Consider the following 144,179-nt stretch of genomic DNA (forward strand, 5'->3'; position numbering starts at 1 on the left):
CCCCTGACCAATCAGTACTCCTCTTAGCTACCCCGTGCTGTCCTTTATTCTTTCTGTCCTTTTCACTCAGTCTCCCTCATAAACAGAAAAGAAACACGCACAAGTCATTGGCTGACATTAAAAAAATTTTGTGTCGATATCAAACCATAAAAATATGTAGCCTGCACATTCTTTGTGTGTTAGACTCGTTTGCCTCAGATGTCAGATGGCTGTTGGTTTTACTCTCTTCAAAAGGGAAGGGCTTAAAGATACATTTTTATAAGAGTCTGCATTCTGCTCCATTTTAATGTGAAGTGGAACTGGAAGCACCAAAGATCCTCTCCTCTCCTCTAACCTGAGCCTCAAGCCTGCTGTCAGCTGTTTTCTAAATATAGCATCCCATCCCATCCTGCCCAGGGCCTTGGCTGGTCTTATGTACAGTTATTAAGACAACATTAACTCCTTTCGCTCTCATCTCAATGTCGTGCATTTCAGAACTTAGTGTGAATCATAATCTCTGCTCATCATATCTCTTTTGGGTCATGGAGGTTTGTGGAAACTGGCTGATTTCCACCTCCGCTTCTCCTCTTCTCCCCCTTTCAGTTTTCAGGCTGAAGAGATGGAGGGGGTAGAGGTGGAGGGAGGGAGATGATGCCGGAAAAAGGATCCATTAATAATGCAGTGAGTGGCTGTAGCCCAGCCTCGACACAGCCCAGCCTCCACACAGCTTCAGCCACCTAACCTCCACATAGTTTCAGCCCCCCAGCCCAGGCTTCGACACAGCCCAGCCTCTCCACAGCTTAGCATACACATAGCCCAGTCTCTCCACAGCTCAGCCTCCACACAGCCCAGTCTCCCAGCCACCAGACAGCCCAGCCCAGTCTACTAGCCTACACACAGTCCAGCCTCCCTACAGCCCAGCCTCCCAGTCTCAACACAACCCATCCTAGCCTCCACACAGCCCAGCCTCTCCACAGCACAGCCTCCACACAGCCCAGTATCTCCACAGCCCAGCCTCCACACAGTCCAGTCTCCACACAGCCCAGTCTCCACACAGCTCAGCCTCCCAGCCTCTCAGCCTCCACACAACCCAACCCAGCCCAGCCTTCCAGCCTCCACAAAGCCCAATCTCCACACAGCCCAGTCTCCACAAAGCCCAGCCTCCACACAACCCAGCCGAGCCTCCCAACCTCCACAGAGCCCAGCCCAGCCCAGCCTCAGTCTTCTTTACTTGTCCTGGATACATGAAAGACATCAGTAGACAGCAGCATTGTTGTGTTGGGCAGTTGTACCACAATATTAGCCACTGCAGAGAGGGGGAGAGAGAGAGATGAAAAGAGAGAGAGAGAGCTGAAGAGAGAGCGATAGATGAGGAGAGAGAGATGAAGAGAAAGAGAGACAGAGAGAGAGAGCGATGAAGAGAGAGAGAGAGACATGAGGATACCCAACAGACTGTGCTACAGCAAATCATCACAGTTGATTGTCGCCCTCTCCTGGTCAAACAGAGAGTCAACAGCTTCCACCCTCATTGCTTGTAATTGTATTTATTATGGATCCAGCAACAGCTGCTCTTCCTGGGGTCCGGCAGAAGTAAGGCAGTAATACAATTTAAGAACATTACAATACCTTCATTACAGAATTCACAAGGCCCATACTCCACTACCACATATCTACAACACAAAATCCATGTGTATGTGTGTGTATAGTGCATATGTTATCATGTGTGTATGCATCAAATCAAATCAAACTTTATTTGTCACATGCACCGAATACAACAAGTGTAGACTTTACCGTGAAATGCTGACTTACAAGCCCTTAACCAACAGTGCAGTTCAAGAAGAAGAAAATATTTACCAGGTAGACTCAAATAAAAAGTCATAATAAAAAGTAACACAATAAGAATAACAATAACGAGACTACATACAGGGGGCACCAGCACCGAGTCAGTGTGCGGAGGTACAGGCTCGTTGAGGTCATCTGTACATGTCGGTGGGGGCGAACGGACTATGCATAGGTAACAAACAAACACCAAATAGCAGCAGTATACAAAGGGGGTCAATGTAAATTGTCCGGTGGCAATTTTATGAATTGTTCAGCAATCTTATGGCTTGGGGGTAGAAGCTGTTGAGGAGCCTTTTGGTTCTAGACTTGGCTCTCCGGTACCGCTTGAAGTAGCAAAGAAAACAGTCTATAACTTGGGTGACTGGAGTCTCTGACACCACCTATTATATAGGTCCTGGAAGGCAGGAAGCTTGGCCCCAGTGATGCACTGGGGAGTTAGCACTGCCCTCTGTTGCGCCTTACGGTCAGATGCCGAGCAGTTGCCATACCAGGCGGTGATGCAACCAGTCAGGATGCTGCCGATGGTGCAGCTGTAGAACCACTGGGCAGCTAGCGTCTGGGTTTCCCTTTGTAGTCCGTAATAGTTTTCAAGCCCTGCCACATCCGACGAGCGTCAGAGCCAGTGTAGAAGGATTCAATCTTAATCCTGTATTGACGCTTTGCTTGTTTAAAGGTTAGTCTGAGGGCATAGCGAGATTTCTTATAAGCGTCCGGATTAGTCTTGAAAGCAGCAGCTCTAGCCGTCAGCTCGATGCGGATGTTGCCCGTGATCCATGGCTTCTGTTTGGGATATGTACGTACAGTCACCATCGGGACGACGTCATCGATGCCCTTATTGATGAAGCCGGTGACTGAGGTGATGCATTCCTCAATGCCATTGGATGAATCCCGGAACATATTCCAGTCTGTGCTAGCAAAACAGTCCTCTAGTGTAGCATCCGTGTCATCTGACCACTTCCGTATTGAGCGAGTCACTAGTACTTCCTGCTTTAGTTTTTGCTTGTAAGCAGGAATCAGGAAAATAGAATTATGGTCAGATTTGCCAAATGGAGGGCAGGGGAGAGCTCGTCTTACCAGAGGTAGCATCTCTGTTCTGCTGGTGTATGGAAAATCCAGCTAGCTCTATATTGTCCATATCTTCGTTCAGCTACGTCTCAGTGAAACATAAGATGTTATAGTTTTCAATGTTCCATTGGTAGATTAATCTTAATCATAGGTCATCAATTTTATTTTCCAATTATTGCACTTTAGCAAGAAGAATGGAAGGCAGAGGGAGTTTACTCGCTCGCCTCCGGTTTCTCAGAAGGATGCCCCATCTGCGGCCCCTTTTCCGGCGTCTTTTCTTCACGCACAAGGCGTGGATCTGGGCCTGTTTCGGTGAAAGCAGGATGTCCTTCGTGTCGGACTCGTTAAAGGAAAAAGTTTCTTCCAGTCAGTTCCGTGGTCAGTAATCGCATTTCTCATGTCCGGAAGTTAAATTCGGTATTTCGAGACAGTAGCAGCAACATTATGTACACAATAAGTTAAAAAAAATAAGTTACACAAAACGCTAAGAAAATAACAAAATAGCACAATTGGTTGGGAGAATGTAAAACGTCAGCCATGTTCTGCGGCGCCATCTTAGTATGGCCGTGTCTGTGCATGTGTCTTTGCCTATGTTTGTGTTACTTCACAGTCCCCTCTGTTCCATAAGGTGTATTTTTACCTGCTTTTTAAATCTGATACTACTGCTTGCATCAGTTACCCAATGTGGAATAGAGTTCCATGTAGTCATGGCTCTATGTAGTACTGTGCGCCTCCCATAGTCTATTCTGGACTTGAGGACTGTGAAGAGACCTCTGGTGGCATGTCTTGTGGGGTATGCATGGGTGTCCGTGTGCTAGTATTTTAAACAGACAGCTCGGTACCTTCAGCTTGTCAACACCTCTTACCACAACAAGTAATGATGATGTCAATCTCTCTTCCACTTTGAGCCATGAGAGATTGACATTCATGTCATTAATGTTAGCTCTCCGAGGACTTTTAAGGGCCACCCGTGCTGCCCTGTTCTGAGCCAACTGCAATTTTCCGATCCCTCTTTGTTGCACCTGACCACACTACTTAACAGTAGTCCAGGTGCGACAAAACCAGGGCCTGAAGGACCTGCCTTATTGACAGTGTTGTTAAGAAGGTAGAACAGTGCTTTATTATGGACATGCTTCTCCCCATCTTAGCTACTGTTGTATCAATATGTTTTGACCATGACAGTTCACAATCCAGGGCAACTCCAAGCAGTTTAGTCAGCTCAACTTGCTCAATTTCCACATTATTCATTACGAGATGTAGTTGAGGTTTAGGGTTTAGTGAATGATTTGTATCAAATACAATGCTTTTAGTTTTGGAAATATTTAGGACTAACTTATTCCTTGCTACCCATTCCGGAACTAACTGCAGCACTTTATTACGTTTTTCAGTCATTTCAGTCACTGTAGTAGCTGACGTGTATAGTGTCATCCACATACATAGACAAACTGGCTTTACTGAAAGCCAGTGGCATGTCGTTAGTAAAGATTGAAAAAACCAAGGGGCCTAAACAGCTACCCTGAGGAAATCCTGCTTCTACCTGGATTATGTATGAGAGGCTTCCATTAAAGAACACCCTCAGTCTGCTGCTGGAAAAACTGGGGCTAGGGCTTTACACCCCCTGCTATAATATGGATAAAGAGTTAATTGTCTAACAGAACACAATGATCGATAATGTCAAAAGCTGCACTGAAGTCTAACAAGACAGCCCCCACAATCATTTTATCATCAATTTCTCTCAGCTAATCATCAGCCATTTGTGTAAGTGTTGTGCTTGTTGAGTGTCCTCTATATGAGTGCTGAAAGTCGGTTGTCAATTTGTTTACTATGAAATAGCATTGTATCTGGTCAAACACCATTTTTTCCCAGAAGTTTACTAAGAGTTAGTAACAGGCTAATTGGTCAGCTATTTGAGCCAGTAAAGGGGGCTTTACTATTCTTGGGTAGCGGAATGATTTGAGCTTCCCTCCAGGCCTGAGGGCACACACTTTGTAGTAGGCTTAAATTGAAGATGTGGCAATATCGTCCACTATTATCCTCAGTCATTTTCCATCCAGATTGTCAGACCCCGGTGGCTTGTCTTTAATGATAGACAACAACAACCAATGTCACCTCTTCCCCACTGACTTTACGGAATTCAGAAGTACAATTCTTGTCTTTCATAATTTGGTCAGATATACTTGCATGTGTAGTGTCAGCGTTTGTTGCTGGCATTTCATCCCTAAGTTTGTTTATCTTGCCAATGAAAAAGTCCTTAAATTAAAGTAGTTGGCAATATCAGTGGGTTTTGTGATAAATGAGCCATCTGATTCAATGAGTGATGGAGCTTTTTTTAAAATTCTTTATATAATTTCTCTTTGTTTCATAGTATAGTTTTTCTTTAATTTTCTTTAGCTTAGTCAAGTGATTTCTTCATTTGCTGTACGTTTGCCAATCAGTTGGGCTGCCAGACTTATTTGCCATACCTTTATCCTCATACCTCTCAACAATACATGTTTTAAATTCCTCATCAATCCAAGGGAATTTAACCATTGTTACAGTCATTTCCTTCATGGATGTGTGCTCATTAGTAACTGGACTAAGCAATTTCATAAATGTGTCAAGTGCAGCGTCTGGTGGCTCCTCATTACACACCACAGACCAGCAAATATTCTTTACATCATCAACACATGAATCACTACAAAACTTCTTGTATGACCTTTTATATATTAGGCCCAGAACTTTTATCTATATTAGGCCCAGCCTTTGGAACTTTGGTTTTCTTAGGTATAGCTATTATATTGTGATCACTACATCCGATGGATTTGGATACTGCTTTAAAGCAAAATTCTGCATCGTTAGTAAAGATGTGATCAATACATATTGATGATTTCATTCCTGTGCTGTTTGTAAATACCTTGGTAGGTTGACTGACAACCTGAGCCAGGCTGCAGGCACTGGTTACAGTTTGAAGTTTTTTCTTGAGTGGGTAGCTTGATGAGAGTCAGTCAATATTTAAATCACCCAGAAAAATACTTCTCTGTTGATATCATATACATTATCAAGCATTTCACACATATTATGCAGATACTGACTCTTAGTACTTGGTGGTCTATCGCAGCTTCCCACAAGAATGGACTTTAGGTGAGGCAGATGAACCTTTAGCCATGTTACTTTTTTACCTTTATTTAACTAGGCAAGTCAGTTAAGAACAAATTCTTATTTTCAATGACGGCCTGCCTGTTCAGGGGCAGAACGACAGATTTGTACCTTGTCAGCTGGGGGATTCGAACTTGCAACCCTTTAAGTTACTAGTCCAACGCTCTAACTTCTAGGCTACCCTGCCACACTTCAACAGTATTAAACATTAGATTGTCTCTAAGCTTTACAAGAATGTGGTTCTTAATATAGACCGCAACACCGCCCCCGTTGGCATTTCTGTCTTTTCGGTGAATGTTATAACCATGTATTGCTGCCACTGTATCATCAAAGGTATTTTCTAAGTGAGTTTCAGAGATAGTCAGAATATGAATGTAATCTGTTACATGCAAGTTATTGACTTCATACCTTGTTTCTCACGCTGCATATGTTAATATGGGCTATTTTTAGCACTTTTCTGGGTTGCTTGATTGTTTTCAATGCTTTACTGGGAAGCTTATCAGAAGTAGACTTGATAGTGCAGCGTGAGCTGCACAAAGTGGTCTTCCTACAAAGGCACACCGCCTCAGTGCTAACAGTGTAACTGGTTCATACGCTCATGATTAGTGCATCCAATAGCTGTAGGATTAACAGAGGTATACAGGGCAATTAGGGGAACATAAATTAGGTTATTTACATTGTGTCTGCCAACGCCCCTAGGATAATGTGCATTTGATGCAGCATTATGACAACCCATTGTGACAATGGTAGGGATTAACTGAGCTGGTCTTGGGTAATTTATAAGTCATTGTTTCAACGCAGACTTGAAATGTGTGGACAGAGTCCAGGAGCCAAGAAGGGCGATAGGGAGCACATTATCACAAAACATTATCCTAAACATAACCCATCAATTTAGTCAATTATCCTACCGTTGCTGTTTAATATGAGTGTTTTAGCATGGAATATCCTTATTTGTACATTACTTATAATGTTTGAATTACAAATCACTTAATTAAGGCCTAATATACGGCTAATAAGACATTATACAGATAAGCTACTTATAAGCTACTTATATACATACTTATAAACTACAAATTAGTGGCTAATATGTGTACCTTTAAATAATGCGTTACCGTGCACTCTCATACATGAAAAGGAGAGCCTGTTAATTGCAGGGCTCATGTCTGGCATGGGGTGGTCCAAGGCTCAGAGATTGGCCTCAGAAGGGTGGTGGATAAAAAAGGTTGGGAACCCCTTGCTTCCATGGGCCTTAATGAGGTAGAGTAAAGTCACATTTCGGATGTTAATCCAACCAGAACCCTTAACTTTAAACGTTTATCACTGAGTACAGTATACTTGGGAGAAGAAGACAACCCAGGAAACCAAAATTGGTTCTGTGAAGGTTCCCAGAACATTTGTTAGGTCACGGCAAATGCTCTCGTAACACAAAAAAAATCCAGTCGTAATAATAGTTGTATCTCCATCTCTACATGCAAAGACTCAATCAGGGACACTCTTACTGACACTTGTGGCTGCTTTGTGTGATGTATTGTTGTCTCTACCTTTTGCCCTTTGTGCTGTTGTCTGTGTCTAACAATTTTTGTTTTCCAACATCCTCAGGACATGGATAGACTTCCAATTTCGACTTCTTAAACGACCTGGCTGGTCTCTGTTCCTCCTGCTGTAAGGTGGGTTTCACAACATGCTTTTAGAGAAAATCCTTTATTCTCCAAATCCAACCTTTGGACCCATTACCAAATCATCCACACATGGCTATTAATAGGACAGGAGCTGAGCAGCCTCATCAGGGCAGTCTGCTAGGGAGTTAGGCTGGCTGGCGAGAGGAGTCCCTCACACTAACTAGCCAACCTGTTACTGTTATCAAAGACAAGGCAGCCGTAAAGATTTGTCTTTGTCCCCCAATCATCAAGACCAGCACAGTCATATTCATGACACTTTATCTACACTACAAAGTGAAACATGACCAAAAATATAAATGCAGCAATCATGAATTTCAAAGATTTTACTGAGTTATAGTTAATATAAGGAAATCAGTCAATTGAAATGAATTAATTTGGCCCTAATATATTGATTTCACATGACTGGGAATACAGATATGCATCTGTTGGTTTCAGGTATCTTTAAAAAAAAGTTAGGGTGTGGGTCAAAAAACCAGTCAGTGTGATCACCATTTGCCTCATGCAACACGACACATCTCCATCTAAAATATAATTGATCAGGCTGTTGATTGTGGCCTGTGGAATGTTGTCCCACTCCTCTTCAATGGCTGTGTGAAGATGCTGGATATTGGCAGGAACTGGAACACGCTGTCATACACGTTGACCCAGAGCATCCCAAACATGCTCAATGGGTTACATGTCTGGTAAGTGTGCAGGCCATGGAAGAACTGGGACATTTTCAGCTTCCAGGAATTGTGTACATATCCTTGCGCCCTGGGTCACTGCACACTCCCTCAAAACTTGAGACATTTTTTGGCATAGTGTTGTGTGGCCTTTTATTGTCCCCACTACAAGGTGCACATGTGTACTGATCATGCTGATTAATCAGTTTGATGGCTGAGAGGTAGTTTCATGTGTGTCTACTTACTTGACCAGGAGGTATGGTAATGGAGTGAACACCCAGGCTGAGCATCCTGGCAGATGGCCTACGCTTGTTTGTTGACCTGGATGGTGTGTGTGTGTGTGTGTTCACTACTCAAAAAGGAGGTATCTGACAGAACCAATGCTGCTCCATCTCTTCTCCCCCTCGGGCCTCTGGCTCACCTGACTCCCTCCTAATGTGGGCTCATCCCTGGGCGGTGAATAGTCATGACCTGGTCCTGGACAGACATCAGTGATAATCAAAGCCTTAATATGAAACAAAAGGAGCTGGTGAAAAGGGTCACAGGTGTGTTTGTACTGTAGGTGCCTGTATTAAACAAATGTTTGGACTCTCATTGAACTGTGAATGTATTGGTGGGGGCTGTTTCCATAGTTTCATCACAGCAGGTCAGACACCCTACTCCAACTCTCTAATCCCATGTCATAATGTCATGATGTCCCACTGGATGGCCAAACTTTGACATGACTGGCAAGGACTTGGGAATAAATATATTTATTGGGTCGACTTTAACAGTACAAAATGTACATCTTATAACTTTTAAAGATTTTCCTCCGGTACTTTTGTGTACTTTTAGCCTGTAGTTCTGAAAGTAGCGCCCGTGAGCCAAAAGTGGTCCCAGAAAATGGTGTACTACTGTATGTCACAAATGTGCAGATATGTGCACCACTTCATTGCTCTCTCTCTCTCTCTCTATCTTTGCTGTGTGTGCATCTTCCTAGCTGTCACTCAAACGGTGAGGGGCTGAAGCTCATTGGCTGACACTCAAATTGTCGGGGGGCTCGCCCACATGGGGGAATATGTAAGGAAAATGGCGCTGCGCAGCTTTAAGAAAAGTCGCTTTCAAAATAGGAATTTCATGGCTAATTGAGGTAAGACAGTAATTAATCTCATAGATTATGCAGGTACAGACTACACATCCAGCCCAAAGTGGGAGGTTGAAAAAATATTTACTAGTCGCCTAATTACCCGAGCATGTCTTTAAGTAGCAGACATAGTGTGTGTGTGTGTGTGTGTGTGTGTGTCCCACTCACTGTTCAGAGCCAGTGTAATTAAATCATGAAGAACACTCCTTGGGACAGGCTCATTAATCAAACCACAAGCTCCATCCCTCTGCTTTTATTCTTCAGGTCTGTTTCACTCATAATTTCTCCAGAAGGCTCTGCGAAAGCCACAAAACTCAATATTATCATTACGTCAAAGACAGACGGACAGTGGACAGAGCAAAGGGGGCAAAATATTGTTTGTTCTTGTTTTCCAAGCCTCTCAAGTAGCCTCACACTGGCTTTAACTGGCACAACCGGAAAAACGGCCAAAGGCAAAGCTTCCCTTAATTAACAAAATTCTATGAACTTTCACATCCCAACAGGATTCTTCTTTGGAGTGTGTGTGCACTTCTTTGATTGACTTTGAATCTTCCCTTGAGAAAGGAACAGGTCATTGATGAGATTGTGTATCCTGGCTTTGAAAGGCAATGTGGTTCTGTAGAGATGGAAGGTTTATGATTGTGAGCCTGTTCACTTTAATTAGCGTGTCACTGTGAATAAAACAAATCTATATTCATTAGGGCCAGAGTGGTGTGTGTGTGTGTGTGTGTGTGTGTTCATCAAGGCCAGAGTGGTAAAAACTCAGCACAGGATCTAATAGGACACATGGTTAGATCACCTACTTCACTGAAACTTGACCCATATGGAAAATAATAATGAAAATCAAATAATAATTTTGTAGGGCAGAAGAAGATTATTTGAACAAAAATCAAATAATTACTCTAATATGGTAAGATTTTGTATGTTTTGCCTTATACGCGGAGTGTTCAAAACATTACCAACAGCTTCTTAAAATTGAGTTGCACCCCCCCTTTTGCTCTCGGAACAGCCTCAATTTGTCAGGGCATGGACTCTGCAAGGTGTCGAAAGCATTCCACAGGGATGCTGGCCATATTGACTCCAATGCTTCGCACAGTTGTTTCAAGTTGGCTGGATGTCCTTTGGGTGGTGAACCATTCTTGGTAGACACGTGAAACTATTGAGAGTGAAAAATCCAGCAGCATTGCAGTTCTTGAACACTCAAATTGGTGCCCCTGGCACCTACTACCATACACCGTTCAAAGATACTTCAATCTTTTGTCTTGCCCATTCACCCTCTGGAAAGCACACATACACAATCCATGTCTCAATTGCCTCAAGGCTTAAAAATCTGCAGTGGGCTAAGTCAGGGCAACACAGATTGATTCTCGGTAGTCTTAAACAAATCTACTTTAAAACAAAAGTATACACACACATGGTTATGGGCTTAAAATAAATTGTACCATATATCTGTACCATGTCAGATATAGAGTTGAAATGTATTACATTTTGAGATTGCATCCCAGTATTACACTTTATATCAATCACAGAAGACTGAAATATAACAAAACTGTTGATATTGAAACACTGGATTTTTGTCCGTTTTTATTCATTATGAAAAATATGAATAACATTCCACCCATGAGGCTGAAGAAGGAGCTTTTAGTCATTGACTGCAGGAAAGGGCTACCCTGTTTCCTCCCCTTCATCTACACTGATTGAAGTGGATTTAACAAGTGACATCAATAAGGGATCATAGCTTTCACCTGGATTCACCTGGTCGGTCTATGTCATGGAAGAACAGGTGTTCCTAATGTTTTGTACACTCACTGTATGTCAGTGGTGAATTTGTATATGTCTTGACTTATATGCCTCATATGACATACACAATTGAATACATTATTGTGGTGAATTACCTACAAAGATATGGTATGACATATTTGAGACAAAATATATGAATTATACGAGTCATCTATGATATTATAAGAAAAGTGTATGTTCTGAGAATGTAACCTCTACAAAATCTCCTTATAGGTTCCACATTCTTTTAGGGTTAGGATTAAGTCAACATATACAAAACCATGACAATTACTATGTATTTACATTTTAATATATGTTTTTCTGTCTGTGGTAAAGGCTAAGCACACATCCTACTGGCAGTGGCGCCCCAGAAATGTTCCATATGGGTACCAGATTGGGCCACTGAAAATCTTGGGGTGGCACACTAAAACCAAAAGCTATAACTGAATTTCAGAAATTCTATTATGCTTTTGTAGTATATAGGCTAGTTGAAGACTATGTCAATATGAGAGTTAAGGTATCGCACACTGATATACTTTGGTTTCTTATTTTACAGTGAATGTTACTAATTATCTGATGTGCATAGACTAATACCGGTACGTTTTATGTTTTGAGTTCCACAACAATCCTGTTTTAATGTGTCATGTATATGTATATACATGTGCCGGGCGATTCATTGTTCTTCAAATAGGCTATTTGTCCTTTTGCTTAAAAAGACAAATATACACCTTTAATTTGATGGAGTACATTGAGGAGCAAAACATTTACTGGGAACAAGCCTACTCAAGTTTAGAAACACCACACAGAGGCCTCCAACTATTTTCAATACAGCTTTGTTGTAAACAAAAATATTACATTATATATGTCCAAAAATGGCAAGGGTCACAGTAATTTCCCAAATCTCATTAAAGAGATAGACCTCTCTATAACTGTTCAATGTGTCAACAAGAGAATCAACAAGGCTAACAGCCGTGCCCAAATTGAGTTGTGGGGACTGTAAAATGTCTGACATGTTTAATCTCACCAAAAATATTGGCGCATTTTACGAGGCCAACACACTTTAGATCTATTTGGGCTAATAGATCTCTTGCCTCTATAGCTCTGTCACCATTGCTCTCTTCAGATATTTCTTTCAGTAGACGTATAATGGCTGGCAGTCTGTCCCTCACTGTCTTGCAAGCATTGTACCTCCATGCCCACCATGTCTCTATCAGCCTTTGTAACTCTCTCTCGGGGCCCCCTGAAACATCTCCCTCTGTACCCCTAGCCACCTTTGGTGCACATATGACCCCGGCACAAAGACATACAGTTTCAGCGAAAGAGAAAAGAAACAAAAGGCTTCGGGGATGCATTTCACACTGTCAACTAATACTATATTTAAGCAATGTGCATTGCAGTGAACATAAAAAGCTAATGGGGCCTCTGATTTAATGTGTGCTTGCACACCTGTGTAGTACATACTGACCCATTGTATTGAAATACAAAGGACATCTGTTCCTTCTTGCTAATGTCTTTGGTCTCGTCGACCATAATTCTGAAAGCCTCACTGTGCAACTTCACTAGTTATGCGGACCAATTCAGCCAAGCAATCAATTATTTTGTTTTGTGTTCTATGGCCAAGGTATGCTGCATTTCTTTGACTTGTCATTTTCTTTTGACTGTGTGATCATGCTTGGCTAGCAGCTCCATAATAGAGAGGAAATGTCCTTTATTCTGACCTTCCGTTTCTTCATGTGCTCTCTGTGCAACGTTTTGCGTAGCTGTGAGGAGCAGGGTTTCTCCAACAGCTTTAATGTGCTCTCTTTTTTTCCCTCACTAATTTATTATATTCTGCATTTAAGGAGGCGGAGAGAGAGCATTTGCTTGCATTCGACTTTTCATATTCTGCCCATGCTAACTGTCACGTCTAATCAAGGTGGGTGGAATCAGGCGCAGAGAGCAGAATGCGATAATAAAGTTTATTCTCCGGTGAACAAACAAACACGGTCAACCCAAACACACACAGGGTGAAATTATCCAACACAGGATAACAGACTAACCGGAGAATAAGAAACACAATAACACAGACAGACGAAAATGAATGACAAAATAAACAATCCCGCACAAAACAAGTGTGGGACAACCTACATTATATACAGACACTAATTAACTAAACAACACACAGGTGAAACCAATCAGACAAAACCAACAGATACACGAAAAGGGATCGGTAGTGGCTAGTAGGACGACCGCCGAGCACCGCCTGAACGGGCAGGAGAGCCAACCTCGGCAGAAGTCGTGACACTAACATAGCATTAGTATGTGATTCTGATTTGGCATGGCCTACAAAATCCCCCATCTTTGTAAGTTTCCTTTTTAAAATGTAATTTATAATAACCCCTCTTCAGATATAAACACTGAATCGCCCGAGGAGGGGAGACTGAAGTGCCGGCAGGCATAGCAGTGGACAGAGTCTTTACTCTGAGAGTACTCCAGCTCTTTTATGAAGCTCCGTCTTCTATCCCCCTGAAGGGTCAGAGGGAAAAACTTCAGATGTGGCTGTTTGGGCCCCTCTGCTCTTGACTGGCATACAGTCGGGCAAAAAAGTTTTTAGTCAGCCACCAATTGTGCAAGTTCTCCCACTTAAAAAGATGAGAGAGGCCTGTAAATTTCATCATAGGTACACTTCAACTATGACAGACAAAATGAAAAAAAAAAAAAAAATCACATTGTAGGATTTTAAATTTGTTTATTTGCAAATTATGGTGGAAAATAAGTATTTGGTCACCTACAAACAAGCAAGATTTCTGGCTCTCACAGACCTGTAACTTCTTCTTTAAGAGGCTCCTCTGTCCTCCACTCGTTACCTGTATTAATGGCACCTGTTTGAACTTGTTATCAGTATAAAAGACACCTGTCCACAACCTCAAACAGTCACACTCCAAACTCCACTATGGCCAAGACCAAAGAGCTGTCAAAGGACACCAGAAACAAAATTGTAGACCTGCACCAGGCTGGGAAGACTGAATCTGCAATAGGTAAGCAGCTTGGTTTGAAGAAATCAACTGTGGGAGCAATTATTAGGAAATGGAAGACATACAAGACCACTGATAATCTCCCTCGATTTGGGACTCCACGCAAGATCTCACCCCGTGGGGTCAAAATGATCACAAGAACGGTGAGCAAAAATTCCAGAACCACATGGGGGGACCTAGTGAATGACCTGCAGAGAGCTGGGACCAAAGTAACAAAGCCTACCATCAGTAACACACTATGCCGCCAGGGACTCAAATCCTGCAGTGCCAGACGTGTCCCCCTGCTTAAGCCAGTACATGTCCAGGCCCGTCTGAAATTTGCTAGAGAGCATTTGGATGATCCAGAAGAAGATTGAGAGAATGTCAGATGAAACCAAAATATAACTTTTTGGTAAAAACTCAACTCGTCGTGTTTGGAGGACAAAGATTGCTGAGTTGCATCCAAAGAACACCATACCTACTGTGAAGCATGGGGATGGAAACATCATGCTTTGGGGCTGTTTTTCCTGCAAAGGGACCAGGACGACTGATCCATGTAAAGGAAAGAATGAATGGGGCCTTGTATCGTGAGATTTTGAGTGAAAACCTCCTTCCATCAGCAAGGGCATTGAAGATGAAACGTGGCTGGGTCTTTCAGCATGAAAATGATCCCAAACACACCACCCGGGCAACGAAGGAGTGGATTCATAAGAAGCATTTCAAGTTCCTGGAGTGGCCTAGCCAGTCTCCAGATCTCAACCCCATAGAAAATCTTTGGAGGGAGTTGAAAGTCCGCGTTGCCCAGCAACAGCCCCAAAACATCACTGCTCTAGGGGAGATCTGCATGGAGGAATGGGCCAAAATACCAGCAACAGTGTGTGAAAACCTTGTGAAGACTTACAGAAAAGGTTTGACCTCGGTCATTGCCAACAAAGGGTATATAACAAAGTATTGAGATACATTTTTGTTATTGACCAAATACTTATTTTCCACCATAATTTGCAAATAAATTCATTAAAAATCCTACAATGTGATTTTCTGGATTTTCTTTTTCATTTTGTCTGTCATAGTTGAAGTGTACCTATGATGAAAATTACAGGCCTCTCTTATCTTTTAAGTGTGAGAACTTGCACAATTGGTGGCTGACTAAATACTTTTTTGCCCCACTGTATATCTAGGATGAAACAATAGGCAAAATCAGTTATTCAGATTTAAAAATAATAATAACCATAATAATTAATAATAATCATCACATGAGTAGCTGGCCACTCTCCATAGTAATTACCAATTACATTTGTAATATTTGCCTATAGACAATTCTATTCAGACTATTCAAACTCAAATACCAATAAACATGAATCAGAAGGCTTTATGTGATTATTTAATGACTCATAACTAAATGTAGACACGCTATAACCATACATTTATTCAGATAAGTTAGTCTCTAGCCATCCATTTCATTATCAGGGGCACTGTCACACACTTCACCTGTTGGTCCAGGAACGGGTTGAATAGCTCGAGCTCGAGTTGCTGCCTGTTCCGCACTTTAGTGCCATGTTGCTGTCTGTTGTTCTTCACTGTGCTCTGTCATTGATGCTGCCTGGGCCTGTTCATCGCTGTCATGTTCTGCCTCTGTTCTGTCATGCTCTCTTGCTGCCTCTGCCTGTTCATTGGCTTCGACTGCATCCTCACTAACGCTAACCCTCTGCTGCTGCTCCCCTGTCGGCTGCGTCTCCCCTGTACTACTTTTGATCTTAAAGCAAGGAGAGATCCGTGGACTTTCTCTTCATTGCCTGCAAATTGACACAGCTACAGTGACTAATCGTTGCTAGTAAGCTAACGCTATACCAGCCCATAACGTCAGCTTGCTAACTTTAGATGCTCTGGCAGTCCTAAGTTCATCAGGTGGTTTAAAAATCGTTCTAGAAAGCTACGATAACTGCCTAAGCTGCAGAGTAACCTTAAGGAATAAATGAGCTAGCTAAGTTCCCCCAATGCCTAATTTATCTAAGTAACTTTGCTAGCTCGCTAACTAACGTAAGCCAGCTAGCTAGCTAGGTAATTTGACACCGTCAAAAAAAAAGAACAGTTTCCTGAATACATCATTTTTTTTTTGTATAAGTTGTTGTACCCGTTAGCAGTCTGGTGGTCTCAACTTAACTCTGCAGGCAGCTGCCAGCTGAGCTCAGCAGTAGCAGGCCGGGGGAGGGGTGACAGGGGTTGGAGTGGGACGCAATGACGGGCGGTCAAAAGCAGCTGGCTGGCTATGCATTTGTTATTTTCTTTCAGATGAACTTTTGTGAAAATATGCATTATTGATTTAAATGAATAGTACCTAATGTAAAATATCAGATAGAGGCATATTATGCATACTCAAAAGCATATTATGCATATGCGACTCGCGGGGCCAGTGGCCCCCCCCTCCTGACCACCCCTTGGCAGCGCCACTGCCTACTGGACAGCTGATATAGCTTTGCCTCGGGTCTCTCGTCCAGGGTTTTAAATAAAGCCCTGCTTAGCTTTGTTTTTCTCACTGACTACTACCAATGTGCTATCATGACAAATATTAAGTTCCTCGGCGTACACATCACGGACAAACTGAATTGGTCCACCCGCACAGACAGCGTGGTGAAGAAGGCGCAGCAGCGCCTCTTCAACCTCAGGAGGCTGAAGAGAATGTTGCCTGTCACCAAAAGCACTCAGACTTTTACAGATGCACAATCGAGAGCATCCTGTCGGGCTGTATCACCACCTGGTACGGCAACTGCTCCGCCCACAACCGTAAGGCACTCCAGAGGGTAGTGAGGTCTGCACAACGCATCACCGGGGGCAAACTACCTGCCCTCCAGGACACCTACACCACCCGATGTCACAGGAAGGCCATAAAGATCATCAAGGACAACAACCACCCGAGCCACAGCCTGTTCACCCCGCTATCATCCAGAAGGCGAGGTCAGTACAGGTGCATCAAAGCAGGGACCGACAGACTGAAAAACAGCTTCTGTCTCAAGGCCATCAGACTGTTAAACAGCCATCACTAACATTGAGTGGCTGCTGCCAACATACTGACTCAACTCTTACTCATCTCATATGTATATACTGTACTCTATACCATATACTGCATCTTGCCTATGCCGTTCTGTACCATCACTCATTCATATATCTATATGTACATATTCTTCATCCCTTTACACTTGTGTTTATAAGGTAGTTGTTGTGGAATTGTTAGCTTAGATTACTCGTTGGTCATTACTGCATTGTCGGAACTAGAAGCACAAGCATTTCGCCACACTCGCATTAACATCTGCTAACCATGTTTATGTGACAAATAAAATTTGATTTGATTTTGGGAAACCATTTTGAAATGTATTGTGTCCATCATCCATCATCTTTCATTTGAACAACTCTCCTCCAAATGGCCAATTTGGTTGAAAAGGATGGATGAGAAGATTTTGGTTCAGCCTTGCAGTGGTTGTTTTTGGTATATGATAAATCCATTGTGTTGACAGTATATGGTGAAGTCAACAATTACACAAGCTCTTACATATCAAATCAACTTTTTTTAAACCAAAATAAACCTCAAAATCATGTGAAAATATGTTAAACTCAGCTTAGAAATCGGGAATCAAATATTTTCTCTGTCCATAACTTCACCTTTGTGCATGGTCCATAATACGACACTAATTGAAGTATTTTAATCTACTTCAGGTCATGTAAATTCGAGATAGATGGGATAATATGAGATGCAAATTGGTGTCGGTTGAACACTAAGGCAATCGTTTGTTTCAATGTGTGTGTGCATGTGCGTATAGATGTAGAGAGTGTGTGTGTATAAAGGGAACTAATCCTAGGCTTAATACGAGTTGTGTCTTATTTTATGCCAGCACACTGTAATCCTAAAATGGAGCATTACTCCCTCTGTGTGAGTACACATATGTGTGCGTGCACAGAGCTTGCTTGGGTCCAGAGACCGAGCTTGCTGGTGTCCAGTGGTGAGTTTGCATCCTGAATACCATGCCTATCATTGTTAATTCTGGATACTCCATTTCTGTAAATGTTCTCCTGCAGAGGTGATAGTCATTTCAATATATTTGCACACCAAACAGCAGAGCACCATCATCTGGCACTGTGTTATCACGGTAATAAGACAATGTTTGGCCCTTGGGGCGGCAGGTAGCCTAATGGTTAGAGCCTTGGGCCAGTAACCAAATGGTTGCTAGATCAAATCCCTGAGCTGACAAGGTAAAAATCTGTTGTTCTGCCCCTGAAAAAGAGGGTTAACCCACTGTTCCTAGGCCTTCAAAGTAAATAAGAATGTATTCCTAACTGACTTGCCTAGTTAAATAAAGTTTAAATAAAACATTTAGCCTCAATACAAAATACTCTGACCTTGTTTTTGTCTGTGTGTTCAGCAGGTGTGTGTGTGTGTATGAATCTGTTTAGGATGCATTTCCTCTGTCTGGCTGTCACAAGCGAAAGTCTTGCCCTAAATTCCCTCCAAACACCCAAGATGCTCCAACTTCCTGTCTTTCCTGGGAATTCCCATGGCAACCCAGCCAGCCTGCATGAGTGGGCATAGCTGGACCAGGAACTGGAGCTCATTCATATACAGTGTATCTAGCTATTCCACTAATCTGTTTATTCGTTTATCTATCTGTTCGCAGATTCCCCTTTTCGTTCGAATATGGGCCATGGGGACACAAAAGGCTTTTAAAAATGTAGTTCACAATGTTCTTTCTGTGTTGATCACCCATGTCTGTCTCTATCCCATAATGTTATCCCTTAAATCAAATCTCTCTCTCTCTGTGCTTTGTGGGAGTTATAGGGGAAATGATTTCCCCTCATTTGACACCTTAACTTGAACTGTAAACAGTTTTGTACTTGCATTGCATAAAACACAATGGAGGCTGTACTATCCTTTCATTGTATGTCAGTCGATCATTTATACACAACGTCTATGAACAAACATAATGGAACTAGTAATATAAGTAATTTAAGTAATTTGTCTTTATTAATCTGTGGGTGTATAGAGAGCAATAGTAATGGCTTTTCTAACAGAGGCTAACTCTTCAATGGCTCATTGGTCAAAGCCTATGGTGAAATTAATGTTTTTTTTGTTGGGGGTGGGGGTGGGGGGGTTGGATAAACAAACAAAAATAAGTTATGTGGTAAACACAGGCTTAGGATATCTTTTATACATTTTTTTCATCAGCTAATGTCCCTTTTTTTTAAAAGCATTTATGTAATCAAAACAAGCACATAAATGCTTCATAATTCATAGAAGTCATGTAACTGGCTGATATTATATCATAGAATAAAACGTATAAGATGTCCTAAGCCTGTGTTAAACCTCATTCATTTCCCCATAGGCTTTGACCAACGAGCTATGGCTAACTCAGCTGGCGAGCTCTACACACGTGAAACAGGTGTTAGAGATGACCACTTGAGAGCTGTTAAGCAATGGATTCTTTTCCATATATATGAAGTAAAGTACTTGCTTTTCAGAACAACATAATCATAACAGCTCCTTCAGAAGTTTATTTGCAGAGTTAAAGCAAAAACAACTAGTCCATGTAGAAAGAAATCCCCTTTGATAGGACGGTCTCTGCCATCACATGTAAAAGGTAGCCTATTGAATGCAATGCAACTTATGATAACATACACTGAGTGTACAAAATATTAGGAACACCTTCCATGACAGACTGACCAGGTGAATGTGGGTGAAAGCTAAGATCCCTTGTTGATGTCACTTATTCAATCCACTTTAGTCAGTATAGATAAATGGGAGGAGACAGGTTAAAGAAGTATTTTTAAGCCTTGAGACAATTGGGACATGGAGTGTGTATGTGTGCCACTCAGAGGGTGAATAGGACAAAAGACTGAAGTGCCTTTGAAAGGGGTATAAGCCAGGCACACCGGCTTGAGTGTGTCTAGAACTGCAACGCTGTTGGGTTTTTCATACTCAACAGTTTCCTGTGTGTATCAACTATGGTCCACCACCCAAAGGACTTCCAGCCAACTTGACCCAACTGTGGGATGCATTGGCGTCTTTGTCACCTTGTTGAGTCCATGCCCCGAAGAATTGAGGCTGTTCAGAGGGCAAAAATGGGCGCAACTCAATATTTGGAGGGTGTTTCTAATGTTTTGTACACTTAGTGTATAATAACACATTGTTTTGTAAGAAACAAACTGTACATAGTTAAGGATATTGCAATTAAACCTCAACTGAGAACCAAATAGTTAAATTATCACATTTCATATTGTGTAATAGAAATAACTCACCTGTTACACTTAGAGAGTGTTGAATGTTCACCATATTGAACATGGAATAAATAATAAATCATCAAAGTTGTTCAGACAGTGGATGTATAGTACAGTGTAGATAACATTATTCAAGTATTCATTTGTATTGTCTCTCAACTCAAACATTGTACTTGTAGTAGTAGTGGTAGTAGAATATACTAGTAGTAATATAGTAGAATTAGTCCCACAATTTGTGGTAGTTGTAGCAAGAAAGAACAAATCATAATTGAGACAACTGTATCTTTCAGGACTTAATGCACTTAAGGTATATGCTGGACTAATCTCGGAATGCAACAACACAATAAACTCAATCAAATGAATGAAATGGAAACATCAAAAGAAACACACTACTTGTAGTCCCTTCAAGTGCTGTCTCTGTGTGTCTCTTTGACCCATTTTTCATGTTATCCAATCGGTAGTTACAGTCCAGTCGCTGCAACTCCCGTACGGAAGGTCGAGAGCCGTGCGTCCTCCGAAACACAACCCAGCCAAGCCACACTGCTTCATGACAGAACGCCTGCTTAACGCGGAAGCCAGCCACACCAATGTGTCTGAAGAAACACCATACACCTGGCAACCGTGTCAGCATGCTTTGCATCTTCTGGTCACGGCCAGCTGCGACAGAGCCTAGAGTCGAACCAGGTTCTCTAGTTGCACAGCTAGCACTGCGATGCAGTGCCTTCGACCTCTGCACCACTCAGGAGGCCTGTCTCTGTGTGTTTTAAGGGCAGTGTGTAGGGGGCCGTACGGTTGCTCCACTGGACTGACATTGATGTGGTCTCCCACAGGGCACAGATGTCAGTACAACATCTAGATTTGACTTACATTTTAGTTAAGTTGTCAACTAATGTGAATTCAATGTGAAATTAACCAAAAATGCCACCCTGTCATTCATTGGACCAATCAGTTTTCCATGTTGATTCAATGTCATCACATTTAATATTTTGGTTGAAATGACGTGGAAACAACGGTCATTGTCAGGCATAACAATAGGAGTGTCAAGACAGCACAAACAGATCTGGGACCGGGGCCTCGTTTCCCAGTTGCGATGTACTGTAACACAGCATTATGACGATCATATCAGATGTATCGTTATTTACGAACCAATGTTCGCCAAGGGCGTCGTTAGACCACGTGTCGATAGTGATAGGATCCAATGAAAAGCAGCGCTGCTCTCGGAATCAGCTTTCTCCATTTAAATCATATCTTAACATGAGAACTATTCCACAATACTGAAAACAGATCAGCTACTAGAGAGATATTACCACCCATGGCTGTAAATAAGCTATTGAGGCAGCTTATTATGCTTACCCAATAATAATGCACTGAATCACAGATTGGGCACATCATTGTACAAATGTTGTCACACATCATGAAACACATTGAGGCAAAATATAACTAAATTGATCCCACTGGGCACACACTGATTGAATCAATGTTGTTTCCGTAATTTAAAATAAATGATGTTGAACCATCTGTGCCCAGTGGGATTGAACATGAATTTCAATGTGATTGAAATAGGTTATAGGCTATGGATCTTTTAATGCAGTCATCTCGGTTTTCATTTGAAGCACCATTTTATCCTTCGCTTGATTGTAAAATGTGCTAATACTTTGGTAACTTTGTATCTGTAGTCAACTTCGTTCTGAAGTTATTGTCAGTCACAGTCAGACAGACAGCCTAAACATCTTGATCTTCTATGAATAAAGTGACGTGGAAGGGCAAAAAGCATCCAACGATGCACTTTGGCTCCTCTACAAGTGGTCTGGATCCCTCGTAGATGTGCAAAGTTTTCCTAATGAAGGCTCTGGGAAAAACCTTCGCTGCTAATGATACATCGCAAGAAGGTTCTTAGCGATGATCTTAACGCTACGACGGCTCTGGGAATTTACGCCCAGGCTAATTTTGCTGCTCTAGGTCAGTGATCCTGGGGAAGTTTGCACTGCCATTACAGCAGTCAACTACAGTAGGTGCCAGTGGCATACGTATCTAAGAATATTGTTGATTAACTGAAATCCTCAGGTGTCTGCCCAGTCTTGTCCAGGCTGTTCCTGCTTCTAGTATTCCTGTGGTTAGCGTAGCCATTACCGAAGTCAATAAGTTTCCAGTGGCCCGATATAAAGGTGTTTTAACAGTTTAAAGGTTTTAAAGGTGTTTAAGCAGTCAGGTGCTTGTGTCCATACAGTAACAGTATATCACTGGGGTCCAGGTTAGTATATCAGGGGCGTTTTAATTGAACTCCTCCGGTATCTGTCCAGGTATCCTGAAGTCAGTGGTCTGCTGCGCTGTCTGGTCCAGGGTGTTCCTGGATGTGCAGGTGAAGCTGGCTCTGGTCTCCACCGTACAGCTGGTTCTCTGGAGGAACTGCAGGAAGTTCTCGTGGGCCGAGCCCTCGTGGCCGCTGGACAGGGCCAGCCGGGTGGAGTAGCAGCGCCGCAGCTTACACAGCTCCTCCCTGATCTGGCGGTTCAGCAGCCCATAAAAGAATGGGTTGATGGTAAAGGAGGAGTACGCTAGCCAGGTGACGGCCTCCTCTAGGTCAGGTGGGACCTTGGGCGGGTTGTTGATAGTCAGGTGCAGGTGGAAGGCGAAGTAAGGCAACCAGCAGAGCAGGAACTGGCCCACAATGACCACAAGGGTGAAGGCGGCCTTGCCCCCACCAAAGGGCCTTTTTTGGTGGAGCCTCCTGGGGGCGTTGCGGGTGGTGATGATAGTGGTCTGGCTGCTGATGGAATCTGAGCGGTGTTTCAGATGGCTGGCCGTCCAGGACGGTAACGGTCCATGCTGTCTAGCCGCCACGCGGGCCACTTTATAGACGTTACAGTACACAGCAAAGATGACTGCAGCGGGCAGGCAGAAACAGGCCACTGTGAAGAGGACAGAGAAGGCCCGGCGGTGGCCGCTGTGGCTCCAGTGGAGAGAGCAGTGGGCAGCGCTGATGGAGCTCAGGCTGCCGTAGCTGGGCCAGCTGAACACAGTGGCCAGCCCCAGGAGGGCTGAGGCTACCCAGACCAGGACCATGACGGCTGTGGCCAGCTTCAGGGTCATCTTTACCTCGTAGCGCATGGGGTGGACAATGTAGTAGTAACGCTCCACGCTGATGGCCGTGATGGTGAAGATGGAGGCTGTAATTCATATCAAATCAAACGTTATAAATCGCTACACACAGTACAACAATCAAATAAAAGTGATAAAAAAAACAGAAGACAAAAAATGAGAGATTAATATTTGAACATAAAAAAAACAAATCTAAATCAAACAATTGATTGCTTATAGTCGTCAGAAATGGCACCCCATGCACTGTATAGTGCACTACTTTTGACCAAAGTCCTGGTGAGTAGTAGTGCACTATATACAGAATAGTGTGCGATTTAGGATGCAGCCCTAAATTGTGTCTGTCCCTTGTACTTTACCTGCGATGAGGAACACGTTGAGGAAGACGTACACCTGGCACTCCAGCACTGTGAACACCACGCTGGCGAAGTACGGCGAGCTGGACACAATTCCCAGGGGCATGAGCAGCACGGCACATAGCAGGTCCACCGCACACAGGTGGCACACAAAGGCAAACTTCCTGAATTGAATGATTTTAACTTTATTAATCCCCAGAGAAGAAACAATATACACCCTAAGTCCAGCTCAGGTAAATTATCAGCATTATCATCATACTGCAGGGCCATAACAAGTAACCATCATTGATTCTTGTTTTAACCCATGCCCTCAATCAAAGCATCGGCCCCATGGTACAGTTCTAGACAATCTTGGATCTATGCCAATTCAAGTTAGCCCTATGGTATTTTCAAATAAGGGGTCACCAACTAAGCATAGTTCGAGGCATAGGCCTAATGGTTCTGTTCCAGGCAATCTGGTATCTATTAAAATTCAAGCCAACCCCGTGGTATTTTCTAGTAAGGGGTTACCTGTTGAACATGGCATGTTTGTAATAGAAATCCCACAGCACCCTATCCACTGGACTGATTCATGTCAATGCCAGAAGTTTGATTTCTAAAATGTATTTGATTTTAACTCTGGCTTCTCAAACATTCTGGTTATAACTGAATCTTTGCTTCTCAAACATTCTGGTTATAACTGAATCTTGCCTAAAGAAGTCCATGTCGGACTCTGATGTGTATCTGACAGGTTATAACATTTTTAGGTCTGCTAGAGTTGGCAGAGGAGGGGGTGTCGCCGTATACATACAGAGCAATTCAAATGTGTCTGTATCCATCACTACCTCTGTCCCTAAGCATTTTTAATGTCTAGTCCTAAATGTGGGAACTCTGACATTAGTGGTAATTTATTGCTCTTCCTCGGCCTCCATATGTGCTCTTAACAAATTGTCTGACCTGCTGTCTAACTGTCCAACTGTTTAATCTGAATTACAGATAGTGATTGATCTTAATCTAGATTGGTTGATGCCAGTATGTGATGGGCTGAAATATATTTGTATTGAGCTAAATCTAACTGAGCTGATAACTAAAACAACTCGCAACGTCTTTAAATACCTAGAAAAATGGACTCAATTAGATTCTAACAATTCTAACAAATGCCCCTCATTAATTGACAGCAAATGGGATATTTGCCAATGAGTATACAATCTCGCTCACGCATTACTACAAAGATATATTTTAGGAATTTTAATGAGCTACATTTTTTTGTTTGAGATGGGGTTGAGTGACTGGGGGGTAGTGACAACTATCAATGACTTGGATCAGGCCCTTAATTTTTGTATTACCCTGTTTAACAATGTTGCAGATAAATGTGTGCCGTACATAAAACTAAGGGTAAAAAAACGATGTAATCTTTGGTTTACTCATGAATTGTCTGAGGAATTACAGGAAAGAAATGTAGCTTGGGCTAAGACTAGACGGACTGATTCTACATCTGATTGGCAGTCCTTCAGACATTTCAGAAATAAGTGTCTATCCCTGGTATAAAAAAAAAAGAAAGAAAGCTAAATCAACAAATTTCTTGAATTGTGTATCAGAGAGTGGTGGTAATCCAGGCAATTTCTGAAAAGTGGTCAAATCTTTTTTTTAAAACACCACCTCCTCGTCGCAGGTTTTGACAGCCTCTGGCCCCATTCTAAACAAAATTACAATTTGTGATGCTTTTCATAATAACCATTCTGCTTCAGCTGGCCACGCGTTTAAAATTATAATCTAATCCCATAGAGGGAGTCATTTAGTCACCTCAGATTTACATACTTTATCTTCATTTCAACCCTTTGATGTCTATGATGTACTAAGTGCTTTGCTAAAGATTGATGTTAAAGAAAAACATTGGGTCTGATTCACTTAATCCCTTCTTGCTGCCCCACATATTGCAGAACCACTGACCTATATACGTCCTCTCCCTACATAAAGGAGGAGATCCTTCTAACTACTGTCCAATTTCCCAAATATATTGCCTTTCCAAAGTTTTAGAATCCCTGAATAATTTTTAGCTAATAACTCTTTTAACTTCTCACTCTATTCTTAACGTGCACCAATACGGTTTTAGACCTGGACAAGGCACAGTTACAGCTGCTACACTTGTTTTAGATGATGTGGTAAATTGCTTGGATCAAAACATTTATTGTGCTGTCTTATTTATCGACCTTTCCCAGGCCTTCGATACCATTTCCCAGGCCTTCGATACCATTTCCCAGGCCTTCGATACCATTTCCCAGGCCTTCGATACCCTTTCCCAGGCCTTCGATACCCTTTCCCAGGCCTTCGATACCCTTTCCCAGGCCTTCGATACCATTTCCCAGGCCTTCTATATCTATTCTGACATTTCACATTCTTAAAATAAATTGGTGATCCTAACTGACCTAAGACAGGGAAGTTTTCCTAGGATTAAATGTCAGGAATTGTGAAAAACTGAGTTTAAATGTTTTTGGCTAAGGTGTATGTAAACTTCCAACTTCAACTGTAAATAATGTTGGTCTATCTGTTAAAACATGTCATATTCATCTGCATGCAGATGACACTGTTATGTATGCCATTGCCCCAACTGTCGAACAGGCTATTTTAAAGCTGCCATTTGTTTTATAACCCGTGACAGTTTTAATACTCACCACTGTATCCCTCATCAAAAGGTTGGCTGGTCCTTAAAGTCCTGTAGATCAATTTATTACTCCTTTTTTGTTTACAAAGCCCTTCTACACAAGCTTCCAACTTACCTAACTTCATTGCTAACATATAAAAAATGAGATACCAAACCCATTCACCGGGTTGGTTAACTCTTCAGATTCCTCGAGTATCCACGGAATTAGGTAAATCCTTTTTTAATTTCATGCCCCAGATTTTTGGGATCACTTACAAAATGCATTACATTTGGATTCCCTGGTGCCTCTAAGGCGTTTTAAACCCCTGATGTTAAAATTGTTCACTAAGGTGGGCAATTGTTTTGATTGATTTAGCAACTTGTTTATGATGGCTGTGATGTGCGTGATGTTCAAATGTAAGATACTTCTTGATGTATCTTGTTAAAAACAGTGGCAAGAAAAAGCATGTGAAGCCTTTGGAATTACCTGGATTTCTGCATAAATTTGACATAAAATTTGATTTGATCTTCATCTAAGTCACAACAATAGACAAACACAGTGTGCTTAAACTAATAACACACAAATTATTGTATTTTTGGTGTCTATATTGAATATATAATTTAAACATTCACAGTGTAGTTTGGAAAAAAGTATGTGAACCCCTAGGCTAATGACTTCTCCAAAAGCTAATTGGAGTCAGGAGTCAACTAACCTGCAGTTGAATCAATGACACGAGATTGGAGATTTTGGTTAGAGCTGCACTGCACCCATAATAAACATACACAAAATGTTTGTTTGCTATTCACAAGAAGCATTGCCTATATGTGAACCATGCCTTGAACAAAAGAGATCTCAGAAGACCTAAGATTAAGAATTGTTTCCTTGCATAAAGCTGGAAAGGGTTACAAAAGTATCTCTAAAAGTCAGTTAAATGTAAGACAAATTGTCTATAAATTGAGAAATTTGAGCACTGTTGCTACTCTCCATAAGATTGGCCATCCTACAAAGCGCATCTTACAGAGCGCAGCACAGAATGCTCAATGATAAAGAAGAATCCTAGTGTCAGCTGAAGACTTACAGAAATCTTTGGAAGATGCTAACTTCTCTGTTGATGAGTCTACAATATGTAAAACACTAAGCAAGAATTGTGTTCATGGGGGGAACTGGGGGGAACCCATGGAAGAAGCCACTGCTGTCCACTGCTGAAGTTTGGAAAAGAGCACCTGGATGTTCCACAGCGCTACTGGCAAAATATTCAATGGACAGATGAAACTAAAATTGTGTTGTTTGAATGGAACACAACACTATGTGTGGATTAAAAAAAGGCACAGCACAGCAACATCAGAACCTCATCCCAACTGTAAAGTATGGTGGAGGGAGCCTGGACAGCTTGCAATCATCGACGGAAAAATTAATTCCCAGGTTTATCAAGACATTTTGCAGAATAATGTAAGGCAATCTGTCCGCCAACTGAAGCTCAACATAAGTTAGGTGATGCAACAGGACAACAACCCAAAAAACCCAAGTAAATCAACAGAATGACTTCAACATTCGAAAATATGCCTTCTGGAGTGGCCCAGTCAGTCCTGACCTCAACCCGATTGAGATGCTGTGGCCTGACCTCAAGAGAGCGGTTCACACCAGATATCCCAAGAATATTGTGGAATAGAAACAGTTTTGTAAAAAGGATGGTCCAAAATTCCTCCTAACCGTTGTGCAGGTCTGTTCAGCAACTATAGAAAATGTTTGGTTGAAGTTATTGCTGCCAAAGGAGGGTCAACCTGTTATTAAATCCAAGGGTTCCCATACTTTTTCCAACCTGCACTGTGAATGTTTACCTGTTGTGTTCAATAAAGACATGAAAAATTACAATTGCCTGTGTGGTATTAGTTTAATTGTTGTGACTTAGATGAAGACCAGATAACATTTTATGACCAATTTATGTAGAAATCCAGGTCATTCTAAAGGGTTCACTTACTTTTTCTTCAAACTGTATATATACAGTACCAGTCAAAAGTTTGGACACACCTACTCATTCAAGGATTTTTCTTTATTTTTACTTCTACTTTTTGTCTAGTGAAGAACTATGACTTATGAGAACAATGAAATAACACATATGGAATCATGTAGTAACCAAAAATGTGTTTAACAAATAAAAATATATTTAATATGTGAGATTCTTCAAAGTAGTCACACTTTACCTTGATGACAGCTTTGCACAATCTTAGCATTCTCTCAACCAGCTTCACCTGGAATGCTGTTCCAACAATCTTTAAGGACTTCCCACAAATACTGAGCATTTGTTGGCTGCTTTTCCTTCACTCTGCGGTTCAACTCATCTCAAACCATCTAATTTTGGTTGACGTCAGGGGATTGTGGAGGCCAGGTCATCTGATGCAGCACTCCATCACTCTCCTTCTTGTTCAAAAAGTCCTTACACAGCCTGAGGGTGTTTTGGGTCAATGTCCTGTTGAAAAACAAATGATAGTCCCACTAAGCGCAAAACAGATGGGATGGAGTTTCGCTGCAGAATGCTGTGGTAGCCATGTTGGTTAAGTGTGCCTTGAATTCTAAATAAATCACTGACAGTGTCACCAGAAAATCACCCTCACACCATCACACCTCCTCCTCCATGCTTCACGGTGGGAACCACACATGCAGAGATCATCCGTTCACCTACTCTGCGTCTCACAAAGACACAGCGATTGGAACGGAAAATCTCAAATTTGGACCAAAGGACAGATTTCCACCGGTCATCAGACCAAAGGACAGATTTCCACCGGTCCAATGTCCATTAATCGTGTTTCTTGGCCCAAGCAAGTCTCTTCTTCTTATTGGTGTCCTTTAGTAGTGGTTTCTTTGCAGCAATTCGACTATGAAGGCCTGATTCATGTTGTCTTCTCTGAACAGTTGATGCTGAGATGCGTCTATTACTTGAAATCTGTCCTTTTATTTGGGCTGCAATTTCTGAGGATGGTAACTCTAATGAATTTATCCTCTGCAGCAGAGGTAACACTGGGTCTTTCCTTCCTGTGGCAGTACTCATGAGAGTCAGTTTCATCATAGTGCTTGATGGTCTTTACAACTGCACTCAAAGACACTCAAAGTTCTTGAAGTTCTACACATTGACTGACCTTCAAGTCTTAAAGTAATGGTGGACTGTTGTTGCTCTTTGCTTATTTGAGCTGTTCTTACCATAATATGGATTTGGTATTTTATCAAATAGGGCTATATTCCGTATACCAACCCTAACTTTTCACAACACAACTGATTGGCTCAAACACATTAATAACCTCTACAGGATCATTGTCCCCACGCGGGACGGTTTTAACCTCTCTAGGCTAGGGGGTGGTATTTTCACGTCTGGATGAAAAGTGTTCCCAAAGTAAAATGCCTGCTACTCAGGCCCTGAAGCTAGGATATGCATATTAGTAGATTTGGATAGAAAACACTCTGAAGTTTCTATAACTGTTTGAATGATGTCTGTGAGTATAACAGAAATTATTTGGCAGGTGAAACCCCGAGGACAAACCATCCAGAAATATTTTGTTTTGAGGTCACTCTCTTTTCAATTAGTTTTCTATGTGGATCTAGATTTCTAAGGCACTTGCTTGCAGTTCCGTTCGCTTCCACTGGATGTCAACAGTCTTTAGAAATTGGTTGATGTTTTTCCTTTGACAAATTAAGAAGTAGGGCTGTTCAGAACGAGGGTCGAGTGTAGTGTACTGTTGTGGTTGGGGCGCACGACCTGAAAGCTCGCTCCACTTTGTTTTTATCTGCTATTGAACGCAGATTATCCCATCTTAAATTTTATTGATTATTTACATTACAAAATACCTATAGTTGTATTAGGAAAGTTGTTTGAAATGTTTGGACAAAGATTACAGGTAACTTATTAGGTATTTTGTAGTCATGTTGCGCGAGTTGGAACCAGTGTTTTTCTGGATCAAACGCGCCACATAAATGGACATTTTGAAGATATAACGACATAATTAATCAAACAAAACTACCATTTGTGATGTTTATGGGACATATTGGAGTGCCAACAGAAGACGCTCTTCAAAGGTAATGCATGAATTATGTCGTTATTTCTGAGTTTTGTTTCGCGAAATATGATTGTCTGTGTTTGTTTGATGGGGTGCTGACCTTAGATAATCGAATTGAATTTGGCACCCAATTTGCAATTGAATTTGGCACCCTGCACTTTCACTGGATGTTGGCCAGGTGGGACGGTAGCGTCCCATCTAGCCTAGAGAGGTTTAACGTACGCTAATGTGATTAGGACATAGACATATCTAATATGGGCAGAAATCTTAGATTCTTGTTAATCTAACTGCACTGTCCAATTTACAGTAGCTATTACAATGAAATAATACCATGCTATTGTATAAGGAGACTGCACAGTTATGTACTTGAAAATGTATCAATAAACCAATTAGGCACATTTGGGCAGACGTGATACAACATTTTGAACTGTACGTGGTCTAAAACCTTGCACATACACTGGTTCCATCTGGTGTTCAAAATCTAAATTGTGCCTCAACTGTAATAATACATTGTAGCCTTTCTCTGGCGTTTTAAAGATGATGGGCAGATTAGATCTTTTACCAGATCTAATGATTTATATTCCCCTACATTAATTTCACATTTCCACAAACTTCAAAGTGTTTCCTTTCAAATGGTATCAAGAATATGCATATCTTTGCTTCAGGTCCTGAGCTACAGGGAGTTATATTTGGGTATGCCATTTTAGGCAAAAATTGAAAAAATGGTCCGATCCTTGAGAGGTTTTTAATAGCCTGTTTAAATGTCAAACATCAATTAGTGACAGACTCATTACTTCCAATCAAAGTACATTTTTTGTCTCCTTGTCCTCAGCTAAAGAAGGCTGTAGCACAGCCTCTGAATGTCGTAGAGACAAACCAAATATATCCCATATGCATCAGAGTTGTGACTTTCCCCTGCATCTTACAGCTTGTTTTTAGAGTAAAGCATTGCGGACTTAAGTCTTGTTTTTGATCGCTTTATACAATCAGGTCCATTAAACTTGTTTTCAAAATCTTAAGTTAACAAAGGGTAGGCCTATGCTTTTAGCCCTTTACTTTAACAAAAGCCACAGTACCCTCACATACCTCCTCAATTCAATCCCTGGTTTTAACTCAACACACCAAGCTCTTCACTGACACTGAGATATTTAAGGAGTGCATGATGACTGAAGGACCTGGCTGACCAAATCTATGGATAGAAGACTATAATTTTGTCTGTCAAACAGGTAGGCCTACCTCTTATTTATTGAATGGGAAGAAATGGGCTACAACACAAAGCCCTCCTGTTGTTAGTAGCCTACATTAGAATTAAAATGAAGAATGTTTAAATTAATTAGGTGTTCTCAAATTAGCCTACTTTCAGCACCCATGTGCTGCCCATCGCCACGGCTGCCACTTCATGGTAATGTATGTATATTACTCGAATATGGGTTACTGTGAGGTCAATAAAACTCTGATTAATTGCTTCATTATGGACAATGAAACATTGTTTTTATTAAAATCAATTATAGCAATAGCAACCTTACCTCCGGTCCTCCTTCTCATTTTTACAGCTTAACAAGGTATCAGTAGGCCTAGACTGTGCGCACAGATATAGCATTTTTGGACAAATTGACTTGCCTCCTAAAGTGCCACCGTACAGAGCACAGTCATTGGTTAGGTGGCACAAGAGGGCTTACATCAGCAAGAGCAGGGCAGGCTGGGGCTCATGTGTCCATTGCAGTGTGTGATGTACTGTAGTCTAGTTTTATATACACCATCCCAGCAGGGCACACTCTATGAAATATAACTTTGCCATGTGCTTCTCCAAGCATGCTCTTCATATAGCCTTGGCCTAAGCCCATTTTATAGGCCAGACTTTCTCAAATCTTTTGTGCCAGGGACACCATAGAGGTGTCAAGGTGTTTTCAACAGCTAGTCTGTTGCAATATTTTGATTTTGTTGCAGCAAGAGAGGAGACACTGGTCTTACATAAGTAGGTAGAATGAAGGGGGTTTTATGTCTTCACTGCCATCTTGTAGAGTTGCGGATATTCTCTGCTGCTGAACAGCCAAAACGTGGACAGACACATCTCATTAAAATGAGCGTGCAGGCCTTGGTCACAGGACAGCTCCAATAGTTTATCATCAAGAACCGGTGATAAGCTGTGGCATGCTGACTAGACCGGGCAAGCGCGTGCGCCATAGCTTGATATTGCTAGCGAGTTTGTCCTGCGATATAATGTATTTAATTTTATTTAACAAGGCACGTCAGTTAAGAACAAATTCTTATTTGCAATGGCGGCCTACCCTGGCCAAACCATAACCCGGATGACGCTGGGCCAATTGTATACCGCCCTATGGAACTCCCAATCACGTCCGGTTGAGACACAGCCTGGAATCGAACCAGGGTCTGTAGTGATGCCTCTAGCACTGAGATGCAGTGCCTTAGAGCGCTTGTTCACTTGGGAGCCCCATATAAACATTGGGTTGTTATTTTACCTGAAATGCACAAGGTCCTTTTTTTCTGGATCTTTGTAGAATTTAGACCCAAAATCATGTGTTCTCTACTCTGCCAGTTAATCTACAGATATCAGTCTTTTTCTTTCTTCTTCTTCTTCTTCTTCTTCTGTAGACTTTATATGGAGGTTGGCAACCAACTTTAAGGTACATTACCACCTCCAACTAGACTGGAGTGTGGACCTCAGATCATCTTTCAATCCCCCCATGTGGGTATATGGTCCTAAAATCCAATGATGAGATGGGAACGGTGGGACTTCCAGCTTGTCAAGTGTCTACATTTGTTTTGCAACGATCATGCATGCAACGCGGGCGGTGTGGTCAGCATGTCTCTTCAGTACTGGTGAACAGATTATGCATCCACTGCTTTCCCGGGTGTGGATCAGATTGTGAGTGGAAGTAGTCCTCGAATTTGAGCAGAGTTTTGCTTAGATGTGTCCCCATCAATTTACCCATGTGGTCCATATCCACATCACCCACGTCAGCCAGAGTTGAGAATAGGGGGAACATATAAAAAATGCCTCTATACACTCGGTCTCTCCAGATGCCCAGTTTTTTCCTGAAATCAGCAATTTTTTAAATTTGCTTGGGAAATGTCACTTGCGTGTTCGTGCATGGATAGGTTGAGCAGCTGTCTCGACGGTAGGCCTACAGATCCCGATACAATGGTCCCAATGTAATTCATGACCCTTTATGTACTCATTCAGAACATTGAATATTTCACCTGCAGTTGTATTTTGAGGCAACTCTTTGCAACAAGGAAATTATTCATACATGTAGCGAATATATACAAGAAGCGTATATATTTCAAATGTCAGTCGTCTCATCTAATTGGATTGCAAAGTGTGGGCTCTGTCTAAAGCCTGCATGTGATTCAACATAATCTGCCACATCCTGGATTCTATGTGTGACAGTGTCATTGGAAAGTGGGATTACACTGATCTTTGTAGCAGCAGTTGGGTCTAAAACCTCTTGGCAAGGATCCACAACTGAGGGCATGACCATATTTTCAACTATAGTGAAAGGAGCCTGGAAAATGTTATGAGAGAGGAAATATGAAGCCTTCTGACACGCCCTGGCCATAGAGAGGCTTTTATTCTGTATTTTGGTTGGACGTAACAGAACTACCCACCACCAAAGGACCAAGCAGCGTGGCCAGGAGGAGCAGGGATCCTGGGCCCGGGAGAAGAGTGAGTGGAGGACCTCACGGACATGGGAGGAGGTTGTGGCAGGGGACTAGACCCTGCCATGGAAACAGGCGGAAACAGCAAGGGAGGAATGGCGGCGATACCAGGAGTCACGGCAACGAGGCAAGCATGAGAGGCAGCCCCAAAAAATTGTGGGGGGGTGGGGGGTGGGGGGGTTACACGGGGAGGGTGGCAGAGTCAGGGTTCAGACCTGAGCCAACTCCTCGTGCTTACCGTGGGGAGCGAGTGACCGGTCTGCGCACCATGCCTTTCTGGTTCTGCGCACCATGCCTTCAGTGCGCATCCACAGCCCGGTGCGCTCTGTGCAAGCTCCCCGCAGTGGTCGTGCTAGAGTGGGCATTCAGCCAGGACGGATTGTGCCGGCTCAGCGTTCCTGGCCTCCGGTGCGTCTCTTCGGCCCAGGTTATCCTGCGCCAGCTCTACGCATAGTGTCCCCGGTTCGCCAGCAAAGCCCAGTGCGGCCTGTTCCAGCTCCCCGCACTTGCTGGGCTAAGGGAGTATCCAGCCAGGACAAGTTATGCCAGCTCTGCGCTCTAGACCTCTGGTGCATCTCTTCGGCCCAGGTTATCCTGCGCCAGCTCTACGCATAGTGTCCCCGTTTCGCCAGCAAAGCCCAGTGCGGCCTGTTTCAGCTCCGCACACTTGCTGGGCTAAGGGGGGTATCCAGCCAGGACAAGTTATGCCAGCTCTGCGCTCTAGACCTCTGGTGCGCCTCCACGGTCCAGTGTGTCCTGCGCTGGCTCTACGCACTATGCCTCCAGTGCGCCGTCATAGCCTAGTGTCCTGTGCCAGCTCTCCACACTCACCGAGCTAGAGTGGGTATCCAGCCAGGACGTGTTGTGGCAGCTCCACTCACTAGGCTGCCAGTATGTCTCCTCAGTCCGGTGAGACCTGTTCCAGCTCCACGTTCGAAGCCTCCAGTGATGATCCATGGCCTGACGCCTCAAGTGATGATCCATGGCCCGAAGCCTCCAGTGATGATTCATGGCCCGAAGCCTCCAGTGATGATCCATGGCCCGAAGCCTCCAGTGATGATCCATGGCCCGAAGCCTGCAGTGATGATCCATGGCACGAAGCCTCCAGTGATGATCCATGGCATGGACCTGCAGTGAGGATCCATGGCACGAAGCCTCCAGCGTTGATCCGCAGTCCGGAGCCTCCAGCGACGGTCCCCAGTCCGGAGCCACAAGGGACGGTCCCCAGTCCCGTACTGTCAAGCCCTGGCCATAGAGAGGCTTTTATTCTCTATTTTGGGCCAGGGTGTGACTAGGGTGGGCATTCTAGTTTCTTTATTTCTATGTTATCTATTTCTTTGTTTTTGGCCGAGTGTGGTTCCCAATCAGAGGCAGCTGTCTATCGTTGTCTCTGATTGGGAATCATACTTAGGTAGCCTTTTCCCCACCTGTGTTTTGTGGGTAGTTGTTTTCTGTATAGTTTATTTGCCTTCAGAGCTGTTCGTTTTTTCACTTTGTTATTTTGTTCGAGTGTTTTGATCAATAAATATCAACACTTATCACGCTGCGCTTTGGTCCATGCCTTCCGACGAGAGACGTAACACCTTCAGTAAACTCTCATTGTCTGTGAAATTATTGTGCAGCATTTTTGCTTGGTTGGACTTTTCTTTTTTGTAAAAATACAAATCTGGTTCATGCTTGAGATGTGGTTACTTTGTTTCTAAATGTCTGCAGATTTTCGATAACTTCATAGCATTGTTACTGAGGCAAGTCTGATATATCCCACAGACTAGTTTTGGCAGGCAGGTCTCATTTGAATAAAATCCAAAGAGAAAGAGAGCATGCAGGCTGCACAGCAGGGTTAGCTTGTGTGTGTGTGGGGTTTTTGTGTAGCTGTACTTAGTCATGGCGACACGGTTTTTGTGTAGCTGTACTTAGTCATGGCGACACGATTCGCTTACTGTGTCATGCATAGTTCAGCGCATTGGGCAAGTAGGTCTACGGCAAGTATTTATTTGAGTCAAATATGCTGCAGACCACAACAACACAAAATACATAATATTCAAGACAAATATGCTGCAGGCCTGCAAGCATTCCTCCACAGAACTGCGCTGTGGTTTGAGAAAGGCTGGTTTAGGCTATAGGGGCATCATTGGGCACACATGAAATGCTATAATAAGCAACTAACTCTCAAACCCTGAGCAATATGACATTTAACTTATTACAAATGACATGACCCTCCCTTGGACAAAAAATAAATAAAAATACTAAACCCTCCCCCTGACTGAAATTGAAAAAGCATGACCCTCCCCCATTTTCCTCAGGGTAACTATTGTGTAAATTGTACCTCTCCCTTAGCCTATTTAATTAGCCTGGGGAGATGCACTTACTGTACTATAATGTTAAAATGAGGTGAAATCAAAAGTAGTTTTTTTTACACACCGTCACAATTTAAATGATATAACTGCGAATGTTTTGGCTTGGTGGTCCCAAAAATGATCTACAGTCATTTACGAAGTCGAATTAGGAACCACTTGGGCCACCCTGTGGACTAGATGTCATAGCCATGCGTTTCTGGAGTATTGTCAGGCATTACATGCATTTGAGCAAAGATACAAATGTATGTACATGTATTTGAAATACATTTTACGTTAAGTTAATATATTGAAATGTATTTTTTTCTGTATGTGTTCATTAGAACAAATTGAACTTTCGTACTGATGTCTGGTGAAACAAGTACAATAAATATATATATATATAAATTCCAGAAGATACAACTCAATTATTTAATAGTATACGATTGTGCATACATTATCGGTGCATTAGAAAGTCATAGGGGACGAAGTTCCTTTTATGATGTACAGTGTATCTGTTTTCATGCATTTATAATCTGGTGTATTTTTTACCAGCCTGCCAGCCAAAACAAGATGGCCACAATGGAAATAAGTTGCAAAACTGTTTTGTGTTATTCTTGTTGATTACGCATTGTATTCACTTATGTGTTATCCTTGATGATTATCAATTGTGGTTGAATTATGTTTTTAAATGGTCAAATAAATCAAATAAAAAAGTACCAAAGTACCTGAGGTACGGGGCTTTGACCACCACCACCAGCACGGCTGTGTTAGCCAGCAGCGCCACCACGTTCAGGGTCACCATGAAGAATATCCCTGTCAGGTCCTTGAAGCGTGTCTGGGAGTTAGGCAAGGTGCCCAGCTGTCTGCTAGGGGCTGAAGGGAGGGGCGCCCCCAGCCCCCACCACAGGCTCTCATTGGCTGTCGTATCATTGAGGTCAGGGGTCAGAGGTGAACCAGAGTGTTCCATAGTTCACAATGAGAGTTCCAGAACAGACATAAAAAGCGTTCCATTAGGCCTAGACTCCCCCATCTTTCACTGGTGTGGTGAGCCAGAGGATTCCTTCTGCTTAAGAGTCAAACGGTTAAACTACGTTTCCCTGTTGGAAGAAAAAGGAAGACATCATCAATGGACTGGTTGTGTTTTTGGGGATACTTCTATATTGACAGTAAAACATCATCAGCCAAGTTCTGTAGGCAAAAACAACACAAACACTTACATCATAATTCACCATTGCAAGAGAATGATGAGATTATCTCTGCATGCTAAGCCCTGTTCCGTTTTCATTATTGCAATGTCCTACTTAATACTCTCAAGGGATAATAACAACTATTTAACATCAAATCCACAACGGAAGTGACATTTTTCTATTGTTTAGGAATATAATTTGCTTTCATTTTGTAGATACTTCACTGTTGGCCTATCCCTTGTGTTCACAAATATCCATAGATTTAACCCCTCTGTGTTGATACTGCCCATTAGTTTCAACACAGTTGATTGACACAGGTGTCTACTACTATCGACCCTAAATCTATAGAAAAGGACATCTGTAACATTTCCCTTTGGATTGTGGGACTATTTATAAAAGAAAGGATGCTCTCTCTCTGTCTCGCTCCCCCCCCCTCTCTCTCCGTAAGAGGATAGGAGGATAGGGACCTGATCAATAGGAATAATTCATGGAGGAGAGGACACTCTCCCTCTCTCTTTTCTCCTCCATCCTTCTATCGTTCCCTAACCTTTTGAAATGGAAGATAATGAGCTTGCTTGTTTTAGCCATGCAGCTGCGGGGGACTGGCACTGTTGATTAGTATGTGCCCAGTGTCACCCTGACTGCGTAGGGCCTGCATAGGGCCATCAAAGACACACACAACCTCTCACCAGAACAGACTTGATCTCCATCTCTATCAAATACAATATAGTTCAATGAACACTGTGTTCAGCTTTCGGTAACAACAATGCACAACATAGGCCTTGTCACATTAACATTTCACTTGCCCCTGTTTATCAGGACTGTACATGCGTATTGAATGCCTTCTTATGTACTGTAGCTGTGCATCTAAACCTTTTTAAGGTCTGTCATATGTCAGAGGGACAGTGATATGAAGTGTGTGGGTGACTTCAAAGCAACTTTATCCCCACACACATGGCTCACATATTATGCTCTGCTCCCCTTCATGTGTGTGCCATGAAGATAAGAGGGACGCAAGCACAAAAACCCCAACCTTCAATGTATTGCTGTTCCTGCTTGTTTCACTCACACACCCACACACACACACACACACACACACACACACCCACACACACACACACACACAAACACACACACACACACACACACTGTCACCTGAATTACTGCTGTGCAAGGAGCATCATCAGTTTCCCAGAACCTATGACTATGCATGCTGTTCTGTTGTGTCCTATTTCCATGTGCTTGCTGGTAGACTAGTGCTGCTCTACTGATGCTCTCTCCCTCTGTAATCGGCTCTGGTGGCCGTCCGGCGGATTGGCAAGCCATGTTAGTAATGAGATTTATTCACAGTACAAAAAGGACGAGTCAGTGTATGTACGTCTTTGTGTACATTATGTAAGGATGTCCCCGTTTTCATCCTGTCCTAGTGTCAAGCCTACATACAGCATTTGACATCTCCTTTAAATGCATAAGTTAGGCTTCTGAACTGGCCATTTTAAGCCATGCAATAGTATTTGGTTCAATATCACTTCTTTCTCAGGAAGATTACTTTTAGAAAAGTATATTATAAGTATTTTGTCTGGCAAAATGTATGGTTTTCTTAATGGTTATCTGTAGGAGTCAGATGGCTTTGGAATGTTGGGTGGGCGGGAGGAAGTCACAGGATTAGTAGGGGATACGGGTGGAGATCTTTGGATTAGGCATCAAGGGGGTTGAGTTCAGGTCAGATCCCCTTAAGGGAGAAACAATGGTTTATTACCCTATTACTTTGTCTTCCTGTCGAACCATAATAGATGTAAGGATTGGAGAGAAGGAGGAGTGCCTAAACTGGAGTATATATACGTGTGGTGGTGGAAACATGTTTTGTCTAATGCAGCTGTATTGACCCTCTGGGAAAAATGTAACTTGGTTTAAGCTTTCATAATGTCCTTTGAGTTTTTTTTCTTCTGGGAATTAGAACCTAACACACTTAACACACTGAGCTCCAGCTAAATAATAGGCTACCCAAGCTTATATCAACATGTAAGCTATCTTATCTTATTTCAACGTGTACGCTATCTTATCTTATTTCAACGTGTATATCTCAAATCAAATTACACAATAAGTGTTATCAACATAGGCACCACTATAAAGTGGTATTTATTAGTATTTATAGTATTTATTTCAGGCACCAAATTTAGTTGGTTAACCTGGACTTGCTTACACACACAGGAAAGAAACCTTTTTGTTTTAAATGATTCAAATCAATGTTTTTATCATTAAATCATAACTCACCTGATATGAGTTGTGAATGGATGTTTATCATAAAAACATAAAATCCTCCCGTCCAACTCCCACTCCTCTTGAGTTATGTAGGGGGAACTACGTGGATTGTCCAGGGTCTTTTCTGTTCCCAGGTGAACTGGAATTCCATTATGTATTTTATGTATCCAGGCCTGCCATAAGGCTCTGAAGTCTGGGTCGGTGCCAACAGATGCTAAGACAACAGGTGTACCCTTACCTAACCCTCCAGACCTCTTTCTGTACCTATCAACCTCTAGATCTGACACCAAGGATGGCTCACTAAAGCTTGGCACTCTGCTCCTTCTACTCCTGGTCCACGATTGATAAGTATCCCTGATGGACGGATGTCCCGTGGAAAGGACTCCTGGGTAGGACTGGTGTCAGAGTAGAGGAGCGATAGACTGATAGGTGATGTGCAGACTAGGGAACTCAGAAACAGCACAGCTGGCTGGCTAGATGGGGGAGGGGCTAGGCACCAGTCAACGTTAGAATCACATCATCAACAGAGGATCATTGGTGAGGATGCTTTTGTGAAACTACGCCCACCCTCATTGTCCCGCCCACACTGTCTCTTTCTCTCATCTCTCAGTCAGTATATGGCTGTAACTGTCACACATTGAATGGTATGCATCAGCCTAAACACACACTTCTCTGTCCTCCTCCTGTCCCTCCAGGACTCCCCTGGGTGCTAAGAGTACACACACACACACACACACAGTTAGGGGTTCAACATGTTTTATTTTATTTGGAAAACAGTTGCAAAAAGTAATTTAATAGCATCAGTGAAGACCAAACTGAATATTGTGAGATGAGTGGGAATTGGAAAGACATTTATTTAACAGGCACAATGTGTTTTTAAGGCTACTATGTGAGTGAATATATCACAAATCAAATCAAATCTATAATATATATAATCTACAGTACTCTTAAATCATTCCTAGGACCATGCCTCAGGACTACCTGGCCTGATGACCCCTTGTTGTCCCCAGTCCACCTGGCCGTGTTGCTGCTCCAGTTTCAACTGTTCTGCCTGCGGCTATGGAACCCTGACCTGTTCACCGGATGTGCTACCTGTCCCAGACCTGCTGTTTTAAACTCTCTAGAGACAGCAGGAGCGGTAGAGATACTCTGAATGATAAGCTATGAAAAGCCAAATAACATTTACTCCTGAGGTGCTGACCTGTTGCACCCTCGACAACCACTGTGATTATTATTATTTGACCCTGCTATTTTAGTAAATACTTTCTTAGTCGATGCACGGGTGCAGGGTTTTGTCCTTCTCCACAAAGAAGAACCCTGCACCGGCGGGGGAGGCAGAGGGACGGATGAACCCTGCAGCTAAGGAGTCCTCAATGTAGGTCTCCATAGCCTTGGTCTCCGGACCAGACAGAGAGTACAGTCGTCCCCAGGACTGAGTGGTGCCTGGCAGAAGGTCAATCCCGCAGTCATAGGGTCGGTGCGGCGGAAGCGAAGTGGTCTGGGCCTTACTGAACACTTCACGGAGGTCCTGGCAACTTCCGAGCCCACAGGAAGATGAGGTGGAACCTTGGACTGGCGAGTGCAATCTCTTTTCCTGTCCTTCCTTCGTTCCCGTAGTCGCCCATCGATCCGAATGGTCAAGGTGATGAGCGGGTGGAGATGAGGGAACACTAAGTGAGAAACGCCCGAAAGGTGCACGACTCGCCATCGAATCGTTCTGGGGGAGGTAAGCGGGGTTCCCGGGGAACCGGGGTGGCCGGGGAAAGGTTGCTGCTAACAGCCAGGTTACTGAGGGGCTGGGAGGTTACCGTCGTGGTAGGCTGCCTAACAGACAACCAGCGGAATTGCTCCAGCAATGTGTTCAACGCTCGGTCATGGCGTTCTGCCAAGGTCTGGAACCCTTCCATCAGACCACGAAGCATCTCCTCGGGCTTTCCAATGGTGGCTCCTTGGGAGGAGGTGGCATTGTGGAGCTGGTGCAAGTCTGCTAGGTCAGTCATGGCCAGTTCGTACTGTCAAGGCTCAGGAGAAGTCCCAGGTGCAGACAGTGTCGAAGTAACAAAAGTTTATTACTAGAACAGAGGGCAGGCAAAACGACAGTTCAAGGGCAGGCAGAGGTCAGTAATCCAGATCAGAGTCCAAAAGGTACAGAATGGCAGGCAGTCTCAGGGTCAGGGCAGGCAGAGGTCAATAGTCCAGTGTGATATGACAAGGTACAGAACGACCGGCAGGCTCAGGGTCAGAGCAGGCAGAAATGGTCAAAACCGGGAAAACTAGAAAACAGGAACTAGAAACAGACAGGAGCAAGGGGAAAAACGCTGGTAGGCTTGACAAACAAAATGAACTGGCAACAGACAAACAGAGACCACAGGTATATATACACTGGGGATAATTGGGAAGATGGGCGACACCTGGAGGGGGGTGGAGACAAGAACAAATACAGGTGAAACAAATCAGGGTGTGACATACACCTGTTGTATTCGGTGCATGTTACAAATAAAGTTTGATTTGATTTGATAGTCAAAATCCTTCTGATCAAAAGTGACATCCCACAACTAAACTGCTACATACTGACATCTGTTGGAGGAACAAAACACTGCATTTACAGTACTTGCAATGTCAACAATTGTGTGATTCTAACCTGGTATATGGTTATGTTTTAACGGATCCCAAGTCTGTTCTTCAACAGTTTGTCTCCATTATTCAACTTTGTTCTGACGGCAGCTCCGATCGCACTGTAATCCTCACCAAATGTTATCCTCACTTGCTGTGGAAAATAATTTTAACATGTATTATCAATATATTTTATAATTTGAAATGAAAATAGGCTTTAATATGTGGTCTCCGAAAGAGGAGCCGGTTTAGTATAGGTACAACTGCCCCAGAGTCCCAGTAAGAGGACTGATAACGACCAGCAGGAGACAGGGATCAAATCCACACTTAATTTCACACCCAAGACAGGCACATACCACACACATTTACAGAGGAGTGAACTAACGGTAATGGATTATATGAAAGAAGATAATTAAGAGCATCTTACACAGTGGTAATAAGGTGACAGCAATGTGCTATGGTTACAGTAGTGTACACATATTAGGGTTGGGCGGTATCCAGATTTGAAACCTTCATATTGTGCCTGTGCCATTCCGGGATATTAAGTATTACACATAATGTACACAAAGGGGCACCAATTTTTTTTCAAACTGAAAAAACATAAAACATAATTTACAAGAACGCTAACAAAATGCCAACAAGTACTAAATAGTTTCTTGTACCGAATCCTAGGTAAATGCTCATTAAGTTATGCAAGTATCTCAAAACGCAGTTTGTGGCATGCACAAAACAAATAGTATCTTAATCTAGGAGGGGATGATCTCTGCTGCTGTTACCAGGAAGCTTGATCTTGCAAGCTAACGTTAGCCACTTAGCTAACATTAGCAAGTTAGCAAAACCCAGCTGGAGAGAATTGATTTGGCACATCTTAGATAGTTAACTTAATAGTTGTAAGATATGTAGCTGGCAAGCATTAGCAGTGAATTTCATACAAGTGTAACTTGATCGCCTTATTTAAGTTGTGCTGCAGAAATTACTCACCTCACGAAGCTACCATTTTGCTCCTTTGTGCCCCTTTGTAAACAAACACACGTGACTGGCTCAAACCTGTGAGGATCGAAGTTGGAGAAGCAGGTACAGGGAGAGCATTTAATGAACAACGGACATGAAACAGAACAGGAACAGCATCTGGACAGGGGCAAAAAAACTACATCAATGCTCACACAGGGAATAACGCGAGGAGCAGACAGATAAAGAGGGGGAAATCAACAAAGTAATGGAGCCCAGGTGAGGCCAATATTGCGCAGCGGTGCGTAATGATGGTGACAGATGTGTGTAATGAAGGGCAGCCTGGCGCCCTCGAGCGCCAGAGAGGGGGAGCGGGGGCAGACGTGACAGTATCCCCACCCGACATCCCACCTGGGTGAGCCTGACGGGCCAGCCGAGGCAGGGGCACTGGACAAGCCGGCTGGAGCATAGAAGCCCGACGAACCAGCAGAGGCGTGGGAGCCTGGCGAACCGGCTGAGGCGTGGGAGCCTGATGAACCGATTGAGGCGTGTAAGCCAGACGATCCCGCTGAGACGTGGGAGCATGATGAACCGGCTGAGGCGTGGGAGCCTGATGGCCGGCTGAAGAATGACGTAGGGTGGGCACCTGCCAAGCCCACCGGGGCAAGATAAATCTCTAGAACCAACTGGGGTGTGGAAGCACGATGAGCTAGCTGAGGCAGCCCCGGTTCCATCGACGACGGCACCCGGACCCGACATCACCAACAAAAAACAAGGCCTCCCAGATGCTTCCAATTTTGGTGTCAGCATTCCGTGAGGATAGACGCTGGAGATGAGAAGTAGGTACAGGGAGAACATTTAATGAACAACGGACATGAAAAACGACAGAAACAGCATCTCAACAGGGGAAAAATAACGACATAAATTCTGACACCGGGAATAATGTGAGGAGCAGACAGATAAAGAAGGGGTAATCAACAAAGTATTGGAGTCCAGGTGAGTCCAATATTGCGCAGCTGCGAGTAATGATGGTGACAGGTGTGCGTAATGTAGGGCAGCGGGAGCAGGCGTAACACAAACCATTGTTTTGGGAACAATGGTAAGCGCAGTCTGGTATAACCAGGATAGGGGTACTTATGATGAAAGGAGATACACAATATCCAATCATTGCTGGTCATAAATGCAATGCAATGTACTCAAAACACTTTGTTTTGTCTTGAACTTTATCAGGATGCTAACTACTTCTTCCGCCTGGGTCTTAGAGGGCAGAGGAAACTGTACAAGGGGATCTCAGAGATCATGGACTTCAGAAATTACATCTCAGCCATGCTAAGTGTTCTGTTTGATAAGGAGACTCTGGGCACACACAGTCTGTAGGGCAGGAGGTGTAACATTGCTAAAGTGTAGACCCAGAAACCTCAACTCCCCCCTGACATCATGAGAGCCCTTCTAAGTACTATACCTTATATCTTTCATATTGCTGTCTATGTTATTCAACGATTATTTAATCAGGTTGTCTCATTGCGGTTGGAGTCATAAGTTCTCAGGCAAACTATATACATACTTTGCCTGAGAGGATACGTTTAGTGTGCTTGTAGCAGCAACTACAATGTGGAATCGCCTGATGTTGTGACCTCACCTCTACCTCATGTGACACCATCTGTGACACATGAACTGGCAAGTTGGCATAAGAGATGCTCTGTCCCTCACAGCTCTGTGGGATGACAACTTTGTTCACATTGTTCCCCTGCTGTCAGAACAGTCCTCAGATCATAGGCTGTTTTTCTCATTTGGGTCATGAAGTAGTTCATCTCTGTCAAAGTATTAGAGAAGAGAGTAATACTAGCAAACTTTTGCTTAGACCCGAGGTTCAGAACTTTGGTATTAAATGGCTAGCTTTTCGCATAGGCAAACCTGACCAAATAGGCCCTATGCTAAGTACGACCAGCTGAGCACCTTGATTATATCCGGTAACAAATTCCATATCAGCCAATTAAAATTATCAACATAGTTGGATGTGATCAAACACTTTTTCACGAAAGCATCCTTAAAGGAAAATTCCACCCAAAAACGATCTTTTGGTATTTGTTTCATTAGTCCATTGTTGACATAGACCCAACATGTTTTGCTAGTCAGCAATCAAGTTTTCAAGCTGCCTTTTGAATTTTTGTCAGTAGCCTAGTCAAGGAAGCATTATGCAATATTGGCACACTCCACTTGTTAGACCAAGGGTAACAAAGTAAACCTTGAAGGTTGGTGGCCTCGTTGACCTTCTTAACAAATGTGATTGGATGGTGGATCAACCCAGGGGTGAAAGTAAGGCGGTATGGCCCGGTACGGCGTCCCAGCAAAATAGATTTTGGAGGTATCCCGTACCGGTAAAACGTGAGCCTATCACAATAATTAAAACAAATAGGCAAGAAAACTATTGGCAATTACACCATTACTCAACATTACCGCATGCCAGCTGAGTGAATTGACTTGAAAACTGGCGGTATACCCTCCAAATTGCTTTGTGGTTCGACAAGAACACTAAGGCGGAGATAAGTGGCCAAGACCGAGACGCTTGTGAACGGCAGTTGATGCATAAATTTAGGCTACAAGTGTTGTGTGCCTAATGACAATCGGCGAATGTCATTACACATTTCATTTTTTTGTAACACATGTCTCTTTCTATCCATGAAATTGCGAGCGCACAGTGCACTGTTTTTATGCTGGAATTATGTTGTGATTGGACAAACGTGCCCGTGAAGCCAACAGGAGCACCTTTTGAAGTGATTGTTTGACAATCAGATGAAAACATTATGACTGGTTGTGTTTATGACATATTAAAAGGTAATACATGCTAAAAGTTAAATGACAAATCTTTACTAGGCCCACCGAGATCATACTAAATGAATAGGGATTCTATATGTAATTTTATGATGCCCGTACCAGTAAGAAATAAAATCTACTTTCATGCCTGGGTCTACCATTTAAGATTACTGAGGTTACAGATCAGCTGGTTGTACTTGGCATAGTGAATAATTGTGCCAGGTTTGTCTATGAGAAAAGCTAGCAGCTATCCATTTTAGACCAAAGGTCTAAACCTCAGGTCTAAAAAATGTGTGAGTACGGACAAGATAACTGTCACGTCCTGACCTTAGTTCCTTTTTTATGTCTCTATTTTGGTTGGGTCAGGGCGTGAGTTGGTGTGGGCTTTCTATGTTTTTCATTCTATGTTTTGTTCTGTGTGTTGTATTTCTATGTGTTTGGCCTGGTATGGTTCCCAATCAGAGGCAGCTGTCAATCGCTGTCTCTGATTGAGAACCATACTTAGGTAGACTGTTCCCACCTGTGTTTGTGGGTAGTTGTTTCCTGTTTTTTCACCTTACAGGACTGTTTCGTGTTGTTCACGCTCTTTGTTGTTGTTGTTGTTGATGTTGTTTTTGTCATTCAGTGTTCAGTTTATTTAATTAAATTTACTATGAACACTTACCACGCTGCGTGTTGGTCCGGTGATTCTTATTCCTCATCATCAGACAAAGAGGAGAACCGTTACAATAACTGAGTACATTGGCACGTTCTTCATCTCTGACAAAGTATCAGAAAATAATCAACAACACCCATTTGACCAATCAGAATTGAGTATTTAGCCAAGCCATGTTATAAAGATAGGAAATAGCTAATCAGCAATCCCCCTAATTGATTAACCTTTTTAAGTGCATCTTTGCAAGATCGCTGCAGCAGGACATAGTCCATCTGTAAATAGCCCACCCAATCTACCTACCTCATCCCTATACTGCTTTTATTTACTTTTCTGCTCTTTTGCACACCAGTATCTCTACTTGCACACAATCATCTGCTCATTTATCACTCCAGTGTTAATCTGCTAAATGGTAATTCTTCGCTAATATGGCCTATTTATTGCCCACCTCCTTATGCCTTTTGCACACACTGTATATAGACTTTCTTTTTTTTCTACTGTGTCATTGACTTGTTTATTGTGTTATTGGCTTGTTTTTGTTTATTCCATGTTATTCCATGTCCTTTGTTTCTCCCTGAGAGAGAAACAAAGTATAACACCATGGTGTAAAATACAGTACAGTTCAACTCGTACTGGTATTGCACATGGGCAATAATCCTTACTGATACTGCAGGGTGGAAAAGGGGTAGGGATTCCGTGAAGCAAATTAAATGACATCTGAAAAAAAAATGGACTAGCCAAGATTTTAACAGGGTGGTCATCTGCAGTAACTGTTTGTAATTGACCATCAATAATATAACCTTTCTCATCTCTATGGCCGAATGTCCATTCCGGTATTCAGTACTTCTCCTCTATTACCTCACCAAAATCATCCAGAGAATGATCCAATCTTCATCATTTTGACAGAAGAGCCTGTGTTGACACTGATGGAATGTGTTGTTGTTGTTGTTGCTGCCGGCTTGGGTGCCATGTTTCCAGGTGGGAAAACTCCCTGATGAAATATATAACACAGGCACAGAAAGTAAGTACATTTGACTAAATACACAAAACATATTTTCATCAGGTCTGAAGCACTATAATTAAATTGTTTAGTTGAAGAAATAAAATATACATTTTGAAGTTGTACATTACTTTCTTCCATCAACTTTTAAATCCATTAGTTTTACATTGGGATTAAATTAAAATTGGTTATTGCTACATTGATGATACTGCATTCTCAGCAGCCATAATGACTAATCTTTGTGGACTCCATATCGTGGGTCGTTATCAGGATGTGAACTCTGCGTTAGCAGTTTTGGGTATTTCCTAATAATTGGACAAATGTGCCTACCTCAAGCAACACATTACAGATTTTAACACACCAGATTGCTGCTAAAGTTACCCACCCACCCGTATATCAAATGTTGTTGTTAAGACAGTGACAATCGATACAAACATTTGTAAGTACATAGAAAAGTACTAGCTGGTACTAGCTAGTAGCTAGAGGAAGTGTGTATTTGGTCGCAATAAGAATTTCAGTGTGTGTTTGATGGCAGTGAGAAAATGTGCTTCTTTTTTTTTTTAAACGAGATAATTCCAATTATTATAGGTTTGTGCTTAACATGTAACCTTCCTTTAAAAACATGATTTAATCATGTTAATTATTTACATGGTTTAACTGCATTCTGCAAGGAAAAATGTGTCAGGATCACAACTTTTTGGGAAGGGGGGAATTTTGCCCCTGCACTAGTGATGGGTCGTTCGTGAAGAGTCAGAGCCGGTCCTGTAGGTGAACGTTGGGAGCCGGGTCGCATATCAGAAGAATATTTAAAACATTAAGATGTTAATAATTAAAAGATTTTAATGAATAGAATTAACTAATTCAAAGAACGAACAAATAAATAAAATAATATAGGCCTAAATGCTCAAGCGCACACATTCGTTCTGACTGTCTACTCAGACTAACAGCCTCACCTGTTGTTCCTGTCAATCAGACACGCAATGTCAACCATTGAACCAAGGTGCTTGACGGAGGCCCTAGCCAACTCATTCACAGTCACACGCTTAGCAGCCGAGGAGAGGAAGGACAGCTGTGAAAACAACAGCTAGAAAATGAATGTGGATGCATTTTAATAATGTAGACAATGTTAGAGCACAGTGTAGAATTTGCCAAACAAAATCTCATATAATGCCGGTTCTACGCACAACCTACACCGGCATATGCGAACTGTGCACCCAACTGTGAAGCTAGCTGTAGCGGACAGTACCTCCACTATAGTGATAGTGGTGGAGCCAGCACCTCCACACGTGGAGATGTATACACTCAGTCATGTAGGCCTGCTAGTGATAGTGGTGGAGCCAGCACCTCCACACGTGGAGACGTATCCACTCAAGTCAAGTAGGCCTACTCCGCGACCCACTGCAACGCATACTGCTATGGACCAGTTTATGCCAAACGTCTATGTCTGTAGCAAAACAAGGCCAAATTGATATTGCATTGGCTAAAATGATTGCCACCGATTTCCAGCCATTTTCGATCGTGGAGGACAGAGGTTTTATACATTATTGCAATAGTCTAAATCCAATGTACACAATTCCAAGCAGGAAAACCCTTTCAAAATCACTTATTCCACAACTGTACGAGAGAAGAAACCGCATCAGCCCCTCGAAAGTGAGGCAGCTTGCATTTCTGAATGCAAATCTCTCATTAAAGGAAAATATGGTCATCATTGCTATGTGCTGCTGGTTATAACATGGCAATAAAGAGGAGAGAGAAAAGACCAGTTTAATGTTTTAAGTGAGATGCTGCAGTTTTGTACATTGTTATTTATTTTTCTTTGATATGGTGCAATATTCTATTATTATGTTGTCCAGATTGTATTAGTTTTGAATTGTTACATTTATATGCACTTTGTTTATATACATTAACAAAGTTAGTCTTTAAATCACATGTGTAATAGCATCCTTCTTTTTTTACAATTATTTCAATTTGTGGGTGTCACGCTCTGGTCTAAGTATTTTGTGTTTTTCTTCATGTATTGGGTCAGGCCAGGGTGTGGCATGGAGTTTTTGTATTGTGGTGTGTTTTGTCTTGGGGTTTTGGTGTGTTTGATGTATTTGATGTATTTGGGATTGTGGCTAGTGGGGTTATCTAGCAAGGTCTATGGCTGTCTGGAGTGGTTCTCAATTAGAGGCAGGTGCTTATCGTTGTCTCTGATTGGGAACCATATTTAGGCAGCCATATTCTTTGAGTTTGTCGTGGGTAATTGTTCTATTTGTCCTGAGTGTCTTGATGTCCTTGTTTGATATTAGTTGACACAAGTATAGGCTGTTTCCGGTTTTCGTTTCGTTTATTGTTTTTGTTTTATTGTTTTGGTAGTGTTCGTGTTTAGTCGTGTTTAGTCGTGTTTACGTTTGTTTAAATAAACATGGATCGCAATCGACACGCTGCAGTTTGGTCCGACTCTCCTTCACCACACTTAGAAAACCGTAACAGTGGGATGCTGCAGTTTTGCAAATTGTTATTTATTTTTCTTTGATATGGTGCAATATTCCATTATGCTGTTCTGATTGTATTCGTTTTTAATGGTTAGATGTATGTTTATATACATTAAAAAGTTTTACTTTAAATGCAAATGTTTAATACCATTTTTCATAACAAACCAATGCATTTTTAAATACATTGTGGTTAAGGTAGAGTATGATTTCATTTAATAATTTAATTAGAATTGTTTTAACACCAATCAAAGCCAAAAGAGCCGGTTCTTTTTTATGAGCTGAGCCGAACGTGCCGGCTCACTGAAAAGAGCCGGAATGAGCAGCCCTACTCCGCACACTTCCATGATGACTTTACCTGCATTCTCAGCCAATCCAATCTGGACTTTAGTTCCTACGATTGTCCAATGAGAGGTCTGTACTTGGCGGCGGGACAAACCGGTGCCTCAATATTATCCAATTAAATCCTCTATTTTAAAACTTTTTTGTGGTATCCATTGTTGGTTGAATTAGAAAAGCGAGAGCCCATGTGGGTTCAATGTTGATTTCCGTGGACGAAATGTGTGCCAACTAGTGTAAAGATTGTAACAGTGCGTCATAGTTAGTCAATCTATATATTCTTATCATGTCGTCTTTCTTTATAAAGAAAAAAGGACCGCCAAAGGTTTTCAAAAAGAACGAGAATTCAGCAGGTTCAAAACGAAAGGTACGGAGCTAACGGTAACTAGCCACACGTAGCCTAGCACTTAGTTTGCGACCTACGTATTACAATGCTATCTAACACGTAGCTTTCGTTTAATCGTTCCAACGGATGGTTGCAAAAGATGTGAGTACCTTTGTTTTGGTGTCTCCCGTAAAAGCGCCCTGTGCATGCCCATCATTCACTCTTTTACTACTTAGAATGAAACTATGTATATATTGCATTCTAAGTGGTATACTATTATGGATATTGGAACATGTTGTGCTATGAGTGTTCTATGGTCCGTAGCGTAAGTTGTCAGTCCTCTTCATGTGTCCCTATGTTGTCATGGTCTCCAGCTCCTGCCACCAGATGTGTCAGAGATTCGTCTGTTGAGGGGCCACAAGCTGCCAGTCACCTGTCTGGTAATTTCTCCCGATGACCAATACGTATTTTCCGCTTCCAAAGACTGCTCCATCATCAAATGTGAGTCTGGAGAATATATTTTACTCTCTTCGCCAAAATAATCTGAAATATGTTTGTTGTACTGAAATAGGATGTTCAAAATCAGTTGCATGTGCCCTAGAATGCAACACAGTCAAAGTGAACTTACTCATGCATTCTCCCGTTGTCTTCTCTAACTGCAGGGGATGTTGAGAGTGGTAAGAGACTTCATACGATAGCTGGTGGGAGGAAAGGAACAGAGGATCGCCATGTGGGACATACGGCCCATGTCCTATGTATGTCTATCATCGGATGGCAAATACCTGGCTACTGGAGACATGAATAAGTTGATCGTGATCTGGGAGGCATCAACATGTAAACACCTGTACAAGTTTACAGGACATAGAGGCCCAGTATCGGTAAAATCCTTTCACACCTTCCCATATTATTTTTTTCTCCATCTGCTTTTATTCTTGCTTTCTCATCCTTTAATATTTACCTTCACAAATGGTGTCATCTTCTCCACAGGGCCTATCCTTCAGGAGGGGCACCCATGACTTGTACAGTGCTTCTCATGACCGCTCCATCAAGGTGTGGAACGTGGACGAAAACGCCTATGTGGAAACACTGTAAGTAGCTGAATAGTAATGTCTATGTTTTGGCATGTGGTTTGTGTGTTTTATTGACCATGTGTCTCCCTAGGTTTGGTCACCAGGATGCGATCACAGGGCTGGACAGTGGGAGTAGGGAGCGCTGTGTGACTGCAGGGGGGAGGGACCGCACTGTGAGGGTGTGGAAGATCGCTGAGGAGTCCCAGCTAGTGTTCCATGGCCATGAGTGAGTCCCCCTGGTCTCCTTCTCTGTGTTAGTCAGTCTCACAACACTGTACAACACTAGTTTTTGTTGGTCTTGGAGAGTGTCTATTATCCTTGTGTGTTAACATACTGGTAATGCTCCTCCCACTAATTTTCGCTATTCTCTCTCTCAGGGGCTCCATCGACTGTATCCAGCTCATTAACGAGGAACACATGATAACAGGCGCTAATGATGGGTAAATGTGGATTTATATTCCACTAGGTGTCGTCGTACTCCACCTCTAGCAGTTCTGCAACCACTTTGTGAGGGAATGGTTCCTTACAATGTTTTCATTAATCTAAAAAGCTTTCTCTCCCTCCAGCTCTGTCTCCCTGTGGAGTGTGAACAAGAAGAAGCCTCTTAGCATGGTGAAGGCAGCCCACGGTCGGCATGGCGACTCAGGACTGGAGCAGCCCTACTGGGTAGCGCCCGTGGCAGCTCTGCAGAATTCTGACACCGTAGCCTCAGGTACTAACGGCTGTGAGTCTTGCCAAAATAATAGTTTGTTAACAAGAAATTTGTGGAATGGTTGAAAAACACATTTTAGTGACTCCAACTTAAGTGTATGCAAACTTCCGACTTCAATTGTAAGTCCTTTAACCTGTCACCTCCCCTTCATCTACACTGATTTGAAGTGGATTTAACAAGTGATTTCAGTAAGGGATCATAGCGTTCACCTGGTCAGTCTCATGGAAGAAGCTGGTGTTCTTAATGTTTTGTATACTCAGTGTATACACCAAGCACGGAAGAACTATTGACACGTTGCCTCGGCTGTGAGAGTCCTATTCACCAACCTTACTTTACACTGTCTCTTCTATACACACACCCTGTGAGTTATTTAACAATCAACCCCAAACTTCCACCTCCTTGCTATAATGCATACTGTAAATCTACGTAGTGTGCGTAGGAATATCAGCATGCTCGCATTCATGGCAGACTTGGACATAATTTCGGAATTGACCGCCAATATTTACTTGTCCAATTGATGATTCTGTAATTGAACAACGGTAGTCTCGTCACTGCAGGTTCCCACAACTCTAAGGTGCAGCTGTGGAAATGTGTTCAGGGGTTCCGTCATCTGGAGCCTCTCTTCGGCATCCCTGTGGTAAGCAAGTCCCAGCTACACTGCACCATACCTAATACACCTTGTGTTGTGTAGCATAACAATATGTGGGTAGCACCAGTGGCTATAATTCAAACATTACGCATTGGGCCTATTTATATATGTGTATGAGGAATTGCCTAGTAAGAGTGTTCTGCACTAAAACATCCATCTTCTCAATACAGCATATTCGTTTTCTTTTCATGTAGATTGGTTTTGTCAACAGTCTAAAGTTCTGGGAAGTTCCTGGTGGCAGGAGTAGGACAGGAGCACAGGTAGGTACCCACTTACTTGCCTGTCATACAGGGATATAGCCCAGAGAATACTTACTAGCATTATAGACTGACTTGTTGATTGATCATTTAATCAGTGTCTACCCTTTCTTTAAACACACCTGTTTTCAGTATTCTGAATAGAAGTTGTTGCAATGAGGACTGTTGTCCACGTGGTGGCACTGTTATTTCACCCTCAAATCCTTAAGACTGCCTCAGTGGCAGTGATGGCATTACCTACTTTCCTTATTACAAGATTAAATGGCATCTTATGTACCGCATAATTGTACTCATAACTTTAATCATGCATTGGCTCTGTTTTGTCAACCGTTTTTGTTAAAATGGTGGTTGTTTTCAGGCTTGGTCGATGGTGGAGACTGAAAGAAGCGAAGAACGGACTCTACATTATTCCTCTGAAACGACGACAAGAAGAGGTGAATGGGGAGTAGCTGATCTGTGTATGCCTTAGAATATAATATGTATGACATTTGATTTTGTAAATTAAATTCCTTCCAGAAATACTATTTGTATTACTGCCTATCAATTAACTACAGTAAATGGTTTGTTAGAAAACAACTTTCATTCTATTTTAAATCTCATTGAAGTCTTGTGCTCTGTCTGCATCTAATATGGGTCCTTGCTGTTGGTGCCTGTATTCTCTCAGCTACACAGCTTGTGGACTGTAGATCGAAAAATCCCCTGTGATTTGGTTGTTTGAAAATGAAATTATTTAACAACTTTTGTGTCACCAGAGGTTGAGTTAATGCAGGATTCTGTGTTCTTCATGCAAAAAAGATATGCTAGAACACATCTGGCTGCATTTTTGTAATTGCAGATCTAAAATGCTTCAACTTTAGTCAGGGTTTGTTACAACTCATGAATGTAAAAGGAGTAGTTTTGTGCTACAGTTGCACTTCTCCACTTGTATGAAATTTGCTCTCATTGGATCACCAGCGGGTCATTTCCTCAGGTGTTGTTTTTCTCTGGTAGAAAGTTCAAATGCAAGATGATCTACAAGCAAAACATTTATTAATGTAGCTGGCTACATCCTATCATAAACATTCGAAATTGATGGACATTCATGATTTTTTGCAAAAAATAAATCTTGCATTTTCATTGTAAGCCAGTTTACTTGTGGCTGCTAGCCAAACAGCGTTCCGCTTCTGTCATCTGACAAACAATTTTCTACCAACTGTTGCAATAATGTATTATGTGTGGAAAAACTAGTGGCATGCTCCTTCTCTATTGAATCAAAATACTCTTTACTTTAAATATAAAATGCAGATGAAATGGTTTAAAATGCATGTTTCCAATCTTAAGTGAAAAGGTTGAACTCTGGAATATAGGTGGTGCACGGACCATAGCTTTGGTGGCCTAGCCGATAGCCCCCTCTTCTACCATAGTAAAAAAAAAACATATTTGTCACATGTGACGAATACAACAGGTGTAGCCCTTACCGTAGACTGCTTACTTACAAGCCCCTAACCAACAATGCAGTTCAAGAAATGGTTAAGAAAATATTTACTAAAAGTATCAAATAAAGTAACACAATAAAATAGAGGCTATATTCCGGGGGTACTGAGTCAGTGTGCGGGGAGAAAGGTTAGTCAATGTATTTTGTAGATGGGGGTGGGTAAAGTGACATGCATAGCTCAGCAGCATTTAAAAACAAAAGGTGGGGGGTCAATGTAAATAGTCCAGGTGGCCATTTTGATGAATTGTTCAGCAGTGTTGGGGGTAGAAGCTGTTAAGGAGCCTTTTGGACCTGGACTTTTTATTTGTGTAAAATTAAAGTTTTTATTAACTAGGCAAGTCTTGGCGCTTTGATGCTGTCCTGTAGCAGAGAGAAGTCTATGACTGGTGTCTTTGATTAAAGAAAATGTGGGGCCTTCCTCTGACACCGCCTAGTATATAGGTCTTGGATGGCAGGAAGCCTGGCCCCAGTGATATATGGGCCATACTCACTACCCTCTGTAGTGGCTTATGGTCGGATGCCGAGCAATTGCCATACCAGATGGTGAGACAACCGGGCAGGATGTTCTTGATGGTGTGGCTGTAGGACGTTTTGAGGATCTGGGGACCCATGCCCAATCTTTTTGTCTCCTGACGGGGTAACGGTGTTGTCGTGCCCTCTTCACGACTGTCTTGGTGTGTTTGGACCATGTTAGTTTGTTGGTGATGTGGACACCAAGGAACCTGAAGCTCTCAACCTGCTCCACGACAGCCACTTCGAAGTGAATGGGGGGGTGTTCGGCCCTCCTTTTCCTGTAGTCCAGGATCATGTCCTTTGTCTTGCTCACGTTGAGGGAGATTTTGTCCTGGCACCACACTGCCAGGTATCTGATCTCCCTAAAGGCGGTCTCATCCTTGTTGGTGATCAGGCCATCGACTCAAATCAAAGTTTATTTGTCACGTGCGCTGAATACAACCTTACAGTGAAATGCTTACATCCAGGCTCAACTAATAGTGTCAAAAAGGTGTGTGGGTAAGTAAAGAAATCAAACAGTAAAAATACATTTGAAAATAAGAGTAGCAAGGCTTTATACAGACACCAGTTAGTTAGGCTTTTTGAGGTATGTACATCTAGGTATGGTTAAAGTGACTGCATATATATATGATTAACAGAGTAGCAGTAGCGTAAAGAACGGGGTTGGCGGGTGGTGGGACACAATGCAGATAGCCCGGTTAGCCAATGTGCAGGAGCACTGGTTGGTCGGGTCAATTGAGGTAGTATGTACATGAATGTATAGTTAAATTGCCTATGCATTTTAGATAAACCGAGACTAGCAGCAGCGTAAAAGAAGGGTTGGGGGGGGCACACAATGCAAATAGTCCAGGTAACCATTTGGTTACCTGTTCAGGAGTCTTATGGCTTGGGGGTAAAAACTGTTGAGAAGCCTTTTTGTCCTAGACTTGGCGCTCTGGTACCGCTTGCCATGCGGTAGTAGAGAGAACAGTCTATGACTGGGGTGGCTGGGGTCTTTGACAATTTTTAGGGCCTTCCTCTGACATCGCCTGGTGTAGAGGTCCTGGATGGCAAGCAGCTTTGCCCAGTGACCTACTGGTCCGTACCATGCAGTGATGCAACCGATGTTGCAGCTGTAGAACCTTTTTGAGAATCTCAGGACCCATGCCAAATCCTTTTAGTTTCCTGAAGGGGAATAGGCTTTGTCGTGCCCTCTTCACGACTGTCTTGGTGTGTTTGGAACATTCTAGTTTGTTGTTGATGTGGACTCCAAGGAATTTGAAGCTCTCAACCTGCTCCACTACAGCCCCGCCGATGAGAATGGGGACGTACTCGGTGCTCCTTTTCCTGTAGTCCACAATCCATCTCCTTAGTATAAGTTACGTTGAGTGATAGGTTGTTATTCTGGCACCACCCGGCCAGGTCTCTGACCTCCTCCCTATAGGTTGTCTCGTTGTTGTCGGTGATCAGACCTACCACTGTTGTGTCGTCTGAAAACTTAATGATGGTGTTGGAGTCGTGCCTGGCCATGCAGTTGTGGGTGAACAGGGAGTACAGGAGGGGACTGAGCGCTCACCCCTGAGGAGCTCCAGTGTTGAGGATCAGCGTGGCAGATGTGTTGCGACCAACCCTTACCACGTGGAGGCGGCCCGTCAAAGTCCAGGATCCAGTTGCAGAGGGAGGTGTTTAGTCCCAGGTTCCTTAGCTTAGTGATGAACTTTCAGGGTACTGTGGTGTTGAACGCTGAGCTGTAGTCAATGAATAGCATTCTCACCAAGGTGTTCCTTTTGTCCAGGTGGGAAAGGTCAGTGTGGAGTGCAATAGAGTGCATCATCTGTGGATCTGTTTGGGCGGTATGCAACTTGGAGTGGGTCTAGGGTTTCTGGGATAATGGTGTTGATGTGAGCCGTTACCAGCCTTTCAAAGCACTTCATGGCTACGGACGTGAGTGCTACAGGTCTGTAGTCATTTATGCAGGTTGCCTTTGTGTTCTTGGGCACAGGGACTATGGTGGTCTGCTTGAAGCATGTTGGTATTACAGACTCAATCAGGGACATGTTGAAAATGTCAGTGAAGACACCTGCCAGTTGGTCAGCACATGCCCTGAGCACACGTCCTGGTCCCGCAGCCTTGTGTATGTTGACCTGTTTAAAGGTCTTACTCACGCTGGCTATGGAGAGCGTGATCACACAGTCGTCCGGAACAGCTGATGCTCTCATGCATGCCTCGGTGTTGCTTCCCTCGAAGCGAGCATAGAAGTGGTTTAGCTCGTCTGGTAGGCTCGTGTCACTGGGCAACTCACGGCTGTGCTTCCCTTTGTAGTCTGTAATAGTTTGCAAGCCCTGCCACATCCAACGAGCGTCAGAGCCGGTGTAGTATGATTCAATCTTAGCCCTGTATTGACACTTTGCCTGTTTGATGGTTCGTCGCAGGGCATAGCAGGATTTCTTGTAAGCTTCCGGGTTAGAGTCCCGCACCTTGAAATCGGCAGCTCTACCCTTTAGCTCAGTGCAAATGTTGCCTGTAGTCCATGGCTTCTGATTGGGGTATGTACGTAAAGTCACTGTGGGGACGACGTCCTCAATGCATTTATTAATAAAGCCAGTGACTGATGTGGTGTATTCCTCAATGTCATCGGAAGAATCCCGAAACATGTTCCAGTCTGTGATCGCAAAACAGTCCTGTAGTTTAGCATCGGCTTCATCTAACCATTTTTTTATATCCCAAGTCACTGGTGCTTCCTGCTTTATTTTTTGCTTGTAAGCAGGAATCAGGAGGATAGAGTTGTGGTCGGATTTACCAAATGGAGCGTGAGGGAGAGCTTTGTACGCGTCTCTGTTGCATCATCAGCAAACTTAATGATGGTGTTGGAGTCATGCTTGGCCACACAGTCGTGGGTGAACAGGGAGTACAGGAGGGGACTAAGCAAGCACCCGTGAGGGGCACCAGTGTTGAAGATCAGCGTGGTAGATGTGTTGTTGCCTCCATTACCTGTCAGGAAGTCCAGGATCCAGTTGCAGAGGGAGGTGTTTAAATCCCAGGGTCCTTAGTTTAGAGATGGTCTTTGTGGGCACTATGGTGCAGAACGCTGAGCTGTAGTCAATGAACAGCATTCTCACCAAGGTGTTCCTTTTGTCCAGGTGGGAAAGGGCATTGTGGAGTGCAATAGAGTGCATCATCTGTGGGGGCGGCATGTGAATTGGAGTAGGTCTAGTGTTTCTGGGATAATGGCGATGTTGTGAGCCATGACCAGCATTTCAATGCACTTCATGGCTACAGACGTGAGTGCTACGGGGCGGTAGTCATTTAGGCAGGTTACCTTTGCTTTCTTGGGCACATGGGACTATGGTGGTCTGCTTGAAACATGTAGGTATTACTCTGTCAGGGAGAGGTTGAAAATGTCAGTGAAGACACTTGCCAGTTGGTCAGCGCATGCTCGGAGTACACATTCTGCTAATCCATCTGGACCCAAGGCCTTGTGAATGTTGACCTGTTTAATGGTCTCTTGCTCACATCGGCTACGGAGAGTGTGATCAATCACTCTGTCCGGAACAGCTGGTGCGCTCATGCATGCTTAAGTGTTGCTTACCTCGACGTGAACAGAGATTTAGCTCGATTTTTAGGTGATGAAGGCGCTAAGTGTTCACACTGAGTTTGAGATGGATAAGACCTTTTGGACTTTATGGCAAAAAATAGATTTCTGCCTAAATAGACATACCCGAGATGGCCATAAACAATAACAAGTAATGCTGCATCGTTCTAGAAAGATCTGCAACTCACCTGGTGAAAATAAAGAAATGCTGAGGTGTACTCATTTGAGGACACAAATTTGTTCCCAGTACAAATATAGTCCAGGTGGCCATTTTGATTAATTGTTCAGCAGTGTTGGGGGTAGAAGCTGTTAAGGAGCCTTTATTATGTTTTTATTAACTAGGCAAGTCTTGGCGCTCCGATACTGCTTGCTGTCCTGTAGCAGAGAGAAGTCTATGACTGGTGTCTTTGATTTAAAAAAAATGTGGGGCCTTCCTTGAATATTCTATTCAAAAGTGGGGGAATAGGGCTTGAAATGACCTGAAATGCTTTATAAATATAGTAACAATGAAATTATAAAGACTTACTATAAGATATCACTGTATAGTAAAATATGGACATATTTAGTGACAGCCCAAATTTGGCCCCATTTTTATATGGCTGACGACCGAGCATTTTCTGCCAAGCATCCTCTGAGCGATGCAGAGACAACATTTAAATGTCTGCAGACTTGTTACAACTTCAGCCTTACGCACAACGTGTTTTCATCCCTCTATGACCAAGAGGAATGGTTGTTTCAATTCTACAAAATGATTTAGATTTTTTCTTCATGTTGAGAGCTCTAAGTGAGATGAAACCACAATTGCTGAAATTGCTAGACTGTTCCCTTTTTAATAGATCTCCCAGGCTCTAGCGCCATTGCTCAGAGGGATCCCAGAAAAGGATGAGCCGTAAAATGTGACACGTCACCTCCCTACGTGAATATAGGGTGTGAAACCTGACACTTCCCCTAAATAGGGGACTTAATGTTTCTGGTTAGAGTACCTCTGTGCATCCTTTAGCCATTGGAATATACACACTCGGTGCTGGGTAATAATCAGTGTTTTGCTCAGTATTGATGGTCGATCCAGAATGCTGATACACCTGCAACATTTAAGGAGATTATATTTCTGAGGTTATTAAGATGAGGTAGTGGCTCTTTACAGTTCATTGCTGTTGTCTCTGGAGTTTTGTGAACAAAATAAACAGACAATTTGTTTTAATAATAAAAAATAACACTTTATTTACATAAATTACACGAAAGCACAAACTGGTTCACCAAAGTCTACGTTAAAACATTGTCCATGCTGATAGTAACCTAGTTTTTAATCATCACTTTCACTATGGTTAATCTCATGTCATTCAAATGGATACTGAACAAAAATATCAACGCAACAATGTCAAAGATTTGACTGAGTTACAGTTCATATGAGGAAATCAGTCAATTGAAATGAATTCATTAGGCCCTAATCTATGGATTTCACATGACAGGGAATACAGATATGCATCTGTTGGTTACAGATACCTTAAAATATGGGCCTCAGGATCTCGTCACTGTATTTTTGTCCATTCAAATTGCCATTGATAAAATGCAATTGTGTTCATTGTTTTAGTTTATGCCAGCACATATAACCCCACTGCCACCATGGGGAACTCTGTTCACAACGACATCAGCGGTTGGACATACTGCCAAATTCTCTAAAATGTTGTTGGAAGTGGTTTATGGTAGAGAAATTAACATTACATTCTCTGGCAACAGCGCTGATGCACATTCCTGCAGTCATTATGCCAGTTACACACTCCTTCAACTTTAAACATCTGTGGCATTGTGTTGTGTGACAAAACTGCACATTTTAGTGGTCTTTTATTGTCCCCAGCATAAGGTGCACCTGTGTAATGATCATGCTGTTGAATCAGCTTCTTGATATGCCACACCTGTCAGGTTGATGGATTAGTTTAGCAAAGGAGAAACTCTCACCAATGGGGATGTTAACAAATTTGTGCAACAAATTTAAAATAAATAAGCTTTTTGTGCTTATGGATCATTTCTGTGATCTTTTATTTCAGCTCATTAAACATGGGACCAACACTTTACATGTTGCATTTATATATTTTTTTCAGTGTCGTGTAAGAAGCAGGGGGAAAAAATAATTCAATAAGTGTTTTGTGTTAATAATACTAATAACTCTAGTAGTTGGAAGAGAAGTCAAATGTTTGGATATTGTATTCACATAACTGTATGACACCATGAACCACCTTATTCACAATACGGATTCTCTGTACTGACAGTAAGACGTACAGCTAGGGTTGCAAAGCTACCGGTAATTGACCAAAGCTACTGGAATCTTCTGGAATTTTGGTAATTAACATAATCTATTTCAATCTATAGCTATGTTTCCATCCAATTGCGACAGATCTTAATGCAAATATTCTAAAATCTCTATAAAAACAATATGCGCATACAATATAGTCATATTTCCATCAAATTGACTTCTGGGGAAAAGGATGTGCGCGATGACGTAGTGCACATAATTACTTTTGTGGTTGAATTTCTATTCCCATGTTAAATGGGTTTCCATCTTATTTTCAACTCTTCTGATGTTTTTGTCAGCATATATTTTGCGTTATATAGCGAATGTGTCCACTCTGGTCTTGGCACATGCTCTAGCCAACAGCTGGCAGGTACAATGCAGGTATAGCATACATGATGAGATTATTATGTATAAGAGCGAGATTATTTTTATTTGTCAAACAGCAGCCAAGCATTGATTATCGTGTCACCAGAATAAGTCCCTCGATATTTATTGGAAAGTAGCATCAAGCTCATGACTGTCCACTTTCACCACCCTGTGACGGTCATAATTTAATTCATCTGTAGCCTAATAAACTGCATGCTTTCCTGAGTTGTAGTGGGAGGACCAAACAACATACCATCGTGTGACTCCCAAGTTTACAATATTTGCGCAAAAAAGGAGTTTCCATTACAATTCCTCGCATAATTAATTTTACGCACACAAAAAGATTCCACCTTGTCTAGTGTGTTTTGTTGACATTTGGAAAGTTTAATTAGCCTTTTCCATCAGGACTATTGTGCAATTCTTTTTCCAACATGTACTTTACACACACACACATTTGGGATGGAAAACTGATCTTTGTTAATTTATACTTGAATATAAAAAAATTAAATATAAAAAATGAATACTATATATAAATGTTTTATCTGTGTGCATATTGTCCATGAGTTTCTAGTGGATAGACCATAAAGTTCAGGAAAATATAGCCTAATTAATGAAAAAAGCATCTAATCAACAATTGTTTTCATTAACTCTTCAAACTATTGACTTATTTCACAACTGCCACCAGTTTGATTCCAAAACATTTACAACATAGACATTGAAATAGTAAAATAAATGTGTAAAACATAAAGGATATTTCATGCTGAAACCTTCATGGTGTTCACTTAGTTGATGGTTTATATTTAGGATAATGTTTTACTGCTTGTCTTTGTATTTTTTATTTTAAAATCAACTTATTGAATTATTTCATAATTACAGACACCTGTGATAATCTGAGGTACTAAAAAGGCCACTCGATTCCAAAAGAAACCTGAAAATGACCAAAATTCTGGTAGTTTACTGGTAAACTTAGAAAGTTTTCAGTAATTATACCCTCCCTTTGCAACCCTTCATACAGCAGTGCATTCAACGACAAGTCTATCCTGAAACCAAATAAAATCAATGCAATGTTGTTAAATCTATACCAAAAGGATTTACACTCATACATTACGTAATACTGGTATGTATAGTCATAATTTAGCTTTCACAGTCCTCTGTCTGACTAGAGAGAGCCTCTACTTGTCTCTACTGTAAATGGGACTTGAGATATGGCATGAGCGTTATGTCATCAGCAGCTTTGTTGGATGAGAGGGGGTGATTTCAGATGGCACTGTAGCTTGTGTTTGGAGAACGGAGGAATGATACAAGCAGCTCAACCTTCTTCACAAAGAGGATGTAGTGGAGTCCACCACCTCACGACCGTTACACACCGTTGTTACCGCTGTTGGCACACAGGCAGAGAGAGGCTGATGCAACAATAATAATACAAAATAGAGAGTAAAAATGTGAAATACATTTTTTTTTAAAGAAAATAAAAATAACTTGCTTGTTTTTCACATTGATTAAAGCTAAAATATTTAACTTAGGGATCTGGTTTTAGTACATTTTAGTAGTCTTCTGCATACGCCTATATAGTTGCCAAACGCAACAGACACCTCTACCACTGTAATCATAAATATCAGTAGACCTATGTATGATTCAGATGATGGCTCACTATTTTTGGAATCCATAACCAAATCTTGTGTGCTTTGGTCAGCAACATTTATGTCATGAGATGTATGTCATGTTCACCAACAATGACTGAAACGTTCATATTTGCCAGTGATAGCTACCTTTCGACGAGCTGGGGACGGAGGCTGATGTTGTTTTGACCGTGGCCCCGAAGCGGTTGGCAGGCACCCTTAGTGTGGTCACATTCTTCTGGGGCTGGAATAGGATGATGTGGACCTTAGGAGCGAAGAGACAGCCTAGCACCACAGAGCCACTCAGACTGACAGAGATACACATGGTGGTGGTCTGAACCTGTATAGGGAGATAGAGGAGACAGGTTGAATCATCAGGATTCACTGAATATACTGATAGGGCTGGGGTCTTTTAGTTGTTTCCTGACAGAGATGGAGCTCTATTCCAAGACCAGTGACTGTAGTGGTCTTTTACTATCTGCCATTTCTGCCAACCAGTTGAGCTGTTCTCAGCATCTCTGGTGGACCAAACTGATGGAAATCTCATTCAACTGTGCCCACTAATGACTGGCAGTGCTGTCTGTCCTGGCAGAGCCTGGGCCAAGATTCACAAAACACTTCTTATGCAAAAACTTAAGAAGCTTCTTAAAAAAAGAAGTTCATGTGATAGTTTCTAAGTGAAACAATATCTTAAGATGTAATGAATTTCTTACGAACTTCTCCAATATCGTCTTAAAATATTTGTTGCTAGTCAACTGTTTTTGCTAGCTATCCAGCTAGCAATGGCAATAATGTTAGTATATTTCTTACTGAGATTCCTGTTCTAAAACATGTTCTTGGGTTTAAAATAATCAATACTGAAATGTTCAGATTAAGTTTCTGAGTGAATTAAACGTTCAATTGCTTTCATGAGCTTGTTCTCTCACTGCCCTGAGTTTAAGAAAAGGGTTTAGCTATCTTGGAATTAAGATGACTTTATTTTCAAGAATCTAATTTCTTCTTCACTTTTTGCTTTTAGGAGAAACATAAGAAATAGCGCAAGCATATTTCCAATAACCTTTTTAAGGAATAGCAACTTTGCTTAACTTTCGTCTCAAGCCTATGGTTAAGGAAAACATGGCAGTTAAGAAGAAATGTCTTCTTTAAAAGGTTCTGTGAATCTGGGCCCTGGGTTGTCATCATGAGCCCATCGTTAATCTGCTCTGACTCCTAACCTGTGATTACTCAGTCTTCCCAACAAATAGGCTGCCTCGTACCACTGCTGTTTCCGCATGCAAAGATCACCAGTTCGCACAACAGTATGGACTGACTCTGAGCATCAAAGCACATCTTTGTAGTACATTAACAGCATGCACAATCCATAATAGTATGATGGAAGGCTTTCAGATTTGTTTCTGTTGAATTTGAACTCCATTTCACCCTGATGAAATAACACTATGACAGTGTGACACAGCTTTTGTCCAAGTCACAGTTGAGTGTGAATTTCCAAGAGCTGTCTATGGCCCTTCGCTGACCTCAACAAGCATCAGGTTTGATAATATCTATATATATGCATGTATGTAAAGATACAGTAGGCATTTAGCTACCTAGGAGCTATTCAATGCATATTTTAACACAAGATCATTTAACGAACCATGGCACTGGACTAGATCAATAGCCTTGAGCTTTAAGAGAGAGAGAGAGATGACTTAGAAATCAGGAGAGAAAGAGAGAGAAAAAGTCTGCCATTTCACGGTTGATGGAAGTACCGTCTGGAATATTGAATGTCCATGTCCATATGAGACCCCAGGTTCATTGAAATTCAATGAACAACACAGCTTGTCTTTCATGTGAGAACATCTCCAATGTTGAAATGCAGGATGCTGAGCCCAACTGCTGTCATTATTAATGGCACACAGAGAGCAAAGCGTTCTGTTGCATAGCCAAAACCTCTTCCTAGCTTAATTATTCTGTCTACCACAGCTCCAATATGAACACTGATCATCTATATTCAATATGTACACTCATCCTAATACTGTTCATCCAGTCTCTCACTCCTTTCTAGCCTGCTTTCTCACCCCTTCTCTCAAACTTTTCTCTTCCAACTCAGGTGTTTTTTGCTAGTACATAGAACACCATAGAGATGATGAGGAGATAGCCTGGGGAGACTCATGATTCTGATGCAAGACCAATATGAGACTCCCTCCCCCTCTCCTTTCTCCTCCCAGAGCCCAGTGGCACACCAACACCAACCGGACAGGCATTAGACTAGACTAGATTCAGCCTTGGGTCCCAGTTATCATACAACCTGGACTGAACTTTTGTGTCAGTTGTATACATATTGTCTCTCTTTATCTTGCTTACATGCCAACAAAGACTGCATAGGTCTGAAACAGTGCGATGTGAAAGCACCTTTAAGCTATATTTTTATATAGATATAATATATACAGTAAGTCATCTATCCTGTTAGGCTGTATTGTGGTGTCATATTGGGCTCGTCATTTGGGTGTTGAGAAGGGGCACACTGGGTCACTGGGTCTGGGTGTTCATTAGTTGATTAGTCGATCAGTTAAGCAGATGGCTATCTGTAGATGACTAAGACAATCTTAGCATCAGGCCCTCAGAAGCCCAGCTATTCCCTTGTTTGAACTGATCTCAGCTGAGAACTGGAAAACGAAGCCGTGGCAATATTGTAGAGGAATGCTGGGAACAACCCACTGGGCATGGACATCAGTTTAACATATACTTTTGATTTACATTTGGTTGAGTTGTCAACTAACGTGAATTCAATGTGAAATCAAAAAATTCCGCCATGTCATTGGATTTAGGTTAAAAATACGAAGGTCCCTTACGTTGATGACTTTTTAAAAATCCAATCAGTTTTTCACCTTGATTCAACGTTATCATATTGAATGTTTGGGTTGAAATGACGTGGAAACATTGATTCAACCAGTTTTTGCCCAGTGGGAAGAGTCTTCCTATCTAAATTCCCTGGGGGAAATCTCCTGCACAATTTCATTGTCGATGTTAGAAGGGAGAAAAAAAAGCATTATTTTCAAATCAGAATGTAATGTATATAAATGGCAATACTGGAGTTTTAGATTAGATAAGGAACGTCATTTGGAGAATGACTATACGAGGAATGATCAAAATGATGATGATGATGATCAAAAGGAATTTATCTACAGTATGTCACCTAGATCCATTGGTACATTAAAGACACATTCAAAGACTTATAGATTTCTTTAATAATGAAAATATACCCACCTTGTCATTAATATCGTAATGACCCTAGTGTTGATAGGTACAATTACCTCGTTCTACTCCGTCATTTCATTACAACATATTGGAGTTGGGGTTGCAAAATTCCAGTAACTTTCTCCAAATTCCCAGATTGTCCAGAAGTCCTGGTTAGAATATTCCCAGAATCAGAAGGGGAATAAGCAGGAAATCTAGAAACCTCCAACCAGGATTTCTGGAAAATCTAGACATTTTGGTAAAGTTACCAGCATTTTACAACCCTAATTGGAGTATATTTTTACCACTCACCCTGTAGTCGCTGGCTGTGACGTAGAAGATGGGTTGGAAGGCCAGCCAGATGATACAGGTGGTGTACATGGTGAACCCAATGAACTTGGCCTCGTTAAAGTTCTCTGGACACTTCCTGGTCTTAAAAGCGTAGACTGTGCAGAGGACGATTAGGACGCAGTTGTAGGCCAGAGCGGCCAGCATGCTGGAGTCCTTGCTGTTGCACTTCAGGGTGACTATATCCCTCCTTTCGGGGCTCACCTCCATATAATTAAATAGAACAGAACCATATTAGGAAATAGAGTAGTGTATACAGTATATTAATATAGAATATTATTATATATTTCTATGCTCATGTGATGGGCAATAATATCACTGTGCTTCATTAACAGTATAGCTTTCTTCCCTGACCCTCACTGGGCTGGAACCAGGGATCATCTGCTCTGCAAACATACATGACCCCCCCACTTGACAAAAGCTAATGAGTTGATAGCTTGTGTGGAAACATTTCAGGCTAGGGAGTGATGTTAGGAATCCAACTCTGTTACGCCCACCTCCTTCCTGACGCCAGGCATCTCCACCAGGAGCCAGACCACAGCCACCAGGAGCTGACAGGAGATAAGTCCGCCGCAGATGGCCACCTGGGAGGCTGGGCTGATGAACCGTGGCCGTGTGGCCCCATCCTTCACCCCGCTGAAGATCCTCGCGATGCGGTTGGTCTTAGTGAGCAGTGCCGAGTAGCACACAGCGAAGGAGGTTCCCAGGCCTAGTCGACGTAGGGTACACACGGCCATCGAGGGCTTGGCGATGTAGATGAAGGTCATGCTGTAGCACATTAGGACTCCGAGTAGGAGGATATAGGACAGCTCCCGGCCGCTGGCTTTGACCACAGGGGTGTCATTGTTCTTGAAGAACAGGCCCACTACGGAAAGGGTACACAACATGCCCAGGCAGGAGATGGTGACGGGCCCAATAGCCCAGGCATCCTAAATCAAATGAAGGTTTATTTAAAGTGTTATTTCACACTTAAATGTCTCAAAACTCAGACACATATTTTAAAAAGAGGAGAAAAATAAGGTAAAACAGTGACAATACCTCCCAGTGGATGTACTCCTCTGGGAGGTCGAAGCAGCCTGTCAGGTTGGCCTGGGGCCACTGTCCGAAGCTGCAGTCTGCACAGGTGAACTCATCCAGCAGGTACTGGTAGGGCTGGCAGGGGAAATAGATAGTTTGTAGATGTTCTGTAGATGTTTAACTAACTATCAACAATAATTCAACTTACTATCCACTTACCCTAGCCCTAAACTTAACCTTCATCCTAACCCCACCCAAAAAAGGTAGTGCATATTCAACCGGCAGAAATGAATGGCGCCGGGCGGAACACACCCTCAAAGAGAGCTGCTGACTATCGGAGGATAAACGATACAATGAAAAAATAAATGAATCTCTCCTTGCTTGTGGATGTACTACCTGGCAGGGGATGCAGATCCAGCAGCACACATCTCCAGGCTGCATGCTCTTCACTTCGTTCTTCCTGCAAGGATCACTGCACTGGGAGGTGGGGGGCACTCCGGCTGGGCCCCTCCATGGCACCTGGCTGGTATTCAGGATCAGGCCCTGGGCCCAGTAACCCACCTGAAGAGGAAAGGAGAGATACTTTATTCTTCTTCCTTTTTCCCATCCCCAGACACACACACAGGGTCAGCCGTGGTTCAGCACTCCTGGATGAAGAGCTACATACCTTCCTATACACGTATTTATCATCCTGTTTGTGATAGTGGAAGATGTTGTAGCGGCCCAGACTGTCCCCGTAGGCGTCAAAGCGCACAATGTTCTCTGTGTCGGCAGGTCTGAAGGGAGCTGAGGGGAAGCAGAAATACTGTATATCAATGATGACATTTCAGAAGGAAGAACAACTCTCCATTTTAGTTAGATATTGAGTTTTAATATGAGTCTCTAGTCATTTCGTTTTCTCACAAAGAAATCACAATTGAGATGCTATGTCAATGTTTCCTTTATCTTATCCATTTGCTTTTTAATTCATTTATTTAATGCAACATATATTCACGAGGCATCTTCTCAAAATAGTGCACACTGTTTGCCTACTCTAACTACACATCTTACTGAGTCCCTATTTGTTACTGATCCCACTGCAAATCAAATCATCACCAAACCCTTTTCAACAGGGACACAACATAAACTGCGAAAACAATCTCACGGTCAATTCAGATCTGCATTTGTTTCAAATTGCCCCAATGTACCAATATTGATGATTAAATAAAACATTTAATACTCAATTATAATTAGACATCATTCTAGGACTAGCTCAGGTAATAACAGGATTACTATGTGATTCTGAGCTGCTTCCGGTCTGTTCTTACATTCTGTGTTATCACATTGAAAATAAGAAATGTAAGAATAGATTAAATGTATTATTTCTGATGAAATGTATGTGGACACTCCTTCAAATGACTGGATTTGGCTATTTTAGCCACACCTGTTGCTGACAGGTGTATAAAATCAAGCACACACCCATGCAATCTCCATACATAAACATTGGTAGTAGAATGGCCTTACTGAAGAGCTCAGTTACTATCAACGTGGCAGCGTCATAGGATGCCACCTTTCCAACAAGTCAGTTCATCAAATTCTAGCCCTGCTAGAGCTGCCCCAGTGAACAGTAAGCTCTGTTATAGTGAGGTGGAAATGTCTAGGAGCAACAATGGCTCAGCCGCTAAGTGGTAAGCCGCACAAGCTCACAGAATGGGACCGCCGAGTGCAGAAGCGCGTAGCAACACTCACTACCGAGTTCCACATTACCACTGGAAGCAACGTCGGCACAAGAACTGTTCGTCGGGAGCTTCATGAAATGGGTTTCCATGGCCCGAGCAGCAGCATACAAGCCTAAGATCACCATGTGCAATGCCAAGCGTCGGCTGGAGTGTGGTAAAGCTAGCCGCCATTGGACTCTGGAGCAGTGGAAATTATTTCTCTGGAGTGATGAATCACACTTCAACATCTGGCAGTCCGACGGACGAATCTGGGTTTGGCGGATGCCAAATCTTAACACTACAGCATACAATGATATTCTAGACGATTCTGTGCTTCCAAATTTGTGGCAAGAGTTTGGGGAAGGCCCTTTCTGGTTTCAGCATGACAATGCCTCTGTGTACAAAGCAAGGTTCCTACAGAAATGGTTTGTCGAGATCGGTGTGGAAGAACTTGACTTCGCTGCACAGAGCCCTGACCTCAATCCCTTCTAACACCTTTGGGATGAATTGAATCGCCAACTGCGAGGCAGGCCTAATCGGCCAACATCAGTACCCTACCTCATTAATGCTCTTGTGGCTGAATGGAAGCAAGTCCCCGCAGCAATGTTTCAACATCTAGTGGAACGCCTTCCCAGAAGAGTGGAGGCTGTTATAGCAGCAAAGGGGGGACCAACTCCATATTAATGGCCATGATTTTGGAATGCGATGTTTGATGAGCAAGTGTCCACATACTTTTGGTCAGGTGGTATACATATACAGTTTAACAATAAATTACAGTAAGAGCCAAACGTTTGGACACGCCTACTCATTCAAGGGTTTTCTTTATTTTTTATATTTTCTACATTGTAGAATAATTGTGAATACATCGAAACTATGAAATAACACATATGGAATCATGTAATAACCAAAAAAGTGTTAAACAAATCAAAATATATTTTAGATTCTTCAAAGTAGCCACCCTTTGCCTTGATGACAGCTATGCACAGTCTTGGTATTCTCTCAACCAGATTAGCCTGGAATGCCTTTCCAACTGTCTTGAAAGAGTTTCCACATATGCTGAGCTGCTTTTTCTCCACTCTGTGGTCCAACTCATCCCAAACCATCTCAATTAGGTTGAGGTCAGGGGATTGTGGAAGCCAGGTCATCTGATGCAGCAGTCCATCACTCTCCTTCTTGGTCAAATAGCTGTTATACAGCCTGGAGTTGTGTTGGGTCATTGTACTGTTGAAACAAATGATAGTCCTACTAAGTACAAACCAGATGGGATGGCGTATCGCTGCAGAATGCTGTGGTAGCCATGCTGGGAAAGTGTGCCTTGAATTCTAAATAAATCCCACACCATCCCACAACCCCACACCATCACACCTCCACCTCCTCTATGCTTCACGGTGGGAACCACACTTGTGGAGATCACCCATTCACCTACTCTGTGTCTCAAAAAGACACACCGGTTGGAACTAAAAATCTCACATTTGGCATCATCAGATAAAAGGACAGACTGGCCCAAGCAAGTCTCTTATTGGTGTCCTTTAGTAGTGGTTTCTTTGCAGCAATTCAACCATGAAGGCCTGATTCGCACAGTCTCCTCTGAACAGTTGATGTTGAGATGTGTCTATTACTTGAACTCTGTGAAGCATTTATTTGGGTCGCAATCTGAGGTGAACTTGTCCTCTGCAGCAGAGGTAACTCTGGGTCTTCCTTTCTTGTGGCGGTCATTTCATTATAGAGCTTGATGATTTTTGCAACTGCACTTGAAGAAACTTGAAAAATTCTTGAAATGTTCCGTATTGACTGACCTTCATGTCTTAAAGTAATGATGGACTGTCATTTCTCTTTGCTTATTTGAGATGTTCTTGCCATAATATTGACTTGATCTTTTATCAAATAGGGCTATCTTCTGTATACCAATCCTACCTTGTCACAACACAACTGATTGGCTCAAATGCATTAAGAAGGAAATAAATTCCACAAATTAACTTTTAACAAGGCACACCTGTTAATTGAAATGCATTCCAGGTGACTACCTCATGAAGCTGATTGAGAGAATGCCAAGAATGTGCCAAGTTGTCATCAAAGAAAACTTTGAAGAATCTCAAATATAAAATATATTTTGATTTGTTTAACACTTTGTTAGTTACTACATGTTTCCATATGTGTTATTTATTCATTTTTTATTTATTATTCTACAATGTAGAAAATAGTAAAAAAAATAGAGAAAAACTCTGGAATGAGTAGGTCTGTCCAAACCTTTGACTGGTACTGTATATCTAAACCTGTTCAGTGAATGAAGGGTGCATATAGGCTAACATTGTGATACAGCCCGTAATCAAGTCACCTGACCTTATATGGCTGTTTATTACATTACCCACAGAATTGGATGCACTGCATATGGCCTCCGGTCCACCCATCATGGAACATTTACTTAAATGGGGATATCCCCTTCTGGGAGTTATATTTCTATTGTTAAGACTCACCATCAAACTTGGCCTTGAGGATGAAATCCCTATAGAACCTCTTCCCGGTGCCTGGCTTCATGGCATCACAGATCTTGGTTGCATTGAGTGGGCAAACTGCCTGCCTCATATTATGTAGAGCATGAGCCATAGCATACACTGCGTTCACTACAAACATGATCTTGGACTCCTGCTCAAACTTGCCATCCCGCAGACTGTGTTCGCTACAACCAGGCTCTGTGAGACTACAGTCGAAGCGGTGCTCCCAGAATTCTCTAAACCAGGGGTTCCTTGTGTTAGTGTAGGGGTTCAGCTTGGTGAAGTAGTCGGCAAACTCCCGGATGGGATAGGAGGCCAGCTCGATGGTGAAGGCCCCGTCGGCTGCTGTCTCACTTCCCCTCACAACACTCTCCTGCAAATCATTCACATTTTCTCAGTAATTGGAATGAAAATACACCCTTTATCAAAATCGCAAAACATTACATTTCATGGTAAACAAAGGTAAAATGATGGAAATCATTCTTATAAAGGAATGTATTCCTTAATTGTGAAGGAGTCGAATTTGACTGTTAGGAAATCGACTCTTTTTGAACGGAGGCCAAGGCCCTACCTGCGCCCCCCAGCCGTCGCTGGCCACCCAGATGAAGGTGACGTTCATGCGAGCGGCAGCCACAAGCAACTCCCTGGCATCCTCACTGCGTGTGAACAGAATGACCACCTTGGCATTGGACTTCTGCTGCAGCGAGCGGATCACCTGATCGAAGCTGTACCGGTTCATCGAGCGGCTCACCTGTTGATTATGCACCAGCTTTGAACCATCATGTGCTCGAATAAGACATAGTCTATAACAACAAGGCAGCAAAACATACAACACTATTCTAAATGGAATCAACCAATGTCAGGATTTAATCTGATCGTGGGATGTCTACAAATCAGCTTTTAAAGCCAATTTCCAATTGAGCTGCAGTGTTTACAGTGAATGGGATCTCTGCTAACGTGGTAAAATTGCCTTTAGAAACCCCATTGTCGTCACCCCGTGAACAAATGTAATTTAATACCATGCAATAGTATTGTAGCGAAATCGGTGGGTAACCCAGATTTGGATTCTAACCCGGGTCCAGAGACTCTTAAACCAACACCTTAACCATTACGTCAAGATTTCTGAACCCCTTGACGAGGTCCGTAGGTGTTGGGTAAATATTGCTACAGTATGAAACCTTTGTAATGATAAATTATTGTGAAAGTGGAAACAACAACAACAACAAACAAACAAACAACAACTGGCTGACCTTGGCCGAGGTGGCGATGCAGATCTGGCGGGCGCGGGCCTCCTGCTGGAAGGCATCGATGCCTGTCTCACCGTAATCGCCCTCGGATGCCACGGTGGACACGTAGGTCCAGTTGAAGTAACGCAGGATCTCGGCGATGGCCTTGGCCTGGTAGAAGTCTGGCGGCACGGTGCGTGCGAAGTAGTCATAGCGAGACTTGTCACTGAGCTTGGCGCTGGTGGAGGCATAGCTGATCTGAGGGATCTGGAAGAGGCGCAGTAGGTTGGCCACCTGGGGTGGGAAGTAGGGAGGGAGAGTGATAAACCATGCCAGCTAGTCTCAGACATTTAACATACTGCAATCATCTCCCATCTAATCTAAAATTCTAATCTAATAATAATTGAATGATCTTTCCATTTCCACTACTGGAAGAGGTTGGCCAACTATACAGAGAGAGAGGGGGGGAGGGATGGCGAAACTATGTCAGCTAGTTCCAGACATTTACCACCTACACTTACTGTTGAAAAATGCCTAAGAGAGCTTTATCCTCATCTAAAATTCAAATGAACTATAATCACCATATTTATCATGTAAATTATTCTCACAGTGACAATGGCTGCAGCTTGTGTATGCTTCGACGTGACAATACACAGTTCCCGCCTTGGGTTAGGTGATCTCAACCGGCACATCATTTATATATGCAGTTGAATTCGGAAGTTTACATACACTTAGGTTGGAGCCATTAAAACTCATTAAAACCACTCCACAAATTTCTTGTTAACAAACTATAGTTTTGGCAAGTCAGTTTGGACATTTACTTTGTGCATGACACAACAAATTGTTCCAACAATTGTTTACAGACAGATTATTTCACTTATAATTCACTGTATCACAATTCCAGTGGGTCAGAGGTTTACATACACTATGTTGACTGTGCCTTTAAACAGCTTGGAAAATTCCAGAAAATGTCATGGCTTTAGAATCTTCTGATAGGCTAATTGACGTAATTTGAATCAGTCAGGAAGTCATTTGAGTCAGTCAGTCAGTCAGGAAGTTAAAGCTTGGTCGCAAATGGGTGACCCCAAACATACTTCCAAAGTTGCGGCAAAATGGCTCAAGGACAATACAGTCAAGGTATTGAAGTGGCCATCACAAAGCCCTGACCTCAAGCCTATAGAACATTTGTGGGTAGAACTGCAAAAGCGTGTGTGAGAAAGGAGGCCTACAAACCTTCCTCTGTCAGGAGGAATGGGCCAAAATTCCCCCAACTTATTGTGGGAAGCTTGTGGAAGGCTACCCAAAACATTTGACCCAAGTTGAACTATTTAAAGGCAATGCTACCAAATACTAATTGTGTGTATGTAAACTTCTGAACCACTGGGAATGTGATGAAAGAAATAAAAGCTGAAATAAATCATTCTCTCTACTATTATTCTGACATTTCACATTCTTAAAATAAAGTGGTGATCCTAACTGACCTAAGATAGGGACTTTTTACTCCGATAAAATGTCAGGAAATGTGAAAAACTGAGTTTAAATGTATTTTGCTAAGGTGTATGTAAACTTCCAACTTCTTTTTCTCCCAATCTTCCTCTGTCCAGTGTCTGTGTTCTTTTCCCCGTCTTAATATTTTATTTTTATTGGCTAGTTTGAGATATGGCTTTTTCTTTGCAACTCTGCCTAGAAGACCAGCATCCCGGAGACGCCTCTTCATTGTTGACGTTGGGACTGGTGTTGGGTGGGTACTATTTAATGAAGCTGCCAGTTGAAGACTTGTGAGGTGTCTGTTTCTCAAACTAGACACTCTTATGTACTTGTCCTCTTGCTCAGTTATGCACCGGGGCCTCCCACTCCTCTTTCTATTCTGGTTAGGGCCAGTTTGCTCTGTTCTGTGAATGGAGTAGTACACAGCGTTGTACGAGATCTTCAGTTTCATGGCAATTTCTTGCATGGAATAGCCTTCATTTCTCAGAACAAGAATAGACTGACGAGTTTCAGAAGAAAGGTCTTTGTTTCTGGCCATTTTGAGCCTGTAATCGAACCAACAAATGCTGATGCTCCAGAAATTCAACTCGTCTAAAGAAGGCCACTTTTCTTGCTTCTTTAATCAGCACAACAGTTTTCAGCTAATGATCAATTAGCCTTTTAAAATGATAAACTTGGATTCGCTAACACAACGTGCCATTGGAACACAGGAGTGATGGTTGCTGATAATGGGCCTCTGTATGCCTATGTAGATATTCCATAAAATAATCTGCCGTTTCCAGCTATAATAGTCATTTACAACATTAACAATGTCACACTGTATTTCAGATAATATTCTAAGAGTTCGCCTAATTTTCAGTTTATGTGAAAAAGTAATTGTGTAGAGAATCATTGTAGCATCTAAATCGCTGTGAAATATTTTCCGTAACCAAAAATATTGTATTGTCAGCTGTTTAAAGCTGGTGTACAAAACTGAAAGTAAAAGACACATAACCAAACTTCAGAATGGGAAGCATAGAAACAGAGCACATAGAGCAGCTATTTCGCTTCTTAGACTTGTTTTCAAAGCAAATGACAGATCTATAACTCTAATTTCTATGTAAATGTGATCAAGTTGCCCAAAAAGTTACATTTTGTAGCTTTAAAGGAAATTAACAAAACCACTGCAACACAACATGTGCTCTGTTTTCAGAGCTAATTTATCAGGGAGTGATATCAACTGTGCAGCCCCAGTCCAAATGTGTCTATAGTTGTGTCTTAAATGGCACCCTAGTCAGAAGTAGTGCACTCTATAGGGGAAAGGGTGCAATTTGGGAAGCATGAATATATATATATATATATATATATAATAAATCTTCTGCTGTCCAAAAATGTTGATCTCTTTATCTCTGTAGCCCCAGTCCAAAAATGCCTATTTCTACTGTATCAGTATTCCTCAGAGGAGCTTCTTTAAAACAGCTTCTGTCACGTTCTGACCTTAGTTCTTTTTATTTAGGTCTTTGTTTTAGTATGGTCAGGGTGTGAGTTGGGTGGGTTGTCTATGTTCGTTTTTCTATGTTGGTTTTTGAGTTTGCCCTGGTATGGTTCTCAATCAGAGGCAGGTGTCATTCGTTGTCTCTGAGAATCATACTTAGGTAGCCTTTTTCCACCTGTGTTTCATGGATGTTTATTTTCTGTTCTGTGTTTTGTTGCACCGTCCAGGACTGTTCGTTTGTCGTGTATTGTTTTTTTCCAGTATTCATTCTTTATTAAATTACAATGAATACTTACCACACTGCACCTTGGTCCTCTCTTTCTCCCGATGACAACCGTTACAGCTTCTGCTGTCTATCAGGAGCCTACCTTAGGATTTGACTTGCATTGGTGAGATGAGGAGGCCTCCAGCCAATGCCCCTTTCACATATCTCTAACCCTGTTTATCATGTCAGCTATCCACATTACCTGGAGCAGGAGCCATAAGTGGATAACAGCCATATCTGTTAAATTATATGATAACAACAACAAAACCATCATTGAGATAAGAACATTAGATGCTTGTTTTGCCATTTGCCCAGCAGCTTAAAGCTGGGCCAGATACAGTCAAGCCCCCAGAAAGACAGACTGAGGTGTGTGTGTGTGCGTGTTGGAATCTACAGTCAATATTCTGACACCATAAGCTCATTATGCCCCAAATAACTTGAACAAGATCTATTGACCTACAGTGTGGGCGCTAGGGAAAGTTTATTCTGCTGAGAGCAACGAGGGACATTACTATGTGTGATGCACCACTCTGAAAGCAGATCATGTTGAATGAGCATTTGAAATTGTAACCATTGTCACAAGAAGCATGTGTTTGTTTAGTGGTCTATGTTGCCCTTTTTTATTGAGTGCCACATTGTCCACAAGAGAATGGTAGCAAAAATCCTTTGCAGTATTTTGTTTTTTTATGTGTTATTTCTTACATTATTAGCCCATATTTTTTGGTGTGTTATTACATACAGCTGGGAAGAACTATTGGACATCCGAGAAGCAGTAACTCACCAGCATTACCAGCATTACGACCAGGAATAGGACTTTCCTTTTTTGTTCGTACCCCCCAGGGCAATTGAACTGATTCCAGACGCTAATCCAAAACACTGCCGGCGGAGGAGAGGTAGTGGTCTTCTAGTCCGACTAAGGAGGCGCACACACCACCCACAGCTTCCAAGTATATTACTTGCTAATTTTCAGTCTCTGGATAATAAAGTTCACGAGCTCAGGGCGAGGATTTCCTTCCAAAGAGACATCCGGGATTGTATCATACTCTGTTTCACGGAAACATGGCTCTCTCGGGATATACTGTGAGTCCATACAGCCAGTTGGATTCTCAGTTCATCGAGCAGACAGGAAAAATATCTCTCCAGGAAGAAGAAGGGTGGGGGTATATGTTTCATGATTAACTACTCTGGTGAGATTGTGATAACATACTCAAGTCCTTTTGTTCACCTGACCTAGAATAACTCACAATCAAATGCTGACCGTATTACCTCCCAATAGAATTATCTTCAGTTATAGTCGCAGCCGTGTATATTCCCCCTCAAGGTTAATACCGAGGTTAATACCACGACGGCCCTCAAAGAACTTCACTGGACTTTATGCAAACTATCCTGAGGCCGCATTTATTGTAGCTGGGGATTTTTAACAAAGTAAATTTGAGAAAAACGCTGCCGAAGTTCGAATAACACATTGACTGTGGTACTCGCACTGCTAAAACACTAGACCACTGCTACTCCAACTTCTGGGATGTCTATAAGGCCCTCCCCCGCCCTTCCTTCAGCAAATCTGATCATGACTGCATTTTGCTCCTCCCTTCTTATAGGCAGAAACTCAAACAGGAAGTAGCCGTGCTAAGGACTATTCAACGCTGGTCTGACCAATCAGAATCCTCGCTTCAAGATTGTTTTGATCACACGGACTGGGATATGTTCCGGGAAGCCTCCGAGGTTATATCGACGAATACACTGATACGGTGACTGAGTTTATCAGGAAGTCTATAGGAGATTTTGTACCCACTTTGACTATTACAACCTACGCTAACCAGAAACCATGATTAGATGGCAGCATTCGCGCAAAACTGAAACCGTGAACCATCACATTTAACCATGGCAAGATGACTGGGAATATGGCCGAATACAAACAGTGTAATTATTCCAGTGGTGGGCCGTCAGGGCCAGCAAGGACTTCTCTGCTGCTGGCAGAATATATATATTTTTTAAATATATTTTCCCACAAATATGCATTAAATTATTCCCCAGAGTAAGAGTTATACTCTTCATTTCATAGCTTTCCTCTGCACTGCTTCCAGCCCCAGGTTGAGATTTGGAAGGCTGGTCTTTATGTTAGATCCTTTATCCAATCATATTCAGCCATCATGTGTTGGGGGTCTAAAATCTGCCCTCAGGCCTTCAGAATCAACAGTGCGGGCGCTTGTAGTTTAAAGTGAATGGAAATGAAAATTTAGTGACAACCAATCAGCTTTAGAGTTGGCTATTGTACGCCTGCTGGCTGGCTCCAGTGTTACACAGGAGCCAGCTAGCAGGCGTAGTGCGTGCACGTCTTTTGATTGGATTACCAATATTGAGAGGCAAGTCCTATGGGCAGGTCTATGCAGAACCTCAGAACTAGGAAACTGAATTTGATAAACAAATTCATTTGCATACTACTAAGCTGTTTTTTCAACCCACAATGGCGGAAGGAGGAGAAGATATCGATTTGGTCGAGGATATAATTATAACGCCATTCTCAAGACAAACTTTTCAAGAAAAGTTAGACATTGTAAGGAGAGGTTGCCCGACGCCGACGCTACAAAGCCTGTCACAGGCGGGAAAGGGGTTCGTTCCAACTACGAGCGCTATCAATAGCTCACAGGCTCCGAGGAACACTGCAAACTGTACTGCTGGGAATGCCTATTATTTGCAAGTGATCGATTTGGTGTTTGGAGCCACACTGGCTTTGCAAACTTGAGTTGTCTAACCAAGGCAGCAACGAGACACCAAAGTACGGCTGGCCACTTACAAGCAATGGTGCTTTTGAAACCTTTAGGGGACACCCGAGTGGATCTACAGTTCAACGAACAAGCGCGCAGGGCAACGGAGCTGCACAATGAAAATGTGAAGAAAAATAGGGAAATATTGAAAAGACTCATTGATTGTGTCATGTTTTTGGGTAAACAGGAACTGTATTTTTTGGGGGGGACTTAAAGCTCAAAGTTTGTGGACCAGAAATGGATAGAAGAAGAATATTAATATAACTCTGTTGCACTCGACTATTTTCTTGCCTATTAGTTGAACTGTACTGTATTGTACTCTTCCCCTGCAATTCTCTGAATAAAAATGTCAATTTCAAGGTGACGCAACGCCTGGTTATACTGCGTTTCTGTCTAAATGTATAGTGTCTACAGCCATGACATCATAATGATGGTAATAAGAGGTGGATTAATTCGGGTGGGACTGTGTAGGACCTCACTGAAGGCCCAGGCCCCAGGCCCACGGCACGCCACTGAATTATTCCCTCCGTAAGGAAATCTAACAGGCAAAACTTCAGTATAAGGACCAAGTGGAGTCACAATTCAACGTCCCAGACACAAGACATCTGTGGCAGGGTCTACAGACAATAACAGACTACAAAGAGAAAAACAGCCACATCGTGGACACTGATGTCTTGCTTCCCGGACAAACTAAACACGTGAGTAAGACATTTAAGCGTGTTAACCCCCGCAAGGCTGCCGGCCCAGACGGCATCCCTAGCATTGTTCTCAGAGCATGCGCAGACCAGATGGCTGGAGTGTTTATCTACATATTCAATCTCTCCCTATCCCAGTCTGCTGCCCCCACATTCTTCAAGATGGCCACCATTGTTTCCTGTACCCAAGAAAGCAAAGCTAAGCTAATGGAACTAAATGACTATTGCAGCATAGCACTCACTTCTGTCATCATGAAGTGCTTTGAGAGGCTAGTCAAGGATCATATCACCTCTATCTTACCTGACACCCTAGACCCACTTCAATTTGCTTACCGTCTTAATAGATCCACAGACGATGCAATCGCCATCGCCATCGCACTGCACACTGCCTTATCCCATCTGGACAAGAGGAATACCTATGTAAGAATGCTGTTCATTGACTATAGCTCAGCATTCAACACCAGGTGGTGAAGGTAGGAAAAACACCTCCAAATTCACTGATCCTCAACACTGGGGCCCCACAAGGATGCGTGCACAGCCCCCTCCTGTACTTCCTGTTCACCCATGACTGTGTGGCCACGCACGCCTCCAACTCAATCATCAAGTTTGCAGATGACACAACAGTAGTAGGCTTGATTACTAACAATGATGAGACAGCCTACAAGGAGGAAGTGAGAGCCCTGCAAGTGTTTTGCCAGGAAAATAACTTGTCACCCAACATTCAACAAAACAAAGGAGCTGATCGTGGACTTAAGAAAACAGCAGAGGGAGTACCCCCCCCTGTCGACAATGACGGGACCGCAGTGGAGAAGGTAGAAAGCTTCAAGTTCCTCAGCGTACACATCACTGACAAACTGAAATGTTCCACCCACACAGACTTGGCACCTAAAACCCTCACAAACTTTTACAGATGCACAATTGAGAGCATCCTGTTGGGCTGTATCACTGCCTGGTGTAGCAACTGCACCACCCGCAACAGCAGGGCTCTCCAGAGGGTGGTGCAGTCTACCCAATGCATCACCGGGGGCAAACTACCTGTCCACCAGGACACCTACAGCACCCGATGTCACAGGAAGGTCAAAAAGACAACAACCACCCAAGCCACTGCCTGTTCACCCCGCTTTCATCCAGAAGGCGAGGTTAGTACAGGTACATCAAAGCTGGGAGCGATAGACTGAAACACAGCTTCTATCTCAAGGCCATCAGACAGTTAAATAGCCATCACTAGCAAATTAGAGGCTGCTGCCCTATTTACATAGACTTGAAATCACTGGCCACTTCAATAGCGGAACTCTAGTCACTTTAATATTGTTTACATATTTTGCATTACTCATCTCATTTGTACATACTGTATTCTGTCCTATTGTACTGTATCCTAGTATATGCCGCTCTGACATTGCTCGCCCAAATATTTATATATTCTTAATTTCCATTCCTTTACTTTAGATGTGTGTATTGTTGTGAAATTGTTAGATATTACTGCACTGTTAGAGCTAGAAACACAAGCATTTCGCTACACCTGCAATAACATCTGCTAAACACTTGTATGTGACATTTTATTTTATGTTGTTCTCCATCTCTCCAGCTTTCCTTGTCCGCCTCAGGGTTTCTGAGTTTGTGCCAATGTGTGTTCTAACACTACTGCAACTAACGAGCACTGTCTCCCAGGCACCTCACGATGCCTAGAGGGTTCAATAGCCCTACCATTCCCTTGGAGCTCATTTAACAGTTTCTCTTCACACTTATCCACATTTAGATTCCCATTCTTTCACCAGCCTTCATTCGCTTCCCAGTTTCCAGCTCATGAGAATTTAAGTAGCCAGATATTAATCTTTAAATAGGGAAATTAATCCAGTATTTGATACGTCATGCACATCCTTACACAAACAATGTTCTGTGGAACATAAAATACAAGTATTTCAATGCTGTGTTTCAGCTGTATGTTTTTCAAAGCAAATATGTGGCCTTTTTCGTTCTCTAATTCTCTACAACACTGACACTGATTACTTTTTCAGAGCACATATGTGGCCCCAATTGTTTATGTGGTATGATATGATTGGACATTGTGCTGTCTTCAATCAGATGTACAGTATGAGATGCTAAAGAGCATGATCCTACAGAAGTCTCGACATTTGTGTCTGAAAGAGAAAAATAAGACTTAACTTACAATAGATTCAAAATAAATGTACTGCTTATTGCCTAAACTGTAGACAACATTCCTTCAGTCCCATGGACGGCATCTGGGAGCTTACAGCTGATTGAGCGATTTTGTCCAAGACATATCTGGGTATTTCATTTCAAGGACACTGTTGCATAAATAAACGTCAGGGCATCAAAGTGGACGGACATTGTACAAGCTGGAGAGACCAAATAGACCAGTTAGTATGGTGAGTGTAACGCTAACATACTGTGGAGTGCGTCTCCCTAGAGCGTGCCTCTATAAACTGACCATAGAGTTGGATAGAGAGGACGCACTTACCAGAAAAACCTCAATGGGGCTGCCCATGCTGTCACAGACGTGATCATGGCAAAGATAGGGGATGGGCTATCTTTCTAACTCTCAATGGAGTTAACTGAAATTAACCCTGGTCTTAACCGACTCTGACAGTTCCATTTAAAACACCCTGTAGACCACAGGCCTGGGGGAGCAGCAGGCACACTTTGTCTCTAGAGAGGAAATGGAGTAAATATGATCTATTTAGACAGGCGCAATGCAATGATCCCTCTGGACAACTGCGTAAGTCCATTCCATGTCCTTCTAGCTGAATATAGAGCAGGAGCAGAGGGTCGACTGAAATATGAATCCACTGAAAGAACTAAACATATCATGATGGCTACCTGGGGTGGCAGGTAGCCTAGTGGTTAGAGCATTGGGCCAGTAACTGAAAGGTTGCTAGATTGAATCCCTGAGCTGACATGGTCAAAAAATCTGTCATTCTGCCCCTGAACAAGGCAGTTAACCCACTGTTTCTAGGCTGTCATTGTAAAAAATATTTTTTTCTAAACTTACTTGCCTAGTTAAAAAAGAAAGTACAAAATAAAACACATAATTGAAGTTAATTAGAATAAATTGATCTTGGTGTTCAAATGACAAACTCAATCAATACGTTAGATATTGTAGCCAACATTCATTATACTAATTGGTGGGCTCCCAAGTGGCGCAGCAGTCCAAGGCACTGCATCTCAGCACCAGGGGCATCACTACAGACTCTGGTTCAATTCCAGGCTGTATCAAAACTGGCCTGTGATTGGGAGTCCCATAGGGCATCGCACAATTGGCCCAGCGTCATCCGGGTTAGGTTTTGGCCGGGGTAGGCTGTCATTGTAAATAAGAATTTGTTCTTAACTGGCTTGCCTAGTAAAATAAAAAAAACACTTGCTTTTATTGGTTCCCTGTCCATTTTAACCCTTACCTTATGTTCAAATCAGCCTACACCATTTATGTTCAGAGTAAATGAAGTACTGTAAGTACATCAAGATAATACATATATGATTTTAACCTCCTAAAATGTATTTTCCAGTAGATGAGAATGTTCTCTTTCATATATGTTTTTCCCCTGAATTGATAGACCCAACTGTTCCAAATGTAGAGCCAAATGTTTGGCTCAGTCTATGTTCAAGTCTATGTTCTATGTTCAAGGTTTCAGGCTTGTAACTTCAAAAACAAATAAGAAATATCACTTTTAGTAGAAAGACAGTCTTGGAAATGTGTGTTTGCGTGCCATGAAGACATTACGCACCTGATCGGTTTCCTATTGAACATACTTCTTTCTGAAATAAATATTACAGTTTGATTACATTTTAGGGAATCTGAGGAGTAAATAGAAATGTATCAAACAAACCGCGGACACGTGAGGTAACGTTACTCATTTTATAACCTTTATGGTGTTATAGTGAATCGCGCTTACGTAGCTACATTTTTCTATTAGCTCTGTAAAACAATGCTAGTTGTGTCAGATAACTATTAGCTTGTGTTGTATTTTGAAGCTACCCTGCCCTTATGACTCCCAAGTGGCGCAGTGGTCTATGGCACTGCATCTCAGTGCTAGATGCATCACTACAGACACCCTGGTTCAAATCCAGGCTGTATCACTACTGGCTGTGATTGGGAGTCCCATAGTGCAGTGCACAATTGGCCCAGTGTTGTCTGAGTTTGGCTGGTGTAGGCCATCATTGTAAATAATAATTTGTTCTTAAATGACTTGCCTAGTTAAATACATAAAAAATATGACCATGGTTTGTTAATTTGGTCTATTCAGCATAGCCCTGTTCTGCCCTGCCTTGCCCCCTTGTAGCTCAAAAGTTAGTTTCTTACTGTTATAACTCAAATCTGTGATTTTGTCAATGCAATATATTATTTTTATAGCAGTGTTTATTATGTTACTTCTTTGTAGTATTGTTTTATTGCTATATCCTGATATTGTATTCTAATGAATAATTCCTCTTTATTCTGTGCTTTCAGAAACCACAAACATTATTTGCCAATATCATAACTGGAGCTGGACATTTTTGGAGCTGAAGATTGAGGACAGCTTTTGTATGCTAACGTACACTCCTTAACAGTTCAAATCCTGTCTTCACGTCACACATGACAAAGAACTTGACTCCAAACCTGTGCCTTTTGGAGGGAATATATTGACGGAACGCCAGCCTACCTTTCCGTAACATCAGGGACTCATCAATGCATAGGTCCTTGTATGGCACAAAGACCCGACCAAATGCTGATGTCAGGCAGATAAGAACATTTCTTATTTTGTATAATGGGTCACTTAGGATGGCAGTAGCATTGTTGACGAAAGGTAGGCATCGCAGCAGAACTAGGAAGCGGCCTTGGAAAAGAGGGTGGCAAAGAAGGGAGTTGCAAACATAGGATCTGTCACCAGGAAGGTATACATTTCACTAATTGTGGTTGTCACCCATTTAGCGAGTTTCCCCCTCACTCCTGGCTCTCTCTTCTCCTGTAGCTCAAAGGCATGGCGATTGGTCTCCTCTACTATGTTTCCCATCAGCTCCTCTGTCAGAAACAACTTGAAGCACTCTGCCTCAGTTGGAAATGGCAAGAGGCGTTGCACTCCAGACTGGGACTCGTCAAATCAAACAGCAGGGCCAGGAGGGGTGAAATAACTGGTGGCCTTCCAGCTACCACAGAACTCCTGTACTTCATCCACTGTCAGTCTGCCTCTATCACCACCAGCATCTTCAAAGGGACCTGGTACTTCGTCAGTGGACAAGGGAAATTTAGATTCAGGGTTCTCAATGGCTACAAGGTTGGGGGGCAGCTCCTCACTGTCAGAATCTGATTCCTGACTTTCATACTCAGACTCATTGTTTTAAAAAAATCTCCAGAATTTCCACATTTGTGAGTTGTCTCCTTTTGAAAGACATTGCTAATGCTACAGCTTAGCTCACTAGCTACATACATAAAACAACAACACTGACTGGCGCAGAGTGGGAGGTAACGTGGATGACTGCCGGCACGCGCCACTTGTATCAATAAATCACTATCAGAAAATGTTTTGTGTGGCAATTATTTTTGTATTTAACGGTTTTATTCACATGTTTTCAATTACCGATGATAAATCATGCATTCCGATTCTTGCACAGATTGTAATGGGCACATATTATGTGTGTAAAATACTTTTTTGAAGGTTGTACTGATTATGATGAGCTAAGCTAATTCCAGCTGTGTAGCCATGTTTGTTGACGTACAATGAATTCTGGGTTTCACGTCTGTTTGACCAAAGATGTAATAACAAAATAAGGTGAGTAAGAGTTCACACATTTTTTGAGGACTTCCGGAAATTAATGGTGGGATGTGAACGACGGTAGATGACAAACCCCTTTAACATGCATACTACAAACAGACCAAACTCATCTTGTCTTCTCTTATTATCTTCGGTTTCTGTGAGGAAAAAATGCATGGCTGTGCACTGAAACTAATCGTCGGATTACTTTCGATTTCTATAAAGTGTTTTACCTAGTTATTTCGATCAATGGTGAGCTCACCCGTGATGTGATTAATTATACATAGTAATTTCTATTCGCTAATTCATATTGTAGTTTATGTCAGCTGAGAGTTAGAAAATATGACTGCTTGTGTTGGGTCAATCTTTCCTCAGTTAGCCCTAGGACAAATGTAGCCTACATTTTTCCGGTTAGGATGATTGTGTTATGCTATATACTTCTGTGAATATCTGAACATTGCATCCCAAAATAAACTGCTGACATTCTGGACATAACTTTGTAAGGACTGTGTTTGTGTAAATAGTTTCTGAAAAAAAGTGTGGCCAGCTCAAATGCTGATTGTTGCGTCATTCGAAACTGCCCTTCTAAACGAGCATTCTAAATGAGTGTTCTAATCACACGGGTGTGATCGTACGCTTCAGGGACCACTGTAGAACAATCACACCCGTGTGATGGTACGTGTGAAAGGGTTAACTAACATATTCCTCTCAATTGTATATTTTTAGCTTGACTCGTTATGACATTATAACTACTTACAATTGCTTCCCCCATGTTTTGTCAGCCATCTTTACTGAAGGAAGTCACCAGGGATGGGTGGCTCGCATCAATCTCTTCATTGGAACCACTCGATATGATTGGTCATATAAAAACCTTGGTACCCAAATGCATAATGAGTGCTCTAACTCCCCCTTGTGGTGGTACCTGGGTACCTCTGAGTCCCCCGGTGTAAGCTCACAACTTTTAAAGGAGGAACCACTGTAGACCAAGGTCAAGGTCAAATTGCGGCGGTCAAATTGCGGCGGTCAAATTGTGGTTCAAATTTACTTCAGATCTATGCTGCTCAGTCTGAGAATCATAGAGAAATTATACGAATATCTATGTGACCAGCATGGTTGCACCATTCATGTGCAGAAAGCATCTGGTTTGTAGGACAAACCGTAAAACAATTATATAGAACAAGGTCAAATTGCGTGTCAAATTGACGAAAACATCATGGATGTATGTTACTGTTCCTGTACAGGGTCAAATTCTTTCAATATATTTTTCAACCTCTACGGGATCATTGCCCCTCCAGCAGGATGGTTGAGCTAATGTGCGCAAATGTGATTAGCATGACGTTGTAGGTAACAAAAACATTTCCCAGGATATAGACAGAAAGCTTACATTCTTGTTAATCTAACTGCAATGTCCAATTTACAGTAGCTATTACAGTGAAGAAATACCATGCTATTGTTTGAGGAGAGTGCACAACAAAACTTTTATCACGGCAACTGGTTTTATACATTCACTCCTGAAGGTAAATAATGTACTTGCATTCAGTAATCTTCCTCTGATTTGTCATCCTGAGGGTCCCAGAGATAAAATGTAGCATAGTTTGTTTGATAAAATCCATTATAATTTTTTTAGTTTGCACTCCAACCATCTGCCTCCTGTGTCTGCATTTGGGTCTTGCCTTGTGTAATGATACATACAGCTTTCTACCATGGGAAAACACAAACTCAAATCAACTGTGTACTGTCAGTCAATGTCAGATATGACAATCATTTGATTGATAAGGAGATTATGTGAACCTTGTAGATTGTTACTTTTTTTTCTTTATCTGAATCCTTCTCTCTCTATGACAATCTCTATGGCCAATATGGGCTGTGTACCCATTGTCTAAGACCATGGTGCTCAGCTTTGCCTGGTTCATCATGTTCAAAACCACCCTATTATACAGTGCCTTCAGAAAGTATTCAGACCCCTTTACTTTTTCCACGGCTTTATTCTAAAATTGATTCAATTTTTTATTTTTTTTGCCTCATCAATCTACACACAAGATTGTATGACAAAGCAAAATACAGGTTTTTAGAAATGTTTGTTAATTTACATAAGGATTCAGACCCTTTACGCAGTACTTTGTTGGAGCAACTTTGGCAGCGATTACAGCATCGAGTCTTCTTGGGTATGACGCTACAAGCTTGGCACACCTGTATTTAGGGAGTTTCTCCCATTCTTCTCTGCAGATCCTCTCAAGCTCTGTCAGGTTTGATGGGGAGCGATGCTGCACAGCTATATTCAGGTCTCTCCAGAGATGTTCGATCAGGTTCAAGTCCAGGCTCTGAATGGGCCACTCAAGGACATTCAGGGTATGTCCCGAAGCCACTCCTGAGTTGTCTTGGCTGTGTGCTTAAGGTCGTTATCCTGTTGGAAGGTGAACCTTCGCCTCAGTCTGAGGTCCTGAGCGCTCTACAGCAGGTTTTCATCATGAATCTCTCTGTACTTTGCTCCATTCATCTTTGCCTCGATCCTGACTAGTCTCCCAGTCTCTGCCGCTGAAAAACATCCCCACAATATGATGCTGCCACCACCATGCTCCACTGTAGGGATGATGCCAGGTTTCCTCCAGATGTGAAACTTGGCATTCAGGCCAAAGAGTTGCATCTTGGTTTCATCAGACCAGAGAATCTTGTTTCTCATTCACTAGTCACCTCTCTAACCGGCATCTGCTCTCCAATTTGGTGGCAACAAATCATTGATGCAACAAAGGTAAACCCCATGGCTACTCTTCAGGTAGTATAAGCTCCCGGTAGAAAAAGGGCCAATGTTTGGAGCCACTTTACTCATTGTCTTGATTCAAACAAGACCGAATGCAACGTTTCCACTGAGAAGTTTTGTTTATTACTGCCTTTCACCCACAAGTTGACGGAAAAATACACCAACCTCAAGAGACATCTGAAAGCGCATCATTCCAATATATACGCTCAGGTAATAACAGATTGATAATGCTGGCTAGTTAGCTTGCTGCAACCTATCAGACCACTACTTATGACAGAACGTTGATTACAATATACCTACAGTATGTCAAGCGGCAGGGCTCCAGACGGCAACCATTTAGTCACATTTTGCGATCCTTTGACTTGGCTCTGCGAGTTACATTTTTAATTGGTCACATCAGTGCGGGCAACCTTCATTGTATGGCCACCTCACTCAAAGTGAGTGCATTATCCTCATTATTTCTGTAATGAAAGTGTCTTCCCAGACCCTGGGCCTGTTTCCCTGAGGCCTGTCTTGCTGGGGCCTGCTGTTGTGTTGAATGAGCCACTTGATGTGTGCTCTGGGAGAGAGAAAAAAGCCTTCTAATTGTATAACGTTTCTATATCCAATTATGGGAAATACATAGCTTTGGAAGCAACTACTGTTGGTCTCAGCTTTCTGTGGGTTGAATTTTTATTTGTCATCTTAATATTGAGCTCAATAGAAACTATTCAACAACTGAGATTTGAAATTGCTTTAAATGTTGACTTTGGGCATGAAAAACGGTCCCTTTCCGCCCCTTTCTACATTTTCTAACAGAAATGGGGTGTGCCTTTGGTGGTTCTTCGATATATCATTCTGGTCATGCGCACCATGACCAACATTTAGTTTGTTAGCTAGTTTGTTAGCTAAGCTAGCCACTTTAGCTAGCCAGTAACTCTTCCAGTATGTGTTGACATCATTTTAAAGGATTTGTTATTGGACCGAAGCTGTAGAGATCCATAAGCAATGACACTTCTGTAACCAAATATCGTATTCAGCTTTAAACTGTATAACTGATCAATGCACCATCATACCAGGTAATTGAATTTGGCTGTTGGGAAGAGAATCATGGAATGTTATGCCGAAACATATGCTGGTAAGACAAGGCTATGTATGTTTGTGCACATGGAAGTCAGTGATTTATGTTTACGATAGATTAATGAGGCAATAAACATTTGACTGAACTAAAAGGGCATTAAGTTGACTAAAATGACCAACTGTTTTTGCCATTTTGACAATAACTAGACTAAATCATTATTTAAAAATGTGACAAAAACTTAGTGACCTATTAGTTAAAATAACTAAGATTAGACTAAATGTAAAAAGAGTGGCAAAATTAACACTGGCACACACACACACATACACACACACAATCAGACGCAGCCTGTGAGATGTTATTGGATCGGCTGACAGTGCTCTTTACCAGGAAGTCACCCACAGCCAAATCAACCACATGTTAATGACCTCTATTAAAATGTCCTCCACACCAACAACAATGCAAGGCTCAGAGTGAGTGACCACAAAAACACCCCAACACACACACATGCAAACACAAACACATTGTTCTGCATCATTTGTTTGCAGAGCCTGTGTAATGCTATTTTCTCCCCATTCTCCCGCATTGCATTTGTAAAAAAGTCTGAAACGACTCCAGGTCATTTTTATTTCATCATAATTGATATCAGAGGATATAAGCTTGTCATGCATATTTATGCATATAATTACATTCAAAATGCAGTGTGGAACACCCAGAGGTTTTATTTATTTAATGTCACCTTGTGAGAGAGAAGGAAAGAAAGAAAATAACAGTTCTCTGGGAAATGGGAGGAATACAAGGTTTGTGTGTGTGTGTGTGTATGCGTGCCTGCGAGTTTGTGTGAGCGCACGTGGATATACGTAGATTGTCTGGCATTAACAACGCCTGTCTCTGTGTGGTACGCATGGGCTTCTTGAATCCCACTTCTTTCAACCTCCACTGTTTCCCTCACTTCTAAACGACATTCTGCCGCACTAATTAGCGTGCCTCACCGCAGTTGGCAAAAATGTACAGTTTTAAAATCACAGGTTCAGGTAGGAGAAGGTGGGAGGAGGTGAGGAGGGAGGGAGGGAAGAAGGGAGAGAGGGAGATGGCAATGATACCGCACATGAAAAACACCAAAGGAGAAGTATTTTTTACCCTGCATTGCAATCTCTGTGTGATGCTCAGCTCAGTTTGAAACACAAACACACACAGTGAGAGATTCATCCACCTTCCTAGCCACTCTGACACATAATCAACACTTATACAATACTATAGCACACTCTAAACCTAGGGCTCGATTCAATCCGTATAGAGCTGAAGATCAGCGCTGTAGTGCGATTGAAATTGAAAGGTAATTTCAGATTTAGCTGACATATGCAGTGTTTACCGTGAATGCATTCTCTGCAAATGCAGGAACATTGTATTTGAATGTCAATCAGGCTACGACACGGAACTTTAGCACTACGGAGTGATTCGAGCCCCTACACTCCAACATCTACCTCATAATTACTATTATCCACCCTGAGATAACAACACCCCAAATCACAGTGGACTTCCTTCCTCAAACAACTCATATTGCCTCAAGTTATGAGAGTTCTAAAATAGATTTTAGTAATGTGATTGGGTGTGCCGAGTCTCTTTTTCTAATTTGCTGAATTTATGGATTGATATCTAACACCTGCTCTAAGACATTGAATTTTCACGTGCAATTATGTTCCTATTTTGATCTACAGGACACCCTGCAGATATGGGGCTGGTATATCTGAGGTTTATTTAAGGTGGAAAATAGAGAGACTTTGTAGAATATTCACATGGAGTGAGGTGTTGTTTTGTGAGGAGTTCACGCAAAGCCTTCTGTCTGAATACAAAGCACGACCACAGAATGCTCGGACTGGTAAACAAACAGACACATCTTAGTAGACATCTCTGTCAAGTAGAAGGAATGTGCTGAACATGTAGAAATACAAGTCTGACCACAATAAGCATCACGTGTACAATTATATGTCTAGTTGTGGTGGGTAAACAGTAGCATCATAGCTAATATAAAGAGAATCCTTTTTTGATACACTATGAAATGTATAGGGTATATCCTTATCATTTGCACCATGCATAAGTAAATTCCACACAAATTCAATTTCTACTTGTGGTGGTTGTTAAGCAACAGCACAATTTATAAAGCCTAAAGAGCATCATTTCCAGTATGCAATTAAACTTGTCAGCTACCTATCATCTGTCACCTGAACTAAGTGTAATTTAGTCATCAGTGATGCTTTGCCCCCAGCCTCATCCCAGATGGCGATAAAGCATTTTCACATCAATGAGAGAAAAAACAGCTCATCTAAACGGGGAGGATGCCGTCCCATGTGCTCTCCGTCTGAGTTTCCTGTTATAGCCTATGGATGTGTCCCAAATCCCACCGTGCGGAGGCTGTGAATGACTGGTCCTGACGCCCATGCATACATGCACCACCAGATGGCCAGCACATCACACAACCCCCTCACAGGCAGCCCTTGGCCCCAGTGACGGGCATCTAGACTGGGGCAGTGTCGTTGCGTCTTTCCCCCCACCACAGTCAGGTGGAGAGGTCCATTGCCAAGATTCTCAGTTTCTCTGTGGCCCTGTTGCACCCCACAGATGGGAAAAGCAAAGCAGCTCCTCTGAAGGATGCAGACAGCATCACAGAATTGAATAGATGAGTGTTATATTGTATCTCTAAGGCCATAGCTCTCCAGTGGCGTCATTCCACCGGCCCTGGTGGTGCCCGTCCTCTAATACAGTGGGACAGAGTACGTCAGCATAAAAAAACACACACACACACAATTCTGCCTCTGAGACACAGTGGGACTGAGTGCGTAAGCAGCCGCACTCCTTCCGACAAACCTCACCACAGGCTCCTCAGTCCTCACTACTCACAAAGGAGTGAGTCAATGAAGGGGACCTGGAACTATAGGTCACTGCCAACAGAACCTTGAACCCCTATGGCATTATGACAGTACAGTTATCATGTATTCTAATTGGAACCAACAGGACCCTAAACAGCTTCTACCCCCAAGCCATAAGATTGCTAAATATTTAGTGCGGGTAGCTATTTGGTTAACTATTTAACTATCTGCATTGACCGTATTTGCGTTAACTTTTTTAACTCACGCTGCTGCTACTTTATTTATTGTATTATCCTGTTGACTAGTCACTCTATTCCCATCTATATGTATCTACCTCAATTATTCGTACCCCTGCACTTCAACTCGGTACTGGTACCCCATGTATATAGCCAAGTTATTGTGACTCATTGTGTATTTATTATTACTTTGACATATTATTACTTTTCTATTATTTCTCTATTTTCTTTCTCTCTGCATTGTTGGGTAAGGCCCGTAAGTAAGCATTTTGCTGTTAGTCTACACCTGTTATTTACGAAGCATGTGACAAATAAACATTTTCCAAACCTTTGTGTGCGACAGTCCTGTAAAGTATCCCTGACTGGCTCTTTTTCCCAATCACGGTGAAGTATCCAGTCGCTTTCAGCTTTCCTGTCACTGACTGTCATTGACCACAAAAGGGGCCACAGATGGCCACGCAGATCCATAAAGCTCTACTCTCTCAGTAGGGAGGCCTTGTGTTTGCTGCGGTCTCAACTGACTCAACCGAAGTGTATAATACAATCCCTGCTGTGTTGTCTGGTGTTTCTCTACCAGACAGAGAACTACAGGTGTACTGTTTTCATTTGATCACTATGTGGCAGGACATGCAAATTGTAGTGTATTTGAGGTTTAAAAAGCCTTCTAAAGATTGTAATTTCCACTTTAAAATGCCAGAGTTGATTTATCTTAACAAAAAAATGCACAAAAATTTACATTCATTATAACCCACATAAATATTCACATTTCCTGTTGCTGCGAAATACTTTTTGTTCTGTGAGAAACTGGTCAAATTAATATAGAATATCTGTATAGACCTTCCCCAGAAATGTATTTTATGCAAGCTCTGAACAAAAGCATTAATTAGACCTTAAAAGTTCAATCGACTTCAATACAGAATGCAGAATGGGAAAAAAAGAATGCAGATCCACTGGACACATGCTTACTGAATGATCCAAAGGAACAGTCATTTTAACTCCGTATTATTTATGGTGGGATTACATTATAAATGATCCTTTTCCGGGATTCTTTAAGAAGGGAACAGAACTCTCTCTGTTAGATCCCACCTCTATGGACCATATAGTTCAATTGTCCTAGCTACAATCCCCTTGATCAACTATTGATTGACTCAATATCCTCAGTCTTCATCAGGCATAAACTGTACAATGCAATTTAACTTCATGACTTAATGAGCAGAAGCTTAATCATCAAGCATCCACAAGCTACTGTGCCTCACATTTGACAGAGAGCCATCTATCAAGGGATTTGTTATAACACAGAGTTGCTATAAGATGTGGGTTCTGCTCCTTCATCATTTTGATCGCTTTAACTCACTTGCTAGGAAGCATGGCAAAAGGGAATACTCCACTTGATAAATCATTCCAGAATTGACGCATCAATGTGAACTATGTCTGTGTCTCCTATGGCCCCTGGTCAAAGGTAGTGCACTACATTGGGAAAAGGGTACAATTTTAGATGCAAACTATATTTCACCGAGAATTGGCACTTAACAAAGGCATAGTAAAGTCACAGTTCATATGATGTGCGATCATATTCTGATCTTATTCATATCCTTACATGTCTTGAATAAGATGGTGCTAATGGATTCTGAAGCTGACATGCTGTAACACATGATGACATGTTCTGTCTGTGGGATCACTTCATCATCAGCAATACACACCCACAAATACACACAGACACACACGCACACTGTACACTTCTCTATCAGGTCCATCGTTGACATGATCCTTACCTAACAACATCACTCCCAGTGTAATGTCCTGTCTCTGAATTATTAAATGATTCACACAGGCCTCCTCTCCTTTACGCCTAGTGCATCATGGGTAATTACAGTTAGCCCTGGGAGTGGAGAACAGGTGTTAATTAAGTAGCTATGTATAGGACGTAGGGGCTTCTCTTCATAGGTTTCAAGAAAGGTCAAAGTTCTCCGTGTGGCGTACGGAAGTTATTGCACTGACAAAGTGACAGAGGTCTCTGTGAACAAACGCCGTAGAGGAGCAGAGCTTCAAACAGCTAATGTGGGCAGCTACTGCAAGCCTCCCAGGTGGATAATTATTCCAGCCCGACCAAAGCCAAACGAAATGTACAGAACTGGAACTAGAGGCAAGTGGAGGTAGGTGGGGATGGGATGCAACCTGTTTCCGGTAAATGTTGTCTTCTCTTTTTTTTAAAGTGTTTTTCCACCTGTATATTACACTTCCTATCCAACATGACACCATCTTAAAGACATAGTGTAGACACTTACAGACATAGCAACCCACTCATAAACATAAACACACACACATGTACACACACGAAGACACACAAACACAGTATTTGGAGTACTGACTCATGAAACAGGAATACGACATCATCTCAGCTGGGACCAATTAGTTACAGAGAGCTTTGAATTGTCAGCGAAAGCCGAGAACTGAATTTAATCTCACTCTATCTTAGCTCCATCTCTTTCTGCCTCTCGTTAAACCTGAATACTGATATCACGTTAACAGCACGCCTCTACCAGCACGTCTCACATCTATCTACCAGCACGTCTCACATCTATCTACCAGCACGTCTCACATCTATCTACCAGCACGTCTCACATCTATCTACCAGCACGTCTCACATCTATCTACCAGCACGTCTCACATCTATCTACCAGCAGGTATATGCAGGCATAGGCACAGAAAAAAGACTAATTCAACACCTGATACCTAATGTGCAAAGTGAATAATACTGTGTGGCTCATAGCTAAAAAGACTGCATAGCTGCATCCTCCAAGGCTCGCTTCGGAACCTGCGATGACTGAAAGAAATTGACCAAAACTAAGTTGTCCTATTTGCTGGTGGGTAATGGTAGCCTACCTTAACCTCAACTGTTTGGAGGGGTGGGGGCTTAGACTCCTATGGGTGGGGTGTGAGATGACGAGGTGTAAAGGTACCTGTATGGACCATAGACGGTATAGAAATAACTGGACACAGTCATAACCAGTTAATGAATGGATTTCTATGAGAAACGTACCTGGATGGAAACGTCACTGTAGGAGCCCCCGATGACTCCAGAAATGGCCAGAGGGACATCATCCTGGATGGGGTTGGATCCGTCTGGACAGATGAACCCCGGCTCGTGCACCTTAGTGAGGGAGGCTCGTACAAACTCCAGGCTCTGCTCCAGAGCGTAGGTGTCCTTAGAGCAGGTGTCCAGGATGTGGGCTCCCAGCCTGAGGCCTGGCAGCAGCCTCTCGTCTGCGTTGATCTCGTCCAGCGCTAAAAGCATCGCCTCCAGTCTCTGGATCCCTCTCTGCTCGTTGATCTTCCCACAGTCCTCCACCCCCTCACCCTTCTCATGCACCGGGAACAGTCCGCCGATCACCAGGTCCCCGTCGATGGTGATCTCCCTCTTGGTGGAAGGGGGGAATCTGTTATTAGGGCTGGCCAGGGCCTCAGAGATGAGCAGGTCAAAGAGGAGCAGGTGAAGGGACCACCAAGGGGCAGCCTTGGCCCAGAGCCCAGGGCAGAGGAGGCCGGTGGTGGGCATGGTGAGGTAGTCTAGCTGGGGTCAGTGTAGTGGGTCGTGGGTAAGTGGGTGTAGGAGGCTGGGTGAGGTGGATCACTCTAGAGCCTACTCTTGACACTCATGTCATCTTGGTTATTCACTGCAAGTGGAGGAGAGGAAAATGAATAATATATAATTGTTCATGTTACATTTCCAGTAATGTTATGGTACTTCAGTTATAAAAGTGACTGATACAAATTTGCAATTAAAATAGCATTTTTGCCACCTCCAAAATAAAAGCACAGAATTTATTCCAAACAATCCAAATTGAGGTTCACAGATGCTATTTGCTCCTACTCATGGCAGGAAGGTGTGAAAATCCAGACTTTCCTCACCACCTCCAGTCTAAAGGGAAACTTCACAATTGTGTCAACAAGGCTCTTTATCCACTTCCCCAGAGTCAGAAGAATTCGTGGATACCATTTTTATCTCCGTGTCCAGTGTGAAGGAAGTTAGTTGTGCTTACGCTATGGCTGGATGTCTATGGAAACTACCTCTAACTTCCTTCATACTGGACACAGAGACATACAAATGGTATACACAAGTTCATCTGTCTCTGGGGAAGTGGCCTCGTTGCCAAAATCCCAAAGTATCCCTTTAAGGTTTAAAGGGAATAGATTAATTTTTCCCATACATCTTTGAACAACCTCTACATGTTGATTTAACAGCCCTTCTATAAGAGCTCTCAATCTTAAAGACTGGCTGCAGGTGGTTGTGACTCTCGGCAAATTCCTTAAGATGCACTTCACCCCAGCAACTTATCTTGTGCCACATAACCAGACTGTCAGCCATCTCAACAGATGAGTGAGTATGTCGCCCGTCCTCAGAAAGCCACTGTGTGTGTGTGTCTGTGTGTATTTGTGACTCGTTTCAGGAAGCTAGGCATATGTCGCATGTCACTACTTCACAGAAGTGGCATTTGAATGTAATTTATTTATCAAAATGTGTTTTTTGGCAGAAATGGCTTCTGGAACATGTGAACTTTCATCTGCCTTAATAAAAAATGAGGATGTCATCTGTAAATACTAATAAAATTGTTAAATTACGAGCTTAGTTGGTTTACCCACGAAAAAAGACAGGGAACGTTCCCGCTAGCCATGATTGGCTGAGATAATGGATGGGCTGAATGTGCAGATAGATGAGTTCAGATTGGTCTGCCATTTAGCATGCTTCTGTCTATAATGTGAGCTCCGCAGTATGTGTAGATAATCCTTGCTACCACTACTTTTTTTAAAGATATAATGTTATCCATGGAGAACTGCAAAAGTGTTGCTACTCCTCTCAACAACATTGCTGCCCTGAGTTTAGCAGGCACTATAGGACCAAGATTAGTGGGAAAAAGGTTTGATGGACTACTTTCTGCACACAGTCAATGTGAACCGGAGTGACTTGACATAACGCAGGCCAAACAAGCTGCACAAACAAAACTGAGTTAAATGGGTTCGAGTCTGCCATAAAGCATTCATCCATGTACACCGGTAATTATACGCTCCTAATTTTGTCAGAAAGTCATTTTCATTGCAAGTTAAAGTGTACTGTTCGCTGGCTAGTGAACGTTAGTTTGCTGGTTCGCTAGCTAATCCATTTGAATTGCTAGATATAGCATACGTTAGCTAGCTAGCTCACATTGAACCTAGTTGGTTAGCTTTAACTACCTGTAGATACATACTAGAGCATTTCATAAATGGTGGCTAGCTATGACAATCAGTTTTGTATTGCTAGTAATATGGGTTGGGAGTATGGTTCATTGTCTTAAGAAAAGACTCCACTTTGCCAGATGATTACACGACCCATCAAGTTAGCCAGGTGTGTCTGTGGGTGATTACGGCCATATATTGTATTTCATGAACATGTGTATGTGTCTAGACAATAGTGACCCAACCACTTAGCTAAATGTGGCTGGGGGGTGGTTATCGCATTTCTTTCACGACCCATCAATTTAGACAAGTGTGTCTGGTAGGGGTGTGCTGATATGGCCATACTCATATTCGTATCTGTAAATTGACACGTGACAGTTGGATAGAATGATACATGTGATCAGAAAAAACTGAAGGGTTTTAATATGCCTAAATAGTTATTGGAAATGTATCTCCCTTCTCACTGCAAAAAAAAAAAGATGCCGATTAGGAGCATCGCGAAGGTGTCAGTGCATATGTGTGTCTGTGACCTCATTTTGTTGCAGGCAACCAGGTTTGCTGTCACTCAGTCAGAATGCGCATTAGCATTTTAGCTTTTTTCCCTACCCTTACCCAACTTATTAGATATTACGCACATTGATAGCTTGATAGCAAATTTCCTCGAAATGTGATTTATCATAGTAGCAGGCAGTAACAATCTAAATGATCAGACCGAAAACATTCAAAGAAAAGTGATCCTGAAATGATGAGGAGAAATAGATCTTAACTCTATCCAATCAGAGCAGTAGTATCAACAGCAGCAGTATCAAGTATCAAGCCAGTTGAGTTATTTAGACCACGCAAACGAGTGACTCAAAGACAGTACAGGATGGTTCCGAAACTCTCTGACTAACACATGAGAAACATCCTTGCTGGCACCCGAAAAAAATACTAGGATCATAACTGTATCCAGGAAATTGCCCATATCCGTTATTATACTTGTTTTGTCCAACTACTCGGCACACCCCTAGTGTCTTGGTAAGCATCATCTAATAATTATAAAATATTTATCTGGAAACTTTCTACTTTTTATATTGCTACTATGCAAATATAGAATTAAACATTTCACTGTGACAAATAATTGTGATTTTATTTGTGTGTTTACCAGAGATGGTAATGTGAAGAACAACACAACCTGCAGCAAGGTCAGATTAGGATATAGGCCAAGGGCTAGATAAAGTGTATTTTAACCTGGAGTTTTTCTTATTGTGGGCTAGGACTTTCACAATTTTTAGTTTTGAAATGTTTGGTTGTTTACTACACTATCTTACTCATTCTGTTTAGCACATGGCCTCACATGTGAATCCTTAAAGAGATGGGTGAGGCTAAGGCTTAAGAGGGTGTAAACGATGCTGAATATGTGTAGACAAAGAAGAGTTCTCCAGGAGGTGTACCAAAACATCCAAGGGCCATTTTCTCAAAAGTTCATTCACTTTCAAAGCAGAATTACTGTCCAATTGTTCCTCAACTGCAGTGTATGACATATCATTTGTAGCTCTGATACTCTACTTTTATCCAATGTAAAAAACACAATTTCAAATGTTGCTACATAAGACCCGAATCGAGGTGGTTGGTCACGTTCCACTCCTCTGCCTGGATTTCCCAGCACCCCAATCTACTGCCCTCTAGACATTTAAATACCTATATTCTCCCATTTTTCCCTAATTCATCATCTCTTTTTCTCTGTCTTTCGCTCTCTCCCACAGCCACACAGACTCTACCTCTGAGTTTCTCTCCCACCCTTCCTCTTTCTACCATTTTGCGCATAATTAAAAAATAATAATAAATGACAATGCTTCAGTTAAAGTACAGCTGGTTCATGTGGTTCCTGTTAGCCTGATAGCCTTGTCTGCATCCTAAATGGAACCATATTCCCTATAGTGCACTACTTTTGAACATGACCCATATGGGTCGTGGCAAAAGAAGTGGACTAGGTAGGGAACATGGTGCCATTTCGGATGCACAACTTAATCTGTCAAGTATAATGCTCCCTGAGTATGTTAACCTTTCCATGTGTTTGTGCTCTTCATCGAAACATGATAGAAAGTCCAATTCCGGGCAGTCCAATCTATCATCTGTGTGCATGTCACGTGTCACTTGTTGATAGATATCACATTCCTAAAGTTAGCATTTTCCACCTTGGCAAGTTTATTGACTGTATTTGTAGCAATAGCAGTGGGAAAGACTTCCACATAAAAAATGAATAAAAGGGCAGCACATGTTTCATACTAGTGTAAAAAGTGATGTACTGTTATTGTCTCCTCGCCATGAGAGGGCGTAATCACTCTGAAATACTTGCCCTGGGAAAAGATTATTGGGGTTCATGCATGTTCCCGGGTGGTCTTCTGAACTAGCGGGTAAAAAGGGGTAACTTCTACTAAAAGGTTGATTAATGTGCACTGTCCCTGTAAAAAATAAAATAAATGCAAAACTATGCAACCAAACAGACTTACGAAAGGACTATACAATTACAAGTGAGTGGAATAACAAATGGACTAAACAGCTAAAATGTGAGAGGAATTAAATTTGATATCTGATTCAAGATATATCAATAATTCAAGAATGTCAGACTCGGAGGAAGATAGGAGAGGTGAGAGGAAAGGCGAGAGCTTGCTGCTGTTAACAAAGTGATATATTATAAAGTGGATCTTCTCCAACCATTTCAGGGTGATGGAAAGGACAAGGAGAGTTTTTACTCTAAGGATTTCTTTTGGGGGGGGGGGGGGGGATTAGCTGTCAAAGCTTGTGCTGACACAACAGACAATGATTTAGCCACAATCCTTCCAACCAAACTGGATTTCTCTGCCACAAGCAACTCAATTTTCTATGGGGAAACTATTGGAAAGTTTGATGTTTTTGGTGGAAAGCAATACTTAGCTCTTTTTCAGAGTTAACGCTAGGCCCAGACTCCCATGAGAAACATTAGACGTTTATGCAGCTGAAATCACACGTCTAACTCAGGAAGCTTTTCCAGGCTACAATGATGCTGCCATCCAAATGGAACATTTTAGACATTTTGTAGCTGGATTGGATCTGGTGCTTCAGGCTAAGTGCCATGAACATGGGGCTGCTACTCTGGAACAGACACTTGTAATTGTTAGCCAGAGAGTACAGGATGAAGTTAATTTTAGCTCCCCAAGTCTAATGGTTAACATGCCTGCCACATCTAATGCCTCATGCCAGGCTTCACATGGTGAAACCACACCCACCGCTTCATGTGATGAAGCTTCATGTGATTAGCTTCATGTGATGGCTAATCAAAATTAATAGAGTCCCTTACAACCGACATCAAAGCACTGCAAAGTGATTTTCCAGGACTACGTGAAGAACAACAGGTGATGAAACTGGTTTTGTCAATGCAACAACAGAGGCAGGATGACCCACAACAGGATTCAAGAGGCCGTTCCAGTCAACGGTAGCTCACCTACTCCAGACTACAGCTCGTCTCATCAGAGGAAACGCTCACCTAGCCACCCTAGGAACACAGTGCAACGTTACTCACACCAACCATAAGGGCAAGGTGATAGCGATGGTGGACAGCATGATGGCTGTGGTAGATCTTCCCAAGACTACAGACAGTACTCTACAGACATAACAATGTCGGACGTCATGAACGGGGCTACAGCAGCTCTGGCTACAACAGACCTCAGACACCCATCAGTATGTATCTACAGACAGGGATAGGGACACAGTCACTACGACCACAAGAACAACAATAGGAGATGGCCCAAAAATGAGGGCATCCGTTTGATAATTCACACACTCAAGACCAGGGAAATTAGTACTAGTTGGTACTGTGGGTCAAGTGCCAGGTCATCCCTCAAACAAGGCTCAAACTATCCATTGGTTGCTGACAGGTTCCCATGGTTTCTACAGACAGGGACAAGACAGCCTTTAACACAGGGAGTGGGGTCTACCAGTTTAAAGTCATGCCGATGATCTTGTCCAACACACCGCCGACGTTACAACACCTCATGGAACTTGTCTTCTGTGGTTGTCACTGGAACCAGTGCCTCGTTTACCTGGATGACGTCATTGTGTTCAGCAGGAACTGTAAAGAACACATGTTTTCCAGAGATTCAGGTCAGCAGGTTTGAAGCTGAAGCCGTCAAAACGCATCTTTGCTCAGAGCCAAGTGACAATTCTAGGTCATGTTGCGTCTGCCCAGGGCTTGAGACCAGATCCCAGTCAGGGCATTTGTGGGTTTGTGCACTTACTACATGAGGTTTGGAAGGTTTGGAACTTTGCCCAAATCGCAGCCCCACTGCACAAGCTCACACTCAAGGACGTTCCTTTTGAGTAGTCAAGGGAGGCAGATGAGGTTTTCAAATACTTGAGACAGACCCTCTCAGTGCCACCTATCGTGTCATTCCCTGACTTTTCCAGAGCCCTTCCTCATTCACTGTGATGCATCCGAGATGGCAGTTGGTGCTGTTCTCAGTCAAGTGCAGAATGGCAGAGAATCAGTGATCGCCTATGCTAGACACATGTTCAACCCATCTGAGAGAAACTGGTCCAAGGAACTCTACGCTATAGCGTGGTCCATCTGATATTTCATACACTATCTGGGAGGCAATCCGTTCAAGGTCGTAACTGATCACATACCACACGTGTGGCTCAGGATGATCCCATTGGACAATGACCCTATAAGGCAGAGAGCACGATGGGCACTGGAACTCAATGTTTACAACTACGTGGTCAAGAAGAAACATGCCAATTGCAGTGAGTTGTCATGCTGCCCAGCCCGTCTGACATCTCCTCAAAGTCCCCATCACAGTACGCCTCCTCTGTAACATCCAGACTATTGTTGGCCTTTGCTGATGCCAACTCCCAGTTACAGCTGGCTTGGAGGAAAAAAACAGAAGGAGCAATACGACAAGGGAACTTTTTTCAAACCATTTTAAGTTGGGGATCTGGTTTTCATGACCGATCCAGCAAAGCTGCACTGCAAACTATCCCTATGTTGGAAGGGCCCATCCAAAATCCTACATCTGTTCGACACAGATGGACAGCCTGGTGTAACATGCAGGGTGCTGGATTTGAAATCACCTCAAACTACCCCGAAAGTTATCCATCACAATAGACTGAAACCACTCTATGGTGATGTTGCAGAGAATGTCCCACCCCTTAGGCAGCCACAAGTGTTAGCAGGGTTTTGTACCTTCAGCCCAATCCCATACCCCCTTCTCACTGCCCTCTAAGCACCATTACCTTTCCGTCACCCACTATCTCATGGGCATGGTTTGAGACAGGCAGCCCCACTGTCAGCTACTCCTGAGACTCCAAGCACTCCACCAGGGTCCCCCCAGGGCACCAGACTTTCCCTTTGTCCCCTGATGCTCCTGCCTGTTCCCCTTTGAATCAGGCTGCAACCCCTGTGGACATTGCTCAGGATAGTCCCTCACCAGGAGCGGACATAATCACTCTATGTAATACTTGACCTCGGAAAAGGTTATTTGGTATTCATTCACGTTCCCAGGTGGTCTTTTGAACTATCCTTTGTATGAGTTGTTCTATGTGAAGCTAGCAGTTGGATATTAAATATTCATCTTCTAAGAGAGGTTGTTTGGCTAATCTTTATATTGACGCCTTAAACTACAATCTAACATGAAAACTCCATGAGATCCTACAGTAAACTCCATGAGACATAAGATGGGAGACTGGACATACGCAAGGCGTAGGAGATCGGGGAGGAAGTCTGGCCACCCTTCATCTATCCGAGAAGATGCAATCCAGCTATCAAACAGCTTTGCCCCGCTTGAGACAGACCTACCAGCCCCGGGAGTCAGCATGTATCCTGGGTGTATACCAACAGGCCGCCCAGTGGCATCCTCTCCAACGGCCACCATAGTTCAGCAGGTCACTTACCCATTGGATTCCATCACGACCACCATCAATGTAGGCAGCCCTATGGTGAGAGATTTTGGCCTGCCTACGATCTGTAGACCGACCAAGGTCCGCTGTCACCCAGGAGCCCATGTCCATGACATCAACTCCCTTCTGCCCACGGTTCTGGCCAACTACTCCATTGACACCATCATCACTCATGTAGGTTATAACGACTTTCATTTTAGGCGATCATTTTACACTAGCACAGGGAAGATAATAATTATTTCTTGCCCCGTGCTATCAAAGGTGTCCGTAACGTTTCAGCCGACTCTTTGCCCTGAACAAGTACATGAAGAAACTTTGCAACAACAGGAATCTCTTTCTGTGACAACTTTCATTTGCTGTGGGAGCAACCAGAATGTTTTAAAAGAGACGTGATTCACCCTAACCGCACATGTTGATTTTGTCCATCCACACCAGACGTGATCAGGACACGCAGGTTGAAATATCAAGATGAACTCTGAGCCAACTATATTACATTGGGGACATTAAAAAAACATTGAACATTCATGGCAATTTAGCTAGCAAGCTTGCTGGACGGGAGTGTGGACGTTCAATCACTCATATGCTCCTAAAAACCAATGAGGAGATGGGAGAGGCGGGACTTGGAGTGCATCAAGCATCACAAATAGAACCAAGTTATATTTTAGAGCCTGGCTACGCAGACGCTCGTTGACGTGTGCGAGCAGTGTGGATGCTTGAATGATTGAATAACATGTACAGTTGAAGTAGGAAGTTTACATACACTTAGGTTGGAGTCATTAAAACTCGTTTTTCAACCTCTCCACAAATGTATTGTTAACAAACTATAGTTTTGGCAAATCGGGTAGGACATCTACTTTGTGCATGACACAAGTAATTTTCCCATCAATTGTTAACAGACAGATTATTTCACTTAAAACTCATTGTATCACAATTCCAGTGGTTCAGAAGTTTACATACATACACTAAGTTGAATGTGCCTTTAAACAGCTTGAAAAATTCCAGAAAATTATGTCATGGCATTAGAAGCTTCTGGTAGGCTAATTGACATAATTTGAGTCAATTGGAGGTGTACCTGTGGATGTATTTTAAGGCCTACCTTCAAACTCAGTGTCTCTTTGCTTGACATCATGGGAATATTAAAAGAAATCAGCCAAGACCTCAGAAAAAAATTGTAAACCTCCACAAGTCTGGTTCATCCTTGGGAGCAATTTCCAAATGCCTGAAGGTACCATGTTCATCTGTACAAACAATAATACTATAATAAGTATAAACACCATGGGACCACGCAGCCGTCATACCGCTCAGGAAGGAGACGCGTTCTGTCACCTAGAGATGAACAGACTTTGGTGCGAAAAGTACAAATCACACATCATGGGAATATTAAAAGAAATCAGCCAAGACCTCAGAAAGAAGTTGTAAACCTCCACAAGTCTGGTTCATCCTTGGGAGCAATTTCCAAATGCCTGAAGGTACCATGTTCATCTGTACAAACAATAATACTATAATAAGTATAAACACCATGGGACCACGCAGCCGTCATACCGCTCAGGAAGGAGACGCGTTCTGTCACCTAGAGATGAACAGACTTTGGTGCGAAAAGTACAAATCAATCTCAGAACAACAGCTAAGGACCTTGTGAAGATGCTGGAGGAAACAGGTACAAAAGTATGTGTATCCACAGTAAAATGAGTCCTATATTAACATAACATGAAAGGCCGCGCAGCAAGGAAGAAGCCACTGCTCCAAAACCACCGTAAAAAAAAGGCAGACTACGGTTTGCAACTGCACATGGGACAAAGATCATACTTTTTGGAGAAATGTCCTCTGGTCTGATGAAACAGAAATATAACTTTTTTGGCCATAATGACCATCGTTATGGAGGAAAAAGGGGGAGGCTTGCAAACCGAGGAACACCATCCCAACCGTGAAGCACGGGGATGGCAGCATCATGTTGTGGGAGTGCTTTGCTGCAGGAGGGACTGGTGCACTTCACAAAATAGATGGCTCATGAGGTAGGAAAATGATGTGGATATATTGAAGCAACATCTCAAGCCATCAATCAGGAAGTTAAAGCTTGGTTGCAAATGGGTCTTCCAAATGGACAATGACCCCAAGCATACTTCCAAAGTTGTGGCAAAATGGCTTAATAAGGACACCAAAGTCAAGGTATTGGAGTGGCCATCATAAAGCCCTGACTTCAATCATATAGAACATTTGTGGGCCGAACTGAAAAATATGTGCGAGCAAGGAGGCCTACAAACGTGACTCAGTTACACCAGCTCTGTCGGGAGAAATGGGCCACAATTCACCCAACCTATTGTGGGAAGCTTGTGGAAGGCTACCCGAAACGTTTGACCCAAGTAAAAAAATTGAAAGGAGGTAAAATCTTAAATAAATCATTCTCTCTACTATTATTCTTACATTTCACATTTTTTAAATAAAGTGGTGATCCTAACTGACCTAAGACAGAGAATTTTTACTATGAATAAATGTCAGGAATTGTGAAAAAACTGAGTTTAAATGTATTTGGCTAAGGTGTATGTAAACTTCCGACTTCAACTGCATGTGTAAATATATTTTGCAACACTTGTGCATGTAACGCGAGAGGTGTGGTCAGCATGTAAGCAACACAGAACTTGGAAAGCATAAGCAACTCCTGTTGAAATGGCGCTATGGTTGTTGTGATTAACCTAATTTATATTACTTTAACTCCACCTTCTGGTGAGTTTATACAAACTGTCATCTCCTACCATTCTGTTATACTGGAGACTGTCAGAAAACGTGTTTATAACGTTAATAATTTGGTTGTAATTCCATTGGTTACCTCGTGGCAGATTCCCCAGGGGCAGAGTGGCCCACAGTCATTGAATATAGGGCTTTTAAATGTTAGAGCAATCACTAGTAAAAGCTTTCTCGCGAATGACCTCATTACTGAGCTCAAAGTTGATTGCATGTTTCTCACTGAAACTTGGCTGTCATCAGACTGTTGTTCCTCTCTTATTGAAGACTCCTCCTGGACTACAGCTTTTGAGCATCATGCTGTACTGTTTAAATGTCAGCATCCAGTGCTGGCTATAACCCTGTAACGGCCACCAAAGTCCTACCCCACTTTATATAATGATTTATCTGAATTGTGTCCTCGAGAACTATGATCAAATCCTTGTGTTGGGCGATTTTAATATTCATGCTGAGAAAGAGACGGACTAAAAGGCCGTTAAATGTATGAATCTTTTGAGCACTATAGATTTTTCCCAACATGTTACTAGGCCCACCCATAACTGCGGCCATACTCTGGACCTGTTTATTACCAAGGGACTTTCTATTGACATATCCTCTATTGTTGAAGTTGCTTTATCTGATCACCACTGTGTGTTTTTTACTACCTTGTTGCCCATAGCACAGGGTAATACCGAACACATTATTAAGAAACACTCGCCTACCTCTGAAGTTGCTACAGATTTTATGTATGAACAATTCTCCACCACCTATTCTGCCTTCCTCTTGTGATGATTTAGTTGATAACATTAATAGAAAATTAAGGGCAACCATTGATGCCATAGCTCCATTACATTTGAAAAGGGCCAGATCCAAATAGAGAGACCCTTGGATGAGTGAGGAAATTAATAAATTAAAGAGAAATTACAGAAAGGCAGAGCGGAAGTAGAGAAAGTCAAAGTTGCAGGTCCATTATGATATTCTGAGAGAGCAACTTGGCATATATAACAAGGCAATTAGAAATGCCAGACGGGCTCATTTTTCTAACTTGAGAGTGCTCTTCTCGACCATTGATGGCCTGATAAATCCTACCACCTCAAACCTATTTGAACTTCTCTCCACATCTAAATGTGATGACTTTGCGGCATATTTAAGAGATAAGATAATCAACATTAGGCTGGGTATCGGTCAAGCAAAACCTGATGAGAAGTTTGTTGATTTGTTCCCTAGCCTACCACGCAAAGGCACTACAGATGTATTTTCCCTGGTTGACACAGACATGCTCAGGAAAGTGATATTACAACTTAAGACTTCTACTGGCCTTCTTGATCCTATCACCCCACCACCTTCTTCAAAACAGTTTTTAATAGCATATCTGAAGAAGGCAGCCTTAGTTAAAGTGGGAGATTATCTTAGAGCCAACAGAGATGCCAAACAGCTCTCTGTCCTTGTTGTACTCTTGGATTTAAGTGCTGCATTCGACACTGTTGACCATGATGTCCTTCTGGACAGACTGGAGAGGTGGATTAGTTTGGGTCCGGTACTGTTCAGTTTATAAACAGTGCCTTGCGAAAGTATTCGGCCCCCTTGTATTCGGCCCCCTCATCATTAGTCATTTAGGTCAATATTGGATCATTCAGAGATCCTCACTGAACTTCTGGAGAGAGTTTGCTGCACTGAAAGTAAAGGGGCTGAATAATTTAGCACGCCCAATTTTTCAGTTTTTGATTTGTAAAAAAAGTTTGAAATATCCAATAAATGTTGTTCCACTTCATGATTGTGTCCCACTTGTTGTTGATTCTTCACAAAAAAATACAGTTTTATATCTTTATGTTTGAAGCCTGAAATGTGGCAAAAGGTCGCAAAGTTCAAGGGGGCTGAATACTTTCGCAAGGCACTGTATGTTACAAGGGGTAACATATATAAACTGACCAGTACCGGACCCAAAATCAAACCTTGTGGAACGCCACATGTGATATGTATTTTCTCTGAGTTATGTTCACCGTATTCGGTGACAGAGAAATCTTGACCAAATAAATAGGTCCTAAACCAATTTAGATCTGAACAGCACTATCAGAAAGCACAGCAAGGATTTTCACTGCTACACAGACGATACACAACTTTATATTTAAGTGTCACCAGAGATTTTTTGGGATAAATGATTAGACTGTATTAGTGATTTAAATACTTGCGTGGCTTGCAACTTCCTCCAACTATATCAAGACAAGTCCAAGGTACTTTGTTGTTGGTGCCAAAGCACAGAGCGCAAATCTGGCCGCACATATTAATTCATGGGCAATAAAGATAAAAAACCTAGGTGTGAGTTTTAGATTCAGAACACAATTTCGAATCACACATTAGGAATTTTTTTTTTTTACCACCTGAGGAACATTGCCAAAGTGCGCAGTTTCTCTCTCAGACTAGGACAGAGAGACTCATCCATTATTTTATTACAAGCAGGCTTGACTACTGTAATGCTCTCCGGTCTGTTTTACCCAAGAAAGCCATTGGTCAACTGCAAAACATACAGAATTCTGCAGCACGGGTACCAAGATTCTTCAATTGGTTTTAAACCAATCCACGATTGTGCACAATACATGTCAGACATGCTTTTAAGTTATGTACACAGTAGGTCCCTCAGCTCCTCTGGCACTGGCCTTTTAACTATCCAAAACCTAGGATCAAGAGGCTTGGAGAGGCAGCATCTGGAATAGCCTGCCAGAGAACCTGAGGGGGGCCAAAACTGTGGACATATTTAAAAGAGATCTTAAATTGAATCTTTTTAGCGTTTCTTTTTAGTGCTTTTTAGTCGTTCAGTTTGTGTCATTCTTTTGTTTTTTATCTTGTGTTTGTTGTGTTGTAAATATTTCTGCTTTGTTTTTTTACATATTTTTTCCTATGAGGCACATTTTGTTGCATCCCATGTCTGAAATGTGCTGTATAAATAAAGCTTGATTTGATGATTTGATAAGATACATTTAATCTTATGACACATTTTACTTCTCTGAAACATGAAACACTCACCCACTTGCACCCACTCACATACTGTACATCTACACTATATACATACTTCCTCTGTTTTCACTTGACTGACTTCACTGTACATACACAGCACATGCACACGGGTACATAATTGTCACGCCCTGGCTATAGAGAGGCTTTTATTCTCTATCTTGGTTAGGCCAGGGTGTGACTAGGGTGGACATTCTAGTTTCTTTATTTCTATGTTGGTGTGGTTCCCAGCGTTTTGAGTATTACATTTATCATGAACACTTACCACGCTGCACCTTGGTCTCCTTCTTCATCCGACGACAGCCGTTACAATAATACATTTATTTAGTGAATATACTGTATCATGTGTTGCCCTCTGCTTCTGTCGAGTGCGTCCAGCACTTGACACGAGTTGTTCTAACTAATTGCATCACTGGGAGATTAAGAATATAAAGAGTGAACACTGACTTGAGGAGAAAGAACGTTACAACAGATAAAGGGCTCTATTTTTGGCTGGCGCTAAGGAAGCACAAGTGTCAAATTCACGTAAATTGTTCTACTTCGTCATGTAAAAACTGTCTCACTGGTATTCTCCAGTCATAACACGAGGTTTGTCAATTTACCTGTCTAACATCAGCTCGCTTGAACTGGGGTGGGAGGGGTGGCAATATTTGAGGTGTGTCCTTAAAAACAAGTGCAAAAGTGACCATTTCATGCAGTGCTAATGGGAAGTTTCAAGACCCACAAAAGTGGGTTTTAAGGCTTTAACCTTTTTCTGTGCTAAATATAACCTTTTTTAATGCTTCTTTATAGAACCACAGGAAAGGTTATTTATAGCACCATACAGGTTCCATTTAGAACCTCATGAGCATAGTTATTTATTTTTAACTTCAAGAAATGGTTCTATTTACAGTAGCACCAAAAAACGGTTCCGCTATGGTTACAAGCTAAAGAACCCTATTTGGTACTATTAAGCACAGTTTTTTGTGTGTGTACTGGGAGCTAGTTCAGTGAAGAACCATCTCCAAGGACCACATGCAAGGAGAAACCGTGTGGAAAACCACAGTGGGATCACTTTTTGAATGAAAGGTAGAAGTGAATGAATACTGTATAAAAGAGCTCTGTCTTTGGACAGTGGTTATAGCATACTTCGTTATTCGTTATTCATTATTCTAATCGAAGACAAATCCATACTGAAAAACGTAATCAAATATTTACAGTATAGCATCATGGAGTGTGAACCATACGAACACCATACCATACAATAAGTATAATCAGAGATATTCTCACACTTGGAAGAGCTCTCTTCTTCGCTAACTGGGGTTGCCATGGAAACATGATGGGCAAAAAAATAGGATGGTGGTGGGTGGGCAGGGAGGGGTAGTGGGCAGAGAGTTTTGCTGATATAAATGACAAGAGGTTTGCTGATATAAATTCGTATTATGTTGAGGTCATATCTTGTAAATTAGGGGTTGAAAATACCTGTTTGACTGGAGAGAGAGAGAGAGATAGAGAGAGAGAGCTGCATGGGTTTGTCAAACAAAGCAATGGGGGTCTTTGTAATGAATGGGAAAATACAGTGCATTCAGACAGTATTCAGACCCCTTCCCTTTTTCCACATTTTGTTATGTTACAGCCTTATTCTAAAATTGATTAAATATGTGTTCTTCTCCTCATCAATCTACACACAAAAATGCCCCCATAATGATGAGGCGAAAACAGAAATACCTTATTTACATAAGTATTCAGGCCCTTTGTAAGAAACTCAAAATAAATTGAGCTTAGGTGCATTCTGTTTCAATTAATCATCCTTGAGATGTTTCTACAACTTGATTGGAGTCTACCTGTGGTAAATTCAATTGATTGGACATAATTTGGAAAGGCACACACCTGTCTATATAAGATTCCACAGTTTACAGTGCATGTCAGAGCAAAAACCAAGCAATGAGGTCGAAAAGGAATTTTCCGTAGAGCTCCGAGACAGGATTTTGTTGAGGCACAGATCTGGGGAAGGGTACCACAGTCGCCTCCATCATTCTTAAATGGAAGAGGTTTGGAACCACCAAGAGGTGACCAAGAACCCGATGGTCACTCTGAGTTCCAGAGTTCCTCTGTGGAGATGGGATAACCTTCCAGAAGGACAACCATCTCTGCAGCAATCCACTAATCAGGCCTTAATGGTAGAGTGGCCAGACGAAAGCCACTCGTCAGTAAAAGGCATATGACAGCCCGCTTGGAGTTTGCCAAAAGACACCTAAAGGACTCTCTCTGGTCTAATGAAACCAAGATTGAAGTCTTTGGCCTGAATGCCAAACATCACACATGGAGGAAACCTGGCACTACACCTACCGTGAAGCATGGTGGTGGCAGCATCATGCTGTGGGGATGTTTTTCTGCGGCAGGGGCTGGGAAACGAGTCAGGATCGAGGGAAAAAATGAATGGAGCAAAATACAGAGAGATCCTTGATGAAAACCTGCTCCAGAGCACTCAGGACCTCAGACTGGGGCAAAGGTTCACCTTCCAACAGGACAATGACCCTAAGACAACACAGGAGTGGCTTCAGGACAAGTCTCTGAATATCCTTGAGTGGCCTAGCCAGAGCCCGGGCTTGAACCCGATCGAACATCTCTGGAGAGACCTGGAAATAGCAGTGCAGCGACGCTCTCCATCCAACCTGATAGATCTTGAGAGGATCTGCAGAGAGGAATGGGAGAAACTCCCCAAATAGAGGTGTGCCAAGCTTGTATGCTGATTTCAAAGCTGATTGCCAACAAAAACTTTATTCATTCACTTATTCGGTCTTTGTCTCACATCTCTCCCAAAGATGATCTATTGCCTGAGCGAACTGGCTGTGTTCCGACAGGCCGCCCCACTCTTGCCTTGTGAATGACGATATTACTGGTTAAAGAGACAGCACACATTTTTATAAAATAGGCTATTTGTATGCAAATATACAATAAGGAAGGGAAACAGATTGTTTGCTATCTGTAGTCCCATGGAATCAGCCAAAACAAGCTCAATAACTCAATGCAGGCACACACATTGTGTGTATTGTGGATATGCCTAGGCTTCATCTTCATTTAGCCAGTATATCAATAGAGATTTTTAATTCAAATAAATTATTACCATTATGTTGTTATGTAGATTGGTAAATACAAAGTCAAATTGATTGTATGATTGTATAATTGATTCATTAAGGCATACATGGCATCTGAAAAATGTTGAGGTAAAAAAATTGTAATGTAATAATAACTCAAAAGATGCCCAGCGATTGAAAAGAGCAGTAGCTGAGCTTAACTGTTTGGATCAAGTGCCATTCTGTGACTTTGGCTAATATGCCTTCTTTTTTTCCCAGTGGTATTGTTTTGGTATTGTTTTGGTATTGAGTATCGTAATGGAATCGAGTATTGTGATACTATACCTGGTATCGGTATCGAAGTAAAAATTCGGGCATCGTGACAACACTACTTTTTTTGTGATTTTTATTTCACAATCAACATTCAATTTCAAAGTATGATTGGTAATCTGAGAACTTTGTTAAGGGAAGCTGAGGTAATCAGTCCCATTAGCTGCTGGACACACCACCTCATCACTGATCGGAGATAGTAGCTATAGCTGTTAGTTGAAGGTGTGGCCTGGGTTTTCAATCAACCATCTCACTCATACTGTATATGCAAAACTGGTTGAAAATACATAATTTTGCCGTTGCTAAAAGGATACGGCAAGATGTTGATAATCTTTGCCAAGCTTTGGTAGTGGACATATAGAGGAGTTCATGTAATACTATTTGTAAAGATACATGTCTTAATCTTAAACGTTTCCTACCTACAGGTACCTTATCGCAGTAAACTGGTCAATCTTAAACATATACGTTTTTTCAAAAAGTTAGTACAAAAAGGAATGTGCACACCTACATCTCTCAGCACCCATGACTATAGTTAGTAATAACCTGTGGTCATAGTATGCCACCTATAGCATGTCCTGTCACTCTTCCTGTGGGTGGGCCCCTGGTGAGAAAGAGGCTAGTCAGTTCAGTCTTTGGCCAGAGAAATTTGGTCTGTGTGATTTGGTTCACTCGGCTCTCAGCAGCGTGACATACATCATCACTTTGTACACCAGGAGTGTCCGTATAGCTTCTCCCCCCTGGTGCGTGTGTGTGTGATGGTGTTCAGGGGGATATTGTTCAGTCATTCCCCAGCAACAGACAAGGAAGCAAATGAGCAGGAACAAGTGCAATGATTGCTGCTGAATCTGCCATCTCTACAGAAACACAACCCCGACATTACTGTAGACCATATGGTGCATTGATGAAACCTCTTCTCTCCCTCCAAGAGAAAAACAACTGAAACTGCCTGTGCTCCATTGGCAAGACAGTGATTCACGCTCAATCAAAATAGTGTGAGGAGAACACTTATAATGGCAAAAACTTCATAAACAACCAAATATTCTGTCCAAATCAACTGTCCATATTATTCTACAAGGTAAAGTAGACTGAGTTAACTATTTTACAATGCTACATTTTCTTCTACCTTCTATTCTGTTTTATAGCTGTTTAGATCTGTCAAGGCAAAACCCAGAACTTTTGTTTGGTGTACTTTAGTGGAGCAGGTGTTTAGCATGGCTATGATTGGTATGGTGAGATCATGAAGCATACAAATATGCCAGCCATATCCTTCTTCCTGTCTCATAGCGTGTGTACCAATAGTATCTCCTTTCTCTCGAACTGTGTACTTGTTCAGTTCCCTTTATGGATTTGAAAGGATATGACTGGTATATGGAAATTTCCTACACCAATTGACGCTTTACAATTTGTGGGGAGTAGTGAACGAGTGCACACTTCAAGAGGAAGGAGAACTTGTTGGGACTGAGCCACAGTCTGTTGTTGTAAAGCCTTCCAACAGGAGCTACAGGGTACAGGTGACCCAAAACTGTTTAATTGATGTTAGCAATCGAATCCTCCCACTCGACTGTCCCTTGTACCAGGTGGGCTTGGTAGGGACTCTCCATTTGCAGAGCCTGAGTTTAATGGAGGAATCAGGGCCAACCAAGAAGACCAAGAAGGGGGCCAAAAGGAACTAGGCCAAGGTATGGTCTAAGGACTGACTGTCATAGTCGCCCCCAAAAATCCTTAAGATATAGAACACGGACACAATGGCATCACCACATACATTTAATTAGGTTTAGTTATACAACGTTTTGATCTAAGAGTGGATCTTAGTCTGTTGATAGCAAATAAAGTCCTACTGCAAGTTCCCCAGATGTGTGTTGAAGAGATATGGGAATACACAAGCTTGAAGTATGGGAGGTAGATAGATATAAAATGATATCTCTGGCAATATTAGCAAAACATTTCCCACTTAGTAGAGCTCATAATACTTTCCCCTTAAACAGGAGACAGCAAATAACCAAGGGGACCAAGAGTCATTTGACATGAGTTGGAGCTGCTACGACAACTGTCAACTCTTGCTCAGCCTCCTCTTAGTTCTGAGGAATTTTCTATCAGGCCATGGTCATGTCATTAAATCTGGCTCGTGGCGGAATCGACCGTCACAATAGCACTTGGCAGCCAAGAGAGCTGCTCCCTCCCTACCCAGCTATCTCTGCACAATGATTCCCAGTGAAACAGGAGTTCAAAAAGAGAAGACAGTGTGCATAATTGCTCCACTTTGAACCCTCAGCTAGCAAGCTAACACACACATACAGTACCAAATCCACACCAGCCTCCCATCACGTGCATTGAATAGCTGCAGGTCTCTTCAACGCAGATCCCTCTAGCAGCATACAGTACAGCAGTCAACTGCCTCCAATACAATGTGCCTCTCTCCCTTGGAATCCAAATAATGGCATTTCTCAAATTATTGAGTGACTAAGTACAAATGTTGCTTTGAGCACATGTTTCAACCAAGCACAGGTCCTTAAGATCCATTGGTACAGTACAGTTCAATGGCTTTTACTGTACAAAGACTCCCGATTGAAGCTTCTGTTTTCATCAACTGTGGGCAGCAGACACTTGTGAACATATTGCTGTAGAAGAGTCTAGAATAGGTTCTACTGAGCTAGACTTTCAGACCAAACAGTTTGCAGTTAGTCCTCTTGGTAAGTGGTGCATGATGGCACCTTCATATGGACGGTAATGTTGTTAGTTGGTAGATGTCCCCATGCTGTGTTAAGTGGCACCCTGATCAGGTGGTGAGATGTCAGACAGCACAGCCAGTAACCCTCCCTAACAGACCTGAACACCATCACACAACACATGGTGGAGCCAGAAGGAGCCTATGCCCTGTCTGCCCTCAGACAGAGAGCCCAGCTGCTCAAGGCACTGCTCAAATACAGCCTCCATAGATTAAACACGTCTGATTGTGTCTATTATAACATTGGCATTATAATGGGTATCACCATTGGTATGAGTATGAATGGCTTGTGTGAATATAATGAGTTCTATATAATGTCATTGGTATAAGTATGATTGATGCTCAGTCTGTAATATTTAAAATAATGGCTATAGGTTCTTAACTTGTTTTAACATTTCAATAAATAAACAATTAAACAATGCGTGCTAAGATGGATATAAATATTTAATACATAACACATAAGTAGCAAGGACTTACACCCTAAGGCAACACTAACAGTAGACACCTCATGTCGATGAATGGCAATAACACCTGCAATCATAAAGAGATTAAACGTCTTATTCTAGACAGATATACCTAAAGGTGGTATCTATTTGTGACTGAAATAATCATGATTTAGATTAACCCATGTGACATAGCACCTTTCCAGCTTTTCTAACACTCCAAGTCACTACTGTGTTTCAGTGATCCATTTCATCTCTCAGTTCAAACACACGGACACACACACACACCACAGCATGCTGGTCAATTCCCTTTCTCCTCACTTGAACCAAAAATGTTAACTTCAAGACCTTCCCCCGGCACTCAACTCTGCGTTGCTATGGAATATTCATCAGTACAGCGTGAGAAAGCCCAAGACTCAATGGGCGTCAAAATGACCTCAACAAGTTCCATAGCTGAATCTAACTCTGATAGGTACTTCAGATTTCAAGTAGTTCTCACAGGGGGACATTCAGAAGGCCAACTGGTGTTCTTTTGTGATGTATCGCAAAAGTGCACACAGTAAACGGAAGCCTATTCAAACTAGAAAGTTTGACTGAATAGCCATTGTATGCTACAATATAGAGCATTAGTGACTGAGTGTCAAATTCTCACAGGAGGGTTTTGGGCTCAATCCCCCAAAAAGTAATCCAACTACGATCTACTTTTTGTGGGGTGATAAGAGGCTTTTGACTCCTTTCTACATGAGATGAATGGGGTTATTGGTCCTGTAAAGTGACCAGAGAAACAACACACAATGGGTGTGACTTCAAAAAACAGGAAGGAGGGTGGTTTTGATGGTGTTTCATGAAGAAGGATAGAGCTTAATTAGATGAATCTCTATTCCCAGTTAAATATGTTAGCCTATAGAGGAACTGCGTCTGTTTCTGGTCCTGTATGGCTCAGTTGGTAGAGCACGGCACTTGCAATGCCAGGATTGTGGGTTTAAATCCTTGGGCCACCTATATGCAGTGGTGTAAAGTCCTTAAGTAAAAATACTATTTAAAGCATTACTTAAGTCGTTTTTTGGGGGGGGAATCTGTACTTTACTTTACTATTTATATTTGTGACAACTTTTACTTCACAACGCAGAATTAACAATGAGGACAGCCTGTAGTAGCCTATGCTATAGGTAGAGAGGGCAGACAAAATCCAAGTAGCCTCAGTACCTGTTCACCACATAATGTGATCTAACGATACATTAATATAGCGCCTGGTAGGGCCTACTGTAGCCTACACTATATGCTGCTATGGTCAGCTTTAAATCTTAGGACAGATCTCGGAAGTCTCATGGAGGATGGTCATGCTTGCATGGCACATGCAGTTTTTTGGTGTGTTGATTGATTAGAATATTTCACTTGTCGTTGGCTAGCACCTGCATCTCCAGCTCTGCACGGCCAATAACATCTATCCTTTCCACGCTCTTAAGACCAACTTATCATCGTGACTTTTAAATAGGCTATTGCTCCTGTAAATCGCTCTGGATAAGAGCATTTTCTAAATGACTAAAAAGTGAAATATAATGCAATAATACAATTTCTATATAGCCTACCAGTGAGCAATACATGGCCCCTAGGATATAATTTTGTAATATACAAGGTATGATCTAGGAATAGTTCATGTTAAAACATAGTCAATACTGTGTCACATTCTTCTTGACCTGTCAAACTTTGCTTTAGATTGATAATGTGCAGAACAATAGAGCGTGGACTACAGATGAGGTGGGAGTGGAGACAACTTGTGCATGTGCTTATAAACAATTGATTCAATATTATATTTATTTGTAATAATAATAAGCCTACTCTTCCAGTATGTAATATAGCCTGCTATTGTATGCAATAGATCTTCTAAATTCAACATATTTTTTCAAATGGAAAATAATCTATTTGTAGGCTATTTCCATAAACGGCATAATTTAGCCAAATAGCATAGAAGGCTACAATGTTAAAACCTACATCGATATGGAGGTAAAATTGTATTGTACAGTTGCTATAGATCTGTAGGAAAGGCACTATTAAAGCATGTGAATAACGCTTTAGCCAATTCTATATTGATGCACAAGTATTTCTGATACAACTGGCATGCTGTGACAGTGAGTAGCCTAGCCTAAAACAGCAGAGTTAATTTCTTACCTGGTTGCATTGTTAAAGTCGGGAAGTGAGGAAACGTCGCGCGTCGGTATCCCAGGTGGAGCAGGTGTGCACTGTCCTTGGTTCTGAAATCTAGATCAGATTGGCAGGAGTGGGAAATTCCTCGACATTCTTGACCACATAGTTGTGCTCGAAATTCCAAGGCGCTGAGTGTAGGATATAGTTGGCTATTATGACTTTAAACGGACACACTGACCAGAGTAGATAGTCAAGTATAAAGTTATGTAATTCAAAATGCTCCTAAATGTCTCGATCTGCAAGCGCTCTTCAAAACCAGATTGAATGGACTGTTCATTCTGAACGTTAGAGTTAATTCTCATTAGTCAATTTAAACATCACGTGCCATTTAATAATGCGATTATAACATTCTTGCTTCATGTATTTCCAATGAAATGCCTTCAATGGCAGGGAGAGAGAGAGAGAGAGCGATAGAGATATCCTTCTCTGCAAGCGAGTTCATCAGGTCAACTTCGAAACAGACGCACCCCCTGACTGATATGCTCTGTTGTCTCGCGCGCAAATTGCTTGCTGTGTAGCAGTTGTTCTTGGAATGTAGCCTGCACTGGGTTATTGTTATGCACAAAGTACTATTTGAAATTTGCCATAATAATCTACTTGTCTTGGATCTATACAACTGTACATATTAATTAATGTCCTTTATGGAATACCTTTCCAATAAATTAATATCTAGGCATATTCCCATCTCAGGAAATCCGATATCCACCAAATGCCTTTGATGGTCTTTACTGATGGCTACTCTTGTAACTTTACACTGTTAATAACCCAAATACATTCTTGGCAGGAAGTTAATTTCAATTGCTCAGTTTAATTTCCCCATCAAGCTACAGAGACACATAAAGCTTCAGTAGCCTATGTAAACTCACATTATTTCAAGAATCTTGCCTGGCTTGGTTACTATGTAGACTGGACTTCCATTCCCATTTGGTTATGGGACTGTAAACTAGGACTGCTGCCTTCTGTTAGTGTGGAGAAGTTCAGTTGGCTGTGTTTAAGGAGTGCCTGTCCAGTGCACTGACATAGGCTACCAACTACTATCAGGGCCCCCTGCCCCCCTCTGCTTGTGCTTTACCATCTCCCTATCTACATTTAGAGGATTAAATAACAGGAGGAGTCACCATGCATAGGAACGATAGCCTACACTGTAATGGGAAAACTGTAATTTACCTGGTCATTTTAGATATTATCAAGATAAACCTTTAACCTTTATTTAACCTTTATTCAACCAAATGATGATGCATGATGCTGTATTTCTAATGGTACTGTAATTCCACACCAGAGAGTACCGTACCGTATCTTCGGAGCACCAAAAACCTTTTAACCACTAGTGGGTGCATGGTAATGTTGTTTCTGTCTCATTAACATATTTTGAGGTGTGCCTTGTAAGAGGCTATATTTGTTGCACCCGTGAGCAGTCCCAACTTAACTCGTATGTCGTTATAGTGCCCAAACCATTTAGAATGTACAGCACAGGGGACAGATAAGAGTGGCAGCAAGTCTTAAACCTTAAATGATTTAATATTTTGCGATGTCTGTCTTGCCCTGTAGTTGCTGCCAGTTTGTAAGCTTTTGTTAAGATCTCAAGAAGTGCAAGTGATGTAAAACACCAAATATTCATATGCTGTAATGTGTAAACACTTCATCAAACAGCCAACCTGCTTGCATCAATCCCTTGTAATTGCAGTAAAATAGCCAACTGTGAAATACAAACTCCTCCCCTCAATGAATGGAATTCATTCATCCATTCATTCTGATTATGGTAGCATTGACTTTTTTACAGTATAATAGACAGTATTGTACAGTGTGTCATCAAATCGAATTGTAATGTCACATGCACTTTGCTTACAAGCCCTTCCCAATGATGCAGAGTTTTAAAAAAAATAATGAAACGAAAAGTAGTTTAAAAACAAATTGAGGTAGATATGTACAAAAAAGCAAGGCAAAGTGACTAGGCATCAGGATAGATATTAATAAGAGTAAAATGAAGAACAGTAGCAGCAGCAAATGCTGAATGTAAAAGTGTGTGTATCTGTGTTTGCGTTGTGTCTGTATGCGTGTTTGTGTTGTCGGTATGCATATGTGTATGTAGTGTATGTGAATGTGTGTGGGTTTGTGTGAGTGTCCGTGTAGTGTATGTGTGAGTGTGTCAATAGTCTTGTGAGCGTGTATAGACTTAGTGCAAGATAGGATCAGCGCAGATAGGCCAGTTAACCATTAATTATGTAACTATTTAACGGTCTTATGGATATTTAGCAGTCTTATGGCTTGGGGGTAGAAGCTGTCTCAGAGCCTGTTGGTCCGAGAGCCAGTGCTCTGGTACCATTTGCCGGATGGTAGCAGAGTGAATACTCTATGGCTTGGGTGGCTGGAATGTTTGACAAATTTTCAGGGCTTCCTTTGACACCGCCTGATATGGAAGTCCTGAATAGCAGGGAGCTCGGCCCAAATGATGCAGTTGGTGATCAGGCCTAGCACAGTTCTGTCATCAGCAAACTTAATGATGGTGTTGGAGTCATGCGTGGCAATGCAATCGTGGGTGAACAGGGAGTACAGGAGGGGACTAAGCACACACCCTTGAGGGGCCCCAGTGTTAATGGTCAGCGTGGCGGAGGTGTTGTTGCCTACCCTCATCACCTGGGACCGTCCCATCAGGAAGTCCAGTTAGAGGGACGTGTTCATTCCCAGGGCCCTCAGCATGGTGATGAGCTTGGAGGGGACTGTGGTGTTGAACACTGCCCACTGGGACAAACTGTTTGAATAAATGTTGTTTCCATGTGATGACATTGAAACAACATGAACTGATTGCATTTGAGAAAATTCATCAACGTAAGGGAATTTCATATTTTTAAAATTTCATTATTATAATTATTTTACCTAAATCCAATAACATGTTGATTTATTTTTTCGCATTGAATTCACATTAGTTGACAACTCAATCAAATGCAAGTCAAAACTACATGTTGCATTTACGTCTGTGCCCAGTATGTGAGCTGTAATCTATGAACAGTATTCTCACATAGTCATTTCCCCTCATCGGCCAGGTGGAAGAGGGCAGTGTGAAGTGCAATTGAGATTCCGTCATCTGTGGTTCTGTTGGGGTGGTATGCGAATTGGCGGGTGTCCAGAGTGTCTGGGATGATGGTGTTGATGTGTGTCATGACCAGCCTTTCAAAGCACTTCATAATTACAGCTGTGAGTACCACAGTGTGATAGTCATTTCAAATCAAATCAAATCAAATTGTATTTGTCACATGTGCCCAATACAACAGGTTACACCTTACAGTGAAACGCTTACTTACAAGCCCTTAACCAACAATGCAGTTAAGAAACATAAGTGTTAAGTAAAAAACAGATAAATAACAAATGTAAAATAATATAACAAATAATTAAAGAGCAGCAGAAAAATAACAGTAGCGAGGCTATATACAGGGGGTACCGGTACACAGTCAATGTGCAGGGGCACAGGTTAGTCTATGTAATTGTGGTAAAATGTACATGTAGGTAGAAAAGAGGGAGGAGGGAGGGGACAATGCAAATATTCTGGTTAGCCATTTGATGACCTGTTCAGTAGGTGCGCCGCCTCTGAATGAGCATTTTCCTGTTTGCTTGTGGCCATATGCAGCTCATTGAGTGCCAACTTAGTGCCAGTATTGGTTTGTGGTGGTAAATAAACAGCTACGAAAAATATAGATGAAAACTCTCTTAGTAAATAGTGTGGTCTACAGCTTATCATGAGATAGTCTACCTCAGGTGAGAAAAACCACCAGACTTCCTTAATATTAGATTTTGTGCACCAGTTGTTGTTTACAAATATACGCAGACCGCTACCCCTAGTCTTACTGGAGGCAGCTGTTCTATCTTGCCGATGCAGAGTAAACTCCGCCAACTGTATTTTGTCCATGTCGTCATTCAGCCACGACTCGGTGAAACATGAGATATTACAGTTTTTAATGTCCCGTTGGTAGGATATTGGTGATCGTATCTCGTCTATTTTGCTATCCAATAATTTAATGTTGGCTAATAGGACTGATGGTAGAGGGAGATTACCCACTCGCCATCAGATCCTTACAAGGCACGCCAACTTACGTCCCCAATATCTAAGTCTCTTTCTCATGCGAATGACGGGGATGTGGACCTTCATCCAGTACGATGTGAGCAATCGTCCTGATATCCAGTAGCTCTTTCGGTTATAAGAGACGGTGGCAGAAACATTATGTACAAAATAAGTTACAATTAACTAGAAAAAACACACACAATAGCACAATTGGTTAAGAGCCCGTAAAACTGCAGCCATCTCCTCCAGCGCCATTGACAATCTAGTCAGGTTACATTGAAGTTCTTGGGAATAGGGACAATGGTGGTCAGCTTGAAACATGTTGCGATTACAGATTGGGACAAGTATGGGATGGAAAATGTCCCTGAACACACTTGCCAGCTGGTCTGCACATGCTTTGAGAATGCGCCCTAGTATTCCGCCTGCCTTGCGAATGTTAACCTGTTTAACATTTTTACTCACAACTTACAGAGAGCGAGATTACACAGTCATCCCGAAAACAGGGGCTTTCATGCAAGACTCGGTATTGTGTTCCTTGAAGCAAGCATAAAAGGCATTTAGCTAATTTGGGAGTTCTGCATCACTTGGCATCTCATGGCTTGTTTTTGCTTTGTAATTCATTATCGTCTGCAAGCCCTGCCACATATGATGTGCGTCGGAGCCGGTGTAATAGGATTCCACATTCCTCCTATATTGTCCTTTTACATGTTTTATGTCTCGTTGGAGGTCGTAGCGGGCTTTCTTGTATTCATCCATATCCGTGTTCCATCTTTGTCTAATGGGTAGCTCTATTCTTTAGCCCAGCTCGGATTAATGGTAATAATATATAAATCACATACTATTGTATGGTTGTGAGTAGGGGCCATATGTCATCCATTTTTCACACACGCACGCACGCACACACACACACACACACACACACACACACACACACACACACACACACACACACACACACACACACACACACACACACACACACACACACACAATTAATATACAACAAGTGCATTAGTTTGTCTGAGTGAGTGTACTTGTCAAGGTAACTGCACATTATTGTCAGAAAGCTGAGAGGGGAGTATTGCTGATCTTTGTAAGCTGTGGTCATTCTCAACAACAAACTTTCTATTTGACTGTACTACTGTACTTCTGTGTGACAAATTAGGTTAGTTGTTTTGAGCTACAATAACTCTCTGCTTCAGAAATAACAGAGAGGGAGAGAAGGAGTTAGGCCTACAGCTCGTAGGTGGCGGATGGACAGAGGGCTGTTTGGGCCATTCAGTGGTGTGGCTGTTTGGAGCTATCCATGTGGAACTCGATGAGGTGTGATGGATACCCACAGGAATCTCCTGAACACAGTCAGGAGAAGAGTGTTTATGTGTGTGTGTGTGTGTAGGCTGCTATAGAAGCCAGAAAAGGAAATGCACACCAATTGTTCGCTGAACCAAAATACATAACTAATTCAATGACGTGAAAGTAAGTGCACCACACTTTGACAAGTTTACCACTCCCTATTAGAATTGTTCATAGACAACATACTTTGACCGTACAAACTTCATGATATTAGCCAGAAAAGGGGTGGCAGGGTAGCCTAGTGGTTAGAGCATTGGACTAGTAACCGGAAGGTTGTGAGTTCAAACCCCCGAGCTGACAAGGTACAAATCTGTCGTTCTGCCCCTGAACAGGCAGTTAACCCACTGTTCTGTTCTCAGGCTGTCATTGAAAATACGATTCTGTTCTTAACTGACTTGCCTGGTTAAATAAAGGTTAAAAATATTGTCTCAAACGGTCCAGAGCCTGCAGTCTATTTTTTAGCAATTTTGTTGAATTATTTGGCTGATGTACTCTCTCCTTCCGTCTTCCTTTCCCCTCTTCAGTCGTCTTTTGTTGGCAGATCGTCAATGAGCACACAACCAATTAAGAGAAAATCTGGAAACAAGGACAGGAAGCAACATATGAAAACAAAGATCATTCTATCTCAAATTAAGATACCTCTCTCTCTCTCTCTCTATCTATCTCTATCTCTATCTATCTACACTTTCTCACCTCCGGACAAACAGAACAGTTTATTTTCAGCTGAGAGAGAGAGGTAATTAAAATGACTAGCAGTTAGTCCATGTTCGTTGCATAATTCCCCCTCTGCCAACACAAAGGGACCAATTTCCTCCTGAAATAGACATTTAGTTTAACATTAGAATGGCAGGGATCTCTGGGGAGGAGGAGGGAGATAGGAGTATGTCAATTAATGTAGTGGGGAATTATAGAGAACAGTCTGTTATCAAAGACTTCCTGTACAGTGGTCACTCAGTCTCTGATGAAACATCTAGATGTTGTATTAGGCTACAAAGCAAAAGACACGCACCAACTGTGTGTGTGAGTGCGTACGTGAGTGTTTGCGGGCGTTTGTAAGTCTCTCTCTCTCTCTCTCTCTCTCTCTGTTGTTCCAGCATTTGGAGAAGGATGAATGACTGTTGTGCTATATGGGTCATGAAAATTGCAAGTAAATGTTTTATGCAAAACAGATCTCTGCTTGTACTCATTTATTTACCGAAACATCCATCTCACATGTCATATGTGTTCTTTCATATCAATGTATAATTACAGTATAATTGAGTTGACAATGGCAGTACCAAGCGCAGCCTCAGTGGGGTGCTTGTAAAGCCTGCCCCTGGACTCTACACTTGGGTCCCTGCTCCTCATGTCCCAAATGGCACCCTATTCCTGTTTTTCCACACTACTTTTGACCAGGGCCCATAGGGTTCAGGTCAAAAGTAATGCAGTATATAGGATATGGGGTAACATTTGGAATACAACACTCCTTTTACACCTCACTTCACTTTTTTACACCAGACTCAGTAGAGTTCATCATTGTAATCACATAGTTTAGAGAATTACAACAATCAATCAGTTCTCTAACTTTTCTAACTCTCTTTTTATTACCAAGCCGACAAAACCTGTAGGAGCCGTTTTGACCTGCCTATATGTATGTAATTGAATGTGTTACAGAAGGTATTATCTGAACATTAAAGAAAATGGACAGATCTATGGAAAAGATCAGACCACATGCAGACTGACTGGTTTAAATCCAAAATGTCTACTAGCCTTGAGTTTTTGGATCATGTGAAACAGGGGCCGTCTGACTTTGGACAGCAGGGTCATATTGGGGCCGGCATGGGGTTGCTGATTGGCAGCGATGCTCCACAGGCCAGCGACCCTGCTGATGACGACAATGTTGGTGATGGATTCCACACCGCTGAGATCTGGTCTCTTAAGAGTGTTGCACGCTTCCCAGTCGAAACAGCTTGTGCATATATTACGAAGACATGTTGTGACTTTGCTTTGTTCATTTTGGTTTTCAACTGTTTTTTTTTTGTGACTGTTTGTGCACAAAAAAATGTTTTTCTTCAGGCAAGTCGAAGTTTGATAGTCGAAGTCTACGCCCCTTTGTCGTTGATTGGTCAACAGTACTACTCCAATTAAGGGTTGGTTATCATTCAATGAGAGACAACTAGATTTCATGCACATTTTTTCACTTGGGAAGCACAGCACAAAACATTTGATATGAGTTCAATTGTGCGACTAAGACCTCCTCAGCAAAAAAGGTCAACAATGATTACAGATTTCATTATTTATCTTAGATTATTTATGACTATTCTGATGAAAGTGCAGACTGTGTATATGTTGTCTTTCTAGGAATGTTTTAACTTGTTTTGGGGCACTATATATGGGTTCATGGGTCACTGGTCGCATGTATATAGGTAGCACGTGACCAGGAAGTGTTAGCACAAGTGAGAGGAGACGGCATACGGTTCTTACCGTATCACATTACATGCTCATAGATTCTGCTCCTTTTATGGTGTAATATCTTCTATCTTTTTATAAGCAATAAATGTGAACATCACCCAAATAAATATCTACGTTTGGAAAGCTGAATTGATAGCAAAACCTATTGATAGCAATATACCATAGGGCAATTAACATAAAACAACATTTATCTTGAGGTTAAAAACAATTGGGATATCTGACACACCTTATGAACAGATTGAATTCATTATTAAACAGTGATGATGCAAGCCTGTGAAAACATATAATATGTCTTGGAGGTCGATGAAACAAACCAAAACAAGGAGGATAGATTCACTATATATCGGATTCTGTATAAACCCACTCTGTAAGTGGCGGGGGAGAAAAAGCAACAACCAAACATGTGACTGCAAATATGAGAGAAGACGAACATACAGAATGGAGGTCCTCGCACACACACACATTTCTCCCAGAGCAGTATTTTAGCATAATGACGATACACACAATCATTTACCTACAGTAGTACAATATACCCTCATGGGCTGCACTGTTCCAAATCTAGAAAATAATTATTAGCATTTAGATTAGAAATGTAAATACACACCATCGGTCTCTGTCCCAAATAGCACCCCTGTCCCTATTGTCAAAAGTAGTGCACGATATAGGGACTAGGGTGCCATTCGTATCATCGGATTAGTACAACTTGTACCAGATCAGATGTTTTATTTCAGGCCCCATACACACTCAGGTTGCACAACTAATCTACAACCCATTTGACACCATGGTTATGATACACAACTGATATTCTTGGGATTAAATATTTACACAACCATTATGCGGTATCTCCAAACCACTTGTGCAATTATTTTTGTGCAGATAAACTCTCCATTGTATCAACACAGCCATGTCAAATGCATTGTACATCAGTTATACAACTTGAGTGTGTATGGGGCTTCTCATTCTGCCTTACCAGGTCTTAACTTTGAGTCTTGCTCTCCGAGGCTGACAAGTGAATATTGGGCAATTAAGTGAATAGTACGTAATGACCTACGTATGTTGTGAGCCTTAGAGAAATTGTGTAACTGGGTTGTTCCACGAAATGGGTGCCTTTACATTTTTTTTTCTTTAAAAGATCTGTTCTTTCAACATTCAATTGCATGGAGGATATGTTTACCCTACGGAAAAACACATTTCCCATCTCAGGCATTAAAGTCCTATGAACTAAGAGCATTTTATCTGCACTTGTACCACACAGTCTGTCAACTATGTTACAGACACTTGTGCAACTACCTAGCCTAACTATTATATAAAAGCACATTTGAGATAAATCTATTTCTCTTTCTTAAGTATCAAATCAACACACATATAATATCAAACTGTTAAAGTTACTGTTGGGTTGACGATGACAGGGTTGAGGTTTTAGGTGGTGAAGAGCATGGGACCACACGGTGTTCATGAAATTAGGAATTATACATATGTTCCACACATAATGAAAGTTTAATCAAATGTAAGTTTTCCTGACATTAATTGAGCGAACAGGGTTGAGATGTTATAAGTAGACCAAGAAGAGAGAGAAGACTTACTTATCTCTCCACAATGCATTTCAGAAGACAAACTATGTCTCCTGTGGTGAATCATTTAACTTGGTGGAATGGTCCATTATTTTAAAATGGGTGAATTGTTCGCATAAGGGTTGTCCTTAAAATATGTAAATGCATCACTATTCAAATGAAATAAATGATAATCTTCAGAAATGACTTTGTCAAAGCGGCACAATAACTAGGCCTTTACAATGATGGTGAATATTGGAGACATTTTTGGATTACTTCCTAGAAGTAACACAGGGTTGATGGAGGGACATGTAAAATAAAAAATCTGAATTTTGGAACTTTAGCAAACCTTATTCATATACAAATCAGATTGATTGAATTCTCCACTTGGTCAATATTAAAGTGCACTTTATTTAACAGGTTTTAAAACTGCATTATTGGTGCATAACTTCTACTTTAAATATCAAAGGGACTCCAAAAGCACCTATTTCGTGGAACGACCCAATTGTGTTTTGCTCTGTATTTTTTATTCATTTTGTTTACTAAAACAGTTCCAACAAAACTCAGGAGAAACATATTGTTGCAGAGCAGCAAAAAATGTACAAATCAGTTTCATATTTCATATTATCAGCCTTCAGGCCCTTAAAATGGCATCTCCCTCTGGATCAGTGTCAACCTTGTTATCATGGTCTGCGTCCCAAATGGCACTCTATCCCCTACGTAGTACTAGATAGGAAGTAGGGTTCCATTTGGGACGCGGGTATGGTCATCACATCACATGCCAAAATAGACAACATCAGTACACTTACCCAGGGGTGGAAATGAAAACAGTCCCTCTCGGAACCCACTTGTGGTAAATCCTTGAATTAACCTTAAACAGCTATGTCAAAATGGAACTATGGAAAAACCATGTATAAATAAGTGCACCGATCTTAGATGTAAAAACATTGGCAACAACATATTATAAATGAAGATAGATCTGGTTGGGTATAGCTTGCAACCAGGGCTTGTATCAGTATCAGAGTGGGTGGTTGTAGCACTTTGAAGTTTGACTCAGAACAAATACACCCACCAACTTGTCTTGATTTCACCGAGGAGAGGTAAAGCAACTCAACCGAACAACCTACAGGAAGCGTGTGATGGTAAAAACAATGGACGGATCAAACTTTGGAGATGGCTGATTGAGGATCTTTTGAGTGTCTGTGGGGGAGGTATACAATATGTATTATATTCTAAGATTATCCTTTAAAGAATAAAGACATAAAAAAAATATGATACAGTTGGATACATGGATATGTCTATTGTTACTGTATAATATACCTTCATAAGTCCTTTTCATTACTGAGTTTTACAAGGTATATGCTGGCGAACAGAGAGTTAGCATATTGTATTTGTCATGAATGAGGAGGAAAAGGGGGACCAGCAAGACAAATGACATGTTAGTTGATTATATATGACATTAGTGTACTCTACGACTGACAAATGTATATGAGTTTATATATCAACCGAAGGTTGTGTGTGTGTCTAGAAAGACATCCATTCAAAGCCTAAAGCAGACAGGGAATGTGTCACAAAGGGCACCCTATTCCCTACATAGTGAACTACTTTTGACCATATATAGGGAATAGGATGCCATTTGAGACACACTCAGGGTTAGAAACAGTAACGAACTGAAGTGGAGATGGATTCTACCCAGCCTGGCTTGTATTATTCATCTGTCTGAGTGTGTAACGAATGGGTGATCTTGAGAATACCTTAACACTGCTGCTTATGAATATAAATATGCTGGAGTCCAGAATATACAAACACCATTTGCATAAAACTGGCATTTATGGTCTCCCAGTCATTTAATTCCCTCTGTGTTGTCTGTACACTTTCCTTTCCTCCCCATCTCTCTCTCCTTCTCACCCCTCCTCTCTTTATCTATCTCCCTCACATCACTTACTCCTTCTCGCTCTACTCACCACCTTGCATTTCGCTCTGTTCTGTCTCCCTCTTTCCTACATCCCTCCCCTTTGCTCTCCCCCCTCTCTCTCCCTCTCCCTCTGCACAGTGAGTAGGAAGTGGCTGGCCTGGGAGATTACTGACGGGGTGTTGTGTCTCTCAGTGTGTCTAGCTGGATGTAATGGGCTGTCTGAAGATTCAGGATGGGATATGTCTGCCTCCTCTCTCGTTCCTTTACCTTTCCTTTATCTCTACCTCCCTCTCTCGCTCTCCCACTACATCCCACCCCTCTCTCTTTCCCTCCACCCCACCTCTCTCTCTGTGTGTAATAGGCTGTGTGAAGATGCAGGATGAGTATATGTCTGGACATGAGCCTCATGGTGAGAGACAATGGGTGGTCTCTCAGGAACAGCTGCCTTACCCTCATCACACAGACAGAGAGATTGAGAGTGAGAGGAGAGTGAGCTGGAGTGGGAGACAGACAGAGAGGGGTGAGATGGAGGAGACTAGGGGAAATGGAGAAAGAGAGAGTGTGAGGAAGGGAGTGAGGGTGTGAAAATGAGAGAGGGAGGTAGGAAAGGGTGTCAAAATAAATGCTAGAGAAAGATAGCATAGAGGGAAGAGATGCAGAGAGAGTGTGATGATAGAGACTGGAAGACATTGAGAGACATTCTACTCTTTATCATGGCCAAATTAATATCTATGAATTCATGAATTCATTAATGGTGAATTAATGATCTCATGGCTCATCTTCCAGGCCAGAGGGTACAGATTCAGTATGGTTTTGCTCAAAGCACAGCACAGAACAAAGCATAGTATAGCATATCTTAGTACACAGTACCTAGTGAAAGTCTGCACACCCGTTGCACAGTCTTCACATTCTGCTGACCTAGTCCACATTTTCAAAGTGAAAGACAATTATAGAACATTTTCCAAACTGAGAAAAAAAATAAAGATGTCTTGATTGCATATGTTTTCACACCCCAGAGTTAATACTTTGTGGAAGCACCATTGATAGCCATTACAGCTGTGAATATTTTTGAATAAGATCTTACCATGAGTTTGCACTTTGCTCAACCCTTAGTGCAACAAACAGGCAGGGGTACTTAAGTATGTTTTGAATTAACATTATATCGCTACATTTTTAAAACCAAATGGTTTAGTACAATTTTGAAGGCTATCCACTTGGGTAATGCAGTTTCTATGGACCGCCGCAAGGTCAGAGTTCGCCAGACAGCCACTCACAAAGTATAGACTACCGACCTCTGTCCATGGTGCTGAAATTGCGACATGACTATGCAGTTGCTGTCACGACTTCCGCCAAAGTCGGCCCTTCTCCTTGTTCGGGTGGTGTTCGGCGGTCGACGTCACCGGCTTTCTAGTCACTACCGATCCATTTTTCTGTTTCGTTTTGTTTTGTCTGATTACACACACACCTGTTTTACATTCCCTCATTACATTCCCTTTTTAAACATTTGACATACATTTCTGTTGTGTCCGTGATTGTTTATGTCGTTAGTGGTTGTGTTTGTGTTAGAGTTTTGTTGTATGTTCCATTTTGGAATTGTGCTTTATTCTTTGTGTAAACTCAGTTGGATTACTCCATACTTGTGTCCTGCGCCTGACTCCGCTTTCACTCTGCACCCAATCGCTGACAGTTGCCTATCAAATCGATGATTGGCTTTCTGTGACGCCACTGCCAGGGCATGTAGCCTATATTTTGTTTTAGCTAATGTGTAAATGTTCATTGGTAGGCCAATTTGGTCATAATTTTCTCATGTTAAGCCTAGCATTTCACAAAGCTGTACACAGGGTATGCTGGTTGGCTGGTGTTTATAATAATTACTTGGTAATTTTGGTAATTAAAGTTGGAAATTCAAACACTGCAGTTGTACATAAAACAAGTCTATTAATGGTAAATAATACAGTCAGTCCACCCTCAACACACTCGCTTACTAGGGATTGTTTCATTATTCAGTGTACTATCTAAAACTATATACTTGTATTTAGCTGCTATTTGTCTGCTTTTTATAACATTTTTATAAAATTACACATAAAATAGCCTGACAATGAGGAAAAAAGTAGTTGGCTTGAGGATAAAGTCAGACACTCTTTATTGCTGAACGCAACAGGTTTTGTCTGGCTTATAGCCTACACAAATGGGCTGCAATATTCAAGGTAAATAACATTATATCAAATTAATCCAACTTGAGAGACTCCCCTGGACTCCTGAAGTCCTCAATGCTGATTCTCTCTCTGTGTTAGTTTTTCTCTTTCTTTCTCTTAGAAACAAATATTCCTGTGTCTGTGCTTGTTTGTCTATTTTTGTAGAGGCCTATAGCAGCTTCAGTATGTGACTGCATCGCCTTGCATTTTTGTGTGCAAATAATTTCACCAGGTTTCGAGTCCGACTGTTTTCTGTACTGAGTATTGTTAACCCACACAGTCTTTCCTGAGACATTGTGCATTACACAGTGCCTTCATGAAGTATTCACACCCATTGACTTTTTCCACAATTTGTTGTGTTGCAGCCTGAATTTAAAATGGATTAAATTGAGAATTTTGTCTCTGGCCTACACATAATACCAAAACATGTCAAATTAGAACTCTGTGTGCAATAATAGTATTACACGTGATTTTTGAATGACTACCTCATCTCCATACCCCACACACACATTTCATTATCTGTAAGGTCCCTCAGTCGAGTTGTGAATTTAAAACACAAATTCAACCACAAAGACCAAGGAGGGCACCTATTGGTAGTTGGGTAAAAAAACTGACATTTAATATCCCTTCGAGCATGGTGGAATTATTAATTTCTCTTTGGCTGGTCTACTTTATCAATGTACCCAGTCACTACAAAGACACATGCGTCTTTCCTAACTCAGTTGCCGGAGAGGAAGGAAACCGCTCAGGGATTTCACCATGAGGCCAATGTTGACTTACAGAGTTTAATTACAGAGTTTAATGGCTGTGATAAGAGAAAATGAAGATGGAACAACTAACCTTATTCACAGAGTGAAAAGAAGGAGGCCTACACAGCATAAAAATATTTCAAAACATGCATCCTGTTTGCAACAAGGCACTAAAGTAATACTGCCATAAATGTGGTCAAACAATTCACTTTTTGTCCTGAATACAAAGTGTTCTGTTTGGGGCAAATACAATACAACCCATTACTGAGCACCACTCTCCATATTTTCAAGCATATTGGTGGCTGCATTGAGGGAAAGATTAATGGAGCAAAGTACAGAGAGATCCTTGATGAAAACATGCTACAGAGCGCTCAGGACCTCAGAAAGGAACCTCAGGAAGGTTCACCTTCCAACAGGACAACGACCCTAAGCACACAGCCAAGACAACGCAGGAGTGGATTTCGGACAAGTCTCAATGTCCTTGAGTGGCCCAGCCAGAGCCCGGTACTTGAACCCGATTGAACATCTCTGTAGAGACTTGAAAATAGCTGTGGAAAGACGCTCCCCCATCCAAGCTGACAGAACTTGAGAGGATTTGCAGAGAAGAAACGGAGAAACACCCCAAATACAGATGAGCAAAGCTTGTAGCAGGTACTGTCACGCCCTGATAGGTTTCACCTGTCTTTGTGTTTGTCTCTACCCCCATCCAGGTGTCGCCCATCTTTCCCATCTTTGACCCTTGCCTGCCCTGACCCTGAACCAGCCTGCCTGATCCCTCTGCCTTCCCCTGACCCTGAGCCTGCATGCCGTCCTGTACCTTTGCCCCTATCTGAATTTTCGACCTCACCCTGACCTGACCCTGAGCCTGCCTGCCATCCTGCACCTTTGTCTCTGTTGCTGTAATACACATTGTTACTATGACACAGTTTGCATCTGGGTCTTACCTTATCCTGATAGTACGTACTGGCCATGACTGACGCAGCAGACCTGGGCCAGCTGCGCGACATCATCTCCTCCCAAGGAGCCACCATCTGGAGGCCCGAGGAACTGCTTCAGGGCCTTAGAGGGGGTCCAAACATTGGCTGAATGTTATGACTGGGCATTGGACAGTTTTCTGGAGAAATTCAGCAGGTTGTCCACCTTCTCGGGTTCCCCCCCTCTCAATGGAGAGGATTTCGTGCATTTCTAGCTCAGCAGCTGGCCATATGCGTTAGTCTGGAGGGATTCGTGGCAGAGGTGACAAAGGTTTTTTACACCCCATTCTCTGGGAGAGAAACTGACCGGAGGCTATTCCAGCTTCGGCAGGGCTCCCTCCTGCAGTGTGGCTGACTATGCAGTGGATTTCCGTACATTGGCATCGAAGAGTGGTTGGAACCAGGATGCACTGTTTGATATGTTCCTGCACGGCGCATCGGCGGAGGTCAAGGACGAGCTTGCTGCTCGGGAGTTACCTACGGATCTCGATTCCCTCATCGCTTTGACCATCCGAATAAATGGGCGACTACGGGAACGATGAAGGGAGAGGAAATTCGATGTTGCTCGCACGCCCAGGGATCCCTCCTTGCCTCCGAGTCAACCCGGAAGCTCCCGACGGTCTCGAGGGCTGCCGACGACGGCCGAGTCACCGCTTCCTGAGCATATGCCACTAGACAGAGTTGGGCTGTCGCCAGCGGAATGGCAAAACAGGATTGACACGAAGAGTTGTCTGTATTGCAGGACTCTTGTTCATTTAGTGTCCTTTTGTTCTCTAAAGAAGCCGGTAGGAGCAAGGACTCTGGTGGGCCATATTGAAAACTATTCTGCTTCTCTTGCTCGCACCCCTTTTCATTCCATTCTGCTGTGGGGAAACCAGTCTAAATCTCTCCGGGTCCTCATTGACTCTGGGGCCGATGAGAGCTTTTTGGACGCTACCCTGGCTTCCGAGCTGAAAATGCCCACTCAGCCCCTCTCCATTCCCATGGATGTTAGAGCACTGAACGTGCACTCTATAGGCAGAGTCACCCACAACACCACCCCCATCCACCTATGGGTGTCAGGGAACAACAGCAAGGCTATCCAATTCGTGCTCATAAAGTCCCCTCTGATTTCTGTCGTATTGGGCATTCTCCTGGCTCCAACGACTCAATTCCATCATTAACTGGTCTACAGGTGCAATCATGGGCTGGAGCCCATTCTGCCAGGCCCATTGCCTGAAGTCAACACAACCTGCTCTGGGATGTTTTCCGGGGGGCTAGGAAGGTGCCATGGACCTTCAGGAGGTGTTCAGCAAGGCCCGGGCCACGTCGCTTCTGCCACACCAATCCTATGACACCAATCCTATGATTGCCCTTCTCCCTAGCACCACACCGCCCCATGGATGTCTGTATTCTCTGTCGGGACCAGAGACCAAGGCTATGGATACCTACATTGGGGACTCCCTAGCTGCTGGATTTATCTGTCCCTCTTCCTCACCTGCCAGTGCAGGCTTCTTTTTCGTAGAGAAAAATAACAAGACCCTGCAGACATGCATTGACTACCGGGAACTCAAAGACATTATGGTTAAGAACCGTTACCTTCTAACCACTCATCTCCTCAGCCTTCGAGCCGCTCCAGAGTGACACTGTGTTTTCCAAGCTGGTTCTACTGAACGGATATGAGATGGGGGCGAGTGGAAGACTGCCTTCAACATGGCCAGTGGCCACTACGAGTATCTGGTCATGCCCTTTGGCCTCACCCATGCTGTGTTCCAGGCTCTGGTGAATTATATTCTCTGTGACATGTTCAACCGGTTCGTAATCTTCTACATTGATGACATCCTCGTCTTCTCCCTTTCCCCTCAAGAACAAGTGCTCCACATCCGGCAGGTCCATCAACGCCTTCTGGAGAATCAGCTGTTTGTGAAGGTGGAGAAGTGCGAGTTCCATCACTCCACCATCCCCTTTCTGGGTTACATCATCTCTGCTGGGAGTGTCCAGATGGGTCCCCTAGATGATGAGAGCAGTGATGGATTGGCCTCAGCCTACGTCCAGCGTGCAGCTGCAATATTTCCTGGGGTTTGACAATTTCTATCGCCGCTTTATCTGGGGTTACAGCACCCTGGATTTCCCCCTGTCAGCACTCACTTTGCCCAAGGTTCGCCAGCTGCTGACCGGGCATTTCGGGACCTCAAACATTGCTTCACCACAGCTCCCATCCTGGTTCATCCGGACCCATCTTGTCAGTTCGTGGTGCAAGCCGATGCTTCGGAAGTCGGAGTGGGGTCTGTCCTGTCCCAACGTTCTGCCCTTGACCTCAAGCTACATCCCTGCGCCTTCTTCTCCCATCGCCTCAACGACATGGAAAGGAATTACGATGTGGGGAATCGGGAGCTTCTCGCGGTGAAGATAGCTATGGAGGATTGGAGGCACTGGCTGGAGGGGGCGGAACATCCGTTCATCGTGTGGACTGACCACAAGAACCTGGAGTATCTCTGCACCGCCAAGCACCTCAACTCCAGGCAAGTCAGATTGGCTCTGCTGTTCACACGGTTCAACTTCTCCCTCTAGTAGCTGCCGGGATCCAAGAATGTCAAGCCGGAAGCAATGTCCCACAGCTACAGCCCCACAACTACTATCCCGGAACCCGAGAACATCCTTCCCACCTCATGCTTGACGACGGAACTCAGCTGGGGAATAGGTAAGTAGCTCTGTGAGGCACAGAGTTCCCAGTCAAACCCAGAGGGGGGGCTGAAAACCGGATGTTTATTCCCGACACTGTCCGCTCCACGGTCCTGGAGTGGGACCACTCCTCCAGGCAGGCCTGCACCCTGGCCTTTGTGCAACAACGCTTTTGTTGGCCTACCATGGTCACGGACATGTCCAAATCCGTCGCCGCTTGCACACTTTTTCACTGGTCTTCCCCCGTCTGATGGCAATACCGCCATCTTGACCGTGGTGGATCGGCCGCCCACTTCATTACTCTCCCACACTACCCTCTGCCAAAGAGATGGCCCAGCTCATGGCGCAGCATGTCTTCTGGATCCATGGACTGCCGTGGCCATGGTCTCCGACCGGGGTTCTCAGTTCTCATCCCAGTTCTGGAAGGCATTTTGCACCCTCATTGGGTTCCACCCCCAGTCCAACGGCCAGTTGGAGCAAGCCAACCAGGACCTCGAGACCAGCCTGCACTGCCTGGTCTCCGCCAACCCCACCACCTGGAGCCAGCAGCTTGTGTGGGTCAAATATGCCCGGAGGGGCAGAAGGTGAGCTGTCTGCCCCTCAGGGTTGAGTCTTGCAAACTGTCCCCCCGGTTTATCGGCCCTTTCCCCATCTCCAAGGTCATTAGGCCCTCTGCTATTTGTCTTCTGTTGCCCCGTACCCTTCGTATACACCCCAGCTTTCACCTGTCCGGTATCAAGCCCATGTCTCACAGTCCCTGTTGTTGTTGATGGCCATCCCCATGTTGTCGATGGCCATCCGGCGTATGTGGTGAGAAACCTCCTGAAGGTTCGACCACGGGCCAGGGGTTTCCAGTACCTGGTTGACTGGGGGGAATTATGGCCTGGAGGAGAGGTACTGGGTCCCCGCTAGAGACATGCTGGACCCAGTCCTCATCACCGCCTTCCACCGCCGGCACCCCGGTCAACCAGGTATGCACCCAGGTAGGACTCCAGGTGACGCCGGTAAATGGGGGGGGGTTGGGGTACTGTCACGCCCTGATCTGTTTCAACAGTTTTTGTGCTTGTCTCCACCACCATCCAGGTGTAGCCCTACTTTCCCATTATCCCATGTGTACTTACAGTGGGGAGTCAATTTTTATCATAGGTACACTTCAACTAAATCAAAATCTTAAACAAAAATCCAGAAAATCACATTGTATGATTTTTAAGTAATTAATTTGCATTTTATTGCATGACATAAGTATTTGATCACCTACCAACCAGTAAGAATTCCGGCTCTCACAGACCTGTTAGTTTTTCTTTAAGAAGCCCTCCTGTTCTCCACTCATTACCTATATTAACTGCACCTGTTTGAACTTATTACCTGTATAAAAGACACCTGTCCACACACTCAATCAAACAGACTCCAACCTCTCCACAATGGCCAAGACCAGGGAGCTGTATAAGGACATCAGGGATAAAATTGTAGACCTGCACAAGGCTGGGATGGGCTACAGGACAATAGGCAAGAAGCTTGGTGAGAAGGCAACAACTGTTGGCGCAATTATTAGAAAATGGAAAAAGTTCAAGATGACAGTCAATCACCCTCGGTCTGGGGCTCCATGCAAGATCTCATCTCGTGGGGCATCAAGGATCATGAGGAAGGTGAGGGATCAGCCCAGAACAACACGGCAGGGCCTGGTCAATGACCTGAAGAAAGCTGGGACCACAGTCTCAAAGAGAACCATTAGTAACACACTACGCCGTCATGGATTAAAATCCTGCAGCGCACACAAGGTCCCCCTGCTCAAGCCAGAGCATGTCCAGTCCCGTCTGAAGTTTGCCAATGAACATCCAGAGGAGGAATGGGAGAAGGTCATGTGGTCTGAAGAGACAAAAATAGAGCTTTTTGGTCTAAACTCCACTCGCCGTGTTTGGAGGAAGAAGGATGAGTACAACCCCAAGAACACCATCCCAACCGTGAAGCATGGAGGTGGAAACATCATTCTTTGGGGATGCTTTTCTGCAAAAGGGACAGGACGACTGCACCTTATTGAGGGGAGGCTTTATGGGGCCATGTATCACAAGATCTTGGCCAACAACCTCCTTCCCTCAGTAAGAGTATTGAAGATGGGTCGTGGCTGAGTCTTCAAGCATGACAACGACCCAAAACACACAGCCAGGGCAACTAAGGAGTGGCTCCGTAAGAAGCATCACAAGGTCCTGGAGTGGCCTAGCCAGTCTCCAGACCTGAACCCAATAGAACATCTTTGGAGGGAGTTGAAAGTCCGTATTGCCCAGCGACAGCCCCGAAACCTGAAGGATTTAGAGAAGGTCTGTATGGAGGAGTGGGCCAAAATCCCTGCTGCAGTGTGTGCAAACCTGGTCAAGAACTACAGGAAGGGCCTCCCGGGTGGCGCAGTGGTTAAGGGCGCTGTACTGCAGCGCCAGCTGTGCCACCAGAGACTCTGGGTTCGCGCCCAGGCTCTGTCGTAACTGGCCGCGACCGGGAGTTCCGTGGGGTGACACACAATTGGCCGGGTTTGGCCGGTAGGGATATCCTTGTCTCATCGCACACCATCGACTCCATCGACTCCTTTCCTCCGACACATTGGTGCGGCTGGCTTCCGGGTTGGATGCGCGCTGTGCTAAGAAGCAGTGCGGTTGGGTTGTGTATCAGAGGACGCATGACTTTCAACCTTCGTCTCTCCTGTGCCTGTACGGGAGTTGTAGCAATGAGACAAGATAGTAGCTACTAACAATTGGATACCACGAAATTGGGGAGATAAATAACGTATGATCTATGTAATTGCAAACATAGGTTTCTGTACCAAATATTAAGGTCTGCTTTTCTGATGTATCAAATACTTATGTCATGCAATAAAATGCAAATGAATTACTTAAAAATCATACAATGTGATTTTCTGGATTTTTGTCTTAGATTCCGTCTCTCACAGTTGAAGTGTACCTATGAAAAAATTACATGCTTTGTAAGTAGGAAAACCTGTAAAATCGGCAGTGTATCAAATATTTGTTCTTGTGTTTTCTGTTTGTCTGTTGCCAGTTCGTCTTGTTTGTCAAGCCTACCAGCGTTTGTCCTGTCAGCTCCTGTTTTTACCCAGAAAAATGAAAAAGTGTTTATGAAAGACTGGATTTTTTTAAATGAAAGAGGTGTGTGTGATAAACGACAGAGACGGATGAGACAGAGGAGAGTCAGGAGACAATCCAAACACAGACCCAGTGTCTGCATCTTTTGAAGAAGACGATGAGGAGAATCCCTGGCCGTGTTACGGTGACCAGTTCTCCTTCAAACATAGGAGAGGCGACAGTGCAATCATGCAAAGCCAAGCTCCTTACCCAGGATACCTAGTCAGTTGTACAACTGAAATGTGTCTTCTGCATTTAACCCAACCCCTCTTAATCATAGAAGTGCGGGGAGCTATCTTAATCGACATCCACGTCTTCGGCTATAAAAACTATGCCTTGAACTTGGGGAAACATGTAGAGGTAGCTAAGAAAACTAGACATGAATTATCTTTTTTTTTTGTTGCTCAGGATAGCCTTAGCAGCTAGTAGCCTAGTTGTCTAGTTCTTTGTAGCTCAGTTTGTAGAGTATGGTGCTTTGTAATGCCAGGTTAGTGGGTTTGATCACCAGGATCATCCATACGTAAAATGTATGCATGACTATAAGTTGCTTTGGATATTTAGCAGATGCTTTTATCCAAAGCAAACTTAGTCATCCACTCATTATTTCAGCCAATCATGGCTAGCGCAAAGGTTGCTGTCTTTTTCCGTGGCAAAACCAACTTGTGAAGTGGTAAGTTTGGACCCAGGTGTGGAGAAGAGACCAGACGAGGAATCAGTGGTTAAGGATAAACATAATATTTTACTGAGAAATGGTAGCCACAGGATCACAGTACACTTGAAAAAGCAACAAACACTAAGTCTCGAAAACTCACTCAGGAAACGATGGTAAACAATTCATGCTTCTTCAAAGGACCACAGAAAACACCTCTTTTAATAACCTGACTCCAATAAAAGTCTCTAGGGCAGTCTCTGCTGCCCTCTGGTGCTAGGAGGAACCATGACACAACTGGGCTCGTAATTTAACAATTTTATTCATATTTAAAGATGGCATACAAATTTGTTATTAAGGCACATGAAAGTTCACATGTTCCAGAAGCATTTCTGCCAAAAAACGCTAATGACACTCCTGTGAAGTAATGACACGCGACATACGCATAGTTTCCTGAAACAAGTCACATATGTTATACACAATGTACAAACCATTAGGAACACAGGCTCTTTCCATGACAGACTGACGAGGTGAAAGCGATGATTCCATATTTATGTGATCATTTAAATCTACTACAATTTGTATAGATGAAGGCGAGGAAACAGGTTAAAGAAGGATGTTTAAGCCTTGAGACATGGATTGTGAATGTGTGCCATTCAGAGGATAAATGGGTGGGACAAAAGATTTAAGTGCCTTTGAACAGGGTATGGTAGTAGGTGCCAGTGTGTCAAGAATTGCAATGCTGGCTTATACTGTTAGCTTATTCATGCTCAACAGTTTCTTGTGTGTATCAAGAATGTTCCACCACCCAGAGGACATCCAGCCAACTTGACACAACTGTGGGAAGCATTGGAGTCACCATGGGCCAGCATCCCTGTGGAAAGCTTTCGACACCTTGTAGAGTCAATTCCCCGACGAATTGAGGCTGATCTGAGGGTAAAAGGGGTGCAACCTAATATAAGGAATGTTCCTAATATTTTGTACACTAAGTCTATATTATTATATATTATGATGCTAGCATGCTAATGTTCTCCAGCTATCGTTGAAGCTAAGTTAGCTAGCTACATGGCTAACCCCCACCCGATTAAAATAGCCGTTAATGTGGCTAGCACGTCATTGTCACCATGTATGGTTGTGGCATCAAGGCAAAAGGTGGCTACTTTGAAGAATCTCAAATATAAAATATATTTTGATTTGTTTAACACCTTTTTGATTCCATATGTGTTATCTCATAGTTTTGATGTCTTCACTATTATTCTACAATAACGCTCGCAAACCAGTACTGCATGCTTCCTCAGTCCACTGATAGAAAGGTCTCATTCTTCTTCATTTTTCAGAAAACAAGCCTGAATGTCTAAAGACTGTTGACATCTAGTGAAAGCCAATAGGCATTCAATTGAAAACCACCCACATAAAAAAATCCCACTTCCTGGATGGATTTTCCTCAGGTTTTTGCCAGCCATAACAGTTCTGTTATACTCACAGACATTATTTTAACAGTTTTGGAAACTTTAGAGTGTTTTCTATCCGAATCTACCAATTATATGCATATCCTAGCTTCTGGGCGCGAGTAACAGGCAGTTTACTTTGGGTACGCTTGTCATCCAGACGTCAAAATACTGCCCCCAAGCCCAAAGAAGTTATGGCAAGAACAGCGCAAATAGCAAAGAGAAATGACAGTCTATCATTACTACATGAAGGTCAGTCAATTCAGAAAATTTCAAGAACTCTACAAGTTTCTTCAAGTGGAGTCGCAAAATCCATCAAGCGCTATGTTGACACTGGCTGTCATGAGGACCGCCACAGAAATGGAAGAACCAGAGTTACCTCTGCTGCAGAGGATAAGTTCATTATAGTTATCGTTCTCAGAAATTGCAGCCCAAATAAATGCTTCACAGAGTTCAAGTAACAGACAGATCTCAACATCAACTGTTCAGTGAATCAGGCCTTCAAGGTTGAATTGCTGCAAAGAAAGCACTACTAAAGAACACCAGTAAGAAGAAGAGACTTGCTTGGGCCAAGAAACACAAGCAATGGTCATTAGGAGGTTGGAAATTTGTCCTTTGGTCTGGAGTCCAAATTGGAGATTTTTTGTTCCAACCGCCGTGTCTTTGTGAGACGCAGTGTGGGTGAATGGATGATATCCAGATTTTTATTTCCCACCATGAATCATGGAGGAGGAGGTGTTATGGTGTGGGGGTGCTTTGCTGGTGACACTGACTGTGATGTATTTAAAATTCAAGGCACACTCAACCATCATGTCTACCACTGCCTTTCTGTAGCAATACGCCATCCCATCTGATTTGGGATTAGTGGGACTATCATTTGTTTTTCAACAAGACAATGACCCAACACACCTCCAGGCTGTGTAAGGGCTATTTTACCTCCACAATCCCCCGACCTCAACCAAATTGAGATGGATTGGGATGAGTCAGACTGCAGGGTGAAAGAAAAGCAGCCAACAAGTGCTCAGCTTATGTGGGAACTCCTTCAAGACTGTTGGAAAATGATTCCAGGTGAAGCTTGTTGAAAGAATGCCAAGAGTGTGCAAAGCTGTCATCAAGGCAAAGGGTGGCTTTTGAAAAATCTCAAATATAAAATATATTTAGATTTGTTTAACCCTTTTTTAGTCACTCAATGATTCCGGATGTGTTATTTCATAGTTTTGATGTCTTCACTATTATTCTACGACGTAGAAAATAGTCAAAATTAAGAAAAACCTTGAATGAGTAGGTGTTCTAAAACGTTTGACCTGTAGTGTATTTGCGCATAGATGTCTTTGTCGTCTCTCTGTTGAACTCGATGGTTCTATAGGAAGTGGTTGAATGCAAGTCTCTGGTTGTCCACCAGAAGTCACAATGCCCTTCTTAGTTGTATGCGTATTTGTCTTGGAGTGTTCTTAGAATGGATACTGCAGGTGTCCCACACAGTTGTGAGAGGGCTCTGTTCTTCCCTCTCGTCATTGGCCAAATTGTCTTAGACTACTGTACATACACAGCTGCAGACTGTGAATGTTTGGTCTAGTATATATCTTCTTCACTGGACCACGTCCTCATGTTCTCTGATCTGTATTTAAATTCTCAGCGAGTCCTTGTGATACTGACTGGGCCCAGGTTTATATGAAAAGCCATTATCTCATTTAGAAGGTTAAAATCACATTTCTTTCTTTTCAAAAATAGTTTCATATTTTATCACATCATTTTTACAACATATTAGATGTATATCTGATATGTACATTGTGAAAGCTCTTAAAGTTAAACATTTTCCGTTTGAACGTCTTTCTGATCATTTTAATGACATCACAAAATAGACATTAATTTTCCATATTCCATCTGTCATCATTACCAACATTCTTGGTGGCAAAGAATGTTTGGTGGCAAAGTCTTCATAAGACACAAAGACATTCCGATCACCGAAACTAGGCCCCAAAAGGAATCATCTGCTGCCTATGGTTTACGATCGACATGAGATGTCAAAAAACAACAACACATCCATCCCTCTCCTCCTCTGCGGGAGAGAGAGAGAGCTCTGTAAAGCTGATCCACTGTAACCTGATTCTTTGGATCCTCACATGAGTCATGACAGCGGGAACACGTTCAATTGGAGAACCATCTAGTGCACATGTAGTTAATCCGAAACATTCTTACAAGAGTTTAAAAACAACATGCATTTTATTTTGCCTGTATTAAGCAGGTTTTAAAATCAGCAAGGGATTCCTGCATAGCAATACAATCTGAATGCAGTTTTGACAACAGT

The 144,179-nt window shown here is 42.4% G+C and overlaps 3 protein-coding genes across 3 annotated transcripts; 1 reads left to right on the forward strand and 2 right to left on the reverse strand.

Moving 5' to 3' along the window:
- Nucleotides 1-19,769: 19,769 nt before the first annotated feature.
- LOC109870565 (probable G-protein coupled receptor) lies at nt 19,770-40,527 on the reverse strand. Its single transcript, XM_020461165.2, has 4 exons — nt 40,116-40,527; nt 37,380-37,751; nt 23,974-24,134; nt 19,770-23,685 (listed from the first exon to the last, which is right to left on the reverse strand). The coding sequence occupies exons 2-4, from the start codon at nt 37,619-37,621 to the stop codon at nt 22,790-22,792; spliced, it is 1,299 nt and encodes a 432-aa protein (XP_020316754.1). The 5' UTR covers nt 37,622-37,751; nt 40,116-40,527; the 3' UTR covers nt 19,770-22,789.
- Nucleotides 40,528-51,113: 10,586 nt separating this feature from the next.
- On the forward strand, nt 51,114-54,477 carry LOC109870492 (U3 small nucleolar RNA-interacting protein 2-like). The gene is given in 12 exon segments (XM_020461048.2): nt 51,114-51,430; nt 51,643-51,769; nt 51,931-52,027; nt 52,029-52,146; nt 52,256-52,356; nt 52,430-52,564; nt 52,716-52,778; nt 52,905-53,050; nt 53,608-53,687; nt 53,894-53,919; nt 53,921-53,959; nt 54,315-54,477. Coding segments are annotated over 12 exon segments (1,038 nt in total). The 5' UTR covers nt 51,114-51,415; the 3' UTR covers nt 54,406-54,477.
- A 6,252-nt stretch (nt 54,478-60,729) lies between these two features.
- Nucleotides 60,730-119,291, reverse strand: LOC109900890 (metabotropic glutamate receptor 2). The gene is made up of 12 exons (XM_031825192.1): nt 118,709-119,291; nt 96,175-96,808; nt 73,810-74,079; nt 73,131-73,310; nt 72,542-72,932; nt 69,038-69,156; nt 68,767-68,931; nt 68,392-68,505; nt 67,851-68,282; nt 67,318-67,557; nt 63,940-64,129; nt 60,730-63,548 (listed from the first exon to the last, which is right to left on the reverse strand). Exons 2-12 carry the CDS (start codon nt 96,688-96,690, stop codon nt 63,490-63,492), a joined length of 2,676 nt encoding a protein of 891 aa, XP_031681052.1. The 5' UTR covers nt 96,691-96,808; nt 118,709-119,291; the 3' UTR covers nt 60,730-63,489.
- Between the last annotated feature and the right edge of the window lie 24,888 nt (nt 119,292-144,179).

Source organism: Oncorhynchus kisutch, linkage group LG1 (assembly GCF_002021735.2).
Source record: "Oncorhynchus kisutch isolate 150728-3 linkage group LG1, Okis_V2, whole genome shotgun sequence".
In the NCBI taxonomy this organism is placed as follows: domain Eukaryota; kingdom Metazoa; phylum Chordata; class Actinopteri; order Salmoniformes; family Salmonidae; genus Oncorhynchus; species Oncorhynchus kisutch.

What these genes read in the sequence shown, in the direction of transcription:
- LOC109900890 (XM_031825192.1), bottom strand. Translation starts at nt 96,690, where the DNA reads ATGCCCACCACCGGCCTCCTCTGCCCTGGGCTCTGGGCCAAGGCTGCC. An exon ending in ACAGTGACGTTTCCATCCAG is followed by an intron (nt 74,080 to 96,174) that starts GTACGTTTCTCA and finishes TTCCCACCCCAG; the next exon opens with GTGGCCAACCTACTGCGCCT. An exon ending in GGATCTGCATCCCCTGCCAG is followed by an intron (nt 68,506 to 68,766) that starts GTAGTACATCCA and finishes TTCCCCTGCCAG; the next exon opens with CCCTACCAGTACCTGCTGGA.
- LOC109870565 (XM_020461165.2), bottom strand. Translation starts at nt 37,621, where the DNA reads ATGGAACACTCTGGTTCACCTCTGACCCCTGACCTCAATGATACGACA. An exon ending in GTCAAAGCCCCGTACCTCAG is followed by an intron (nt 24,135 to 37,379) that starts GTACTTTGGTAC and finishes CATTCAATTCAG; the next exon opens with GAAGTTTGCCTTTGTGTGCC. An exon ending in CAACGTGTTCCTCATCGCAG is followed by an intron (nt 23,686 to 23,973) that starts GTAAAGTACAAG and finishes TATGAATTACAG; the next exon opens with CCTCCATCTTCACCATCACG.